The sequence below is a fragment of the Schistocerca serialis genome, chromosome 7, assembly GCF_023864345.2.
Source record: "Schistocerca serialis cubense isolate TAMUIC-IGC-003099 chromosome 7, iqSchSeri2.2, whole genome shotgun sequence".
In the NCBI taxonomy this organism is placed as follows: domain Eukaryota; kingdom Metazoa; phylum Arthropoda; class Insecta; order Orthoptera; family Acrididae; genus Schistocerca; species Schistocerca serialis.
This window is the reverse complement of record NC_064644.1, coordinates 377,341,704-377,485,882: the sequence shown is the minus strand read 5'-3', so window position 1 is coordinate 377,485,882 and position 144,179 is coordinate 377,341,704.

The following is a 144,179-nucleotide window of genomic DNA, read 5'->3' as shown; positions in this document are numbered from 1 at the left end:
GTCACTATACCCTTGTTCTAGGGGTCCTCTGTAATAAAAAAAACTGAGTGCGAGGATCAAGAAACGAACTTGAACGAATGTCATGTGTCGTCCGCAAGACCAACCACAACAATCAACAATGAAAAACAAAAAAAGGGTGGTAGTGTTTTTGATTCATAACCAGAACTTCTTCGGGTCTGGGTTGGAGTCCCACCATTGCTTAAATTTTCATTAATAATTAGCACTGGTGGCAGAAAATTTCCGGCATAAGAAGTCATCCGCATTCTGCCAACGGCCTTTTGAAAGAGGGCGGAGGAGCGGGCGAAGGTTGAGGGTACTCTCTCGTCCTGGGGGTGGGAAACTGCCCCTAAAGGCGGAAGAATCAGCAATGATCAGCATCATGAGGGTGCAGAAGGCAATGGGATCCACAGGACATGTAGCCTGTAATTGCAAAAGTATCATGATGATCTCTTCATTGGCGAAAGATTCTAGAATAGTCCCCCTTTCGGATATCCAGGAGGTTAATATGTGAAAAACATTGAATAATCAACGAAAGGGTAAGGTTCTACGAGTCGGGGTGTGGACTGTCAGAAGCTTGAACGTGGTAGGGAAACTAGAAAATCTGAAAAGGGATACGCAAAAGCTAAATCTAGAAATAGTAGGGGTCAGTGAAGTGAATTGGAAAGAAGGCAAGGATTTCTGGTCAGATGAGTACAGGGTAATATCAACAGCAGCAGAAAATTGTATAACCGGAGTAGGATTCGTCATGGATAGGAAGGTAGGGCAAAGAGCGTCCATCTGTGAACAGTTCAGTGACAGGTTTCTTCTTATCTGAACCGACAGAAAACCGACAACGACAGTTCAGGTGTATATGGCGACGTCCAAAGCTGAAGATGAAGAGACAGAGAAGTCTGCTAGCGCGTCAGGATTGGCCAGGAGGGGAAAGCGGCAGGCACCCATTGAGGTGAAGAATAATACATAGTTTAACCTGTGTGAAGTTTTAATGCTGTAAAGAAAGGCAGGCCTGGAGAAGCCGCCGAGACTAAATGTGCAGCCGCCCAAGAGAGCAGATGAGGAGGGCGACTGATCGGTTTGGAAGCTGCCTGCAGAAGAGAGCGAACGGCGTGTCCGCTCCCGACAGCCGGCCGCAGTTCCACACCCACTTGACCACCTCCAAGCCTCCATATTGGTCGGTCATATCGTAGTATGTGTAGTTCGGTAGCGTTACCTCGTCAGCAACAAGTGAATTCAGCAGCTAATGGTTCTATCCGGTTCTGGGCAACGTGACTGAGACGATGCAGCTTACCGCCAGGCAGAAGGCACTGACGGACATAAAGTGAAAAAATAAAAATCAAACTTTGTACTAATAAATCCATTCAGTATCGGCCCTCACTGTACACCCTTCTCCCCCCCGCAGGAGTAAAGCATGGGGGGATGGTAAATTGACAGTTACTTAGGGGCTCCTGCGAAGGGCGGCCCTACATAATTTTAACAGTAAATTTTGATAATTTGTGATTTCCTGTCGGACTTGTATTAAAAATGACAATAATTGGTTGATAAATGCTTGCTTAACACAATTTGCTCGACGGCGGCGGTGCGACGGTGGTGTAGGACGCCGCGTGTGGCGGCGCGAAGCGCGACGATCAGCTGTTGGCGGTGGCGGTAGTGGCGGCTGAAGTCACCAACCGCGGCTGGCAGCGGCGCGCTGTGGCGCACTGCAACTTTCGCCGAAGCGTATAAGCGAGGGTTCCGGAAGGGGCGATGCACAAACCACAAGGGGTTGGGGGAAGGTGTTAACACTGGTGGAGCGCTTCACACACATATTTTGTTGCTTACATCTAAAGGAGGGCCATGCCTTCACTTGTGGGTAGATCTTTTACTGACTACTACAGTATGGGGGCAGCAAGGAACACTCTTGCTTACATTTCTTGCTTAAACATGGATAAAAATCAAACTTTATACTAACAAATCCATTCAGTATCGGCCCTCACTGTACATATCAGACGAAGATGTGGAAAGGGTATTACAGTATGTAAAGGGGGATGAACATCTAATAGTCATGGGGGGAATGCAGTTGTAGGGGTAGGAGCAGAAGACAAGGTTACAGGAGAAAATGGGCTTGTGACAAAGAATGAGACGGGAGAAAGACTAATTGAGTTCTGTAACAAGTTTCAGCTAGTAATAGCGAATACTCTGTTCAAGACTCACAAGAGGAGGGGGTATACCTGGAAAAGTCTGGAGGATTTCAGTTAGATTACATCACGGTTAGACAGAGATTCCGAAATCAGATACTGGATTTAAGGGGTAGCCAGGAGCAGATATAGACTCAGACCACAATATAGTTGTGATGAAGAGAAGGCTGAAGCTTAAGACATTAGGAACAATCAATACGCAAAGAAGTGAGATACGGAAGTACTAAGGTATGACGAGATACGGTTGAAGTTCTCTAAGGTTATAGATACAGCAATAAGGAATAGCTCAATAAATAGTACAGTTGAAAAAGAATGGACATCTCTAGATAGGGTCATCACAGAAGTTGGGAAGGAAAACATAGGTACAAAGGAGGTGACTATGAAGAAACCATGTGAAACAGAAGAAATACTTCAATTGACCGATGAAAGGAGGAAGTACAAAAATGTTCCGGGAAACTCAGGAATACAGAAATACAAGTCGCTGAGGAATGAAATGAATAGGAACAGCAGGGAAGCTAAGAAGAAATCGCTGCAGGAAAAACGTGAAAACATCGAAAAAGAAATGATTGTCGGGAGGACAGAATCAGCATACAGGAAAGTCAAAACAACATTCGGTGACATTAAAAGCAAGGGTGGTAACATTATGAATGCAACGGGAATTCCACTGTTAAATGGAGAGGAGAGAGCGGATAGGTGGAAAGAATACATTGAAAGCCTGTATATGGGGAATATTTGGGTGATGTGATAGAAGAAGAAATAGGAGTCGATTAGGAAGAGATAAGGGATCCAGTATTAGAATCGGAATTTAAAGGAGCTTTAGAGGACTTAAGATCAAATAAGGCAGAAGGGACAGATAACATTCCATCAGAATTTCTAAAATCATTGGGGGAAGTTTCAACAGAACGACTATTCACGTTGGAGTGTAGAATGTATGAGTCTGGCCACAATCCATCCGGCTTTCGGAAAAGCATCACCACCCAATTCCGAAGACGGCAAGGGCTGACAAGTGCGAGATTTATAGCTCCATCAGTTAAACAGCTCAAGTATTCAAGTTGCTTACAAGAATAATATAGAGAAGAATGGAAAAAAAATTGAGGATGCGCTAGATGACGATCAGTTTGGCTTTAGGGAAGTTAAAGGCACTAGAGAGGCAATTCTGACGTTGCGGCTACTAATGGGAGCAAGACAAAAGAAAAATCAAGGAACGTTCATAGGATATGTCGACACGGAAAAAGCGTTCAACAGTGTAAAAAGGCGGAAGATGTTCGAAATTCAGAAAAAAGTTGGGGTAAGCTATATGGAGAGACGGGTCATATACAATACGTACTGCAGCTTAGATGGACTAATAAGAGTGGACGATCAAGAACGAAGTGCTCATATCAAAAAGGGTGTAAGACAAGGACGTAGCCTTTCGCCCCTACTGTTCAATCTGTTCATCACGAAGGAATGATGGAAATAATAGAAAGGTTCGGGAGCGGAATTAAAATTCAGTGTGAAAGGATATCAATGATTCCATTCGCTGCTGACATTGCTACCTTGAGTGAAAGTGAAGGAGAGTTACATGATGTGCTGAATGGAATGAACAGTCTAATGACTACAGAGTATGGATTGAGAGTAAATCGAAGCCGGCCGGGGTGGCCGAGCGGTTCAAGCCGCTACAGTCTGGAACCGCGCGACCGCTACGGTCGCAGATTCCAATCCTGCCTCGGGCATGGATGTATCTGATGTCCTTAGGTTAGTTAGGTTTAAGTATTTCTGAGTTCTAGGGGACTGATGACTTCAGAAGTCATTGTGCTCAGAGCCATTTGAGCCAGTAAATCGAAGAAAGACGAAAGTAATGAGAAGTAGTAGAAATGAGAACAGAATTCTGCTACCGAGGTAGTAAAATAAACAATAACAGACAGAGCAAGGAGGACATCAAAAGGAGATTAGCAATGGTGAAAGAGGCATTCCTGGCCAAGTAAAGTCTACTAATATCAAATATCGGCCTTAATTTGAGGAAGAAATTTCTGAGAATGTACGTCTAGAGTACAGCATTTTATGGTAGTGAAACATAGACTGTGGGAAGACCGGAACAGAAGAGAATCGAAGCACTTGAGATGTGGTGCTACAGACGAATGTTGAAAATTGAGTGGACTGATAAGGTAAGGAATGAGGAGGTTCTGCGCAGAATCGGAGAGGAAAGGAACCCGTGGAAAAAACTGATAAGGAGAAGGGACAGAATGATAGGACATCTGTTAAGGCATGAGGTAATGACTTCCATATTACTAGAGGGAGCTGTAGAGGGAAAAAACTGTAGAGGAAGACAGAGATTGGAATACATCCAGCAAGTAATAGAGGATGTAGCTTGAAAGTGCTACTCTGAGATGAAGAGGTTAGCACACGAGAGTTTGAAAGTAGAATCAAGAATTTACGATCACAGAGAAAAATAGGCAGCGCTATTGCGGCAGATTCCGGGTGGTAAGATATGAAGATTCTCACAAGAAAGCTGTAAGATTATAAGAAACAGAGTAGAACTTATAAAAAGTGCAGCACTAAAAAAAGAATGGCCTGAGGCTTCTATAATGTGTCAAATAGTTTAAAAACGGCTACATCTTTAGTTGATACTGATAGAGAGACAAAGAAAGCTTTTGTGCATTCTAAAACTTTACTATACTAAGGGCTATGAGTAAAGAGGTGTCAAATCGATATCAGACGATAATATATCGACATGTGGGTGTATTCCGAATTGGTAGAAAATTGTTTCTGTAAGAAATGAATTGGTTATTCCGTGATATTTCAGCACATACAGAGTATGCCTGTACGATATTGATGCAATAATATGAACATACTAAGGAGCAGATGCTGAACCATGTAATGATAGGAAAATTGGATGACAACCAACTTGTTCTCACGGCAGTAAAAGGCTACTCAGAGTTGTACACAGTGTTGGATTGATCTGAGGTACATACAGCCCCTGTGATAGTGTAGATCAGTACTCATTTCGAAGTCTGAGAGCGATATTGTTACAACAGTTTGCAATTCTCCTGAGGATGGACTGAAATGGGAGGAATTTCACAATGAGCAACCAGTCCAACTTACATCAAAGTCTGTAGAAATATTTATTACATAACTGATAATAAATAATTGTAGTTAAACACAGTAGTGGCTCATTATAATTTGATAATGTGCTACAACACACTATAAATGTCGCACTAAAATTGTGCAATTTGTCTTCGAATGGGAGCTGGATGTATCATCGAAATAATGCCATTCCTCTTCGAAAGCGTTCCAGTATGCAAATAAAACGGACACAAACGTGCTTTGTGGTGCTCTCTCCACGATAACTAGAAACCAATGTCGAGTGCTGACGTGATGTACAGCTGCGCCACTACCAACTTAGACAATTTGCGACTCTGTATGTTCTGATGTGACCCCACCCACAAATATGAGCACCATATTGCTCACATCACTATGTCAGTATTTTCCACTGAAACTGCGTGTCATGTATTGTACAACAGCAGAGTATGAGGCGTTTTTGAGAAACACTTGAGCAGCAGGGCAAAATTGGCGTCATCCCACGCTGCATTGTCGCCAACTTTATTCAAGATGGCAGATTCAAGATGACAGCCTTAGATGTGGCAACATTGCAGTGACGTCATGGCGTGAAATTAAAATTTTGGAGGAAAAATAGGTCAATTGGACTAGCTCCATTAACTTCATCCCCTTTCCCTCTACCCCCTACCCTACTCTGTCCACTCCCCTCCCCCACCTCAAACTTGGTGGAAAAAGGACTCAGTCTTTGTTCGGCTGGATGTAAGTCTTTACTTTGTATGTGTTGTTTATTTAAACGGTTTGAGTTGTCATAGACAGTGGGTCCATCCTTGGTGTGTACTTTAAAATCCAGAGTCAAACTGACCTGGTTCACAACACCACCACCAGAGGACACTGCTGGCCATCCCCTTTCCCCATCAGTGATGTAATCCGAGTTGGCAGTCTGGGAAAAAGCAGTGGGAAATTCGCTCAGTCCGTATCTAGCTGCTGGACTGGGAGGATGGATGTAACAATTATGTGTGTTCGATGTGTTCAATGGATGACATATCTGTGATAGAGAAGGAGGAGTTTAATGGATATATTAGCTGTAATCATGCTGCTGAGGACTGTGTCGATAGCCATTTGCATCACGTTTGAAAACCTATGATATCTGGTGAATATGTGAGGCAGCCAAATATGCTTCATCAAATAATTAAGATACAGCAGGATTGGGCTACGTTACACTTCGCAACTCATGCTGATAAATGCATGTGCTGAATCTGTAAATCATTTGATAAAAGTCCAGGCAGTCTTCCAGAGTGCAAGAGGCAATACATTCTTCCCAGAGTCTCCATGTCCGCTGGGAGAGAATACACACAGTTGGCTCATAGTGCTGGTACGTGGTAGTCACAAATCTGCGTGTGTGCTAAGTAGGCCACACCCGCAGCCTTCCTCCTTCCCATCCCCTGCAAATAGACACCGCAGGTCGTTGAATACGAACTGGTTCAATAGTTATTAGATTTGGTGTTTGATAAATGTGCGGAATACTGTCACTTAAGCACCTTGAAGGTGGCACAGGGTAGAAATGCATCACTACGATAAGAGAGAGAGAGAGAGAGAGAGAGAGAGAGAGAGAGAGAGAGAGATAGACAGAGGGGGGGGGGGGGCGAAGAATTTCTGAGTCCTACAGCTGCTGTGATGTTCATCACTTTTCTGAAATGGAGAGTGGGCTCAATTTACATTTCTGTCGGAGTCAGAGACGTTATTTTTTCCACTTCTCGATGCACACTCTGGTGTCTAACCACAGTTGGGAAAATCGGAACAATTACACAAACAGAATTCGAAACACTGTTCTATAAAAGAGAAAATGGCTAGAACTTTGGTGAATTTTCGATGTCCTATAGCTGCTGTTCTGGAGAAGTTCTAATGCCACTATGGCAGGGGAGTGACAGCATCTTGCCTGTCCAGACAAGAGGAGGATGGTCTGCTTGCATTTTTCTATGAATACTCATACAAAGAAGATATCACATGACTCTCAGACTTCACAGAAAATTCCATAGATACCTCGCCCCATTTGCTCGAACCAGTCTGTAGAGGCTCCTACGCCCCAAACAAAGAATGTCTTGTGACTCTCTGAAGTGTTGGGCTGTCTTGTGAATGAAGCATTCTGAGTGGTTCTTACTGAATTTACCCATCAAACTGCTGATGCTACTGCTGGTGTGACAGCATGTCCGCCGTTTTCTGCAGACAGACAAATTACGAGACTTTGAACAGCAAAACAATTTTGTATAGATCGAAAAAAAACATACAGCAGTCATATTGTACTAACAGTTAAACCCTGCAAAAGATCTTCATATTGTGAAATACGGAATCTATCGCCAAGGACACTTCCTCAATTACACTGCTCTGCTACTCTCGAGGAATGCTTGAATTTTCAGCGTGAAATCGGTCTCCAACCAGGCTGTATCACTACATACCATATCAACATAGCAAACACAGTTGGTTTCCTGCACCATACAAAATCATTTATTCTGCATCCTGTGTTTTGCTATTGACCACTAGACACTTGAACATATGTGGCGAATACAGACACACCCAAAAACATAAGCACATGCACCTTATATAGTTCTCACAGCACTAGATAGTTCCTGTGAGTTCAATCAGTCAACCGGCCTCGATGGCTGAGCGGTTCTAGGCGTTTCGGTCCGGAACCGCGCTGCTGCTACGGTCGCAGGTTCGAATCCTGCCTCGGGCATGGATGTGTGTGATGTCCTTAGGTTAGTTGGGTTTAAGTAGTTCTAAGTCTAGGGGACTGATGACCTCAGACGTTAAGTCCCATAATGCTTTGAGTCATTCGAACCATTCAGTCGGTCATTCACCATGGTCGGCAGTCACAAGTCAACTGCTCAGTGAACTGCAGTCACTCTCCGAAATTGTGTACAAATGCTGGGCTGGTTCCCCTCGGCACAAAGGCGTTACTGTTTCTTGCCCTGACCTGCTCGCTTGCTTGCTGCCATGCTTTCTACAGCCATCTCCAGACTCTGAGATTACAAATCATATGCATTTTCACATGGTTTGCCAGAATAGTGTACCATAAAAATCGAGTCTTCCGTTTGATGCCTATGGTGATCCTAAGTTCCATGTTACTGACCCCAGACACTAGAACAATGCTTCAGAATTGATAGTGCAGTTGATTTACGTCAAATGCTTCAATCTCCATCCATGTGGAGCTCCATCATGCATGTAAACCACACGTTTTCCCTTTTTAACTGTTTGATATATCACAGCAACACATTCATATCTACTATACACCATCAAGGGGTGTTAACCTCCTCAACATGCGCGCATCTGGAGATATTTTGTGCTCTTGGATGGGTGCCATGAGTAACATTGGTGTGGAACAACAGTTGCGGACTCAGCTCGCTCTGTTCCTTTATGAGACGTGGAATGTAGTGGTCTACTTCTGGTGAACTGCAGATTAAATCAGTGAGAGTGTTGCAGGAAGGGGCATTCTAAGACAACAAAGATATATTTCAATGTCCAAACAATCCGAGAATACTCTGAGACTCCCATCTATATAGGGAAAGATGGGCAGTTGTAATTTTAAATTACTCACTATGATCGAAGTGATAAAAAATATGTAGATCGCTGTCTGGTGTATTTTGGTATACATATGTTTGAGAATTAACAATGAATGGACATACTGCATAGTTATCTATCTACGTTCACAATGGTTCTCGCAAAGTGGTGCATGGGTTGTTTTGTGATGATTCAGAAACTGGGGAGCATGATGCCGTGCCACTGGTTGGCACTGAAACCTGTGTTAGGTTTCAATCGGCCCACGGTGACATGTTACCTCACGTATTAACGTCTGCGGATATGGAGCGATCGTAATGTAAGAAGGGCAACCATTAAAGTGTTCAGGATGTTTAAAAGAAGGACATGTATGAACTGGGATGGACATGTATGATCTGAATGCACGAAGAAGGGGATGGACCATTTACCTCTGGGAGAAGTAATTGGCCCCTGCAAATGTTGGCACTATAAGTGACTTACATTGCAGCTAGGGAGACGGGAATGGGGCCCTTACAAGCTGAAAAAAAGGATCCAAGGATGACATGTATTGGGGAACGCGTCACACGATTGGACATGGATCAGACAGAGGTGTCAGTATCACTCCCTTAATCCACAGATTAACGGGCTGAGTAATTCAACTCAGAGAGGTCCCTGTTGAACGTGTTGGGTGACAGGAAGACCCGAAGCCGCCGGACTCGAGCGAACTCTCAGTCAATAACGTGGGCAGGTCGTGGCAATTACCAATAAAAGAAAATAAAAGAAAAAACTAGGTATACCTCCGCCAAAAGCGGAGCTAAAGGTGAGGGAAATGCGTGAAATAGCGCAAAGGATTGTCCACGGAGAAACACCGGACGGCCACCAAGACAGAATTCACAAGTTACCTCATCCGGTGGCCATCCCTGAGTAGCCCGAGAAAGGGATTCCGCCCACCCATCAGATAGAAGTGGATGGGACACAGGGAACAGCAACAAACCAGTCCAGAGGTGCAACTGCGGGACGCCATCGAGCTACGTCAGGATGACAGGAAACTGGGATGATGAATCCGTCGGGTAAAGACATGAAAGGCATGAATGAAGAAACGACAGCAGATGTCGGGACAGGGGAAGCTCACGGAGTCAAAGGCCACAAGAACGGGGAAGTGACCTACCAGTGTGAGGAAAACAAAACAGCGACCCAGGGAAGGGCTAGGATACTGAGCCTCCCGTCAAAAAATGATTCCAGCACAAGCATACAAAGTAGGGTCAGTCAACATCAACAGTGTAAGCAGCAGCCTGAGGCTCCACACTTTACGCGACATGCTCTACGCTGCCGAGTTAGATGTTGCCCTACTGCAAGTGGTGACCGACATCGGCCTCCACAAGATTATTCGATACAGGGCTTTCACTCATCCAGCAACAGTACACGACAGCGGTAGTTACAAACAAAGGAATTCTGGCGAAACAAGTGCTGTATCTGGCAACAGCACGAGGTATTGCCATTGCCGTATAGGACACACGCTTCATTAACGTCTACGCATCTTCAGGCGCTGGTAATAGACGTAAACGGGCCGAATTTTTCAAATAAGAAATGAACCCTTTATTCGCTGGCAATTACAACCACATCATCTTCAGGACTGATTCCAATTTCGTTGTATCCCCGAAAAACCAGATGCCGCATTTAAACATTTGCCTGCAACTATCAACTATAATACGGGACCTGCCTTTAATCGATATTTGGGAGCACGTAAAATGCGGTCGGCCAGGATATACACATTCACGAACGACTCATAAATAGACTTGGCCGTTTTTACGTAACGTAGCCTTAAATCAGAAAATTTTGCAGACAGGGATATGGCCCACAGTTTTTTCTGACCACGCGGCATACAGTTGCAGAATCAATCTCGAAAGACAAGGGCCGTACTGTGGTAGGAGATACTGGAAGTTAAATGTCTCGCATTTGGACGACTCGGAATGCCATGTAATATTTCACACGACATGGGCAGGTTGTAAAAGAAAGTTTCCTCAGCACGCCTCGACTCTAGACTGACGGTTAAATTGTGCAAAACCGGCAGTGAGGAAGGCTGTCGTGAGGTAGTCGTGTGAGAGATTGAAATAGTATACCCGCACCATGAACTTCTAATTCCCGGTCCTCCGTGACTTATTCCGGCCAGACGCATCGGTCGCCGACAATCACCAGGACATACAACAGGGAAAGGCTAGGAATACAGCGTTAGCGTGAAAAAAATAAAAATAAATAAATAAAATGGTGGTGGAGGATTAGCGCGTGACTTCGAGACGGTGTCCAAAGCGAACAACATTCCAGACATGGGGTGACGTAAGGACTGATTGAATGGGCAGCAGCAGGAAGCTCATCAATGAACTACGAACGGCCGGCGGACAACTGCTGCTGCAACAGCAGTAGATTAAAGCTGCGCAGAAGAGATATTATGAGACACTTTCGCTGCAATGCCTCTGGACTAGGCAGCGATGAAGGACCTACTGTCAGGAATAGCTCACAAGGTAGACCAGGTGGAAGAAACAGTTTTCTGACTGAACTGACGGAACAGCAAGTGGACGATGGGCAGAAGAAAGGCCCAGGAAACAAGTCGCCTGGACCAGATGGTATACAAGTGGAATTCTACCGCAAATTTTAAAAGTTATGATGCTACCGAAAGAAATGCTTATATGCCAGGACTTGAGAGTCCCAGGCAAAGACATACTACAACATTTTAGCGAATGCATGATTAAACTGATTCCTAAAACGCCGCCGGCCTTTGCGGCCGAGCGGTTCTAGGCGCTTCAGTCTGGAACCGCGCGACCGCTACGGTCGCAGGTTTGAATCCCGCCTCGGGCATGAATGTGTGTGATGTCCTTAGGTTAGTTAGGTTTAAGTAGTTCTAAGTTCTAGGGGACTGATGACCTCAGCTGTTAAGTCCCATAGTGCTCAGAGCCATTTGAACCATTTTGAACCTACTTAAACCATGCCGGCAATGAACTTCCCACAACGTTACGTGACAATCATCGCACGTCTTCAGCGAAACTCTCAGTCCACAATATTGATAAACAGTCAAGAGGTGGAGCAGATAACAGTCGATAGCTCAGTCAGATAAGGATCCCCAAGGTAAGTGGCAGTATTTGCTATAGCCTTCGGGCCACTGTTAACGGCATTGAACAGACAGCTCCGCGGAATCATGATACACGGTCGTAAGTTCGTCTGCTACAACGACACAGAAGACGTGGCCTTTCTAGTCAAAACCCCACTGAGATACAACTACGAAAGGCAGAACAGAGCAGTGCAGGAAGGCTGACTGTGATGAAGTTCGGTGTCCTGAATATCTTGCGCCAACTAGGGTCTCCCACACAAAGACAGATAAAGGGGATCACAGTCATAAAGTGCACGGGAACGAAACTCACTCGAGACATTAGACGAAGGTTTGCAGTCGATTACAACGATTTACTTAATACAGTACGCATGTCAGTGCAACTTCCGATCCCTGCACAAACTACAACGGCTAGTCTTGGAGAATGTTTGTCTCATATCTAAAGTAAACTATTTGGCAACAGTGCTCTCGGCACCTCCCACGATAGTCAACAGATTACTAACAGCATTCGGCCCCTTCGTCAGCCGTGGCCACAATTTCAGTATGAAATATTCTAAGTTAACTCTCCCAACTGCAGTAGGCTGACTAAACCTCAGTGACGTATATGTGAAGACACGGGCTCTTTACGGAAGTTTCACATTCTTATGTGGAAGTATTCGACAAATAGGATCGCCAACTTTTTAATGAACAAAATAGTAAATAATGCCGGCCAACCTTAAAGCATCAGTGGACGCTTGCCACATACCAAATGACATGCAACATGTCAAATATTGTTTGATCGAATACATGAACATGGGGTGCGCGAGACGCAGGTAGCCACAATACTAGCAGTGTACAAACATCTGATCGCGGAACATGCCATGAACGATATAGAAGATAAGTACTGCGAGGTCGATTGGGACATCATATGCAAAAGTGTCCATCACTCACATTTGAAAATGAGTGCGAGACTCTTGCGGTATTACGTGGTCAGTAGGAAACTCCCCACGAATTCGCGGCTGCATGCGATACATTTGGCAGAGTTCACCCTCTCTGCAACCTGCCATGTGTCAGATACATATGAACACCGGATTGTGTAGGTAACGATGCATGAAATATGGAAAGCGATCAGAAACATCTTGGCATTTCTCCAACGTACCTTACCGCACACCATTACACTTAATAGTCCATTATTTCTAGGACATGACCTTTACCATAATGCGAAGAGAAACGCCGTCAGGAAAGGACAGGCACAGGCACTTTTCTAGTATATTTTTGGATGAGAAAGTGAGATTTGGAAAATTAGGTAGATCTACAAATGTAAATCTAACTACAGGCAGATGTGGCTCATCGATTTGGCTCAGATTGTGTGAGTAGAACCAGGCACTTGTCCCTTTCGTCCGAGTGGACTGTAGGAAAAGGTAAAACGCTCTCTAAAGATTCACGCATAGAGTACGAGGAGTTTTTGAGCAGCAGTTCAGGAACCGCAGAGGTAGGCCAATGGTCAGGTACACAGGCTGTCAGTTGATTGGCTTGGTTCCGATTTCTTAGTCCTCATAATGTTCAGTTATTAAGTACAAAATTTACATATGTTTAAACCGTTCAATTCATGTACATAAAATTGATGTATTTACTTTGTGTTGTATTGTATTAAATGGATTTGGGGACCTAGATACGAAGGAGAGGCTTCGTCTCCGCCGTAGCCCGCAGTGGTACACCAGATGAGTGTAACCCCAATATTTGCGTGGTAGAGTAATTGTGGTGTACGCGTACGTGGAGAAAGCGTTTGTGCAGCAATCACCGACATAGTTTAACTGAGGCGGAATAAGGGGAACCAGCTGCATTCGCCGAGGAAGATGGAAAACCTCCTTAAAAACCATTCACAGACTGGCCGGCACATATTTTTAGACTGTAGCACCATATACGAAATATATACATTTATAAGATGGATGTAATAAAATTCGACGAACTGCTGTAGCTCTCGAAAATGCGTTTTTTCAATTTTGTTTTTAAGACCCAAATCGGTGAGGTATCATATACGGAAGTGGGCTACTTAATCATTTGGATCTCTAGGGGCGAGTTATAACCATACTCTGTTTATCTCCTTATTCTTTGAAACTCTCAGAATAAATCTTTCGGGTGTTTTTATAGATGTATTTGTACAATGTGGTACTACACACTATTATTAACTCATTTTCCGAAACGTAAAATCCAAAACACGATTTCAGTGTGAATGAGAGTAAGATGACATAATGCGGCATTTACGACAGTCTGCAGAATACAGTCAAATTCGCTATCGTTATTATGCATGTATGCGAACATGCGGTCAGGGAGACTAAAAATTTCCATGCATTTCAGCTGAGAATCATGGAAATGGTTATACTGCACTTTATACTGTTAAGGAGGAGGCTAGAGCGATGAAGGCGGGCAGCTCAGATCAAAAAAATGGTTCAAATGGCTCTGAGCACTATGGGACTCAACATCTTAGGTCATAAGTCCCCTAGAACTTAGAACTACTTAAACCTAACTAACCTAAGGACATCACACACACCCATGCCCGAGGCAGGATTCGAACCTGCGACCGTAGCAGCCCCGCGGTTCCGGACTGCAGCGCCAGAACCGCGCGGCCACCGCGGCCGGCAAACGCCATTGGTGAGGCGTTGGTATTGTAAGAAACGTGTCGTGAAACAATTTGCCTTTGCCATCGTTAATAGTTTGCTAGTATAGGAAATAATTTTAAACTAAAATTTTTATGTTCTGATCATGCTTTTTTGGTAATGTAGGGCTTGGTTGTGTTTAAACTGTCAAGCGTTATAGAGTTTAGTAGAACCTGGCCACGTTTACTTAAACTAATTTTAGTTATTGGCCATGCACTTTTTTTGGAATGTTATGTAAGGTTGCAAGTAAGTCAGGAATACGTGACGACCTCCATTGTTTGCTCTAAATTGTCATGGTCCCTTTGATGTATTCAGTTTGTTTAGTTAAATAAATTATCCTTCACTATAAACAAATGTGGCTTCACCAATGTTGATGTTGCCTAAGTAAATAATGCTTTCTTTCTCTTTAAGTGAATAAGATTTTAAGACTCTTGGGCTCTTGCACAGAACTCTTTGTTCTATAACTGAGTAAATGCGTTAAAGATGTCGGTTGTTCTTTGGGCCGTAACTTTATAGCTGTTTTTTTTTTTTATTTTCTGTAATATTTTAATGGCCATTGGCCGTTACTGTCCTGAGTATTTTAACTATAACATATCGGTTGACATTGTTTGTTTCTGTGTTCAAAGTACCAACGTGTGCTGTATGCGGAACTGTAGTTAGCAAACAAAATTGTTTAATATAGTCATATCGTAAAGCAGATGGGGATGGGCCCGAATGAGGTCACGGTTAGCCTTGACGTGGTGTCTTGTTTACAGCGGTACTAGTGGAAGACACATTAAAACTGCTGGACACTTATTTCTCCCCGAAAATTTTGAAATCATTTCGCCACACTTTGACGACCTCATATTTCTTAAATAGTGGAAATTATTATGAAATGACTGATGGAAAAGGCGTGTTTTCGCCACTGTCACAAATCGTAGCTAAGTTTTTCATAGAAGACTCTGAAGACAGAGCGTTGAACAATGCTTTCTTCCAGCCATCTTGCCTCTTCAGACATGTTGACGATACATTTTTGATCTGAGCCCATGGCAATGCCGCGATGCAGCAATTCGATGAACATTTGCATGGTATGCATCCCAACCTAATATTTACAGTATAGATGAAGAAGGACGGAAAGTTACCTCTCTTACATGTGTTATCAAACGTAAATTAGATGGGTGACTTGGTCATGCAATGTTCAGAAAACGACACATATAAATTTGTACATCAACGGGCGTAGCTTTCACCACCCAGCTCAGAAGAGAGCCATGCTGAACACCTTAGGACGCGGAGCCAGAACTATTTCGGACATGCACCACCTCGGTTCCGGGATTAGTCGTCTGAAGATGGTGTTCAGAAGGAAAGGGTACTCTGGCCAAGACATTAGATCAACGCTATTGAGAAAACCAAGACGAGATGCCGTTCAAAGAAGCCAAGAGGACCAACACATAGAGAGGTTTCCATTCTGCCGTACAACTACTAGGAAGGTAGTTTTCTGGCCACCCAGAAAAATACGTTGCGACCCGTTAAAGATAATTTCGGCCTGAGAATGCTGACATATTATTACATTTTTTGCGAGTGTGGCAATAGTTACGTGGGTCAGTCGATCATCTTCACCTTAAATACAGGCATTTTGATAAACCAGCAGTGGCAGTGCGCAGCCTGTTAAATCAGTTCAAGCTCCCGTTTGAACAAACGAAAATAATCTCTCACGCTTCGAACTATCGGGACTCTGCGTGATTAAAGCTGCTGAAATCAGATTTCGTGAAAACAGCTTCAACAGAGACACCAGCTGTGCCCTCAGCAGTGCATGTAAACGTGCACTAGACAAGAAAAAACACAGACGAATACTTTCCGCAGTTCACAGTCTGATGCGATAGATGGAGGTGCAGGCAACGCTACTCGTATAGAGAGTGCAAGCAATGTCTGTCGATGTAGAGCTCGCCACCTCTGTGCGCACCATCATGGCGTCATCCAGCCAGTTGGATGCCGTTCTGGCATTATAAAAGAAGAAACAATGCTAGCTCACAACGGTCCGTTTTAGACCCTAACGAAGATGGTGGTGGGTGTTATGGGAAGCGTGGAATTTATCCGAATCTGATGCGGCAAGTGAACCGAGAACTTTTTATGCGAAACTGATAATCTGTTGCTGTTTGCAGTCGGCTCGCAGCGCAGACAGCGTGCGCCGACGGTAATCGAGCATATCTTTACGCGACGCGACCGAATGGCTACTGCGGTTAATTTCAGGAGGTGTGGCTCCAACGCGATGGAGGGCCGAACATGCTAAAAGCTGCGATGGCTGCAGATATCTTCGTCAATTTTCACGAACGACCAACACAAAGCGGACGAGACGGAAGACTGCCCAACAGTCGGTTGTAGAGCATGTACACTACTGGCCATTAAAATTGCTACTCCAAGAAGAAATGCAGATGATAATCGGGTATTCATTGGACAAATATATTATACTAGAACTGACATGTGATTACATTTTCACACAATTTGGGTGCATAGATCCTGAGAAATCAGTACCCAGAACAACCACCTCTGGCCGTAATAACGGCCTTGATACGCCTGGGCATTGAGTCAAACAGAGCTTGGATAGCGTGTGCAGGTGTAGCTGCCCATGAAGCTTCAACACAAAACCACAGTTCATCAAGAGTAGTGACAGGCGTATTGTGACGAGCCAGTTGCTCGGCCACGATTGACCAGACGTTTTCAATTGGTGAGAGATCTGGAGAATGTGCTGACCAGGGCAGCAGTAGAACATTTTCTGTATCCAGAAAGGCCCGTACAGGACCTGCAACATGTGGTCGTGCACTATCCTGCTGAAATGCAGGGTTTCGCAGGGATCGAATGAAGGGTAGAGCCACGGGTCGTAACACATCTGAAATGCACCGTCCACTGTTTAAAGTGCCGTCAATGCGAACAAGAGGTGACCGAGACGTGTAACCAGTGGCACCCCATACCATCACGCCCGGTGATACGCCAGTAAGGCGACGACGAATACACGCTTCCAATACGCGTTCACCGCGATGTCGCCAAACACGGAAGCGACCATCATGATGCTGTAAACAGAACCTGGATTCATCGAAAAAAATCACGTTTTGCCATTCGTGCATCCAGGTTCGTCGTTGAGTACACCATTGCAGGCGCTCCTGTCTGTGAAGCAGCGTCGAGAGTGACCGCAGCCGTGGTCTCCGAGCTGATAGTCTGTGCTGCTGCAAATGTCGTCGAACTGTTCCTGCACATGGTTGTTGTCTTGCAAACGTCCCCATCTGTTGACTCAGGATTCGAGACGTGGCTGCACGATCCGTTACAGCCATGCGGATAAGGTGCCTGTCATCTCGGCTGCTAGTGATACGAGGCCGTTCGGATCCAGCATGGCGTTCCGTATTACCCTCCTGAACCGACCGATTCCATATTCTGGTAACACTCATTGGATCTCGACCAACTCGAGCAACAATGTCGCGATACGATAAACCTCAATCGCAATAGGCTACAATCCGACCTTTATCAAAGTCGGAAACGTGATGGTACGCATTTCTTCTCCTTACACGAGGCATGACAACAACGTTTCACCAGGCAACGCCGGTCAACTGCTGTTTGTGTATGAGAAATCGATTGGAAACTTTCCTCATGTCAGCACGTTGTAGGTGTCGCCAACGGTGCCAACCTTCGGTGATTGCTATGAAAAGCTAATCATTTGCATATCACAGCATCTTCTTCCTGTCGGTTAAATTTCACGTTTGTAGCACGTCATCTTCGTGGTGTAGCAATGTTAATGGCCAGTAGTGTATAAGCTAAATACGTACAGTCTCTGCACCTCCGATACGGCCAGCGCAGTAAAGTTTACAGGAAAGGCTGTGTTGATCTCTCCAGCTCCTTCGTTGCGAGGGTAGGGGTTGGGGAAGGTCGGAGGACGAAGTATCTCCCAGGCTCTGAGAGCGGCTATTCCATTGTGGGGCCAACTCGAAGGTGACAAGAAAAAACATGTTCTTTCACGCAGCGTGAAGACGGAGCAAGTTTGAATGAAAGTGATTTTCCTTTCAATTAACGGTCCACGCCATCTTCAGAATTTTGTTTTAATAGCGTGTCTTGAGGATATTACAAATTTATTCCGACCTTATCGATTCGCAGCACACCGGAGGGTTTAGAATCTTGAGCAAAATTGAATTAGCAAGAGAAATTTGCATATTATTTCGACTCAGTAAATTTACACGGCCGTCGACTCGTAATTGCAATGATTACTCTCACAATTTCCTCTTCTGTCTGGATTTGCGACGGAATTTTGAAGTAACTGATTAACTCTGTACTCTCGGTACGGGCTGGTTGTAACGGCTATTAGTGCCTGTTCACATACCTGGGAGTTAGCCTGACAAAGTGCGTAGCATATGACATTGAGGCTCTCTGAGTGGCAGATCATGATACTGAGCAAGCCAGTCAATGATCTATTCATTGGGTTACATCAACTGCTGTAACGTCTTCTACTACCCTTCTGAAGTGTACCGTCCATTGGGTCATGGAGGGTGTAGTAAGGTTTTCGATTCTTGCCACGTATTGACGAGCTGTCAGCTTCCCTTCAATAGTAGTATGGTTACGAAAGCTTCGGCGCACCTCGTTTACGTTTGTGAGATTGGTCATTGACCTCTCTGTGACGACAGAAGCCACGCCCCCTTATGTATGACGTCAGCATTGTGACACAGGGTGATGTCCTGAAATTGGCGGATGGTGGGAAATTAGAAAATTGGGGGACAATTTTTAAAAAAGTGAAAGATAGTAGCGGGCAGTAAATTTAAATACTGAAGATGGGATGGTCGGTAAATTTAGAAAAATAAAGATGGCAAGGGGCAGTAAATAAAAAAAAAATTAAGATAGTGAAATATTTTTACAGCAGATGGCAGTGTTTTTTCTGATATATTTAATTATTCTTCCTTGAGCACCATGTTAAAAAAGGCATTGCCAATACAGCAGTATTTCCAAGGTTCTTCACATTAATTGCGTAAAAGGTCGTGTTTCAGCACACACATGCACATGAGCACACACACACACACACACACACACACACACAAACACACACACACACACACACACATACACATACACAAATGATCATGTTAAATAGAGTATCGTAAATTTTCTCTTATATTATTTGATGTTGTCTGTTTCGATCTTTAATGTCTACGTCAGGTACTGTACTCTCTTGCTGACACTTTCCCCACACATTTCCTTCATCACGAACTCACATTTCCCTCTTTCTTCTATACTCCAGCAATGAAAATACTGTACTGCCTGACCATCAGCATCTCTTATCTCTCTCTCTCTCTCTCTTTCTCTGTCTCGAATACTCTAGGGCGTATAATCATTAGTAAATTTTTTCTCTATCTTTGTAATATACTACAGAGGGAACAGGAATGAAACAAAGACTCAATCAATAAATACTCAAATTATAGTATGTATTACATTCCAAAGAAAGTTAGGTGCACACTTTAATGGCGGTAAACACATTTACATACAACAAGAGATATTCAGAGTTAAAATTGTACAATGGATTTTACATTCAATATTTTTAATTTTCTTCACAAATGTAATGTTTTGTATTTTTTTCACATCACAAAAATACTTTATTATCTTTGCAAACAGTTTGTTATACTGACTTACAATCATTTTTTATGCACAAAGGAAACGTGCAAATTTAACAAAGAGTCTAATTCATCTTCAACACTTATCAGTAGATCAATTGCTGTAAACAGTCGTTCATCAAGTTTAAGTAAATATTTGAGATATCTCCACATGTTAACCACATTTTGACATCGTATCTGTCTTAACAACATTGTAATGATCTGAAATGTATTTTGCGGGAATTGACAGTGCAGCCCAAGTTTTCTGCACAAGAAGATTTCCGACGGCCATGAATCGATGATAATCACCTGTTAATTGAACTTTCTGCAGCCACAGCTTCTACATTCCTCGTCGTTTTATATGTGCTTTTTTAGTGTTATAAGATACACGGATACCAGACACTGGTGCACAATTAAAGCCTTGAACGCCGTTTTTACAACTGTACCCACCCCCCACCACCCCCTCACACGCCCACTACACTGAAATGTTCTGTTGCCGGAGACAAATATGGGCGCAGGTCATGATCAGTATACAATTACATACAATAAATGACATCTTGGTACAAATCTAACGAACTATGGAGAGAGAAGGGAATCGCTGATAAAGTCAAAGGATATTGTAAGTCTGAACCAGTGTCATTCCGAATTGTTGAGGCTTTCGTGGCCATTTGTCGATGTATTGCCCGTTGGCCTTTATCTCGACAATTTTGGCCGACATTTAACGACTTTGGTGACATTTCATGCATATCTTATGACGAATTCCTTGGGGTGGAATGATTTCTGCGAACAGTTGGTAGATGTTGTCATAAGTAACCCACTTAATCCGGTAGCTGCCAATTTATTCGTGGAGTATTTCTGAAGATAGTCGAGTGTGGTACAGCTACGTCAACGACACATTCGTCCTGTGGAGCTAGAGAAACTGCTCGATGACTGTCTAGGACGTACGAACAATCAAAACGCCATCTTGTGGGAGATAAGGATGAACATCTACCATTTCTAGACGTGCTAATTACGAGGAATGATAAGAACCTGGGCCAGAGCACGTACCGAAGGCTGACACACATCGGCTGATGCCTGCACAAAATTTTAAACGATCATTCGATCCAGAAAAGACGAATAATTGGTATGCTCACATCGTGTGCAAGAGAAGTATGTTAACCGCAGCACCTCGGAAGCGAAATGCAACATCTGCAAGGCGTTCTGAGGAGCAATGGGTACTCCACCGTTGTATAAGAAAGGTAACGAAACCTAAAAAAATGGTTCAAATGGCTCTGAGCACTATGGGACTTAACATCTGAGGTCATCAGTCCCCTAGAACTTAGAACTACTTAAACCTAACTCACCTAAGGACATCACACACATCCATGCCCGAGGCAGGATTCGAACCTGCGACCGTAGAGGTCGCGCGGTTCCAGACTGAAGGGCCTAGAACCGCTTGGCCACACAGGCCGGCGAAACCTAACACCTAAAACTAACACCGTAAGAATAAATATCGGGTACGGACTTTCCCCCATATATCGCCAGGATGATGGCGAAGAGATTATTTACAAAGTGACTAAGAAGACAAAAAAAAAGTCTCAGATCGCCAAAGGACGAAAGGGACCCACTTGCAAAGTCAGAGATATCCCCGACCGCTTGTACAGCTAGGGCAGGCAGGGTACTGTGGCCGACGCGCCGTGACGAGTTTTCGTCCAAAGCGCTGCGCGAGTTCATTATTTTGCTCGGTAAGGGAAGCCGACACGTGTATTCTATCTTTCGGTCGGGCAGCGATAACAGAATCGAGGCGCACGTACTGAAATCTTTCACAAACGATTTTACGTAATCTATTCGGTGAAAACATTTCACTTACTTATACCTTCATACATCAGGTTCAAGATTATGTGTCCATCATTTCGTTAATGGTTACAGTAATTGTGATATTTACACTGGAGAGCCAAAGAACCTGGTACACTTGCCCAATATCATGTAGGGTCGCGCCAGAACGCGGAAGTGCCCACGACACAATTTGGCATGGACGCGACTCGATTTAGGTTTCCTGTGATTTCTCTACATCGCTTCAAGCAAATGCCAGGATGGTTCCTTCACCATACTTCCCTAATACGATGCTACCGATGACCTCGTTCTTTGGTCGACCACCCCCCCCCCCCCCCCGAATTCAACCAACCAACCATAAGTTTTTCATATTTTATTAAAGAATGGGTTGCGTTTCGAACCGTGTGGGTCTATCGTCAGGTGGAATCGTCTTAATGTATTAATTACTTCACCTATTCAGTGAGGTGGTATGAAATATGCACCGAAGAGCCAAAGAAACTGGTACGTCTGCCTAATATCGTGTAAGGCCCCTGCGAGTAGGCAGAAGTGCCGCAACACTTAGTGGCATGGACTCGACTAATGTCTGAAGTAGTGCTGGGGGGAACTGACGTCATGATTACTGCAAGGCTGTCCATAAATCCGTAGGAATACGTGGGGATGGAGATCTCTTCTAAGATCTCTTCTGAGTACGTAGGAGTGGAGATCTCTGGCAAGGCATAGGCATCCTAGATATGCTCAATAATGTCATGTCTGTTTGAACGCAAAGAGTGAGACTGTAGCAATTCTGGACATGTGGGGTGTCGCATTGTACTGCTGGAATTACCCCACATCGTTGTAATGTACAATGGACATGAATGGATGCTTGTGACCAGATAGGATGCTTACATACGTGTCACCTGTCAGAGTCGTATCTAGACGCATCAGGGGTCCGATATCACTCCAGCTGCACACGCCCTACACCATTACAGAGCCTCCACCAGCTTGAACAGTCCCCTGCTGCGATGCGGGGTCCACAGATTCATGAAGTTGTTTCCCTACCCGTACACGTCCATCCACTCGATGCAATTTGAAACGAGACTAGTCCAAACAGGCAACACGTTTCCAGTCATCAACAGTCCAATGTCGGTGTTTATTGGCCCAGGCAAAGCGTAAAGCTTTGTGTTGTGTAGTCATCAAGGGTACACGAGTGGGCCTTCGACTCCGAAAGCCCATATCGATGATGTTTCGTTGCATTGTCCGCACCTGACAGTTGCTGATATCCCAGCATTGAAATCTGCAGCAATTTGCGGGAGGGTTGCACTTGGGTCACGTTGAACGATTCTCTTCAGTCGTCGTTGGTACAGTTCTGGCACTATCTTCATCCGGCCGCAGCGATGTCGAAGATCTGATGTTTTACCAGATTCCTGATATTAACAACACACTTGTGAAATGGTTGCACAGGAAAATCCCCACTTCATCGCTACCGCGGAGATGCTGTGTCCCACCGCTGGAGCACCGACTACAACACCACTTACAGACTCATTTAAATCTTGATAAGCTACCATTGTAGCAGCAGTAACAGATCTAACAGCTGCGCTAGGCACTTCTTGTCTTATATAGGCGTCTCCGACAGCAGAACCAGTTTCTGCCTGTTTAAATATCTGTTTTTGAAAACGCATACCTATACCAGTTTCTTTGGCGCTTCAGTGTATATTCCTTTTGTGAGAAGGTTAGATGTTAGCTTCTGTTTTTTGAGAATCAGATGACGGAAATTTAGATGAGAAGCATTGAAAACAGTGAGAAAGATACCGAAAAATCTAGGAATAGTATTTTTAACGTTTTAATGGCAGTAGGCGTTAGTTTAGCCATTCTTTAATCATACATGACGTCACTCAAAGTGTACTTGTCTATACATTTCAAAATACTTCCCAGATGCAGTTTAAAGAAGGAATGATCAAGGATAGAATTTACCATGGTGTGTCAGAGATTTCAGTTTTAAATAAATTAACATACACAAATATAAACTAAACCTTAAAATTACTGTGGTATCTATGGCCGTTGAAATACGAGTTCGAGTCTCGGTCGGGCACACAGTTTTAATCTGCCAGGAAGTTTCATATCAGCGCACACTCCGCTGCAGAGCGAATATCTCATTCTGGAAACATCCCCCAGGCTGTGGCTAAACCATGTCTCCGCTATATCCTTTCTTTCAGGAGGCTAGTCTAACAAACGAGTTGTTGCTGCCTGTGGCAGCACTGTTTCTGAGCACTTGCAATTTTGGAGGCAACCTCTGAGGCCTGCGAGCTCCGGGCAGTCACAGAAGGTGGGTTTATTCATAGTTGAGAGCTCCAACGTCAGGCGCGTTACAGGGCCCTCTGCCGGCCAGAGTGGCCGAGCGGTTCTAGCCGCTACAGTCTGGAGCCGCGCGACCGCTACGGTCGCAGGTTCGAATGGTGCCTCGGGTATGGATCTTTGTGATGTCCTTCGATTAGTTAAGTTTAAGTAGTTATAAGTTCTAGGGGACTGATGACCTTAGTAGTTAAGTCCCATATTGTTCAGAGCCATTTTTGAACAGGGCCCTCTAGGGACACAGGTGCCAAAGAGGGGAAGAACACCAGAGTGTAGTCTGTGTGCATACCACCTTGAATCATTCCAAATGTAGAACAGGTCCTTCTGGATGCCATGAAGAGCACAGAGTGCAGCAGCCAACTGGAGGTGGTGACCCACGTCAGTACCAGTGATGTGTGTCGCTTTGGATCGGAAGAGATTCACTTTGATCGGATATCTGAAGTGGTAAATGCTGCCAGTCGTGCTTGCGAGACGAAAGCAGAGCTCACCATTTGCAACATAGTCGACAGGAGCGATTGTCGACCTCTGGACGATCTGAACCAGAGGCTCAGATGGTTCTGTGCCCACGTAGGCAGCAGATTCCTCGACTTGCGACATAGGGTGACGTGTTTTCGGGTTCCACTAAATAGGTCAAGAGTTCATTACACGCAGGGGACGGCTACAATGATAGCAGGGGCGGTGTGGCATGGACTGAGTGGTTTTTTAGGTTAGGTGATTTCAGAGAACACAAAAAGGGCTTCAGTCTCAAAGGGTGCAGATCAAACACATGAAGAACGTAGATATAGTAAACATCGGTATAACAGTTGTAAATTGCCATAGCTCCATTGAAAAGTAGTGGAGCTCCAACCGCTAATAAATATCATTAATGCACAAATACTTATACGCACTGAAAGCGGGGGAAAACCGGAGATAAGTTCAGCCAAAATTTTTGTGAAGGACTGTGGTGTGCGTACTGTAAGACCTTCGGAAAACACACCATCAGATTATTTGACTTGTCGCTCTAACGAAGTACGGGAGTGTCAGCAATATGTCTCGTGGTCTTATCGTGGCGTGTTTATCTTCTGCCGTTAGGTCAGACGGTAGAAATGCCACTTGCACGCTTAGAGTAGCAGGTTGACGGTGACCAACTTTAAACAGAACTTGATTAATTTTCAGACACATTTAGTAAAATAATAACAAGCATAAAAATAACTTAACTTGGTTCTTGATGCTATTTACAATTGACAATCTGAAGTTCCTTTGGTCTTGGTACGTTAATCTTATTCTCACATATCTCTGATACTTGATAAAAGTGTCTATACATTTATCTTCATGGCTATGTACAGGAATATGATAATCTTATTAGGCGCAGACAAATGTAGAACTCGTACAGACTAATGTAGACAAATGCAGACTGACTAATCGGAGGTCTGTACACTCGTTATAATACCTCGCGCGATCAGGTATCACTGCGCGAGTGTGATTCGCGAGGAGAAAAGGTTCTACGTTAGCAGCAATCTCATTGGCTGCGTTACATATTAATACGCGGATCGGCGGAAGCAGAATTTGGTACGTCTCTAAGACAGCGCCATCTCGTAGTGCGGAGACGGACGAGCACTGCGCCTGCGCTGTTGTGCCTAGCGGGGCGCGCTCTATTGGGAAAGTTGTGTACGCACTGACTACGCGGAACTATGTACACAACAAGGACCTAACGGTGTTCAAAAAGGATAGGCTGAATACAGTTGGCAGTGGTGTGTTTGTTACTGTTAAAAGTAGTTTATCTTGTAGCAAAATTGAAGTAGATAGTTCCTGTGAGTGAGTATGGCTAGAGGTTATTCTTGGTAAGAGGAATAAAATAATAATTGGATACTTTTACCGACCTCCTAACTCAGATGATACAGTTGCTGAAAGGTTCGACAAAATTGAATCTAATTTCAAACACTTTCCCGACTCATGCAGACCATCATTTTTCATTAACGTCGATATGCAGTAGGATTTTGGCACATATAACATATTCAGTGTTCGACCATTATGAATCAGCTCGAAGATAACCGTCTATTGACATATAGTCAACACGGATTTCAAAAGTATCGTTATTGTGAAACACAATTAGCTCGTTATTTACACGAAGTGTTGAATGGTATCAGCAAGGGATTTCAAATTGATTTTGTATTTATAGATCTCCAGGAGGCTTTTGACACCGTATCTTACAAGCTCCTTGTACTCAAACTGCGTGCTAATCGAATATCGTCTCAGTTATGCTACTCGATTCATGATTTCCTATCAGAGGAGTCACAGTTCGTAGTAAGTAACGGAAAGTCATCGAGTGAAACAGAAGTGACATCTGGCGTTCCCAAAGGTAGTATTACAGGCCTTCTGCTGTTCCTTATCTATATAAACGATTTAGGAGACAAACTTAGTAGACGTCTTACAATGTTTGCAACTAGTGCTATCATTTATTGTGTAGTAAAGTCATCAAAAGATCGAAACCAATTGCAAAACGATTTAGATAAAATATCTGTACGGTGAGAAAGTTGACAATTGACCCTCAATAATGAAAAGTGTGAGGTCATCCACATGGAAGTCCAAAAGGAAGCCGTTAAACTTGAAGTGGACTGACAAGGCAGCCAGTCCACAGTGACGGGTAGCCGAAAGAAAGGAAGGCACGCGTACACACACACGCCGACGGGCGTCAATTCTGGAACAGGATAACTATTGAATGGTAGCAAGAAAAGTACGTAACTGCTTTATACTTAACTTTATTAGTTGATGACTACAGCATTCTTCTTGAGACATTTATACTATAACTCTCAAAGTAGGTAAGGCTAATGGCGCCTTGCTAGGTCGTAGCCATGGACTTAGCAGAAGGCTATTCTAACTGGCTCTCGGCAAATGAGAGGAAGGCTTCGTCCGTATGGTCGCTAGCAATCTCCTCGTACAACTGGGGCGAGTGCTATATCGTCTCTCGAGACCTGCCTTGTGGTGGCGCTAGGTCTGCGATCACACAGTGGCGACACGCGGGTCCGACATGTACTAAATGGACCGCGGCCGATTTAAGCTACCACCTAGCAAGTGTGGTGTCTGGCGGTGACACCACAAACTTCGGTTACACAATAAATCACTCAACTCCACAGGTCATAAATTCAACTAACTACCTAGGAATTACAATTACAAACACCTTGAATTGGGAAGAACACATAGAACTAAAAACTGTGTTTCTCTGGGAGAACACCTAGAAGTTGCAACTGATCTGTTGAAGAGACTGGCTACACTACACTTCTCCGTTAACTTTTGGAATACCTACTCAGCAGTGTGGGATAAGTATCAGACAGGATTAATGGAGTACATCAATAAATTTCAAAGAAGGGCAGCACGTTTTGTACTATCGAGAAATAGTGGCGAGAATGTCAAGGACATGATACAGGATTTGGGATGGAAATCATGAAAGCAAAGACATTTTTCGTTACGTTGGGATGTTCTCACGATATTTCAATCACCAGCTTCCTCCTCCGAATTCGAAAATAATTTGTTGACGCCAACCTACATAGGCGGGAACGATCGTGGATCGATCGTTTGTAATAAAATAAGGAAAATCAGACCTCCCTTGTTCTTTCTGTATGCTGTTTGAGAGTGGAATAATAGAGAATTAGTGTGGAGGTGGTTCGATGAACTCTCAGCCAGGAACTTAATTATGAAATGCAGAGTAATCTTGTAGATGCAAGATGTAGATTCGGGCTTTTCGATTATATGGAGGTATATTTCCAGTTGCTCTAAGAAATTTTGGGTCTTACCGTTGGATTCATTCTGTACTACCAAATTGTTTTTTATCCTGTGTTTGGTTTCCAGCACATCCTGTGTAATGACTGATTCCTCAAAATGGTTGAGTGTAAAAAAAGTATTCATCGGTTCTTGGAAATAACTTTAGAAATTTCTGCTTGTTTCCTCTATGTAGTATGTAGGGCATTTGGGTTGATACCTTATCCATTCCAGGGCTGTTGAATTTTTGGGTCTGTGTTTTTGTGTTGTGGGCTACTAAGTGTCCTAACTTATTATCAGTGAAGAATGCAACATATTTTTTTGAATAGTGCTACTTTTTTGTGAGGTGGGATCCAAGTACGGGGTCCTGAGAAATATTTTGACTTCTGTCCTAGTGTTGTAATCTCTTGTCTTATTTTTGTGTATTTGTATCTCTAAATTATCAATTGTTTCGGCTCTAGCCATTTCTTATGTTAAGATTTTTTATTGTGTTTAATTTTGTCATAATGCTGTTTTCTTGGAAGTTACGTGAGTATGCTCTATGTAGCATGACGTTAAATGCTTTTAGTTAGGATCACCCACTGCAGTCGGGCTTGTTACATGAAGCTAGACATTAGGAAATTCATAAAATTTCCCATTAGTATAACAGAGGAAAGTAGCCAAAGAAAATTCCTTTGCTAATGAAAGTATCGGCTAGATGATTTTTTGGGGGAGAGAAAATATTTGCTTGAAAATACTGATCCTCAGTTATTTTAAATTGTCGTTATACACGAAATCATACTTCGTTGCCGCTCTGTATATCTTTACATCTTTTTGAACCTCCGTATCTTGAATTCTTAAGGTCGGCTTTTACTCATTTTTTCTCATAGACATTAGGCCAAAGCACAAGTTTAGAACAAATTATTTTTTATGAATACTTTAATACAGTAAGTAATAGAGACAATGTTAATTTGTGAAAAGGGATCGACGCAAATGAAAGTGCGAGTTGACGTTTATCTGTGTGATACACCAGTTACTCGATATCAGTTGTGTAACAAATAACTTTCCTCGCTTAGAATTTCGTCGTACACAGACGTATCGTAAACGTAAAGTATATGAATGCATAAAACACATGCATATTTATAACATATTTGCTATCAGAAGCGCCGGTGTATCGGAAAAGGAAGAATTGAAACACATTACCTTTGCCTCTCAGTACATAGTTTTCAGCTAAGCCCGTCTTTGAGTTTCAGTTTTTTTATACATATTTTTGAGTGTTTGTTTTTCATAAGGTCGAATATGCGCCAGAAATTGTTGAACATATCCGTGTCAAGATTATGAAGAATGCCGTAGAAACCTCATAGCTCTATGTCGTACGATATCCGTGATGATATAAATGCAGATGTTGTCTGACGCCGTACGTTCCCCCATATTGTTTCGTATTGAATGGTTTTGCATTTAAAAAGGTTCATTACTGGTACAGAGTTTATAAATATTCGGATGGGTTCAGCCGACGCTTCCTACTGCTTCTCGTTATTTGTGTTTCGCCTTCATAACTCCTTCGATCTTCACGAGGAACTGAGTTCTTCTTTTGGACTCAGACGATTTCTGTTTCGATTTGTGCTTGCCTAGTGTCCACTGCAGTCATTACGATCAGTGACCACAAAATCAAAATGACTAAGGTTACAATTGTATTAACTGTTTACAAACTCTCATTGTTTTTGAAAACATAGTCAAATAACTTGCTTAGTTAGCTAACATTGCACATCTAATTGGAAATAATAGCTCCTGATTTACTTCTGCAGTTACACGTTAAATGAGAGTCCCTCTCAGCTTGATCGGAAGGTAGAAATGTTGTAGATAATAAATTTCTCACATTAATCCAGGCGATGAAAGATTTAAAGTGAAATCATTCTTGAGAGGCAGAAAAACACAACAGAGACACTGATATGAAGAGAGAGGGAGAGAAAGAAAGATGGCACGTTCGATTATCTAGAATATTCTGAATTGTTTTTTTATCAGACACTTTAGCGTTAATAGACTTACACCTCAATACTATTACGTAGAGACATGGAAGAATTAGTGTGGGTTTCAGATCCCTGAGAACGGGAACCCTCCCAGAAACTACAATGCATATTTCACATTAATGACAAGGTACGAGTCAGAATCCAGAACTTTAAAACCTCACACCAAACACAAAGTCATCTATAACAGAGGACTTGTTGCTTGACGTATCTCTCTGGCAAAATACAAACAATAATAAAAAAGGGTGTTGGCAGGAAAACAATAAGCTACTATCTTAGTATTTAAGGTAAAGTTTTGAATGTACAATTATTACTTTTAGAATTTCAGTGATTGCACTATCATCAGAACATCAAAAGCACTCCGTCTTCAGGCCACAAGTGGCCCATCGGGACCATCCGACCGCCGTGTCATCCTCAGGCCAGGATGCGGATAGGAGGGGCGTGTGGTCAGCACACCGCTCTCCCGGTCATTATGATGGTTTTCTTTGACCGGAGCCGCTACTATTCGGTCCAGTAGCTCCTCAATTGGCACCACGAGGCTGAGTGCACCCCGAAAAATGGCAACAGTGCATGGCGGCTGGATGGTCACCCATCCAAGCGCCGGCCACGCCCGACAGTGCTTAACTTCGGTGATCTCACGGGAACCGGTGTATCCACTGCGGCAAGGCCGTTGCCATCAGAACATCAGCTTGAAGATAATTTGATAAATAAAATTCTGATGAAGACGAAGGCACTGAAATGGTAAAAAAAAAGCGACTGTACGACGAGATTTGTCGTAAGAATGAACTCGCAAACTGCGATTACGGTTTCACATCAGCTGTAGAATGTTTCAGAACAATTGAAAATTTGTGGCATAATCATTTAAGTTTAAAGTAACAGCTGTTGGTTCAAGCTCACTATCTACCTTGTTCTGTAAAAGCTGCTTTTTATGGTTGAACATTCTCGTTACCTATTATTCATTAACCTTCTATGTTTATTGCCCCTAACGAAATTTAGCTATTTTAATCTCGTGAAATGATTTGGTACTACAAAGGTGGTTTAATGGATGACATGAGGACGCAGAAATGAACGGGGAACATTGCGTTACAGACAGAAACACAAGTCCTAAGTACAGTATCTTCTTTCCATTCACGTCTTATACTGACAAAAACAAGCTCTCCCTGAATGGATATTATTAAGAGGGCACTAAGAGAGCATGAACCCCCAGACTAGAACAGGATATCACGGTAATTTATAAGAGTTTTTTAAACTAGCAACCACCGTTTCATTACCTCGAGAGTGCATATTTTAGTTGACTTAAAAGAAACGGTGTTAGATTAGCAGTAAAATGACATGCCAGGCTCCTTAAGCTGTGACAAAGATTTATATAACTGTCCCATCGATGCGAGCTAGAAGCAATACACTGATTTAATTAAGCGCCTGTGATTTGGAACAACTTCAAGTAGCGCTGAAGAGGCGGTAGAATACAAAATATGATGGGGGATAAACAAACAAACTCAAGCGTGAGACACAATTTTCCATCACGGCCAGTAAGTATCATTAACAAGCTTGCGAGAGTGTGAGTAGTAGAATGAGGAGCGTTGCAAAACAGTCTGCACTGTTGCCAGATTTTCCTTCTGCCACTTATGGCATCATGATGTCATGTAACATTGCCAGATTTCCCCTCTCCCTTCTGACATAGCCAAAATTCCCCTAGGTATGACAGGCATGACTCTCATGATGTCACTGTAGAAGTGTGACAAATGTCCTAAGCGTAAATTAATGAAAAATCCTAGATGAGGCATTGTGCTGGTTTGAAATTCATAAATCCAAGGTGGCTATCCAAGATGGCGATGTGAGCATACTAGAACTGCTTCTATGATGACAGAATACACAATGACAATCCATCACAGCTGAACTGGTGACACTAGAACAGCCTGCATCGTTATATCGCCCAGCCCTATGGTGCCATAATCTAAGACAGCGCACTTGGTGGATATTGTGACAGGCCATATGGTTGTGAGATTTACTCCAGAAATATGATGCCAGAATCGACGACAGTGCACTCGGTCATAGCAAGGTTGTCCAGTCACTTGTTCTAAGTATGAATTCAATATGGTGATCCAAGAAATGTTCAAATGTGTGTGAATTCTTAAGGGACCAAACTGCTTAAATTAACTTAAACTACCACAGTCTGAAAATACCGCTTCAGTTATCACTCGACTGGTTTTGCGCTGTTATAAGCCCATCTTCAGGGGTCGTAACTTGGTGCTGTGACCCCGAAGTGCCACAGTGGACACGTACTAGGTGCAGTGTGCTACCAATGTGCTCGTAGGTAGCACGCTGAGGGATAACAGCACCAAGTTATGACACCTGAAGATGGGCTTATAACAGCCCAAACCGGTCGAGTGATAATAAAAGAACTTTACAACTTAAGTGATATTTTCTAACTCTGGTATAATGCTCAGTTGCGGATGTTCCACCAACAGGATTGTTTGTAATTTAAACTAACTTACGCTAATAACAACACACACACACCCATGCCCAGGGAGGAGTCGAACCTCCAGCAGGAGGGGCCACACAATCTGTCACATGGCGCCTCTTAGCGGGCGGCCACTCCGCACGGATGTGATCCATGAAAGCCACTAGGCTTTCCCCTAATATTGGAGTTTGAAATGTTGCTATACCAGTTGTCCAAGGATTGATCAATTTCCCCCAACACTCTGACATTACACTTTAAACAATATCTTCCATCGCTCTGATACCACAGTTTAAAGAACTGTCACCCTACGTTTCAGTTGAACAGCTTTCTAGCACTAGTTCAAAACTGAGTGCTGTATAGCAGGAATAGGGTAGAAATATTTATGGTTTTATTTAAACAAGCACCACAATGTTCCCATGTGCCACCTGTATTTCGTTACATATATTCTGCAATGATATTCACAATCGTTCCCTGATGGAGGTGTGTGGGGAGGGAAGGGGGACACAATACTTGTTCAGTCCTTAAGAGTGAAAAAAAGGCAAAGAATTCGGTTCTATGTTTATAAAATTTGACACAAAAGTAATTATACATAGAATGGACACAACCATTAAAACAGGTAGTAAAACGCATCAGTCACCATAATACGTCTTAGTGACAGCAAAGCCACAGTTCTGGAGTAAACTCATCGATCTTATATGTATCCACAACGGTCCAAGCGCATTTGATAATCAAACACACTTATTTAAACTGGCATATCTAATCATAACCCTTCACAACATAGCAAATACATATAACAATATTTCATCACAGTAGCTGTCTGTAACCTAGTTTCACAAAGCATTTCAACATGTAAAACATTCAGCATTGTGAGGTTCAGGACTTCGCAACATCTGCTGAAGGGATTCTGAACACCGCTGGGAAATAAACATTGTACAGTGGCATGGATACTTTTGGCAGTAATTCAGTGTATGGGTGTGTTGGAACCACTGCAGGAATGTCCCGTTTTTCTTGCCTAAACTTTCCCTTCTTCCCCTTTTTCTTAGATACTCCCCAATCCAATTGTAAATATGCTGCCAGACGTAGAAGCAGTGCCTCTGGGGTTTTTGCCTACTGGCTAGGTTGTGCTATCTCGGAAATGGTGTGAGAAAAATCATCAATTATTGTTAGCACATGATGATTTCCTGCTGGTGTTTGAGCAAAAGGTCCAAGTGTATCCATGATAATCATTCCAAACAGTTTATCTGCAGCTGATAAACTCTGAACCTAGCCTTTTGATGACTCAGCTGTGCCCCTTGAGCATATGGGGCACAGTTCTTTACATAATGATCAACATCCTGTTTGCATGTCATCCAACAATAATTTTGTGTTTCGCTGCATTCCATTTCTGTGTAAGCAGCATGTCCAGCTAAAATTGTGTCATGGGCCTGCCTGAACCCATTACTGATAATTCTGCTTTTATTACAGAGTGTAACCCCATCTTTCTGTATGGTACTATGTCTTCTGTGCTGGATTGTGGTTAATTATCTAACCGCTAACATTCTAAGTCATTGCTTTCCACTCCCTTCCATTCCTCCACATCTGTACCAGCAGATTCCACTGCACATATATTGTGACTTAGACTGCATTTGCAGGTAATCTACCTTGACGTCATATTACTTCGAAATCTGACTCACTTAGGTGCGGCAATCATCTAGTTAACCTACTAATCGGATTTTTAAGTCCTAGTAACCATTTGATTACCAAATGATCAGTTATCGCTTTGAAGCATCATTCATTCAGAAAACAGCAGAAATAAGTTACAAAGAATTTTAGCACTAACGTTTTCTCTGCTTTACTTCGCTAACCAGACGCAGATACCATGGGATGTTCTTGCCTATATATCTCCTGACTGGAAATGCAAACTAAGGCAAGACTGCTAGCATCACATGACAGTGTAAATTGTTTTTGGTAATCTGCAAAGGTATGAACTGAACTGGATGTTCATAAGTATTTCAGTTTACAAATGCTACTATTTATGGTATCAACAGGACGCAGATCGTTGCAAACACCATTTTGGACCATAATATGGCCCAAATGATGGTCTTCTTGTTAAATGAAATTACAATTTTCCTGGCTAAGGCACATAGACGATCAAAAACTTCACATAACTGCAGTACACACTCCTGGGTATTCTTGGAGATCACGATGATATCATCTGAATGGACCATTCATTGCTTTGGTTTTAGTTCTTGCAGTACACCATCCACTAGTTACTGGAAAGTACTTACCACACTTTTCAGCCAAAAAGGGACTGCTGTTTTGGGATGATCTTCAGATTGTACATTTGTTTGATTGTACCCACATCGCAGGTCCATAGTTAGGAAACAACGACACTGATCCAGATTATCTAGGGTTTCTATTGTATTTGGCATAGGGTTGGCACCTGCAAATAAATTCTTTTTCAGAAAACCGAAAAAGCCTATTGGCTTTGCTACCCTTGGGTAATTTATGAAATGCTGTAGTATTTTATATGGTTTCTTATAGAGAGGTGCTTCATTCCCAGTGACAAGATTATGTTGAGGCAATGGCATGCCAGGTAGTTGACCAGGAGGATCAAATAACCGGTGGTACTCTTCTCAAAATCCTACAATATCGTCCTTCTCCTGTCTTTCTAGATGGGCTGCTTTCTCCCTTCATGTGGTGAAACTGACAGACTGTCCCAATACCTTACATGAAACCCCTGTGCAATGCGTCCTCACATATTATGTGTAAATTAAATGTCAGAGTACTAAATGATAACTGTAATTATTGAGGCCTAAAAGTATCAACACTGACTGGCACCACACTGCTTCCATTAATTTCCTGTTTGTAGGATAAACTAAAAGGTGCAAGACATTGTACCTTATAAAACTCTTTATCGTCAGACAAAGGCTCAACAATAACACAAAGAATTCAATGGCTGTTGAGCTTCCACACCACCTCAGGTTAACTTTCCAGTCGCTTTTGGAATGATATCCTGTGAGATGATGCTAAAAGACCTTGTACATAGTTTAGGAGGACCACCTGTTGTTTGGATATTCCTTGCGACAGTAATGGGTTTTCTATTGAAAAATTAGATGAATCAATGCCCCATATAGTTACACTGTGACCACTGTAAGTCACCTTCGGCCCTATGTGGAACCAGAAAATCTAAACAGATTGTGGTTTCTTAGTCACTGGGAAGTGCAGGTAGAGCTTCTACAACAATAAGCCTGAAGTTACTCCCTCCCCCGCCATTCAAAAACTCACTACCACTGAAATGAGTCGATCTACACAAACCTCAGTTGCTCTGCTTAATGGCCAGTGTCGTGAATTTAATTCTATTGTACCACATACACTCTTACTTGCTGCACACATGTGAGCTCCAGCATTAATAAGAATATACACAACCTCTCTTTCACATAAACGGTCAGAGAAGGTCTGCTATTGCTTTTGTACAGAGGTGAATTGTGGTAATAGTTAGTCTGAGTGCTGTACAGTGTGTACACCGCTCCCTGCTCCGTTTAAAAGCGGGGTATGAGGTCCACTCTCTGACCACTTTCCCTGTCTCTGTAATAATTTGACTGTACAGTTCCACTTGGAGTGACCAGAACATGTACCTGCCCCATACCGTTGTTCCCTGGCCTGTGTGACTGTGTCTGAAACATGTCATATCTGTACGAGATATGACCTTCTTTTGTAGCGGTTCGGTAACCACGTCAGTTTCCGTTAGTATTAATGTGGAACCTACAGTTTCATTTTGAGTCTTCATCTTCATGAATTCCTTAAAAAACTGGCTTTAACCCCATAAAAACGAATCGACTGCTCACTTTACAGCTGCTTTCGCAACGGCTTTGTTATCATTATCATCCTAAGTGAGCTCATATGTACTGGCATTAATTTTGAAAATGCAGTCCAAAGAACTCGCTACCAATTTACCATGTTTCTCGAAAAAGCCATTGAGCAGCAGACAGTAGTATCTCCATACATTGACCTTAATTCTCCCAGGCCTGAAGCAGAATAACGGTGAGCACCTTTTCTTGTGTGCAGCGAAATGTCTGCGCGTTTCATGAACCCAAACTCCTGTGCTTTTGCTACTGGATTTCGTTTGATATTCCTGTCGCAAGCTGATGTGGCTTAATCTGCTGGCCGTTGTTTTGGCCGAAGTCCTTAACATGGCTCAGCATCTCAATAATAAGGATGCGACTGAGTTAAACATTTATCCAAATATAAGGGAGCTGACATTTTAACTAGTCCTGTTTGTGCTTTCCTGGTATACAAATACTTTCTTTTACTACACTTCTGGAGCTTCTTTCCTAGATTCATGTACCTGTAAAAAAAAATTTAATTGTTGTCTGATAACAACGATCTAGTAAGATTCGTTTTTACTAGCGCTACTTGTGTGTGCTTTTCGTAGGTTCATGTATGTGTAGAATTGTGTCATTGTCGGTTATTAATTTGGAAAGATTTATCTTTACCTTCAATAACAGTGTGTTTAGATTTGCTGAATACTTCTTAATTTTCAGTTGACATTGAGAGATGTGTGTTGCAGTTGTCATTTATAAGTTCTGTTTATTAATGAATGTTATTTGCATATGTTTAAAAATCTGTACTGAATCGGGTAACCCTTCAGGTTGTGGGGCAAGTTGAATCGTTGATGAATTCGTGTCCTTCAGCTCATTTATTTGACTCCGATTTGTCCTTGGTTGCTCTTTTGAATAGCTGATTATGCTTGTCGTTTTGATAATGCTCACTTTTTTATTTTAAAATCTCTATACAACTTGCATATTCTGTTATCTTAAAAGATTTCTTTGGATGTTTAATGTGTATGCATATTGTGGAGTTTGTAATACCGATTTCCAAGTAGCTGAAACTCTTGCAAAATTCAGTGCCTCGGGGGCGATTTCCTATAGTTTATAGACTTCAAAGTGTTAACTGTTTATGGCCTCTGTGGCGAATAAGCATTCAGTCTGTTGATGTTGAATTTGATATTCGTGGTAAACAAATATCTTAAAAGGATTACTTCTCCTACGCTCAGCGTCTTGCCAAGCTCAGACGCTAGCTCCCTGGAATTTCAGACTGCAATAATTCGAATTCCAAAGAAGTTAGGTGCTGACGGGTGTGAATACTACTGAACCATCAGTTTAATAAGTCACTGTTGCGAATATTGAGTCGAATAATTTACAGAAGAACGGAAAAACTGGTAGAGACGAACTTAGGGAAGATCATCTTGGATTCCACAGAAATGTAGGGACACGTGAAGAAATACTAAGCTTACTATTTACCTCAGAAGACAGGTTTTAAAAGCCGGCCAGTGTGGCCACGCGGTTAAAGGCGCTTCAGTCTGGAACCGCGCGACCGCTACGGTCGCAGGTTCGAATCCTGCCTCGGGCATGGATGTGTGTGATGTCCTTAAGTTAGTTAGGTTTAAGTAGTTCTAAGTTCTAGGGGACTGATGACCTCAGATGTTAAGTCCCATAGTGCTCAGAGCCATTTGAACCATTTTTTTGAACAGGTTTTAAAAAAGGCAAATACACGTTAATAGCATTTGAAGATTTAGAGAAGTGTTTTACAAAATGTTGACGAGAATGCCCTCTTTGAAATTATGGAGGTAATACGGATTAAATACAGCAGATTAAAAGTTATTTACAGCTTGTACTGTAACTAGACTGTAGTTATAAATACTATATTGTGAAACGTTCCCTTAGAAAAATTATTGAATTACTGTGCTGATAAACCTCTTCCATTATTTGATTTTCAAACAGCTGAGCAGAACTGAAGGTACTCAGAAATTTCGCTCTTTGCCTATTCTGACCAACACTAAACTGACACAATATTTTTAGCGCAACGGAATCTGACTTTCAATAATCCGTACAAAAGAATGGCCCTGACTAACATTGACCTTTACCTTTCACAAATCACTTACCTCACAAAAATCTTCGTTACTCAAGCTACTGCAATACAGCGAGCGCAACTACTGCCAGCTAAATAAAAGATTCAAACTACTGAAAGCACTAACTACTGATAGGCATAGTTAGGAAATGAAAGATTTTGATAGAGAACAAACAATGTTTTTACCTTAATAGTGTTCAAAAGTCATAATATATATAGCAGTTCATGACATCCATTCTTACAAATGTACTGTTTCAAATGGACACACGTCCAGATCATCCGCTCTCAAAAATCCGCCATCTCACTTCCCCACATCCAACACTGTTGACTGCTCACCTCCAACTGCGCAACGCTACGCGCTGTTAACAGCCAACTGCCCAACACGACAATAGCCAACAACAATGCAAACCAGCCACAGACTGCACGCAGCACAGCCAGTGATTTTCATACAGAGCGCTACGTGGCGGTGGCGTTACCAATATAAGAACCTAAACAGCCTACTTACAATTGCATTGCCTGTGTTGTTAGACACAACGATACAACTGCATAGTTGTTCTTAAGAATGTAGGCGCTGCAATATCGTGTTTATCAGCCGATATCGGGCTGCGACTTTGAAATAGAATGTTCTCCTTTGTATGGGATTTACATGATTTGTGTATGAGTACAGTACGTAGGAACGACGACACATGAAAGTTTGGGTCTGACTGTGAGTGGCTCACGAATAACCGAAGTGGTTAACGCCACCGATCACGTAAAGTAGAAAAATCTGGTTCGAGTCTCGTCTTGGCACTATTTTTATTGCTGTCATTCCCTTATACGGCTGATGGTTGTTCGTATCGCAACTGCGAATACATTTGATAGAGTCATAAGCGTAGAAGGACATGAAAGGGATATTGTGATCGAGAAGTGAGTGCGGCAGGGTATGTGATATTCCAGATGTAATTAAATATGAAAACTGAGCAAGCAGTAACGGAAACGAAGGAGGAACTGGGGAAGGGGTTAAAGTTCAGAGAGAAGAAATAAATACAGACATATGCAATTGACACGTTTATTCTGTCAGAGACAGTAAAGAACTACATGAAATGCGTTCGCAGTTGCGAATATGGACAGGCATCACTTGTATAATGGAATAACGACAATGGAAATTTGTGCCAGATCGGCACTCAAACCCAGATTTCCCGCTTATCGCGTGCGGTCGCCTTAACATTAGATAACTCGAGCACATTTCATAGCCAGACCCAAACTTCTATACGTCATCAACTATGTGCCAATAACCTGTGCCTGTACGTCCATTATGTATATTCTTGTGCAGGGGAGACATTCTAATTGAAAATTGCTTGCTCGGTATCGGCGAATAGATATGACTGCAATGCCCGTATTATTCAGAAGTACAATGCATGCATGTCCGAAGGAACTTTGCATTGTGTTTTGCAACACCTCCACTGCAATATCGTGCAGAAAAGAACTTTAAAGAGCATCTGAATGGAATCGATAGCGTCTTGAACAGATGTTATAAGATGGAAATCAATTAATGAAAGCATGGTTAATGGAATGTAGAATAAAACTAGGCAGTGTTAACAAAATAGATTAGCAAATATGACATCAAAAGGAATACATGAAGGTGATAACGCCCGAAGTGACATGATGTCAAGCACAGAATGGATATAGCAAGAGAAGAATTTCCGGAAAAGAGTTATTATTAAACTATATAAAAACATAAATCAGTTAAAACTACGGCGTGCACACACTTTATTCAACATGTAAACGTCGCTACAGATATTCGAATTTAGGTTACGACATGTGTCATATATCTGCCATCATTAGCGATGTTGTTGCACCGACAAATACCAAAATTTGCATGGCCCTCTGAAGTGTCGGAACATCGATTCTGTCGATGACCTGAATGTTTTCAGCTCAGCACTGGTTTTGGGGTTATTGCTGTACACCTTATCTTTAATCTAAACGCACAAAAAGGAGTTGCATGTGTTCAGATCTGGAGAATAGGCGGCCAATCGAGGCCAATGCCAGTGGCACCTGAATACCACAGAACTAGAATTCGATCCCCAAGGTGTTCCACCAAGACATCAAACACTCTTCTGCTTCGATGGATTCGAGCTACGTCTTGCATGAACCACATCTTGTCGAAATCAGGGTCACTCTGGATAATGGGGATGAAATTATCTTCCAAAACCCCCAGGTACTGTACGGCAGTCACTGTGCCATCGAGAAATATCGCACCGATTGTTCCGCGACTGGACACTGCAACCCACACAATCACCTGTTGAGGGTGAAGGACTTCTCGACCGCGAAATGCAGCGTCTCAGTCCCCCAAATGGGTCAAATTGGCTTATTCAAATGGCTCTGAGCAATATGGGACTGAACTGCTGAGGTCATTAGTCCCATAGAACTTAGAACTAGTTAAACATAACTAACCTAAGGACATCACAAACATCCATGCCCGAGGCAGGATTCGAACCTGCGACCGTAGCGGTCTTGCGGTTCCAGACTGCAGCGCCTTTAACCGCACGGCCACTTCGGCCGGCAATTGGCTTATTGACGAACCCAACCAAATGAAAGTGGGCTTCGTCGCTAAACCAAACCGTTCTCCGCATACTAATTCCCATAATTCCCCGTTTCCAACTGTGCATTTTGAACGTCTGAATGCAAATCGTTCATCAGTTGTTGCGGTTTTATTTCGTATATTTGAATAATTGTCACCCTGTACTTATTAATATCGAATATAAATTTAAGTATTAGGAAGTCTTTCCTGGAGGCCTATGTCTGGAGTGTAGGTTCTTACAGAAGTGAAACATAGTTGATACACAGTTCAGACAAGAAGAGAATACAAGCTTTTGAAATCTGAAACAGCAGAACAGAGTTGAATATAAGGTTAGTAGATCGAGTGACTAATTAGAACGTAGTGAAACAAACTGCAAAGAAAAGATACTTTTGTCACGACTAAAAGGACGGATCTGTTGACAGGACACATTTTGAATCATCATGGAGTCGGGTAATCGAGGGAAGTGAGAGAGGCAAAAACTGCACAAGAGACCAAAGGATGAATACAGTAAGCAGGTACATATGCTTATAGGTGGCAGTAGATGGGCAAAAATGAAGAGGCTTGCAGAAGGTGTTGTGCAGAGGGATACATCAAACCAGTGACCGGACTGAAGACCATATCACAACCACAGTAAAAATCTACAACTGCATCTACAACTACACTACTGGCCATTAAAATTTCTACACCACGAAGATGACGTGCTACAGACGCGAAATTTAACCGACAAGAAGAAGATTTTGTGATATGCAAATGATGAGCTTTTCAGAGCATTCACACATAGTTAGCGCAGGTGGCGACACCTACAACGTTCTGACATGAGGAAAGTTTCCAACCGATTTCTCATACACAAATAGTAGTTGACCGGTGTTGCCTCGTGAAACGTTGTTGTGATGCCTCGTGAAAGGAGGAGAAATGCGTACCATCACGTTTCCGACTTTCATAAAGCTCGGATTGTAGCCCGTCGCGATTGCGGTTTATCATATCGCGATACTGCTGCTCGCGTTGGTCGAGATCCAATGACTGTTAGCAGAATATGGAATCGGTGGGTTCAGGAGGGTAATACAGAACGCCATGCTGGATCCCAACGGCCTCGTATCACTAGCAGTCGAGATGTCAGGCATCTTATCCGCATGGCTGTAACAGATCGTGCAGCCACGTCTCGGTCCCTGAGTCAACAGATGGGGACGTTTGCAAGACAACAACTATCTACACGAACAGTTCGACGATGTTTGTAGCAGCATGGACTATCAGCTCGGAGACCATGGCTGCGGTTACCCTTGACGCTGCATCACAGACAGGAGCGCCTGCGATGGTGTACTCAACGACGAACCTGGGTGCACGAATGGCGAAACGTAATTTTCTCGGATGAATCCAGGTTCTGTTTACAGCATTATGATGGTCACATCCGTGTTTGGCGACATCGCAGTGAACGCACATTGGAAGCGTGTATTCGTCATCGCCCTACTGCCGTATCACCGGGCGTGATGGTATGAGGTGCCACTGGTTACACGTTTTGGTCACCTCTTGTTCGCACTGACAGTGGACGTTACATTTCAGATGTGTTACGATCAGTGGCTCTACCCTTCATTCGATCCCTGCGAAACCCTACATTTCAGCATGATAATGCACGACCGCATGTTGCAGGTCCTGTACTGGCCTTTCGGGATACAGAAAATGTTCGACTGCTGCCCTGGCCAGCGCGTTCTCCAGATCTCTCACCAATTGAAGACGTCTGGTCACTGGTGGCAGAGCAACTGGCTCGTCACAATACGCCAGTCACTACTCTTGATGAACTGTGGTATCGTGTTGAAGCCGCATGGGCAGCTGTGCCTGTACACGCCATCCAAGCTCTGTTTGACTCAATGCACAGGCGTGTGAAGGCCGTTATTACAGCCAGAGGTGGTTGTTCTGGGTACTGGTTTCTCAGGGTCTATGCACCCAAATTGCGTGAAAATATAATCACATGTCAGTTCTGGTATAATATATTTTTCCAATGAATACCCGTTTATTATCTGCATTTCTTCTTGATGTAGCAATTTTAATGACCAGCAGTGTACGTAAGTACTCCGCAAGCTACCGTATGGTGTGAGGCGGAGGGTACCCTCTACCATTATTAGTCATTTCCTTTCCGAGTCCATTCGCAAACAGAGTGAGGGAAAACGAATGTCTTCATACATCCGTGGAAGACCTAGTTGTTGTAATACATCTTTGAGGTCCTTACGCGAAATGTACGTCAGCGGCAGGAGAATCGTTCTGCTGTCAGCTTCAAATGCTGGTTCTCTAAATTTTTTCTAAAATGCTGTTCGAAAAGAAGATCGACTTTCCTCAGTGATTCGTATTTGAGTTCCCAAAAAATGTCCGTAATACTTGCGTGTCCTTCGAACTTATCGGTCACCTTTAATCCGACGTGGTGCGGATCCCAAACACTCGAACACTATTGGACTATGACTCGCACTAGCGTCCTGTACGCAGGGTGGCCCATCGATAGTGACTGGGCCAAATATCCCACGAAATAAGCATCAAGCGAAAAAACTACAATGAACGAAACTCGTCTAGCTTCAAGGGGAAACCGAATGGCGCTATGGTTGGCCCGCTAGATGGCGCTGCCATAGGTCAAACGGACATCAACTGCATTTTTTAAAATAGGAACCTCCATTTTTATTACATATTCGTGTAGTACGTAAAGAAATATGAATGTTTTGGTTGGACCACTTTTTTCGCTTTGTGATACAAGGTGCTGTAATAGTCACAAACGTATAAGTACGTGGTATCACGTAACATTCCGCCAGTGCGGACGGTATTTGCTTCGTGATACATTACTCGTGTTAAAATGGACCGTTTACCAAATGCGGAAAAGGTCGATATCGTGTTGATGTATGGCTGTTGTGATGAAAATGCCCAACGGGCGTGTGCTATGTATGCTGCTCGGTATCCTGGACGACATATTCCAAGTGTTCGGACCGTTCGCCGGATAGTTACGTTATTTAAGGAAACAGGGAGTGTTCAGCCATATGTGAAACGTCAACCACGATCTTCAGCAAATTATGATGCCCAAGTAGGTGTTTTAGCTGCTCTCGCGGCTAATCCGCACATCAGTAGCAGACAAATTATGCGAGAATCGGGAATCTCAAAAACCTCGGTGTTGAGAATGCTACATCAACATCGATTGCACCCGTACCATATTTCTATGCACCAGCAATTGAACGTCGTGTACAGTTCCGCCACTGGGCACAAGAGAAATTACGAGACGATGACAGATTTTTTGCAAACGTTCTATTTAGCGACGAAGCGTCATTCACCAACAGCGGTAACGCGAACTGGCATAATATGCACTATTGGGCAAAGGAAAATACACGATGGCTGCGACAAGTGGGACATCAGCGACCTTGGCGGGTTAATGTATGGTGCGACATTATGGGAGGAAGGATAATTGACCCCCATTTTAACGATGGAAATCTAAATGGTGTATTGTATGCAGATTTCCTGCGTAATGTTCTACCGATGTTACAACAAGATGTTTCACTGCATGACAGAATGGCATTGTACTTCCAACATGATGGATGTCCGGCACATAGCTCACGTGCGGTTGAAGCGGTATTGAATAGCGTGTTTCATGACGGGTGGATTGGTCGTCGAAGCACCATACCATGGCCCGCACTTTCACTGGATTTGAAGTTCCCGGATTTCTTTCCGTGGGGAAAGTTGAAGGATATTTGCTATCGTGATCCAACGACAACGCCTGAAAACATGCGTCAGCGCATTGTCAATGCATGTACGAACATTACGGAGGGCGAACTACTCGCTGTTGAGAGGAATGTCGTTCACTTATTGCCAAATGCATTGAGGTTGACGGACATCATTTTGAGCATTTATCGCATTAATGTGGTATTTACAGGTAATCACGCTGCAACAGCATGCGTTCTCAGAAATGATAAGATCACAAAAGTACATGTATCACATTGGAAGAAGCGAAATAAAATGTTCAAACTTACCTACGTTCTGTATTTTAATTTAAAAAACCTACCTGTTAGCAACTGTTCGTCTAAAATTATGAGCCATATGTTTGTGACTATTACAGCGCCATCCATCGCAAAGTGATAAAAGTGGTCCAAATAAAACATTCATATTTCTTTACGTACTACACGAATATGTAATAAAAATGGGGATTCCTATTTTTAAAAAATCGCAGTTGATATCCGTTTGACCTATGGTAGCGCCATCTAGCGGGCCAACCATAGCGCCATCTGGTTTCCCCCTTCAAGCTAGACAAGTTTCGTTCTTTGTAGTTTTTTCGTTTGATGCTTATTTCGTGAGATACTTGGCCCGGTCACGATCAGTGGACCACCCTGTGTAAGGTCTCCTTTGCAGTTCAACCACACGTTCCTAAAATTCTCCTAGAATCCGAAGTCGACCATTCGCTCTCCCTACTACAATCCTTACATGTCCGTTCCATTTCATATTGCTTTACAACGTTATTCCTAAAAATATAATCGACTTAGCTGTGTCAAGTAGCACGTCACTATTGCTTTAATCAAACATGGGTTTGTTTTCGCTATTCATTATATTTTAACTTACAGTTTTCTACATTTGGAGCTAGGAGCCATTCATCACACCAACTAGGAATTTTTTTATGTTATCTGGCATCCTTCTACAGTCACTCGACGAAGATACCTTCCCATGCACCACAGCATTAGCAGCAAACAGACGCAGGCTGCTGCGTATCATGTCCTCCACATTATATATGTATATAGAAAATAACGGCGGTCCTGTCGCACTTTCCTGGGGCAATCATGATGATAAAAATGTCTGTGATGAACACTCGCTGTGGAGGACAACGTACTGGGTTCTGTTATGAAGGAACTCCTCGGTCCAATGACATATCTGTGAACCTATTCCGTATGCTTGTACCTTCGTTAGTATTCGTTAGATACTGTCTGTCTGGACTGAAAAAGTTGTCAATTTTAATCGCTGCCTCGTACTCGACGTTTATGTCTTTATTTGACAGCTTACGGAAAAAGCACGTCTCATTCTTCGCAACAAACAGACAAAGCCAGAGCACAGTTGAGAATAAATCCAAGGACGTCGCCAACTGTCGGCGGCCGTGGCCATTTGCCAGACCGCTGAGGTGAGTTGTGCTGACGCAGTTGACGGCAACAGCTGCCCGCTAACCGCTGCCCAGCTGGCGGGCGGACGTTCCGTGGCAAATGCGCGCAGCTGCTGTCCCGTCCTGTCCGGCTCTATGCTCAGGCCGTCGTGTCTGCTGCTTGTTTTAGGCGGCCTTCTACGCCACATGGCGCGGCAGCATGGAACATGGGAGGGATAGAGCAACAGTAGTGCAGCTGTGGGGCTACATAGCGACGCTGGAGTCTGCTAACAGTTTCTGTGATTGTCGGTCACCATTCGGATAAATTATACTTTCTCATCGAACAGTGTATAACCGGCGATATAATAAAAACCAACATGGTGGCCAGTGGCGTAATGTAAGTTCATACTTACAAGAATGACGGATATAATATCTACATCATGTGCAGGGTGATTCCGAGATGATGTTACGGGATTTCAGCAATGATGGGGAGGGGTAAATGTATTAATCTGAGGTAAGGTACCCTGGTTCATAAACGACCAAGTCGAAAGTTATCAGTGAAAAATCATTCTTTTACTTCTGATTCTTTTACTTCTGACAGTGAAATACATGTATCGGCGGTGTCGCTGCTGATGTTGGAAGATAGGCGTTTTTCAGAGACCGTAGTATGGACGAAAACAAGAAAAAATGTCTAGTAAATCTGAGCTGAAAAATGCATACCTTAACCATTTCACTGCTGTGGACGCATTAATTCCTCATTCTCCGGCACTCCTCAGGTGCTGAGGATGTACTTACACGCAACCCCTTGGTGTTCTTTTAAGCGCTATGGACGTATATAAGTGTTACTCCGCCGTCCTGTCACTTCAGTGGATGAGCTACTTCCACATTTCACTGGATAAAAAACGTATTCGAGTATTTCTCATGCAACATATGTGCATATTAGCTTGCTATCATTTGCAAGGACCTTCGTTTCGAAATCTTGAATCGTTTATGAATGATGCACAAGGACAAAAGTGGGCGTGTCGCGCGCGACGGCCCACCTGACGTGAGAAAAAATAGCTCGAGAACGAAATGAGGTATCGTTCTGCTTTCGGTTTTAAATAAAACTTCGCTGTCTTTAGATTTCGTACACAACAGTGTATGTGCTAAATTCAACCATACGCAGAGTTTACCGGATGTGTTTTTATCTCTGCAAACGTCTTAAAATTTCATCCAATGTTTTGCCTAATTTTACACAGCACAGTAAGTATGACGAATAACGAAAGTAAATTGATTCCCTTATATGGAGAAGATGTCAGACTATAAGACGTGCAAAAACAAATTTTTTCACCTAATAGTTTTCCTAAAATGGATGATAAGATTTCATAGCAGCCAGAAACTCGTCTCTCAGCACAGGTAGCAGCATTTGGTGTGCAGTCCAACGACAACGAAGCCACGCTCAGCACGGAACACAGAGAGAGCCTCTCTATCAGCGTATATGACTTCAGTGATCCATTTTAGAGGCCTTATTTTCTGGACTGTGTTTCCTGGATGGTTCCATACTACCTACTCCAAAAAAATGGAAACCAAATAGCTTACAGTAGAAGAGACAAGTTTCACAATATCGAAGATGAGGTATGCATTTTAGACGTTTTTTTCTTGTTTTGGTCCATACTGCAAGGTCTGAACTTTGCCTGCTCTGCAGTCATAGAAACAGTACTAACGGTACATTTATTCCCCTGTCACAGGTGTCAGAACAATTTTCGCACTTAACGTTTGACACGGTCTTTTCCGGCCCAGGGTCATTTATGTCAGATTAATACATTTATCTTTATATATTTATCCTTCTACATTATCGCGGAAACTTTGTAACATCATCACGGAATCACCCTGTATACGCCTCAAATCAGTGAACAGGGCATGACGGAGGGTACATCATACCAGTATTATCGATTTTCTTTCCTATTCCAATGTCTTGTTGAGCGACAGAAAACGTGAAAGTCTCTGTGCTTCCCTATGTGTCCTAATCTCTCTTTTACTCTGGATCCTTAGGTAGATATATGGTGGTGCTGCACAATCAGGGTCTCTGAATTTACCGAAAAGGCCTACACTATAACTGCATCTCCTTTTTCAAGGGTTTCTCACATATGTTTCCCGAGTATTTCTATTATACGTTCCTTGGTGCTTTTTCAGCGTATAGGGGCGCACAAAAACGCTGACAAAGCCAGTCCTGTAACACGCGGGCTTTGTGAACAGGGGTCCTGTCGTATTTGTCTACAACACCACAATTGGGAAACAAACATCTTACCTTGGGATGGATCTGACCTGCTAAAATGGACAATGTGGCGACCTTGGAGAATTACCATGTGGCCTATGGAATACCACCATATGGCTGCTCACATCATCACCAAACCCCCACCAAGTTTTACTTTTGGGTTGTAAACTCCACTAGAAAAGGAGACAGTGTGAAACGAGACTCATACCAATTAATGAAATTCTTATGTAGCTGGTAGGTGGAAGGAGGAGACAGGAGAGGAAAGGAAAGGAAAGGAAAGGAAAGGAAAGGAAAGGAAAGGAAAGGAAAGGAAAGGAAAGGAAAGGAAAGGAAAGGAAAGGAAAGGAAAGGAAAGGAAAGGAAAGGGAAGGAAAGGAAAGGAACTATTGATACCACCTGCTTCAAGAAAATGCATAATCAGCTGCGACGAGTAAAAATGTGTGCCAAACCGGGATTCGAATGCGCGATTTTCTGTTTACTAGGCAGTTGCTTTAACCACTGCGCCAATCGGACACACTGCTTCTCGCAAATGCGTGAACTACCCCGGCAGGCTCCCCAGCTGACCCGCATTCCCTATTCCCTCCTAGCGCCTCCTATCCACCGTGTGTGTCCATGTTCTCTAGGCTCGCTAATTTTTAGATTCCAGTAGGAGGTTAAACAAAATAGGAAGCCACATTGAAGACTGTAGCTTGAGTGTCCATGAAGGCGAGTCGTTTCTGTGAATGCTTGGTGCCTTTCTTTCAGATACCACACAGCATCAGCACTCAAGACTGCAGCTTGAGTGTGCATCAAGGCGAGTCATTTATATGAATGGATGGTGTCTGTTCTTTCAGACTCCACACATTCATGTAACTGATTGGCTTCATTGGGCAACGAATCCACTGTCTCCAGTGCGGATTCTTCAACCACCTGCAGGAAACGAAAAATTAGCGATCCAGGAGGACACGGACACGGACAGCAGATAGAAGGCGCTAGGAAGGAATGCGGGTCGGCTGGGGAGAGTACCGAAGTAGTCCACGCATTCGCGGTAAACACTGCGTCCGGATGGCGCGGTGCTTAATGCAACTGCCTAGTAAACCGACGATCCCAGGTTCGAGTCCCGGTTTGGCACATATTTCCACTCATCACTGCTGGTTGCGCACTAATTACAGATTCAGTTGATCTACTGAAATCCCTGGGCTAGCAGGACAGATCGGGTGCGGTTATGTTTGTGGAAAGGGGCCAAAATAAGTTACTGTCAGTTGCACTCAACATAAACTTTATTTCTTAAAACACACAATCACACAAGCAAGAATCAAAACTATCAACGTTTTAACGAAAGACCTTTTTTGATTTCATTTAGATCCGCTGAAGGTCACATCGAAAATCCAAGGTACAAAGCCTAAGCAAGGAATTGAGGTACAGGAGTTCTTCTGAGGGTTTCACTTCTTTAGAAAAATTTTTTTACCTTCAATATAAATAGGCTGAAAGCCTTACCTTAAATTTTTCCCATTGAACTCGGCTGAAGGCCTCACATTAATCAAAACAGTGTTACGGCTTAAGGCCGAGACAAACATTTTCAATGTTTAATCTAAATAGGCTGAAAACTCGGATGAAGGCCGCACATCAACAAAACAATTTAACGGCTTAAGGCCTAGGAAGAAGAGCTTTCAATTTGAAAAGGCTGAAGGCCTTATGTTTAAATATTTCATGTAAAACACGGCTGAAGGTCTCATGCAAAAGAATAACAATCTTACGACTTAAGGGCAAGACAAGGACTTTGAATTTTTTATATAAGAGAAATTAAAACTCGCTGAAGACCACACACAATGCAGGACACAATATTATAACTTAAGGCGTAAGGGGAAGAGCTTCTAAATTTCAACTAAAATAGGCTAAAGGCTTTATCCTAAAATGATTCACATAACTCTCGGCTGAAGGCCACGTACGAAACCCAAACAATCTCACGGCTTAAAGCCCAAGCAAAGAAACATCCAATTTTTAATTACGCTGGAAAACTTGTCTGAAGGCCACATAAAAACTAGAAAATGTTCCTTATGGGTTAAGGCCGAGACAAAATTTTCAACTTTTTTTTTGAAAAGGCTGAAAACTCGGCTGAAGGCCACATACCAACTTGAAACCAATTTATGGCTTAAGGCCCAGGCACAAGGAATTTTCAATTTTAATTTTTAAGGCTGAAACTTGGCTGAAGACCACAAAGAGTACTTAAGACTAACAAGGAAATCACTAAGTAAAACACAAGGAGCGGCGCTCAGAAGGTTCCAAGAACCGGTCTAGGTAGGTAACACTAACGCACGTTTAGTTGAGCCAGGCAGCCAGACCGAATACCTTTTAATCGGAAGGCAACCCAACCGAAAGCCAGATGACGAACCAACCAACAAAATCAGTTCTGCTCCAGCAAAACGACAACAAGATGTCAATAGCGCAACGCCCAAAACTACCAGCAACACCTCAGCTGTCGAACAACACGCCGTGCTGGACAGCATTAACACGACGATCAAAAGACACTGCCAAAAACTGCATCGACAACCAGGGCGGGTAACCGGAACATCAATGGCCACAAGGTAGAAGATACCACTGGTACACTTCATTAATGTAGGAATGAATTAAATTAAATTAAACACCACACAGAAAGACGGCTGCAATTCTAGGCAACTTCAATGCGCACACGTTGTTTCTCGTGGGAATTTCCCAGAAAGCGACAACCAGGATCAAACGAAGAGATGTGATAGGAGTTGAGGCTTGATAGTAGGTTAAGTGAGCAATCAACTTTATTTTCCAGGATCGGTGGGCGACGAACTTCGTAAACGTCGCAAGAAGAGCCTCACAACTCCAACCTTGCACGCACGCCGCCAGCGGTTCCGGACAGACCATGCGCCACGGAGACTTCCTCCCTGCTCTGCACCAGTCAGCTGACTGCCTCACACATGTAAACGGCCAAAAGACCAAAAACACGTCGGCAGATGAGACGACCGACCGTACGACCGACCAACGGTTGTTCCCGCTCCAGTCTAATTCTGACGGACAGTGCATGTGTGTCCCCAGCAGTCGGCAAGTACTGTCTGTCAGCACCTCACTGGCGCTCCGTCCACGACGCTGCTCCGTGCCCGACTGCACTCCTGGTCCGTCTCCTGCTGACTTCCAGACACACGACGACCCGGAAGTACTGTCGGTCGCTCCAGAGATGGTACGACAGTGCACGTATCACTAAGCGCTGCTGCTGCCACTCACGGGCAAGTAAGGCAGAAGTTAGTGACATCAGTAAATGGAATAAGAAAAAGAGGCGGCAGTACAGTAAAAGAAGATGACAAACAATAAATGGCATGAATACGAGCCGCGCACAGCTCATCTACAGTGCCTTCTGCTTCCTTCCTTTTTCTTCCTTTTCTCCTCTTTCCACCTTCAAAATACGTAATAGCTGTCACAGCCGCGGATTTCGCGCGGTCTCTAGTCTTTCATCCAAGAAAACAGACACCACGCATTCTTATAAATTACTTAATTCCATCGTTCCATAGTGCAGGTTTTATGGCTTCAGCACCCCATTTTCCCGTTAAAGGCATTTACATCACTGATGAGTGGTTTGGGAATTCCTGCTCGCATTATAATTCTCTGCTTATGGAGGTTTCTTTGCGTTGCTTTGGTGCCGACAAGGTTCGTGAGTACGACATTCCTTTCTGCAATGACCTTTGCAGTTGTCGCCCTCTTCCTTGAGCATTTCTGTTACACATTCGTATGGGCTATACCGGCGTCTCACGATCCTAACACCGCGTCTCGGAATTGCTTCGATGTTTGTAATGGCTACCTAGCAAAGACTTGCACCTCTGAAACAGTACTCTAGAACTGGTCGCACTTGTTAACGAAAACCGTCAATTACATTATTTAGACTTGACGCTTACAATAGAAGACAATAACATCACTTTCAATATTTTTCGAAAAGAAACGTATACTGACCAAATCGTGCCTGCTTCCTCTTTTCATCCACAGTCTCAAAAAATGGCCTTTTTTCACTCTGCCGTCCACCGAGCCACCTCTATACCACTTTCAACAGAAAAGTTTAATGAGGAGATTAATTTACTTAAAGCCATAGCAGTCAATAATGAATATACGCCTAACGTAGTGGACGATATCCTAAAAAAGAAAACTGCAAGAACTACCACGCTCAACACCTCATGCACTGAAATTAACCCAAAAAAACGTTTTTCTATTCCTTTCAGATTCAGCGCATGCTTCGCAACAAATACAACTGCAATGTTGCCTTCTTTACTAATAATAATCTAAAGAGAAACTTCATTCATAATTTGAAATCCATTCGCTCCCCTACAGAAAGTTCTGGTGTTTATAAGATCATCTGCCATACCTGCTCCTCCTATTATATAGGGCAAACTGGACGTGCTTTCACCATCAGATATAAAGAACATCTTTTGAGAAAGAACGGCACCAGTCCCCTAAATTCATTCTTTGCCGATCATCTGTCAATTACTGGACACGTGCCTAAAGCCATAGGCGATAACAATATTCTGCATATCGAAATGATGGGGCATAGGTTAGATATTTTAGAGGAATTGGAGATTTTCAAACAACTCTCTCGTCATGATGGCCTCATTCTCAACGAACAGCTGCAGCTGCGAAATAAAATCTTTTTAGACTGTATAAAGCAAGTTGCTTGATCTTTGATTCAGATTCCCTCATGCAATTTACCGAAATGTTGTTTCCCTGTTACATCTTTGCTGTTTCCTTGTATGTCATAACTAACGTTTTTTTACGTTACAAAATGTATCTCTGTTTAAAGCAGATAAAAATGTAACTTCATCCTATTATTATTAGTGCTTACGTTATGCCTGAATCAGCAGCACAATTTCATGTGTCTAATTTTGAATGTACAGTAGCCTAGTTGCTTCTGCGGCTACTAGATGGCGCTCGTAGCAAAAAAATAAAAAAAATAAAAATAAAATAAATAAAAAAATGGTTCAAATGGCTCTGAGCACTATGGGACTTAACATCTGAGGTCATCAGTCCCCTAGAACTTAGAACTACTTAAACCTAACTAACCCAAGTACGTCACACACGCCCATGCCCGAGGCAGGATTCGAATCTGCGACCGTAGCGGTCGCGCGGTTCCAGACTGAAGCGCCTAGAACCGCTCGGCCACACCGGCCGGCGCTCGTAGCAACACCATGTTTACTTGCCCACACTTTGTAAACTGGGCACCTCAGTCTTGTTGCAACCCTTCTTCACTAAAGTACGAGCAGCCCTTAGCGGCTCACCATCATACTTACAAATATTCATGGCGTCGCCTTTCCGGCTTAGATCTTTTTTAATAATTGACTTGTAAGTACTGCATCTTTTTCCAGTCAGTACAAACTTTAATTTTGTTAATGTATTATATACTTAACATGTTTTAGAGCAGTTAGTCTAATTCTGACGACGACGCTCATAGTAGCGTCGAAACCTGGTCAATTCTGACTTAATATTTGTGACCGAGGGCTTATTTGTTGTAATATAACATACAGGAAACCTTAGTCTCGATGTCCAGACGAGGACTTCAACCGTCGTCCTCCAAAAGGTGAGTGCAATGTGCTTTCGTCACGGTAAGCCTCATTATTGCAATGAGCCTCATCCATTAACAGGTACACGTAACAAGAAACCACTCATGAATTTAGAATTTGCTGATTTAGTGCAATATAGTTTACCGAAAATGAATGTTGGTAATCAGCAATTGAACTGAAGTATAAGAGGCAGTCAGATGAAAACGAGGCAAATGAAAAAAAAAAAAAGGAAACTGCTTATTATTTCCAGAGTAATTGCCATGTCAGTTAATACTACTGTTTCGTTTTCGTTGGATTGCTCCTTATGCTTTAGCGTAGCCTTTCGATATACACTTAAGCTTTCCCCAAAACTCTCACTGTTATCAATTTCAGGTTTCAACCAGGTTTCTGTACCTAGTATTATGTGAGCTTCACTGCTATTCTGGAGCGCTTCAAACTCTGACACTTTCTTTGCCAATGATTAGACAGTTAACAGCTAGGATTTTAATACGCTTTCCTGCAACGGGAGGAGGAAGAGGAGGGAGGCATTCTTTTGGTGCTAACATTTACTGTTCTGGGTCTCCTGCAGCTGCCGCCATCAGGACTGGACGGAGAGTGGTCCAACCTAAAAAAATCTTTCTGTGCACCCCACACATAACTACCTGGGTATCAGAATCTGATGTGTGATGCACACCTCATGCATTTAGGGGAACCCTTCAATTCTCATCTCATGGTGCAAGTCCAGCAGCATAGCCCGTCACAGAATGCTCGAAGTCTCTGGCTCAATCCTTCCACTCGACTCAGAACCACGGGGCCACGATACGTTCTGGGGATACTACTGAAAATTGCGAGCTTCTTTGAAACACTATGCGGAAGCTGCTCTTTTTTTGTCAGTTGCTGGAATGATCCAGGTTTGACTTAGGAGCCTCGACGACAGGCATCTTTTGTTCCAGCGTGTGCCACATCGTGCAGTTGGTTGCATTCTGTTCCCACAATGTCTGCCAGAATAGCCTCTTCCACGTCGAATGACACTCCAGACATACACACTGAGTGCTTTTGGTGCTCTTTCCCTGCTGCCATTTCCCTAAGAGGTGCCATTATTCCCCAGACGTTTGAATTGCTGCCGATTAATAGATCCGTACCGTTTTGCGTTTGCTTCCTCTTGACACATGACAAAGTAGCTTTCCCCAAAGCAAATGAAATGAGTCTTAATGGATTGGTTCCAGTTTCAGTGCAAGATAGTACCTCGAACTTGTTGGTCAAAGGCGTCAGCATAGCGCCCTGAGTCCTCCCTGGTCTTATCTTCCTCTGTTAATTATCTTCTCCCCTTCTCTCTAACTCCTTCTAAAGCATTTATGTCCATCTCCTCCTTCCACGTGTCTCTCTGTCCATCTCGTTCTCACTCCATCCTATTCCACGTTGTATCTCCCACCCCAGTAGGAGACTACTTGCTCTTACCGCCACAGTATTTCTTTCTAGACAATAAGTAATATGTGTATCGAGTTTGGTTGAAATCATTCCAGGGGTATGGAGTTTCTAATCTGCGTTTTTGTCTGCATACGCACACGTTACATATGTTTCAACATATGTGTGTACATATTTCCCTGTTTCTCTAGCGAATTTCACCCTACAGTTTCGTTTTTACGTAGCTCAATGGGTTTAGGTCATATCTGGTTAATATGTGTCCTGCAATGATATAATTCTGTAGGTACATGCAGCTACATATGTGGACACTGTCTACGAAAGGTACTGTGGGCCAATTTTAACGTCATGCGTGACGCGACGGTATCCATGACGTCATATCATCTAAGATCTGTGTAGTTCCGTGTTACAGTTGTGTAGATGCAATGAGAGGCATATGTGGATACTGTGTGCGAAATGTGTTGCGAATAGAGTTAGTAGCAAAATTTTAAGGTAATACAGAGTGCGACAGTTTTTCACTCATGTAAATGTTTATGACGTCCTATATCCTGAGCAACATGTCATTCAATGAAATAATTTTACAGTTACTTTCAGCGGTAAACGTGCGTATTGTGTGCAATGTGTGTTTTCAGAATACCGTTCGTAGCAAGGAAATCACTAACTAAAACACCATGCCGGACGCGGCAGTTTTACTGCATTGACAGCGAAAATGTAATAAACGATAATCCTTATTCCCTTCACCATTTTGTGGACGTTGACAGCTAGAAAAAGTTTCGTAAAGGTCTGACATTACATGTAAAGTTTTTTGCAGGTCACTGGGTGCTCTCATTCTCAAATACTATATGAATTAAGTATAGGTATTGGCACGTCGTGGGCTACACTGTTTATTAACCCCGACCCCATAGAAAGGTAGGTGATTGTTATTCCAACAGCGATTCTTTCCAGATAGAAAGTGATATAGTCACCAAGTTTAGGAAGCGAATGTGGAACACACGTACATAAATACATACATACATTCTTATAATATTTATGGATTCTATGGCCGGACTAATCGCACGCTTGCTTTACTGTGAGGTAGTGTTTCCAGTTTCCTTCACCATTACATTGACTGGCCCTGCATTACATGCACTGAGGTCACGTTCGTTGTTGTGATTCAAGGGCTCCCACCTCCCATTCCTGGAGGGGGCAAGTGGGAGCCGCCCCCCCCCCCATCCCCCCCCTCTCCCACGCTCTCATGGAAAGGAAAAATTTATAGCGTATCCAGGTGTTTTTCTTTCAAGAAAATCATTTAAAAGACGATATTGCTCAGGATTTTAACAAGCTCGGAACTGGAACTTTTTTATGGCTAGTTAAAAGTCGCCATTCGTCTTCTAAAATACTAAAAATAATCCATACCATCAGGTTTACCGTTCCACCCTTATAAACTATCGTATGGACGTCCTTGGTGTAGTTAATGACTGCCTTGGCAGGATCACAGCGGGATAGTCACGACTCCACATTTGCTCTACTATCGTTCAGTCTGTGGAACTCACTGTGACGCACTATCTAACGCTGCCTAATGGAAACTGACTATGAACTACGAGTTGCCGCCATCAAACGTCATGCGTTAACTCTTTCGTATCTGCGATTTATAAATAAGTTTATAGCAACATTATGCTCTGTAGGAACCACAGAGTGGTCGTCGTAGTGGTCCAGGCACTAGGCTTGTATTATAAAAAAGTTTCTATAAAACAGATCTGTACATGTTCATTATAGACCGAAACTGGTAGTCTGATGACTAGAAAGTTGTGACCATAGACGTAAAGTGAAGGAAATTTGTTCTATATTCGGGTCAGTGTTCAGTTGGCGACTATGTCGCACCTTGTGAGACCAATGTGTCTCAATGTCTGGTTTTGTTTGCCTTGTCAAATCGTTCCAATATTATAAAAATATTTAATTAAAAAAATTTTCACATAACTGACTTTTACCATCATCATAAGCAACAAGAAGATAGCAGCAAAAGCCGGCAGGAGTGGCCGAGCGGTTCTAGGTGCTACATCGTAGGTTCGAATCCTGCCTCGGGCATGGATGTGTGTGATATCCTTAGGTTAGTTAGGTTTAAGTACTTCTAAGTTCAAGGGGACTGCTGACCTCAGAAGATGAGTCCCATAGTGCTCAGAGCCATTTGAACCATTTTTTTTAATCAGCAAAAAGTAAATAACCAATTATTTTAAGGGGGTAGTTTCACTTTAGAAAACAATTTTGAAACTCTTCACATTGGTAACCGTTGTTATCTTAGTAAGTAAAGAATACAAAAAGAAACTGTCAAAAATTATGCTTTACTTTGAAATCACTGATACAAACAGTTTTCAGCCAATCACCATTTCTTGAGATATATATTCTTGAGATACATTTGGCACTTTTCCAAGACACCATCCCACATCTCGAATATCCCATGAGCTCACAATGCGCGAAACAAATTATAGTCCCAAAAAATAAGCAAAAATCGGCCAAAATTTAACAAATTTATATCAGAAGTATATTCTGCTCCAGTGATTTCATTTCGAAACCACTCAACCACACCAAAACTGTCAACACGAACTTGTACCACACACATTAGCGAGGGTTCGTTGCAGTCCACAACAACCAGTGGGAGGCCCTTCAGAAGACCTCACCCTGAGGTCGAGATAGTGCCGAACAAGCAAGCCCTGTTTGTGACCTCATCTGAAGGATTCAAAACTGTAGCGCAGGACCAACGAGAGATTCAAAGTTTCTAATGGAATATTCTTCCGTAAATGTTGCATTGTTAATTAGTGCATCAAGTGCTGCTTTGCTAGTCAACGACAGTTGTAAATTATCCAGTACTCCTAGGGCAAAGAAGTGCGGCAATTATATAACAAAATGAAATGATATTTCATTTGTTCTAGTTTGATGGGCTGTCCCCAGAGCAATCAATGAACCCACAGTTACGGCCTTAAGAAAGTAGTCTGGTCACGAACTATATTTAAAAAAGAAAAGAAACGAAGAAAAAGAGAAACATTAGTCACAATCTCCTACAGTCACGTAGCACAATCTTGGCCCCCACAGTTGCTTTGAACGCTGTAAGTCACTACTTCAATGCGCTACATTTGTAGAAGTTCCTCTGTGTACCACTAGATGTCTCTGTTTTGCAACAACATCTGTGGTTTGGGGCGCGACGTTTAGACAACCTCCAAGATGGAGTACCCCAGGCAACAGACTGCTAACCAGGATGGCGATAAGTCTACACCACCGGCAGCCATATAAAAGCAAAGATTTCTCGTGGCTATTGAAGACAACAGCATATGAAAACAAAATGCAACAAAGGCTCTTCTTAGAGCGAAACAGAGATGACGGAGGATTTGGACGAAGTATCCATACTTTACAGATAAATGTAGAAGGATTGTGGAAAGACAAACGTGAGTACCTAAGCGAACTACTCACTGATCATAACACCGATATCATACCTCTACAAGAATCTCATCTAAGTGAAGATAATATAACAGAAAGGTTGCAGAATACAGAATGATAAGATACTTGCCTTCTTCAGTGCATGGCTCTATCACATTTGTGAGAAATAGCCTCCCTGACATTAAAGGAGTGATTTGCCAAGAGATCTGTGGCATAGAAGTAATCCTGTGGAGCTGAGAGGCTTAACTGTTGTTTCAGTGTACAAACCACAGTACGTCCAGTGGCCTAGTCCAGTATTACCTTCGGTACCTCAGTCATCTATATATTTAGGTGATTCCAACAGCCGTCACATACCCTGGGGTTATAAAAACAGTGATGATAATGGAAAGAAACTAGTAGAATAGACAGAAGGAGAAAAACTGTAAATTAGTTATGATGCCAAGGAAATAAAAACCTTTCGCCCTTCTAGATGGCATACTGATACCAATCCTGAGCTGTTGTTCCCCTCCACTGATGAAAACACACTTCCTTTGAATCACACTAGAAAAGTCCTAAAAAGCTTCCAAAGGAGTCAGCACCGCTCTACGGTAATCAGTATTGGATTTGAGTCCCATATCATAAATTTCATAAACAAGGCAAGATGGAACTTGAGGAAAGCTAACTGGGATCAGTTTACTCAGGAGGCCAACAGCAACTTACGTTGGATAGCAGCAAAAGTAGAAAACTGTAAGAGATTTGTGGAAGTCGTCTTGGTGCAGCCAAACGCAATACACCAAGGGGGCTCAGGAAACATTACATCCCTTGCTGGGGTGACGCAACAAGAAACATGTATGCAGAATACTAACAGACTGAAAACCCTGATACTACTAAAAGAGTACCAGAAAAGCTAAACGAAGCGAGAAAGCGGAAATGGATGGACTTTACTTCCATTTTAAATTTCACTTGTTCAAGAAGAAAGGCGTGAACGTTGTTAAGGAAACTCGTCACTGCAACCAATGTTTGAAATTAGCAATAGAAAATAACGCCATCAGAACTAGCATGACAAATCAAGAACTGAGAAGGGCTCTGTAAGGGGTAAACTGAATGAAGTGAACAGTTATCTTCATGGTAACACCACCTTATCAGACCCCTTTAATGAAAGAAATTTAAGTGCGGCTATAAAAACATTGAAAATGAGGAAAGCAACAAGACTGGATGGCATATTCCCTGCCGCCGTTGGATAAGCAGCTGCAGCAGCAAGTCGTATACTCCTAGCTCACTCATTTGTTACATAGTTTAATTCTTAATTTCTTTGCGTGTTTTTGGTAATTGCATTGTTTAATTCATAAATTTCGGGCGTATTATAGTATTTGAGAGTTGTAGCATCGCGTTTTAGTACCTGAATAGTGTAAATTCGCGTAGTCGTTTGTCTACTGTTTTGTTTTGAACGGCCAGTGTCGGTTGGTCGCAGTCAGTGTGCTCCCTGCCGCCGTTGGATAAGCAGCTGCAGCAGCAAGTCGTATACTCCTAGCTCACTCATTTGTTACATAGTTTAATTCTTAATTTCTTTGCGTGTTTTTGGTACTTGCATTGTTTAATTCATAAATTTCGGGCGTATTATAGTATTTGAGAGTGTAGCATCGTGTTTTAGTACCTGAATAGTGTAATTTCGCTTAGTCTCCTTCCGCCGCCGAGCAGTGTCAGCAGTGCGCAAGTAGCAGCATTACTGCATTTACTAGGCAATCTTGTATTTTAATAACCGTTTAAATTTTGTCGATTTGTTTGCGCTCTCTGTAGATTAGTTCAGACGTTCTTTGCAAAACAGTTTTTAGCATGGATAGGGACTGCAACTGCTGTGTTCGGATGCAGGCTGAGTTGGCATCCCTTCGCTCCCAGCTTCAGGCAGTGTTGGCTTCGGTCACACAGCTTGAGGCTGTTGCCAATGGGCATCACTGTGGGGGTCCGGATGGGGGTTTGTCGGGGACGGCCAGCTCGTCCCACGCATCCCCTGATCGGACTACGACTGTGGTTGCCCGGGATACTGCCCGCATTGAGGCTGATCCCTCACCTGTGGCAGAGTGGGAGGTCGTTTCAAGGTGTGGCAGGGGGCGAAAGACATTCCGGAGGGCTGAACGGAAAGCCTCTCCAGTTTGTCTGACGAACCGGTTTCAGGCTCTGTCTCAGGCTGATACTGATCTTCGGCCTGACATGGCTGCTTGTCCTGTTCCAAAGGTTGCCCCTCAGTCTGCAAGATCCGGGCAGTCGCAGAGGGTGGGCTTACTGGTAGTTGGGAGCTCCAACGTCAGGCGCGTAATGGGGCCCCTTAGGGAAATGGCAGCAAGAGAGGGGAAGAAAACCAATGTGCACTCCGTGTGCATACCGGGGGGAGTCATTCCAGATGTGGAAAGGGTCCTTCCGGATGCCATGAAGGGTACAGGGTGCACCCATCTGCAGGTGGTCGCTCATGTCGGCACCAATGATGTGTGTCGCTATGGATCGGAGGAAATCCTCTCTGGCTTCCGGCGGCTATCTGATTTGCTGAAGACTGCCAGTCTCGCTAGCGGGATGAAAGCAGAGCTCACCATCTGCAGCATCGTCGACAGGACTGACTGCGGACCTTTGGTACAGAGCCGAGTGGAGGGTCTGAATCAGAGGCTGAGACGGTTCTGCGACCGTGTGGGCTGCAGATTCCTCGACTTGCGCCATAGGGTGGTGGGGTTTCGGGTTCCGCTGGATAGGTCAGGAGTCCACTACACGCAACAAGCGGCTACACGGGTAGCAGGGGTTGTGTGGCGTGGGCTGGGCGGTTTTTTAGGTTAGATGGCCTTGGGCAAGTACAGAAAGGGCAACAGCCTCAACGGGTGCGGGGCAAAGTCAGGACATGCGGGGACCAAGCAGCAATCGGTATTGTAATTGTCAACTGTCGAAGCTGCGTTGGTAAAGTACCGGAACTTCAAGCGCTGATAGAAAGCACCGAAGCTGAAATCGTTATAGGTACAGAAAGCTGGCTTAAGCCAGAGATAAATTCTGCCGAAATTTTTACAAAGGTACAGACGGTGTTTAGAAAGGATAGATTGCATGCAACCGGTGGTGGAGTGTTCGTCGCTGTTAGTAGTAGTTTATCCTGTAGTGAAAAAGAAGTGGATAGTTCCTGTGAATTATTATGGCACAACCGAACTAGGTTAATAATTGGCTCCTTTTACCGACCTCCCGACTCAGCAGCATTAGTGGCAGAACAACTGAGAGAAAATTTGGAATACATTTCACATAAATTTTCTCAGCATGTTATAGTCTTAGGTGGAGATTTCAATTTACCAGATATAGACTGGGACACTCAGATGTTTAGGACGGGTGGTAGGGACAGAGCATCGAGTGACATTATACTGAGTGCACTATCCGAAAATTACCTCGAGCAATTAAACAGAGAACCGACTCGTGGAGATAACATCTTGGACCTACTGATAACAAACAGACCCGAACTTTTCGACTCTGTATGTACAGAACAGGGAATCAGTGATCATAAGGCCGTTGCAGCATCCCTGAATATGGAAGTTAATAGGAATATAAAAAAAGGGAGGAAGGTTTATCTGTTTAGCAAGAGTAATAGAAGGCAGATTTCAGACTACCTAACAGATCAAAACGAAAATTTCTGTTCCGACACTGACAATGTTGAGTGTTTATGGAAAAAGTTCAAGGCAATCGTAAAATGCGTTTTAGACAGGTACGTGCCGAGTAAAACTGTGAGGGACGGGAAAAACCCACCGTGGTACAACAACAAAGTTAGGAAACTACTGCGAAAGCAAAGAGAGCTCCACTCCAAGTTTAAACGCAGCCAAAACCTCTCAGACAAACAGAAGATAAACGATGTCAAAGTTAGCGTAAGGAGGGCTATGCGTGAAGCGTTCATTGAATTCGAAAGTAAAATTCTATGTACCGACTTGACAGAAAATCCTAGGAAGTTCTGGTCTTACGTTAAATCAGTAAGTGGCTCGAAACAGCATATCCAGACACTACGGGATGATGATGGCATTGAAACGGAGGATGACACGCGTAAAGCTGAAATACTAAACACCTTTTTCCAAAGCTGTTTCACAGAGGAAGACCGCACTGGAGTTCCTTCTCTAAATCCTCGCACAAACGAAAAAATGGCTGACATCGAAATAAGTGTCCAAGGAATAGAAAAGCAACTGGAATCACTCAATAGAGGAAAGTCCACTGGACCTGACGGGATACCAATTCGATTCTACACGGAGTACGCGAAAGAACTTGCCCCCCTTCTAACAGCCGTGTACCGCAAGTCTCTAGAGGAACGGAGGGTTCCAAATGATTGGAAAAGAACACAGATAGTCCCAGTCTTCAAGAAGGGTCGTCGAGCAGATGCGCAAAACTATAGTCCTATATCTCTTACGTCGATCTCTTGTAGAATTTTAGAACATGTTTTTTGCTCGCGTATCATGTCATTTCTGGAAACCCAGAATCTACTATGTAGGAATCAACATGGATTCCGGAAACAGCGATCGTGTGAGACCCAACTCGCCTTATTTGTTCATGAGACCCAGAAAATATTAGATACAGGCTCCCAGGTAGATGCTATTTTTCTTGACTTCCGGAAGGCGTTCGATACAGTTCCGCACTGTCGCCTGATAAACAAAGTAAGAGCCTACGGAATATCAGACCAGCTGTGTGGCTGGATTGAAGAGTTTTTAGCAAACAGAACACAGCATGTTGTTATCAATGGAGAGACGTCTACAGACGTTAAAGTAACCTCTGGCGTGCCACAGGGGAGTGTTATGGGACCATTGCTTTTCACAATATATATAAATGACCTAGTAGATGGTGTCGGAGGTTCCATGCGGCTTTCGCGGATGATGCTGTGGTATACAGAGAGGTAGCTGCATTAGAGGATTGTAGCGAAATGCAGGAAGATCTGCAGCGGATAGGCACTTGGTGCAGGGAGTGGCAACTGACCCTTAACATAGACAAATGTAATGTATTGCGAATACATAGAAAGAAGGATCCTTTATTGTATGATTATATGATAGCGGAACAAACACTGGTAGCAGTTACTTCTGTAAAATATCTGGGAGTATGCGTACGGAACGATTTGAAGTGGAATGATCATATAAAATTAATTGTTGGTAAGGCGGGTACCAGGTTGAGATTCATTGGGAGAGTGCTTAGAAAATGTGGTCCATCAACAAAGGAGGTGGCTTACAAAACACTCGTTCGACCTATACTTGAGTATTGCTCATCAGTGTGGGATCCGTACCAGGTCGGGTTGACGGAGGAGATAGAGAAGATCCAAAGAAGAGCGGCGCGTTTCGTCACAGGGTTAGTTGGTAACCGTGATAGCGTTACGGAGATGTTTAACAAACTCAAGTGGCAGACTCTGCAAGAGAGGCGCTCTGCATCGCGGTGTAGCTTGCTCGCCAGGTTTCGAGAGGGTGCGTTTCTGGATGAGGTATCGAATATATTGCTTCCCCCTACTTATACCTCCCGAGGAGATCACGAATGTAAAATTAGAGAGATTAGAGCGCGCACGGAGGCTTTCAGACAGTCGTTCTTCCCGCGAACCATACGCGACTGGAACAGGAAAGGGAGGTAATGACAGTGGCACGTAAAGTGCCCTCCGCCACACACCGTTGGGTGGCTTGCGGAGTATCAATGTAGATGTAGATGTAGATGTAGATGTAGATGTAGATGTAGAATCTATAAAATGCAGGGTGAGTCATAAATGAGGAAAATACACTCCTGGAAATTGAAATAAGAACACCGTGAATTCATTGTCCCAGGAAGGGGAAACTTTATTGACACATTCCTGGGTTCAGATACATCACATGATCACACTGACAGAACCATAGGCACATAGACACAGGCAACAGAGCATGCACAATGTCGGCACTAGTACAGTGTATATCCACCTTTCGCAGCAATGCAGGCTGCTATTCTCCCATGGAAACGATCGTAGAGATGCTGGATGTAGTCCTGTGGAACGGCTTGCCATGCCATTTCCACCTGGCGCCTCAGTTGGACCAGCGTTCGTGCTGGACGTGCAGACCGCGTGAGACGACGCTTCATCCAGTCCCAAACATGATCAATGGGGGACAGATCCGGAGATCTTGCTGGCCAGGGTAGTTGACTTACACCTTCTAGAGCATGTTGGGTGGCACGGGATACATGCGGACGTGCATTGTCCTGTTGGAACAGCAAGTTCCCTTGCCGTTCTAGGAATGGTAGAACGATGGGTTCGATGACGGTTTGGATGTACCGTGCACTATTCAGTGTCCCCTCGACGATCACCAGTGGTGTACGGCCAGTGTAGGAGATCGCTCCCCACACCATGATGCCGGGTGTTGGCCCTGTGTGCCTCGGTCGTATGCAGTCCTGATTGTGGCGCTCACCTGCACGGCGCCAAACACGCATACGACCATCATTGGCACCAAGGCAGAAGCGACTCTCATCGCTGAAGACGACACGTCTCCATTCGTCCCTCCATTCACGCCTGTCGCGACACCACTGGAGGCGGGCTGCACGATGTTGGGGCGTGAGCGGAAGACGGCCTAATGGTGTGCGGGACCGTAGCCCAGCTTCATGGAGACGGTTGCGAATGGTCCTCGCCGATACCCCAGGAGCAACAGTGTCCCTAATTTGCTGGGAAGTGGCGGTGCGGTCCCCTACGGCACTGCGTAGGATCCTACGGTCTTGGCGTGCATCCGTGCGTCGCTGCGGTCCGGTCCCAGGTCGACGGGCACGTGCACCTTCCGCCGACCACTGGCGACAACATCGATGTACTGTGGAGACCTCACGCCCCACGTGTTGAGCAATTCGGCGGTACGTCCACCCGGCCTCCCGCATGCCCACTATACGCCCTCGCTCAAAGTCCGTCAACTGCACATACGGTTCACGTCCACGCTGTCGCGGCATGCTACCAGTGTTAAAGACTGCGATGGAGCTCCGTATGCCACGGCCAACTGGCTGACACTGACGGCGGCGGTGCACAAATGCTGCGCAACTAGCGCCATTCGACGGCCAACACCGCGGTTCCTGGTGTGTCCGCTGTTCCGTGCGTGTGATCATTGCTTGCACAGCCCTCTCGCAGTGTCCGGAGCAAGTATGGTGGGTCTGACACACCGGTGTCAATGTGTTCTTTTTTCCATTTCCAGGAGTGTATGTCGAGGACCGCATGCTGCTATGCGTAACACGTGACGCACCGTTGTTAATTTCGTTCTCCTCGGTGTACAGTGTACGTAAAACAAAAACATCTGTTAACCATTGAACGAGATACCGACGAACCTCACTATCACGACATGTCATTCACCCATAGATACAACACATGACATACCAATGAGCTGAAGTGTATCTGCCAGCGTTTGAAAGATACGAGAAAGAACAAATCCTATCGTAATGTATATGAAATTGTATCAGAACTCGTGAATCACACGTTGCTGGCGGTAGCGGAGTGTACAGTCCCATGTTAGGGAATTTGTGTCCTGTAAACGGAAAGAGTGGTCAACGGCGGAAGTAAAACCGCGGGGTTCATGGCGTGTTTACAACACCTCTGCGCTGCTCACTCTGGCCGATATTCGCCGTGTCGACAGCTGCTAACCGCCTCGTCGCTGTGTTACTACAGTACCATGGGAAGTTTCACAAACGGGGAATACGCTGACATCCACCTCACCTGCGGGCTTGCAGATGGAAGAGCGGCAACTGTATCACGAGAGGTTTCCTAGTCGGCACCTTCCATCCGCAAAAACATTTTACTTTGTGGAGAGGCGCTTGAGGGAGTATGGTGCATTGTAGCACCTCCAGAATTTAGTGGTCGTGGTCGACCGTCGACGCACAGTGCGGATGACGAAGAAAAAGTGTTACTAACCGAACAATAAGCACCAGGCTTATCGCCACTGCGGTCGGAATGTCACTATCTACTGTTATACGAATGCTCCATAGAAAGAATTACCATGCCTTTCGCATGCAGAAGGTACAGGCATTATTTCTGGAAGACTGCCAGAGGAGGCTGGACTTCTGCAACTTCATCCTGCGGCGTCAGAGCCACGACCAGCATTTTCACGAAGAATACTGTTCAACAACTAAGCCTATTTCACGAAGGAAGGTATAGTAAATTCACATATTTGGCACGATTGAGCGGAAGAAAACCCCCACAGCACAGTGATACGAGGGTACCAACAACGATGCAGTGTCAATATCTGGTGTGGCATTATTGACCACCATCTTATAGGGCCACTTGTGCTACCACAAAAGCTTACAGTAGAGCGTTATCTGCGTTTCCTGGATGCTATATTACCGAAATTGGAAGACGTTAGTTTGACCTCTCGTATGAACCTGTGGTACATGCATGATGGTGCTCCCGTTCACTTCAGCGGCACAGTGCGACGCAACCTGGACAGTGCCCTCCCTTCGAAATGGATCGGTCGTGGAGGCCCTGTAGCATGACCAGCAAGATCGTCAAACCTGAATCCACCGGATTTCATTTTGCGGGGCCATTTGAAATCTGTGATTTATGGAGAGGTTTTTGATGTCAACACCCTTCAACGCAGAAAACAACATGCCTGTGATATTGGATCGTGTTCAGCAATCCTTCCTGCGAAGAGTTCAACTTTGTCACACACATCGTGGCCGTCATTTCGACCAGTACTTATAAACCGCCACTGCAGCTTCTAGTCATGTGTTTCTATGTTAGTTTCGATTTGTAGAGCTGTACTGTATTCGTCTGTAATAACTGCCGCGTACCTGTGTAGCTGTATTTAGTATTCTGCATCTATGTACTCGTTTCTTAAAACTAAGTCTGGGACACAAAAACCAAATTATAAAACATGCATGTACAGTAGCGCAGCTCCTCCGCACGTTCCTTTCCCTATGCCAACTGGCCACGGTTCATAACACCGGCCAGCGTAGCCGGTACGAGATAGATGTGGGCGCTATCATTGCTCGCAGGGTCACGCAGACCGTCGCTTCACGCTGCATGTCTCGCCTTCTCGTGAGCCGTTAGACTACCTACAACACTTGCTTGTTGTGCCATGTTGCCGATCTGACCCCTTGGCCAATGTCGGCGCACAGTAACATCCATAAGTCCATTTCATGTTTCCAGGATTTTTACCATTCAATTGTATTGTCGTTTATTGACATGCGGAAAACGAATTTATGTTTGTAACTTAGTGTGTGACAATTTGAACGACGTATATTTCCTCATTTATGACTCATCCTGTATATTGGGGAACATGGATAAACTTGGCTGAAGAGGTTCTACAACGATATACGCGAGACTAGAAAAGTACCTCAACAGTTCAAAAAGCACATACACTAGCAATCCTTAGGTGCAGAAAGCCAGTTGATGACCCTTCAAGTTACCGCCAAATTGTGATGCTGAGCGTGTATTTCAAACTACTGGAACGACTTTTCCTTAACAGAATTCGAGGAATAATTTTGGAAATCTGTCGTAAGGTTTTATGGAACCACAAGGAATAATAAATAATGTAACTCCAACACGTCAGGCTGGGTTCAGGAACCTCCGCAGCTGTTGTTGACATTCTACATTCAGGCTAGATTCCAGAAGAAACGAAAGACATTGGTAGCCTTTGTTGACCTGTCGGCAGCATATGGTACTGAGTAGTTAGATTGACTATTGCTGAAGGTAAAAAGGGGTGTTCCAAGTAAAAAACTGTAGACACTTGTGGGGAACATGTTAACCAACCGTTACTTCAAGGTTAGCACTGGAAAAAAACAGAGTAAGTCCTTTACCATAAAAAGAGGGATTCCCCGACGGTCCGTCCTATCACGCTTTCTCTTCAACATGTATATAAGTGACATGCCAAACATTACTAGCAAAAAGTTTTTCTATGCCAGTGACCTTGCCATAGCTATACAAACCAGCGCATTAGTATAAAGAGAAAATATATTGCTAGAGGCAAGGAGACTTCAACCAAATGCGGCCTAGACAGAAGAAACAACAGAATCCCAAACCAACAGCTCAAGGTGAATTTCTGTCAGCAGAGGATTAGACACAGCTTCCAGCCTAAATATCTTGGTGTCACATTCGGTCGGTCGTTAACATATAAAAATCACCTAGAAAACACTAGCCAGAAGCTAAAGACTCGAAATAAAGTCATAAAGGAAGTGGGTGGCACAACATGGGGTGCTGAAACTTCCATTCTATGGACTGCAGCTCTGACACTGGTATACCCAGTACCAAAATACTTCTGTGCATAGTATGGCAATACAGTGCTGATACAAGGAAACTAGACATCCATCTGAATGAATCAATGAGAATTATTAAGGGTACACTAAAATCCACACCGATCCATTGGCTGCACACCATCAGTAACATTCCGCCACCTAAATTGCAATGCCAAGAAGCAATCGATCGAGAATGGGGGAGGCCGCATCAGCTCGACGACACCCAACGCCTTCCAATTCATACAGTCTCAAATGTCCCTCCTCCAGACCGCTTGATATCAAGCACTTCACGGTTTCACAATGGAAAAAACCAGTAAGAAGTTTGAACTTAAGGAAGAGTGGTGCAGGAGAGGAATACTGCAACAATAAAACAACACTGTATTCAAGATCCATCTTCCAGTCTACCACGATTTAGTCTGAAGAGAAGTGAGTGAACGCGACTGAAAATAATAAGAACTGGTCAGCCAGGTGCAATGCTTCGATGCACTAGTGGAGACTTTGGAACTGTCCAGCCTGTACCGGTGGGATCCAACAACAAACCGTTCAGTATATTGTCAGAGACTACCCTCAGAGATAGTACCCAGAATCGTTCAGTGATTTTATTAATACTGTTCCTTCTGCTATCGACTGGTTTCGTTTAACGGGTGTTGAACTCTAAATGAATATATCTATAGCAATTAAAAGTCCTAATTGTATAATTTAAATGTCTTCTGTTTAGCATGACTGAATTATTAACTTTAAGAACTTTAACATCTTAGCTTTGTGTCTAAATCTTTAAATGTCAAATATTAAGCTCCGCGTATTTCTCAATATTTTCTGTTGTTGCCACACGTTAAATAAATAAACAAAATAAATCTGTGGTTTCATGTCGAAAGCTCTGATACACAGAGGATGGAAATGAGAGTCGGAATAGTTCCGTTCAAGAGGACGTGGCTGACATCCTGACCCATCCTTTTCCGCTCTAAAGACCCTGTCGTCAACGGGGCGTTAGAGCTTAGTCTCAGTCCTTGTCTCCTTGCATACTGATTACCGAACTGCAGCATCATAGACTAATAAAGGCGGGCTAAGCCCGCGTTCCCAGTAATACGACCATTGCTTCTTATAACTTCTCTATAAAGTCATAGGTAACTTTTCGTTCACAAGACAAATAGAAAACTAGCTACACTTTGTACACTACTCGCCCTCAGGTCGTAATTTATGTTGACCGTCGATATTTCCACACTGTCATCTCAAAGACAATACTTTTCAGCTTAACATACTTGCCATCAGCTTATGTAGTATGTATGTTACTAGTGTGCAACGAATTTTAGCACCAGCAGCCGTCAATACGTTCATTAGGTCGCTGAAATTCAGACAGATGTAGTTTGTGTCTATTCAGTTTCTCATAAGACACGTGTGTGCTTACGTCGCTTGTTGCTCGGCTCTGGTGGAGGTATTGTGGACAGCGAAAAAAAAAATCCCATGTTTCATATGTGGATGTATGAGAAATGAAATAAAACACCCAATATGAAGCTAGGATGACACGGCACTTCTATTTCACTGTTCTGTGCTACAAGCAGACGAGTCAGACTTTTTTGGGTTTTATCTGTTATCCAGCGATCCCATCTGACCTGTAAATAGTGGCAAGTGCTGCTGTTTCCAACGAAGTTACCCGAGCGTTATTTAGTGACATTTATATGAGTATTATTTTCACTATCGTCGATGGAACGCAAAATTTCAACACATTCAACTGAATGGAGCTCGAAAACGCTTTAAAACTATAAACACACAAAAAAATCTAGGTTCACATCCAAGTCCTCATATTTATCACATCACATCAAGTCAGTTGTAACCGATTCAAAAGCCTTATCAGAGACCATGAATCCAGAAAAAGCAGCAATTCACGCTCATTACTTCGTTGTGTGATTTTATTCACGACTTACAAATCTCCCATAGTTCTACATCAACTTATAAAGTCAAATTGTTCCATTATCTAATAAAAATTTATTGTTCCTATTTATGCTGCTTGTGATAATTTTAGTAAACGTTTAGTACATACTGGAAAGGTGTCTGATAATTCTGTTTCTAAATTATCTTTCTCATTTTTTGTCAAGGAAGGAGCTACAAAATTTGTCCAGTTTTAGGGAGTATTCCTGTTCCATAGAGAGTCTAGAAGTACTTTTTCAATTACTTTTATATTACCTTTCCTCCAGCTTGAACCAGAGCTGCCTCCTGTCGCCATTGATCTTTTCCTACCTTAAACGGTGTTATACAACTCTTTTGGCATTACTTGAGCAGCGTTGCTTTACTAAGAAAAACATAAGAGACTGCATAAGTAGCAATGCTTTGAGCGACAGTTGAAAGTACTTAAGCTGAACAAGGTTCCAGTGACGCTGAAATCCCTGTCAAATCCTATACATATTTTGTAGCTTTGTTACGAACTATATTAGCAATAATACACCGTAGATTACTCGAAGGAAAGACTGTTTCCAGTTCCTGGAAGAAAACGCAATTCACGCAAGTTTACAAGTAGGGTATTAGAAGTGGCCCGAAAACCTATTGCCCAATTTCACTATCATCCTTCTGTTGCAAAGTCTCAGGACGTGTTCAGAGCGTAAACGTGCTCCGTGCCTATCAACATAGATTTTGAGAACATCGTCGGCTCGATACTCATCTCACGCATTTCTCACGTTGCGTTCTGGAAGCCACGGTGGATGCAGTGTTCCTTCATTTCCATAAATCATTTTGTTTTTGAATTTAGCTTTACGTCAACATTTGTTAATGAAAATACGTACATATGGTGTATTACATGAATTTCTGAGTGGCTTGATTATCTCTTAAGTATGGAGACTGCAGCGTGTTGTGCGTTGGATAGCGAGTCACTCACAGAAGTAGATGTGACTTCAGGGTTACGAGGGTAAAGTGTCTTAGGACCGTTGCAGTTCATGTAGTGTTAATGACGTGATAGACAATATGAATAATAAGCTCAGAACTTTGGAAAGTGATACAGTTAACTGTACTGAAGTACTGCCTGTAAAAAGCTACATAAAAATCCAGGTACATATTGATAAGATTTCTAAGTGGGATAATGACTGGTAGCAAGCTTTAAATTCACAGGTAAGCGTCATTGTATACTTCCCAAAACACATAAAAGTATTCTATGACTGAAATATCAACGAATCACATCTGGAATCAGGCAACTCTTGTAAGGAGGGAAGTAATGGAATTGTAACATAGGCTCAATCGTAGGTAATGCAGGTGGCAAACTTCGGTACACTTCTAGAATAGTATAAAAATGCTGTTTACCTTACAAAACACTTGTGCGTTCCGCCTAAGAAACGTGAACTACGGCGACATTATAACCACATGCCTCCAAACTGGACCAGCGTGCTGTTATTCCTTCCTTGGCTGCCGAGGGACGAACACCGTTAGACACCGAGTCAAGAACGAAAAACTTGTATGGGACAGCACTCTTTCGAAAACCACCGTTACGGAATGTTGCGCCAGGTTCTGTGGTGGTCATGACTCAACATGAGAAGCCGGTCGATGTGGGAGGCCAGCCTCATCCATTGCGGACAATAACACGAGTGGCAGACTATGGAGCACCCGCTCTGTAGTCCTGCTCACTTCGTATGCGATCATCACATCTTCAGACCCTTAAATTACAATCTGGGAGGGTCGATGATTCCTGTCGGACGCGGATGTGCAGCAGTTAACATCTTCACACAACAGGCCGCGGTGTTTTACCAAGCGGGTAACTTCAAACTCGTGCGTGGATGGGGTGGTTGCGTTAGTGCTCACGGCGATTTTGTCTCATTGGCATTTCGAATCTGGACTCTAAGGCCCGCGAACTTAAGATTTTCGATCACCGCTTATACAAAGAAGTGCAGCATGAATGAAACAGGCTTGCTCGAGGATCGGTTGATCGTCAAGGAAATTATGGAAAACTTAAATTGGTAGACATTTGCAGAGAGAAGCCAAACATCCCTCGAGAGCCTATTAACAAACTGTCGAGAACTAGTGTTAAGAATCTGGAAATATACACTATTGTTCAGAAAAATCAGAACACATTGAGCAACTGGAGGTAGGACGTTCATATTCTCAGGGCATGTACATTAGTATTCTCTGCAGAAATGATTATTACTTGAGCCATGCCGGGCCGATATGGCGGCCCAACACCAGCCAGCAGTAAAATGTGCCTGCGGCTCTAGTTGTCGCTATAAATCGATGGTAATAGGTCAGTGAGCAGACATGTAGGAGGCCTCGCAGATGTATGTGCCGACCGAACTGCCAAATCAGTGAGTTTGAAAGAGGGTGCATTATTGGCATGAGAGAATCTAATACATCCATCAGGGGAACTGCTGCTCCCGTATGACAAAGCGTTTCGTCAGTGCAATGGGAGTCTGCAGTGGTCCGCGGAAGGCTGTAGAACAGGTGGGTCAGGTCGCACCACTCAACCCCCCCCCCCTCCCCCTAGAAAATAGACACTCATCCGAATGGCATTCCGGACAGATCTGGGTCCTCCTCGGCGGTTCTGGCAAAACAGTGTAACACATCGTACACTATTAGGGGTGCAGTCCGTCGCCGTTTATTGCGGCATGGGTTATATGCGCATCGTCCACTTCTTCGCCTGCCTATGACAAATGTGCAGAAAAATGATGTATGGAGCGACGTCACTGGGACGGGAAAGGCATAAGATAAAGTTTTCGAACGAATCCAGGTTCCGTTTGTTTGAAAATGGTGGCCGCATTTTGGTTTGCCGCAAACAGGGGGAGCGGCATCACAGTAACTGCATTCGCACAACACGTACGGGAGCAACTATTGGGTACAACCACAAATCATAGTTGGTGTGTGTCCAGGGTGCTGTGACCATAGTGACTATAGTGAATGAGATTCTGCGACCCGTAGCCATACCCTTTCTGCGCAACATCCCAGACGCCATTTTTCAGCAAGACAATGCCAGACCAAATGTTGCTGCACGAACACATGCCTTCTTGGTGTCACGGGATGTCAGCCTTTTGCACTCGCCCGCCAGATCACCAATTCGTCGCCAATCGAAACTGTGTGGGATATGGTGAAACGACGAGTACGGCGCTGTGACCGAACGCCGAACACCACAGATCAACTTTGGAATCAGGTGAGTGCAGCAAGGATGGTTATACCACAGGACGCCATTCGCTCCTTACAGGCGTCGATGCCATAAAGCAGGGAACAAGTTATCAGGGCGCATGGCGGACGCTGTACCTACTAGGCAACAAGGCACATGCTGAACCGAGGTGACTGAAAAGCTCATCATTTCTGCAGAACATACTAGTGTACATGTCCTGTGATTTTGAACGTCTTGTCTGTAGTCGATAAGGATGTTCTGTTTTTTTCTGAACAGAGTGTACTACAGCCACTAGCGGAATTAGAATAATTCCAGGGCACCCAGAGGCAACTAATCTTTCATTTCTGTCCCACTGCGTACGTGATTGGAACTGTATGGAAAAGCAGTGTGGGGTACAATGACGCATGTTCTGTTTTATGCGCTTAACAGTGGCTTTAAGCTCATTTATACAAATGCAGATGTAGAATGTCATTACCTTCATTAGATCAATGTATGAGTTTGATTCTTCTACTGCGGACGGTACACAGTGCTGTAAGATGCGGTCATACCCTTCTGCATTCAGCGTTCTCTTGAGCGCAATTAGAGGGCCACATCCCAAACCACGAACTCCCCCATACCGTAACACCACCCCCCTCCGTACTTGAAAGTAGGTACTACATGTGATGAAATTCACATTTACATCGTCTGGCTAGCAGATGACAAGCTATCAATGGAGGACACCATACAGTTGGTTCTAAAAAACCATATAATGTAAATCGCGGTAAGAAGCAAAATGATCAAATACTCTCTTTAGGCTTGATTTTGTTACATCAGTTAAAACCGAAGAACTGTTCACTTTTTACCGTTTATAATAAACAAAAATGCACTGATGATGGTACAGAGGTATTGAAACATGTTTGAGTAAAAGGAAGAAAACAGTCTGTTTGAAAAAGGGCGGTGCCCATATTGTATCAGTAATACAGAAGTGACGTATTTGTTTTTCTGTTAACGTTGCATTGCAAAGTTTTTCCGCCAACTGTTTTTTACAAGGAGTGCATAATATCTGTTTACGCTTGGACTACGGCACTACTTTTTTGCTTACCAAGCTGTATTATCAAGAACTGGGAAATTATATGGGTTATCACACGTATGCATTGTTTTCCAACTAGTTCACTAGCACTGCTGTGAGACAGAAGAAACTGAAGGAAAAAGAACATCAGTTTACTTTTTTGTAAGTGTTTCAATTTTCAGAGGTATACCTACCTAAGCATATAGTATAAAAAAACAATGTTCTTTATTGGTCCCCCATCGTTATATTCCTCCAGAATATAACGAATTATTTAAAGAATTGTACTCACATCTAGTGTTCTGGGAGACCTTTGCAAATAATAAGCGGCATTTTAACTCATGCAAATAAGCTGAACATTATGTGCCTTACACAATTCTAATACTTTATTAGTAGAACAAAAATATTGTTTACACAGCGTCGAACAACATCAACCATTACTAGAAACGGATATCAATGACTGAATGTATACAAAGTATGAAAGTTTACCGACCTTTATGTCCCTAACGCATTAACTATTCAGAACCTACTTCCAGAGATGTGGAATACTGTACAGTGATTTACTCTGTTGTTGATGTGGTCTTCAGTCCAGAGACTGGTTTCATGCAGCTCTCCATACTACGGTATCCTATACAAGCTTCTTCATCTCCCAGTACCTACTGCGACCTACATCCTTCTGAATTTGCTTAGTGTATTCATTTCTTGGTCTCCCTCTACGATTTTTACCATCCACGCTGCCCTACAACACCAAATTGGTGATCCCTTGATGCCTCAGAACGTGTTCTACAAACCGACCTCTTCTTCTAGTCAAGTAATGCCACAAATTTCTCTTCTCGCCATTTCTATTCAGTACTTCCTCATTAGTTATGTGATCTACCCATCTAATCTTCAGCGTTCTTCTGTAGCACCACATTTCGAAAGCTTCTATTCTCTTCTTATCTAAACTATTTATCGCCCATGTTTCACTTCCAACATGGATACACTCCATCAAGGTACTTTCAGAAACGACTTCCTGACATTTAAATCCAGACTCGATGTTAACAAATTTCGCTTCTTCAGGAACGCTTTCCTTGCCATTGCCAGTCTACATTTTATGTCCTCTCTACTTAGACCATCGTCAGTTATTTTGCTCCCCAAATATCTAAACACATTTTCTACTTTAAGTGTCTCATTTCCTAATCTAATTCCCTCAGCATCACCCGATTTAATTCGACTACATTCAATTATCCTCGTTTTGCTTTTGTTGATGTTCATCTTATATCCTCCTCTCAAGACACTGTCCATTTCGTTCAACTGCTCTTCCAGGCCCTTTGCTGTCTTATACAGAATTACAATGTCATCGGCGAACCGCAATGTTTTTATCTCTTCTCCATGGATTTTAATTCCTACTCCGAATTTTTCGTTTGTTTCCTTTACTGCTTGCTCAATATAGATACTGAATTAAATCGGGGATAGGCTAAAACCCTGCCTCACTCCCTTCCAAACCACTGCTTCCCTTTCATCCCTCGACTCTTAAAACCGCCATCTGGTTTCTGTACAAATTGTAAATAGCCTTCCGCTTTCGGTATTTTACCCCTGCCACCTTCAGAATTTGAAAGAGAGTATTCCAGTCAACACTGTCAAAAGCTTTTTATAAGTCTACAAATGCTAGAGACGTAGGCTTCCCTTTCCTTAAGCTAAGTTATTCATAAGGTCAGTATTGTCTAACGTGTCCCAACGTTTCTACGAAATCCAAACTGATTTTCCCCGAGGTCGGCTTCAACCAGTTTTTCCATTCGTCTGTAAAGAATTCGTGTTAGTATTGTAGCCGTGACTTATTAATCTGATAGTTCGGTAATTTTCGCATCTGTCAACACCTGCTTTCTTTGGGATTGGAATTATTATATTCTTGTTTAAGTTGTGACGGTACGTCACATAAATGGACATTTGGAGAGAGGAAACAGAAGTTTTTGTTAGGAGACGCGTGAAACATAAATTATCTAAAGGCTAAGTACGTCTGCGCGATGTATAACAAACACTAAAGATTGTAAATTATCACTATAAAACCACAAATATCGATGTAATTAAGAAAGAACAGTTTTTGTATAATCACTGTGTAACATAGGCCTTGAAGATCAGAGACAATGCCTTGATTGAACCAGCTCTTCTGTTTTTGTTTCGTCTGGAGGCAGGCCGCCATTGTAGCGATGGATAATATTTAATGTAAGTTTGGTTATAATTTAGCAAAATATACTTACAATTGTTATTAGAAAGTGCGTATTATTGACTTAGTTGCCACCTCTCACGATCGCAACCATTAATTATAATTAACCAATTTTTTGCAGAACTTTGTAGTGCAGGGAGCTCATCTCCCCTAGCAGGATTTAGTCGGCCATTACGCTGACTGTATTATTTAGCTAAAATTCCATGTCATAGTATTAAATGTAAATGCCAGAGACTTCTCAGTTTTGATCTTTCATTAATTTCAAAGTTAAAAAGCGTAATAATAAATTTCACTTACTAAAATCTACAGCACTGAATGAGTTCAGTATGTTTCACTTTGGCCGCCTAACGGCGGATGAGATTCTCTCCAGTTTTGCCTTGCAAACAAAGACCTTGTAAAAACTAACTAGACTCACTGATGGCGCTGAAGTCGCGGGATAATTTGAACCTTCGGCTGGACGCCATTATAGTGGTTGTAGTCTGATGTGTTGTGTAGTATTGTTGTTTATGAAGACCCTGATTCAACGTTGTATATTTGTTGGGGCGTACATACAGTATTTGTTACTCGTAATTCTACTGTCTGTACGTTCCAATCAAAAGAAGTACAATGGTGAAGAGTTTTGCAGCGATTAATTGTACAAATAAATTCGAGTAAGGAACGAATATTACATTTCACAGATATAAGAATATTTTAAGTTGTTTTGTTTGTCAGTGCACTTGCTTAATAAATGTTTTTGTAACACGGTATTAGCATAATGTCTGTGCATCTATTTGCAGGTTTCCTTTCTCAAAACCACAGCTGTTACAAAAATGGTTACAAGCTGTCAGGAGGCAAGATTTCCGACCGACAGAATACCATTTTATATGTTCTGTTCATTTTGAAGAAAGTTGGCTGATCGGTAGTGTTTTCATGGTCTAGATTAGGTTGAAACTTGATAATTTGGTCGTGAGTTGCCAAAGCACTATGCCATATATAACGCACTTCTCGTCACAAAATCTAAAGCAAGGTAGAGTCAGAAAATATCTATTAATAAAGTGGGCAAATCTTCGAGTATTTTGATGCATTTTGCGTACATCTATCGTAAATGAACTACGAAAAATGCTAGGGGTCCAGTACATAACTTTTAGCTACGGCAGATTCCATGTAGTACATAAGATAAATTCATAAACAGTGACTAGTTGCTGTTTGTTCATAAATTAAGAAGTATAATGTAGTAACGTATTTAAATGAGGCATTATGTTTGTGACCTAACTCAAGAGAAGGCATTTTATAACCAAAAGCGATGTATAAACATTCGAACTCTGCGCGTCAGTTTACCACTCTAATGGCCGCCGCCCAGCCGCTCTTCACAGTCGACCACTTTTTCGGTTGTGGGGGCCTGCTTGCAAATAATGAACAAGAAATATTGAAAATCATTACGTTCCGCAATATCTCAGTTAATCTTCGTGTAGTTTGGTACATAAATAACCAGTATCCCCTGAGACCCATATTAATAATTACAGTTTGCGTGAGAATATGCTTATTTTCTTTTCTAAATAACAGCGCTCACGCAAACTATTTATTAGAAGGCGGTGAGTGGCGCGTTGTGTTTAAAAAATATTATATCGTACACACCGATGTCCGTACGAGTGTTATCGCAGTATAAGTTAACAAAAAGTCTCATGCTAGCCCACAATATTTAAAGCGACCCCAGCCAAAATCATAAAAAATATATTTATAAAAATAAAAATATGTATTTATCCCGTGATAAGTGTCCACACACACACACACACACACACACACACACACACACACATACATGTACACTTATACCTTGATAAATTCTCAGGGTATTTCACCTGTCTCATACATCTTGCTCACCAGATGGTAGAGCTTTCTCCAGGCTGGCTCTCCCAAGGCTATCAGTATTTCTAATGGAATGTTGTCTACTCCTGGTGTCTTGTTTTGACTTAGGTCTTTCAGTGCTCTGTCAAACTCTTCACGCAGTATCATACCTCCCATTTCATCTACATCCTGTTCCATTTCCATAATATTGCCCTCAAGTACATCGCCCTTGTATAGCCTCTTTTTATACTCCTTTAACCTTTCTGCTTTCCCTTCTTTGCTTAGAACTGGGTTTACATCTGAGGTTTTGATATTCATACAAGGGGTTCTCTTTTCTCCAAAGGTATTTTTAATTTTCCTGAGGCAGTATCTATCCTACCCGTGGTGACACATGTATCTACATCCTTATATTTGTCCTCTAGCCATCCCTGCTTAGCCATTTTGCACTTCCTGTCGATCTCATTTTTGAGGCGTTAGTATTCCTTTTTGCCTGCTACATTTACTGCAGTTTTATATTTTTTCGTTTCATCAATTAAATTCAATATATCTTCTGTTATCCTAGGATTTCTACTAGCTCTCGTCTTTTTACCTACTTGATCGTCTGCTGCCTTCACTATTTCATCTTTCAAAGCTACCCTTTCTTGTTGTACTGTATTTCTTTCCTCCATTCTTGTTAATCGTTCCCTAATGCTCTCCCTGAAACTAACCTCTGGTTCTGTGAGTTTATCCAGGTCCCATCTCCTTCAATTCCCACCTTTTTGCAGTTTCTTCAGTTTTTATCTACAGTTCATAACCCACAGATTGTGGTCAGAGTCCACATCTGCCCTTGGATATGTCTTAGAATTTAAAAACTGGGTCCTAAATCTCTGTCTTACCATTATATAATGTATCTGAAACTTTCCAGTGTCTCCAGGTCTCTTCCATGTATACAACCTTCTTTCATAATTCTGGAAGCGAGTGTTAGCTAAGATTAAGTTATGCTTTGTGGAAAATTGTACCAGGCGGCTTCCTCTTTCATTCCTTACCCCCATTCTATATTCACCTACTACGTTTCGTTCTCTTCCTTTTCCTGCTATCGAATTCCAGTCACCCATGACTATTAAATTTTCGTCCCCCTTCACTATCTGAATAACTTCTTTTATCTCATCATACATTTCATCAATGTCTTCGTCATCTACGGAAGTAGTTGGCATATAAACTTGTACTACTGTGGTATTCGTGGGCTTCGTATCTATTTTGGCCACACTAATGCCTTCACTATGCTGTTTGTAGTAGCTTACCCTTATTCCTTCTTTTTTTATCCATTGTTAAACCTACTCCTGCATTACCCCTATTTGATTTTGTACTTATAATCCTGCATTCACGTGACCAGAAGTCTTGTTCTTCCTGCCACCGAACTTCACCAATTTCCACTATATCTTACTTTAACCTATCTATTTACCTTTTTAAATTTTCTAACCTACCTGCCCGATTAAGAGATCTGACATTCCACGCTCCGATCCATAGAACGCGTTTACGTTCTCCTGATAATGACGTCTTCCTGAGCAGTCACCGCCCAGAGATCCGGAATATTTTACCCAAGAGGAAACAACCATCACACAACCATAGAGTAAAGCTGCATGACCTCGTGAAAAATTAGGGCTGTAGTTTCCCTTTGCTTTCAGCCGTCTGAAGTACCAGCACAGCAAGGCCATTTTGGTTGGTGTTACAAGGCCAGATCAGTCAATCATCGAGACTGTTGCCCCTGCAACTACTGAAAAGGCTGCTGCCCCTCTTCAGGAACCACACGTTTGTCTGGCCTCTCAACAGATACCCTTCCGTTGTGGCTGTACCTACGGTACAGATACATTTAGTAATTACGGTTTCCGTTTATTACTGCAAAGGTAGCAAGAGTATCTCTCAGTAATTAAAAATTGATATTAAATACACTGGGTGCTATAGGTTCTTTTCATTTTTATGGCAAACGTCCATTCGTTCTTACTTGGGACCCCCTTTCTCTCATCTACTGAGACACAGTTCCTACTAAGAGGCGATGTCAAACAGTCTTCTTAGGTTGTTGCCTCATCAAAAGTTTTATCTGTTTCAGTAGCTGTAAGAAGGTCGCTGTTCCATAGGCTGGGAAGAAAGTCAGTTATACGGTATTGTCGAATGTGAATTGTAAAGTAATCGAGGCCTTTGACGAGGAGACGACTTGAGTGTCATACGATATGGGATGTTAGTTCCTCTGACAAAAGAAGAAACGTTCGTCCGCCGCTTACTTAGCCTAAAGCAATCTCACAAATGGACTGCCGACCAGACGTTCGAACACAATAACTCAGTGGTCCAGTCCCTCCACGTCTGTATAGCCCGTAGTTCACTGCGGCTGCCTTCTGCTTTGTGTCGCCAGACGTCTCTGGTCGTACATGTCTAGCAGGACCAGAAGCTGCAGCCGTAAAAGGACACCACCACTCCGCTGGATTACGACGTCCATTTCCTGTTGTGAATAAGCTCCGTGGACTTCGCTTAAGGTTGTCGTAAATATCGCTGTTTTCTAGACTCGTGCTGCTACTAGCTGTAAAAGAAAGAGACGGCGTGTTTGGTTATCTGATATTGTTTCCTTTTATGAGTTAAATCTCGTGTTCCTATTTTCGTTTGTGATTTCATTGGTCTATTTTAATGTATTCTTTCTCTCCCGGTGTGAGTTTTTTGTAATTTAATTGTAAATAAGGAATTAAAATGTTAGTGATGAAACGACACATCATTTTGGCAGCAAGTAAATAAATGTAGTTATAATAATCAGGGAGAAGGCATCGAACTGTCCCCTGTTTTTGTAGCATAAAATGGTTTTGTAAGAGATTATTTTTTGACTTGCGTGGTTTGCTACAGGCCCGGAAGTCATCGTCGGATAGCAGCAAACGTGGTGACGTAAGACTCTGTTGTTGTTCATTGTTAGTGCACTGAAATAGTTTTGATGATACTCATAAACACAATCGGACTTCGTTAAAAACCTTAACTACAAGTTCTACTTAGAAATATTGTAATGTGATAACTATAGTGCGCTTATGGTGCACGGTAGTTGCATCATCAAATTAACTACTTACAGCTAATTTAAAAACCAAAGAATGTACAAAAGATTTCATTTTTACTTAGATGCAGCGTTATGCACACTACTACGGAAATAAAGGCACAAATGATTTAGATTGCGTTATTGTTTCACAACAGAATTCTAGATATATGATTAATGCAACCGTCTTGCAGCGAGTCTCGAAGAAGAAGAAAGATTGAATGTTAGTTTCCTTTTTTTTTAACAAAAAAAGATCGAAAATTCCGTAGACAAGTAAGACACCGAAGTAAAACTGATACCGTGGCATATAATCTGATCGCTTGTATCGTTGAAAGACAATGTTTTTCTTACACTATCTTTGTTTGCACTGATTATTTCGAGTCTGTCTCACACGTGGAATAATGTGTTGTATCTCAATGTATAACATTTTCCAAGAAGTTGTCCTATTATTGATTCATTATAAAATATTTTAAACTGACGTTAATCACCCACGGTTTCGCATGCCCTCTTGACCATATGCTCGGGTGCAATGTACAATTCGAAAAGAATAATGTTTAGCAATGCAGTATGGAGTTTTTGATACGTGAACGGAAACAGAACGAATAAGCGCTGGAGAACGAGAACTTACAGGAGAACACGTCAAAATTTAACTTTCAGTTTCAGCAGCGCTGCGAGGTAGAAAATTCTTTGCAATATTTTTGTACTTTGGTGGGCAAAAATTGTATATTTAGTATGTAAAATCAGTCTCAATGAGATTTGCAATGGGCTTCATCTTACTCGAAAATTTCTCGGGCGTTGAGACGGTTAATGTTGGCCCTAATGCGCAGCATGTTTGCGAGACAAATGCACGTCATCTTCCAATAGATGTTGTGCAATTTACGCAATGCCATCCGAGGCATCCCCGGAACCTCTTTCAATCAGTTATTATGACGAGACTGCCCCGAACACCACATCTAGTTTACTCTTCTGACAGTTAAAAATATAATTTTTACTCTGTCGGTACTAATAAAACAAAGATGACGTGACTGATTTTTTCAAACAGAGTGTCATTTGGTTTGACCCTGAATTTTTTTTTCAACTTTCGTTTCTGTGAACAAATTTCCTTATTTACAGAGAGGTATTTACTTGCCAATGGATATAAAGTAAAAGTTATAAAGTATTACAGAATTTCTTATAATGTTTACAGCAGCAGACCATTGCCTGATATTGTTTTCTGTTGGTATATTCAGTATCGAAGTTCACATCAACCAAGGTCTGAAAATCTCATCTCATCTTCACAAGGGGTATTTTCGTCGAACTGTGACTCTACGACCCTTTTTTCTCTTGAGGAATCTACAGAAAGTATTTTTTGTTTAGAATCACAGTATAAGAAATTTATGGACCTCGACGATACATGAATGTGTGGTGTCATAAATTTAATAAATTTTGCCATTATGTCCATGGAAGAGCTGAAACAATTCTTAGAGCAGTATGTTAAGGTATTTTTACGACATATAATTAATTATCCATGCAATGAAGCGTGTCATGCAGTAAATGAGAAAGAGTCCTGACTTCGGCGACGAGCGCTTTTCACTTGGTGTGTTACAAGATATGTAATGTAGCTAGTAATTAATCGTTTTTGCTTTATATTCTATAGTATTTACGTGCATTAGTGTCAGCTAAAAGTGATAAATTGAAGGTTTCAGTTTTTATTTGCGTCTGAATAAGATAAGCAAAGTTTCTGTTTAGGACAGTTACGCGCGCACGCGTACATATTTAACTGACATTAAATACCCAGGGTTATTAATTAAATCAGTGCACAATACTCAGTATTTACGTTTATTAGTGTCATTTAGACTCGGTACATTTAAGGTACCAGTGACTATAGTTTTAGTAGGTCATTTTCGCGTGTACGTAAGCGCCTCTTTACATTATAAATACGAGGGATAATCAATAGTTGTAGTTTGCCATAGGTTACTGTTTAATTCGTTAATAATATTCACTAGATAGCCCCTATCAGTTTATTGTAGGTCACTGTCTTATTCATTAATATTCACTAGATAGCGCCTTGCAGGAAAATAAGCACCAGATCTAGCTTCTACAATAGATTTTCATTGTTTTTCATTGTCTGAGTGTCCTTTCTGCCACTGGAGTGTAGCTGTTAACCTTGTGTGGCAGTAGGTTTCCTTATGTTTCTTATACTAAATTAGTTATTAGCTAGATGGATGGGGATGCAGGAGAAGTTGGCCACAGTCGAAACGCCGCTGCTAGCTTTGTTGGCCACAGTCAACAAACTGCAGAGTGCCACCTTGAGGTGTTGTGGGGATGGGGTGCCTGGGGAAGCCTCTGCTGTACTGAATGTGCAGGGGGGGAGGGAGGGTCGGCGGACGTCAGAGCTCTCTGTCACTGGGCAGACTTCAGGTGCAGCTGAGCCGGCCGGCCCACTCTCATATCAGTGTAGGTGGCGGACGGTGTCGAGGTCTCGAGCCTCAAGGCGAAGGCTGCACGGAGAAGGCAGGCTCCTGCCAAATCCCATGCACTTTGCTAATAGAGTCAGTGTGCTGTCAGATGCTGTGGTCGGGTGGGGGGAGGTGGGGGGGGGGGCAGGCTGAGCAGGATCAGACTGCACCTTCTGCCAGGATAGTGACCGCTCCTTCAGCAAGGGTCGGACAGGCACGTGAGGATAGGGGTTTGTTAGTTATTAGGAGCTCCAATGTTAGGCGGGTCATGGAGCTCCTCAGGAACATAGCGGCTAGGGCGGGGACGAAGTCCAACCTTCACTCTTTGTGCTTACCGGGGGGCTTGTCCATGATGTGGAAGAGGCTCTTCCGACGGTTATCGAGCGTGCGGGGTGCGGCCAGCTCCAGATTGTTGCACATGGCGGCACCAGCGATGCCTCTCGTAGGGGTTCCGAGGAAATCCTTAGGTCCTTTCGACGGCTGGCTAAATTGGCGAAGGCAGCCTCCATCTCTCAAGAAGTGGAAGCCAAGCTGATGATCGGCAGCATTGTATCCAGGTTGGACTGGGATCCTCTGGTTTGGAGTGGGGTGGAGAATCTAAACCAGAGGCTACGTCGACTCTGTGACGAAAATGGTTGCATGTTCCTCGACCTACGCTATGGGGTGGAAGGCTGTAGGACGCCCCTCGATAGATCAGGGGTGCACTACACACAGGAATCAGCTACATGGGTAGCATAGTACTTGCGGCATGCACATGGTGTTTTTTTAGATTAGGTTCCTCCCCACGGGAAACAAACCGGTGGCCTGAAAAATTACCGGTTTATGACACTGATGTTAGTGTGCCAACTGTAAAAATTGTTAGTTCGCCTAAATAGGTCATTCCAAAGGATTTAAATATTCTAAATCTCCTGTTAGTAAATTGTCGAAGTGCCTGTAGCGAGATCCCCGAGTTACTCTCCTAAATAATGGTTCAAATGGCTCTGAGCACTATGGGACTCAACTGCTGTGGTCATCAGTCCCCTAGAACTTAGAACTACTTAAACCTAACTAACCTAAGGTCATCACACACACCCATGCCCGAGGCAGGATTCGAACCTGCGACCGTAGCAGCAGCGCGGCTCCGAACTGGAGCGCCTACAACCGCACGGCCACCGCGACCGGCAGTCTCCGAAATAAACAGTTGTTGTTGTTGTTGTTGTTGTGGTCTTCAGTCCTGAGACTGGTTTGATGCAGCTCTCCATGCTACTCTATCCTGTGCAATCTTCTTCATCTCCCAGTACCTACTGCAGCCTACATCCTTCTGAATCTGCTTAGTGTATTCATCTCTTGGTCTCCCTCTACGATTTTTACCCTCCACACTGCCCTCCAATGCTAAATTTGTGATCCATTGATGCCTCAAAACATGTCCTACCAACCGATCCCTTCTTCTAGTCAAATTGTGCCACAAACTTCTCTTCTCCCCAATCCTATTTAATACGTCCTCATTAGTTACGTGATCTACCCAGCTTATCTTCAGCATTCTTCTGTAGCACCACATTTCGAAAGCTTCTATTGTCTTCTTGTCCAATCTAGTTATCGTCCATGTTTCACTTCCATACATGGCTACACTCCATACAAATACTTTCAGAAACGACTTCCTGACACTTGAATCTATACCCGACGTTAACAAATTTCTCTTAGTCAGAAACGATTTCCTTGCCATTGCCAGTCTAGTTACGTGATCTACCCACCTTATCTTCAGCATTCTTCTGTAGCACCACATTTCGAAAGCTTCTATTCTCTTCTTGTCCAAACTAGTTATCGTCCATGTTTCACTTCCATACATGGCTACACTCCATACAAATACTTTTAGAAACGACTTCCTGACACTTAAATCTATACCCGACGTTAACAAATTTCTCTTAGTCAGAAACGATTTCCTTGCCATTGCCAGTCTACATTTTATATCCTCTCTACTTCGACCGTCATCAGTTATTTTACTCCCTACATAGCAAAACTCCTTTACTACTTTAAGTGTCTCATTTCCTAATCTAATTCCCTCAGCATCACCCGATTTAATTTGACTACATTCCATTATCCTCGTTTTGCTTTTGTTGATGATCATCTTATATCCTCCTTTGAAGACACTGTCCATTCCGTTCAACTGCTCTTCCAAGTCCTTTGCTGTCTCTGACAGAATTACAATGTCATCGGCAAACCTCAAAGTTTTTACTTCTTCTCCATGAATTTTAATACCTACTCCGAATTTTTCTTTTGTTTCCTTTACTGCTTGCTCAATATACAGAGTGAATAACATCGGGGAGAGGCTACAACCCTGTCTCACTCCTTTCCCAACCACTGCTTCCCGTTCATGTCCCTCGACTCTTATAACTGCCATCTGGTTTCTGTACAAATTGTAAATAGCCTGTAGCAATGCCAATATTGTATTAGGTACCGAATGCTGGTTGAAACCAGACATAAATAGCAGTGAAATTTTGAACTCAGATTGGACAATGTTTATGAAGGATAGGACTGATGCTATGGGAGGTGATGTATTATTGCAGTTAAAAGCTGATTAAATGCAGTTGAGATCGATACTCGGTCGGACTGTGAAATAGTCTGGATAAAGCTGTGAATCAGACAATGATTGACCATTGTATTAGGATGTTTTTATAGACCACCAGCATCCGCAACAAACGTCGCAGAAAGTTTCAGGGAAAGTATTGAATACATAGGACATAAATATCCAAATTATCCATTAGTTATAGATGGAGACATTAATCTGGCATCCATTGACTGGAAATATTACACGATTATCACAGGGGGCAGAAGCAAAAACTCGTGTGAAGTTGTTCTAGGAGCGCTCTCAACGTACTAGCTTGAGCAATTGATTAGAAAACCAACTCGAGATGGGAACGTATTAGATATCTCGGCGACAAACAGACTGACCTTTTTGAGGAAGTTAGTCTAGAAATAGGTATTAGCGACCATTATGTCGTTGTGTCTTCTAAGTCAGTGGACGTTGCAAGAAAGCCAAAGAAACAGCGTAGAGTTGTCTTGTTTGGCAAAGCAAATAAATGCATCATTAATGGATATCTTCACAGTCAGCTCCAAGCACTCACAGCGGGACACAAAGATATTGAGCATCTTCGGTCGGGATTCAAATGTATCGTCCACTACGTGCTAGAGAAGTATGTGCCTAGCAAAAATATAGGGGAGGGAAAGAATCCACCTTGGTACAACAAACATATTAGGAAGTTGCTGAGAAAGCAGAGAATTTTTCACAGTCGTTTTAAACGTAGTCACTGCCCCACTGGCAAACAGAAATTATGCGAAATGAAAGCAGCAGTCAAAAGGGCAATGAGAGATTCATTTAACGAATTTGAAAGCAATATTTTATCTGCGGATTCTTAAAATAACCCCAAAAAATTTTGGTCGTACGTAAAATCTATGAACGCTACAAATAATTCAATACCTTCTCTTGACGACAGTACGGGTAATGTAACGGACGATGATAAACAGAAGCCGAAATTCTAAACCTAGCTCTCAAAAACTCGTTTACGTAGAGGATTCCAGCACCATCCCCCTTTCAATTATCGAACAAACGCAAGGATGGCTGACATAGTGTTTAGTGTACCTGAGATTGTAAAACAGTTAAGATCATTAGACGCCAGGAAGGCATCTGGCCCAAACGGTATCCCCGTAAGATTATATGTTGAGTATGCTACAATTAGAGCACCGTTCTTATCCATCATCTATCACAGATCATTGGAACAGCGGAAAGTTCCAGGGGACTGGAAGGAGGCCCACCTCATAGCAATCTGTAAAAAGGGTAGGAAATCGGATGCACATAATTATCGGTCAATTTGACTGACATCGACTTGTTGTAGAATCATGGAACATAGTTTGTATTCAGACACAATGACCTTTCTAGACTATGAGAAGCTCGTCTGCAGAAACGAGCACGGTTTTAGGAAACAGCGGTCATGCGAGACAGCTGGCCCTCTTTGTACATGATATACAACAGGCTCTAGATACCGGCTCCCAGGTTGATGCCATATTTCTCAACTTCCGAAAGGCGTTCGACTCAGTTCCGCAATGTCACTTGCTCCAAAAAGTGGGCGCTTACCGTCTATCCGATGACATATGCAGTTGGATAGAAAGCAGTATGTCGTCCTGAATGGGGTGACTTCAACAGAAACATGCGTAACTTCAGGTGTGCCCCAGGGCAGCGTAATAGGTCCTCTGCTTTTTACGACTTAATAAACGATCTAGTTGATGGTATTGACAGCGGCATTAGACTGTTTGCAAATAATGCTGTCTCTACAGGAAAGTAGTATCACACGAAAGTTGTGAACAAATCAATGAGGATTTGCAGAAAATAAATGCGTGGTGTAATGACTGGTAGTTATCTCTCAATATTAGTAAGTGTAACCTACTGCGTATAACAAGGCGAAAATCTCCATTAATGTACGAGTACAACATAAATGCCCAGAATGCCCAGTCTTTGGAAGCGGCAACATGCGTCAAGTATCTGGGTGTGACTATTCGAAATGATATCAAATGGGATGATTAGATTACACAAGCAACGAACAAGGCGAACTCTAGAGTGCAGTTTATTGGTAGAAACCTGAAGCGATGGAGTCCTTCAACAAAGGAAACTGCTTACAATACGTTAGTTCACCCAATCGTACAGTATTGTTCGTCTATATGGGACCCTTACCAGTTGGGTGTGATTCAAGAGATAAAGAAGGTCCAAAGAAGAGCGGCAAGATTCGTGACTGTTACACTTAGCCATCGCGAGAGAGTTACAAATCTCATAGAAATTTTGAAGTGGGACACACTTGCAGATCGACGACGCGCTGAACGGAAGGGACTGCTCACTAAATTCCGAAGACCGATCTTTGCCGAGGATGTAGAGCATATATTATTACCACCAACTTTCAAATCGCGCAATGATCACCATTCAAAGATAAGGGAAATTAGAGCTCGTACTGAGGCATCCAGACAGTCGTTTTTCCCTCGCACGACCCGCGAGTGGAACATAGCCGGGGGGGTGGGGAGGGGGAATATGACTTTGTGTGTATTGTGCCCTCAGCCACACACAGCTTGGTGGCTAGCGGAGTATATATGTAGATGTAGAATTTTAATTACATGTGTGAAAGAAAGACGACTGTGAGATGCCGGTTTGACAGTTGAGACATGCAAATTGTTATTCCTCTGTGAAAGTAAAATGGTAATCATCCACAAGGTTGGCTTGAACAACACAGTGGTTTACTATGCATGATCCTGTTGGGGATGAAATGCTGTTGTTACTCCGTGACATTTGAAGCGACTTACTGCTCCAGTTATAGGGGACCTATAGTTTAATGTGCATTTTCAACATTAACGAACATCACCAGGAGCGAAAGTAGTGATAAGCGACAAATAGACATCCTGGGTCTGACAAGGAACTGAACTCGAGAACTTTAAATGCATAGTACGACAATTTACTACCGAGCTATATGCTGTTAGTTATTCGAGGCATTGTCAGTATATGTATAACTGCAAGCTTTCTTTGCCATTGTCATTGAAGATAAAATCTTCTGGGTAGCTACGCCGCATCATATGTCTTTAGACCACCGACGTTTCGACCCCTCTGCTGGGATCTTCTTCAGGATCTTGTGGTGTCCACTGTAGATTGGGCACTGTTAGAGACCAGTGTCGCCTTCTCTTATAAAGGGGAATTCCCCACGCTTGCACTGGAGAAGTGGGATTATTGGGTAAAAATCTTGGACTACCATTGGCTGGTCCGTCATTTGATGGTAAGAGAAGTTTCCCCCGCTAAAGCCCAAGAGGGGGGCTATCGACTACCATCGGCGTGCCAACGTCATTTGTTATAAAGGTTTTTTCTCGCACTTTTGCTGCAGGAGCCAATGGTCTTGACGCAGTGATAACACCAGTTCTCGTCAGATCATCGACGTTAAGCGCTGTTTGGCTTGGCTAACACTTGGATGGGTCACCAGTCTGGCCTGCCGAGTGCTTTTTTGAGAAGTGCCGGAACCAGTCACGAAAACTGACAACGACCGGGAGAGCGTTGTGCTGACCACTCGCAACTACATCCGGTGACGCCTACAGGCTGAGGATGAGACGGCGGCCGGTCGGTACGTTGCGCCTTGAAGGGCTGTTTGGACGGTGTTTGTAGTTTTTTCTGGAGGAGAGTCACTGGTTAAAACGCCCCCTGAGTGGGGTCATATCGTTGCCTAGAAGCGGAACGGGCAGAGCATGAGACATTATTATCTGCAGAGGTGGCTTTCAGGGCACTGTACGTATTGCTCGCTTACCGCGGCCGCGCATTCACTTTCTTGATGGCTGAGAGCCACGATGCTAGAAGCATATAGCCGCCCTCTCTATTTGAAGCTACTCACGTTCTTAGAAATGTCAACCGCTTCTCGGACATTTCTTCCATAAACGTTGGTTTCGGTAGTCAGCACACGTGCGTTATTAAAATCGACGTCAAGGCCACAGTTGTTGTGATGTTCTACTACAGCCGATTTCATGCTTTGTTTCAGCCACGTGTGGCATTCGTGTTCCTTAATTAGTTCTTTAACAGTCTTCCCCGTTTCGCTTTATACACTTCGCCGCAGCGACACATTTCATAGACGCCTGCAGTGTGGACGCAAACAGGTGCATCCGTTTTCCGTAAAAAAGTTATTTTGCTTTGTTTCGACTGAAGAACGTGATTTGAATACCATTTTTTCTTAGAATTCTGCTTAAGCAATCAGTGATCCCGGAAACAAACTGTAATATAGGGTGAGAAGGCGGCTTCTTGTCCTTCCGATTAGCAAAATAAATATTTCGCTTAAAAGCTCTGCCTGTGGACGATCTGCCATAGCCATTGGCCTTCATTCTCTTCATTATTAATGTTTTATTTATAGTGATGTGTGGCTGCTGGAAAGAAACGGGAAGGACAGTTAAAGAACGTATTAAGGAACACGAACGCCAAACGCGGCTGAAACAAAGTATGAAGTCGGCGGTAGCGGATCATCACGAAGACTGTGGCCCTGACGTCAATTTCAGTAACGTACGTGTACCGGCAAAGGAAAAAACACATTTGTAGAAGAAAAGTTTGAGAAAAGATTGAAATATCTAAGAACGCGTATAACTTGAATAGAGAGGACGATTATAAGTTTCCGGCATCGTAGCTCCCCGCCATCAAGGAAATGAATACGCGGCTGCATTATGTGAGCAATACAAAAAACCTCCGGGAAACCACCTCTGTGGCCAATAATGTAATGGATAAATATTCTCCCTCTTGTGCTCTGCCCGTTTCGCTTCTAACCAACGACGTGCGCCCACCAATGGGAGCAGCAGGAAGTTTAACCCACAATCTTTCTCCAGTATGACTTGGGGAAAAATTCGTTTCTAACCAACGACATTGTCCCACCAATGGGAACCACAGGAGCTTTAGCCAACAGCACCCTTCTTCAGTATTAGTGCGGGAAAACGTCGCTTACTATCGAATAGCGAGGACCCACCAATGATAGCTCAAAAATTTCGCCCAATAACCACACTTCTACAGCACAGACGCTGGAAATTTCCCCTGTATAAGAGAAGGGACACCGGTCTCTGACAGTGCTCAATCTATAGTGGACACTACAAGATCCTGAAGAAGTTCGCAGGAAAGGGGTCGAATCGGCATTTGTTTCAAGAAAGATGATGCTGCTTAACAGCCCCGAAGATTTTAAATTCATGGGTAATTCATGTTGTTCGTTAGGTAAGTGTATTGTAATATAATGTTCCGTTAAAATATTTCATGACTAAAAGGATGCATTCCATAAAAGCGTTTGTGCTATGTTTCTAGCTTCAGTAACGAAGACATAAAATTATGTTAGAGTTACCAACCGCAATGAAGTATTTTTACTTCTGTATTATTATAACTGTGTGAGAAATCATTGTAATCAGTATTTACTGGGGATTTTGAGAATTGAAATTTACAATAAAGAAATTTTTATTGGGAGCATTAAAATTGTTTTAAAGGAATACGTTCGTTACATACCAAATCTGTAATAAAGGGCACTTGTTTTAAAGCAATATATGGCACCCACTTCAGCCTAGCCCTTCCAGTCGCTAGAACTGTTAAAGTCACGTAAAAATTCTACATTGCAGCTTTTCCAGGATCCTGATACTACGAAATGTTACTATTTGGAGATTACTACTACCATACAAAAGGGCAAAATGTACGGTAAGAGAGTTTTCCGTAAACCTGCTTTACGATTTACGTCTTACCGTATAACTATCCTGGTCCATTGTTTTGTAATACGTTTTCTAGAAACACTAGGAACATGAAATTATCTTTACTTCTACATTTATAGCCAACAGGGAAAGAACAAACAGGCACGACTAGATTAATATTTATAATTAGGTTAGCTACCACTTACACTCAGTATATTATCTCCAATCAGAAGTTTACAGAAACTAATGAGAAAATCTTGTTTACAAACTATCGTCAAAGACGCAACTTACAGAACAACTTTTCATCGATGTTAATTTATCTCAAATTAAATATCGAAATACATGCTTTGGAGCGATGAGACGTAGTATATTTCCGTACTTCAGTAATACGCCGCGTAATAGATATTGTGTTCAACAGAGGAGGAGATATACCTGGAAAAGTCCTGGTGATGCAGGAACATTTCAGTTACATTACATCATGGTCAGACAGAGGTTCCAAAATCGGATCCTGGACTGTAAGGTGTACCGAGGAGCAGACATAGACTCAGATCACAATATACACTCCTGGAAATTGAAATAAGAACACCGTGAATTCATTGTCCCAGGAAGGGGAAACTTTATTGACACATTCCTGGGGTCAGATACATCACATGATCACACTGACAGAACCACAGGCATATAGACACAGGCAACAGAGCATGCACAATGTCGGCACTAGTACAGTTTATATCCACCTTTCGCAGCAATGCAGGCTGCTATTCTCCCATGGAGACGATCGTAGAGATGCTGGATGTAGTCCTGTGGAACGGCTTGCCATGCCATTTCCACCTGGCGCCTCAGTTGGACCAGCGTTCGTGCTGGACGTGCAGACCGCGTGAGACGACGCTTCATCCAGTCCCAAACATGCTCAATGGGGGACAGATCCGGAGATCTTGCTGGCCAGGGTAGTTGACGTACACCTTCTAGAGCACGTTGGGTGGCACGGGATACATGCGGACGTGCATTGTCCTGTTGGAACAGCAAGTTCCCTTGTCGGTCTAGGAATGGTAGAACGATGGGTTCGATGACGGTTTGGATGTACCGTGCACTGTTCAGTGTCCCCTCGACGATCACGGCCAGTGTAGGAGATCGCTCCCTACACCATGATGCCGGGTGTTGGCCCTGTGTGCCTCGGTCGTATGCAGTCCTGATTGTGGCGCTCACCTGCACGGCGCCAAACACGCATACGACCATCATTGGCACCAAGGCAGAAGCGACTCTCATCGCTGAAGACGTCTCCATTCGTCCCTCCATTCACGTCTGTCGCGACACCACTGGAGGCGGGCTGCACGATGTTGGGGCGTGAGCGAAAGACGGCCTAACGGTGTGCGGGACCGTAGCCCAGCTTCATGGAGACGGTTGCGAATGGTTATCGCCGATACCCCAGGAGCAACAGTGTCCCTAATTTGCTGGGAAGTGGCGGTGCGGTCCCCTACGGCACTGCGTAGGATCCTACGGTCTTGGCGTGCATCTGTGCGTCGCTGCGGTCCGGTCCCAGGTCGACGGGCACGTGCACCTTCCGCCGACCACTGGCGACAACATCGATGTACTGTGGAGACCTCACGCCCCTCGTGTTGAGCAATTCGGCGGTACGTCCACCCTGCCTCCCGCATGCCCACTATACGCCCTCGCTCAAAGTCCGTCAACTGCACATACGGTTCACGTCCACGCTGTCGCGGCATGCTACCAGTGTTAAAGACTGCGATGGAGCTCCGTATGCCACGGCAAACTGGCTGACACTGACGGCGGCGGTGCACAAATGCTGCGCAGCTAGCGCCATTCGACGGCCAACACCGCGGTTCTTGGTGTGTCCGCTGTGCCGTGCGTGTGATAATTGCTTGTACAGCCCTCTCGCAGTGTCCGGAGCAAGTATGGTGGGTCTGACACACCGGTGTCAATGTGTTCTTTTTTCCATTTCCAGGAGTGTAGTAGTGAAGAGTAGGGTGAATTTTAAGGCATTAGTCAGGAAGAATCAATATGCAAAGAAGTGGGATACGAAAGTACTAAGGAATGACGAGATACGGTTGAAATTCTTTAAGATTATAGATAAAGCAATAAGGAAATGTTCAGTAGGCACTGCAGTTGAAGAGGAATGGACATCTGTAAAAAGGACCATCACAGAAGTTGGGAAGGAAAATATAGATATAGAGAAGGTAACTCAGAAGAAAACATGGGTAACAGAAGAAACAATTCAACTGAGCGATGAAAGGAGGAAATACAAAAATTTTCTGGGGAACTCAGGAATACAGAAATATAAGGCCCTGAGGAATGAAATAAATAGGAAGTACAGGGTATCTAAGACGGAATGGTTGCAGGAAAAATGTGAATATATCAAAAAAGAAATGATTGTCGGAAGTCAGGCTCAACATATAGGAAAGTCGAAACAATCATCGGTGACATTAAAAGGAAGGGTGATAACACTATGAGTGCAACGGGAATTCCACTGTTAAATGCAGAGGAGAGTGCGGATAGGTGGAAAGATTATAGGAAAGATAAAGGCACGAGAGAGGCAATTCTGACGTTGAGATTAATAATGGAAGCAAGACTAAAGAAAAATCAGAACACTTTCATAGGATTTCTCGACGTGGGAAAAGCGTTCGACAATGTAAAATGGCTCAAGATGTTCGAAAAAAAAATTAGGTGTAAGCCATGGGGAGAGACGGGTTGTATACAATATGTACGACAGCCAAGAGGGGATAATAAGAATGGACGACCAAGAACGAAGTGCTCGTATTGAAAAGGGTGTAAGACAAGGATGAAGCCTTTCGCCCCTACTGTTGAGTCAGTACATCGAGGTAGCAATGATGGAAATAAAGAAATGTTTAAGGGTGAAATTAAAATTCAAGGTGAAAGTACTTCAATAAAACGATTCGCTGATGACATTGCTATCTTGAGTGAAAGTGAAGAAGAATTAAATGATGTGCTGAACGGAATGAGCAAAAAATTGAAATGAGCGTATGGCATCGTTTGCCGGGAGGCCCCATTTACGGAAGTTCGGCCGCCAAATGCAAGTCTTATTTCAGTCGACGCCACATTGGGCGACTTGCGCGTCGGTGATGAGGATGAAATGATGGTGAGGAAAACACAACACCCTGTCCCCAAGCGGAGAAAATCTCCAACCCAGCCGGGAATGAAACCCGGCCCATCTTGCGTGGGAGGCGAGCACGTTACCACCTAGGTAAGCAGACGGACGCAGAATGAGCAGTCTAATGAGTACAGAGTATGGATTGAGAGTAAATTGAAGAAAGACGAAGGTAATGAGAAGTAGTAGAAATGAGAACAGCGAGAAACTTAACATCAGGATTGATGGTCACGAAGTATATGAAGTTAAGAAATTCTGCTACCGAGACAGTAAAATAACCAGTGACGGACGGACCAAGGAGGACATCAAAAGCTGACTAGCAATGGCAGAAAGGGCATTCCCGTCCAAGAGAAGTCTACTAACATCAAAAATCGGCCTTAATTTGAGGAAAAAATTTCTGGCAATTTACGTCTGGAGTATATCATTGTATGTTAGTGAAATATGGACTGTGGGAAAACCGAAACAAAAGAGAATCGAATCATTTGAGATGTGGTGCTACGGACGAATGTTGAAAATTAGGTGGACTGATAGGGTAAGAATGAGGAGGTTCTGCGCAGAATTGGAGAGGAAAGGAACATGTGGAAAATAGTAATAAGGAGAAGGAACAGGATGATAGGACATCTTTTAAGTCATGAGGGCATTACTTCCATGGTACTAGAGGGAGCTGTAGAGGCAAAAACTGTAGAGGAAGACAGAGATTGAAGTACATCCAGCAAATAATTGAGGATGTAGGTTGCAAGTGCTACTTTGAGATGGAAAGGTTATTTTAGTGTTGGCAGAAGAGCCAACACTGTTTTTCTAGAGGAGGCCGAAATGCACGCGTTTAATTACACGCTGACTGGCGATAGGTCTGGAACAGGACAATGTCTTGAGAATTGCAATAAAGTACGAAAATCTTGTAATACTTAACTTTAATCCACGTTTGTAGAACATCGCTCTTGACGATACATGCTTCACAATATTAATTATCAAAGCTATGGCGCCTTGCTAGATCGTAGGCAATGACTTATCTGAAGGCTATGCTCACTATCGTCTCGGCAAAGGAGAGCGTATTGGTCAGTGAACTGTAGCTAGCTACGTCGGCTGTACAACTGGGCGAGTGCTAGAACGTCTCTCTAGACCTGCCGTGTGGTGGCGCTCGGTCTGCTATCACTGACAGTGGCGACACGCGGGTCCGGCTTATACTAATGGACCGCGGCCAATTTAAAGGCTACCACCTAGCAAGTGTGGTGTCTGGCGGTGACACCACATTTATCACAAAAGAGGAATTCGTAGCGGGCCGCATGGAACCAGTCAGAAGACAGATGTTAAGAACGCTCTACAGTAGAACCTCACGGATCGTATAACTGAAAGCAAATACAATACCGTATAAATGTTACATTCTCAGTCCTCATTAAAATAAGGGACGCTACCATAGCTTGCCACTCTGCACAGCCCGCCAGGGAATAAAGGGCTTGATCCCTCATTCTGAAACACATAGAGAAAGTAGGGAATGTTCTCGTGAGGAGTTATGTTGCTCGCATGCTGTCATCACTCACATTTGTCACTCTGAGTGCAAATTTCGAACACGAATGGATTCCACTTATTTATGAGGCTTATAATTAACAGCAACACACCCATATGTCGTAGAGCAGACTTAAAGTCTTAATGGAGATATGCAGCCAAAATCAGAATCAATGTACATATGACTCCAAAAATGTTGATAGGCTGATGAAATGAAGGAGATCCAGATGGCAGTAAATCTTTTATTACGCAGAGTTATTTCGTGTGAAGTCTATCATTAGAGAGCCTAGTAAAAGATACAAAAATGAATAAAAATAAAAATGCATACAGTGACATAGCATTTCAACTTGTTAGAAACGAGTAGAATAACTAAACGCTAGGAAATATATGCCACTTGTCAGATAAGAAATTAAAATGAACGAGGTCCCTAGACTTACGCACTACCTAAACTAACTTATGCTAAGAACAACACACACACCCATGCCCGAAGACTCGAACCTCCGGCGGGAGGAATCGCGAAATCCGTGGCATGGGTCCCCAAAACGCGCGCCACTCGCGCGGCGGGGATACAGTTCAGAAATTTTTGTTAATTACTTGGAAAATAAATTCTTCGCTACTTACACTAACATTTCAGTGAAGATAAAATTCTATCGTATATATGTTGACGCCATCTTTATGGTCGTCACAGGTGACGACTCTGATGCTCAGGCGCTTTTAAAAGCCTTTAATGCATTACATAAACATATGGATTTTACGATGGTAACATAGGTAGAGGGTGAATTAACTTCCTGGACTTGTCAGTCATTAGAGTTGAACTGAAACTGAAGATTGGTATTTATGCAAGCCGACAGGGCCACTGACTTGATCATTACAAAGGATTCATATAATCCACCGGCAAAAAAGCTGGCAGTTCTTAATACCATGTTTTATTTTTAAGGTGTAGCTATATTAGGCGACATTAAGAAGGTTATTGAGAAGACGACAAATGTGATTACTAAAGTAGGCACAGTAGATGGTTCCACTGAAGCAGAAATAAGAAAAATTTGGAAAGCGGTTTTTAAGAAAGTTCGAAAGGAATCTGGGATTAATGGGGAGGCGGTGATGAAAAACTATATCTCTCTTTCTTACGATAGTGCTTTGTCAGATAAAATTGCTAATGCGTTCCGTAAAGTCAAAGTTTCAGTGGGTTACTGGACATATAATAAATTGGACAAAATACTGCGACACAACTTGGAGCCAGCGATTAATAAGTTTGACACAGCATTGGTCTACAAGAACATTTGTGGCTCGACTGTGAAACGTTAGACTGGAAAGACTGGGAGAGGTTTTGTCGTCAGGTCTCGTGAGCATGGATACGCAAGTAATGGTAGTGCATTAGCAGACTGTCTAAGAGAATTCGAGCATTGATTAAGAAGCAATAATGATGACTTGTCTATCTTGCACTATGGTAGTAATGACAAGATCCTAGATATTTTGGAAGAGATGAAATTTACCTGAGCTCTCAGGAGGACATGAATCTCTTGACAAATAAGCAGGTAGTGAACTGTTGTAAGTGGTTTTCCTATTTCTTCCACAATGTAATAGTGGATAAAAAATGAAGAAAATGACTTTTTTAACTATCTGTTAACCTTCTAATGCTTGTGATATACAGATTATATATAAATTATTGAGAAATTCCGTGTAAGATAGCTTTAGACTTGGTCGCATTCAAAGATATAGTCTATCGTGAGGTCCTCCAGTGGAAGAGTCCTAAGGTTTCCTCTGACAACTGTGGCGTTTCTATTTAAAGAGAAAGTAGAAATTTTCAGGTGCCTCTTTTTACATGTTGACGTTCTCATGATTTTAATGAAAAGTGTCAAAATATAAAAATTGTTTTGATTGGTTTTAGTTCTTAAGCATTTGCCCCGTCATACGATGTAGAGGGCGCACATTTTATGTACTCTGTACTTTCCTTATGGCTCCGCAGGTTATCAGGATTTAAGTGAGTTTGAACGTGGTGTTATAGTCGGCGCACTAGCGATGGGACACAGATCTCCGACGTAGCGATGAAGTGAGGATTTTCCCATACGACCGGTTCACGAGTGTAACGTGAATATCAGGATTAACGTAAAACATCAAACCACCGAAATCGCTGCGGCCGGAGAAAGATCCTGCAAGAATGGTATCAACGGCGACTGAAGAGAATCGTTCAACGTGACAAAAGTGCAACAATTCCGCAAATTGCTGCAAGTTTCAATGCTGGGCCATCAACAAGTGTCAGCGTGCGAACCATTCAACGAAATATCATCGACATGGGCTTTCGGAGCCGAAGGCCGACTCGTGTACCCTTGATGACTGCACTACACAAAGCTTTACTCCTCGTCTGAGTCCGTCAACTCCGACATTGCACTGTTGATGACTGGAAACATGTTGCCTGGTTGGACGTGTCTCGTTTGAAATTGTATCGTGAGGATGGAAGTGTACGAGTATGGAGACAACCTCATGAATCCATGGACCCTGCATGTCAGTAGGGGACTGTTCAAGCTAGTGGAGGTTGTGTAATGGTGTAGGGCGTGTGCAGTTGGAGTGATATAGGGCCCCTGATATGTCTGGGTACGACTCTGACGGTTGACATGTTCTGTATGATTACCTGCATCCTTTCATGTTCACCGTGCATTTTGACAGACTTGGGCCATTCCAGCAGGACAATGCGACACCTCAACGTTCAGAATTACTACAGAGTGGCTCCAGGAACACTCTTCTGAGTTTAAACACGTCCGCTGGCCGCCAAACTCCCCAGATATGAACATTATTGAGCATATCTGGGATGGCTTGCAACGTGCTGTTCAGAAGAGATCTCCGATCCCTCGTAGTCTTAGGGATTTATGGTCATCCCCGCAGGATTTATGGTGTCAATTCCCTGCAGCACTACTTCAGACATTAGTCGAGTGCATGCTACGTCATGTTGCGGCATATAGGGTGTTTGGGGAGAAAGTTTCAATATATATTTTACTCAGTGATAGTATAAGTAATTCTGAACAATAAATGTTATATGAACATAGGTCCGCAAATGCTTCGTTGGGAAGGTATGGTTATTGAAAGGAGCTTTAATTCTGCAGAATTGATGTGCACAACGTGAACGTATATGCAATAAAACTGGGCCGTAACGTGATTGTCTTGCAAACAATGCACGGGTACATGCCAGTCTTATGCGATTCAACCCACCACGTATTTAGGTCATGTGGCTTACTAATACAGTCACCCGTTGTTTGCACAGTTGTACCATGTAAGCCGCATTGTGTAGTGGACCGGCGACGGATCGGTTAGCTGTGTAATGTATGGTGTTAACCGTGTTCGTGCAAGCGCTGCTAACAATGCCACACGACTACAGTAATGAGGAATACGCAGATATGGTGTATGTTTATGGCTTCTGCGACGGTAGTGCTACCGGTGCAAGAGAAGAATACCACAGGCGCTTTCCGACTCGACGATTACCTGATCGCAGGGTGTTTATCAAAGTGTTTATCACATTGCGTGCAACAGGCTCTCTTCCAAGTAGACATTTTTCGTCCGAGGGTACACGTCAACAAGCTTTGCGACAACAGGAAGAAATTATCGCAAGTTTTGAGCGAAGTCCCGGTACAAGCATACGAAGAATGTCCCGACATATGTGTGTCCCACAGACACGTGTATGGGAAACATTACACGCGGAAAACCTGTTTCCATTTCACATACAGCGTGCCCAAAATCTCCACGATGTGACAATGCCCAACGGCTTCAATTCTGTCACTGGGGAATTGATAGTAATCATTTGCTTCCATATAAACTATTTGCTGACGAAGCTCATTTTTCACGACATTGAATAAACAACACACCCAATAATCATCGATGGTCACAGGAAAATACAAACACTTCAGTGGATAGCAATTTCCAAGTTCGTTTTACCATAAATGTTTGGTGCGGCATGATCGGTAAACTTTGATAGTTCCATTTATTGTCAATCAGCGATTGATGGGAGAGAGGAACTTTCATTTTTTGGAAAATTCATTTGTGGAACTATTGGAAAACGTTCCTTTAGCCAAGCGAGCTGGTGCCGGCCGAGGTGGCAGAGCGGTTCTAGGCGCTACAGTCTGGAACCGCGCGACCGCTACGGTTGCAGGTTCGAATCCTGCCTCGGGAATGGATGTGTGTGATGTCCTTAGGTTAGTTAGGTTTAAGTAGTTCTAAGTTCTAGAGGACTGATGTCCTTAGAAGTCCCATAGTGCTCAGAGCCATTTGAACCATTCAAGCGAACTGGAATGTACTTACAACATGACGGTGCCCCTCCACACGTTACCTTACGTGTGAGGGAAGATCTCAATTGCACCTACCCTCATCGCAGGATTGGCCGTGGATTAACTGGTCTCCAAGATCGCCTGACCTTACACCTTTAGATTTCTGTTTATGGGGTTCAATGAAATCAGAGGTGCACAAAGTGAAGGTAAATACACGAGATGAACTCCTTCGTCGCATCATGGACGCTGGTGAATTGATTAGGAACCAACCACAGGCAACTGAAAAAGAACACAAGATGTTATCGCTAGAGCGCAAACGTACATTGACGTTCATGTTCTGTGAACTGTACACCACCTGTACAGTAAGTGTTAAAGCCGTTTGTAAAGGACGTGTTACGTCTTTTTCAACTCAATATATGTAACATGCATGTTGTAATAAATTTATGTACTAAATGCAGAGTAAATAAACATTATGTAAAAATGTGTAACATAACTGAATTTCTCTGTAACATTGTTTTCAAGAAAATCAAGTTACGGTCCAGTTCTATTGCGTATACGATCACGCTGTGCACATCAATGTTGCAGAATTAAAGTTAGTTTCAATACCCATACTTCCCTAAGAAGCATTTGCGGACCTATGTTCATATAACATTTTTTGTTCGGAATTACTTGTACTATCAGTGTGTAAAATATTGACCTTTCTTCCCCAAACACCGTGAATATATATCCACGAAACACTCAGTGCGCCAGTCCTACCCACAATTGGCCAGTACTTTCAGATTATGTTTATGAAGTGAAAATGTATAAAACAGTCTCCGACTTCTTGCTGCAGCAATTCATCGTAAAAACTTAAGCATCGTCTTAGTCAGGAGCAAATGATGGTCATGACTGTTTTTTTATTGTTATTTCAATTCCCCACAGTGGGTGGGCTGGTAGCGAACAAAAGCAACTCTTCAGCCAAAGGTTACAATGACTGCATTTAAAAATGGACAAAACGTATAAAAGGTGGCAAGAACAGATGATTTTGTACAAAATACAATGGTGAACGATAGTGACGATTGTTAATAAAAGCAAGTGACACTAAACGAGGATTTGTAAAACACACATAAATGGAAAATACTGACTGTTTTTATAACTCGTTTAACGACTTTATATTACAGTTAAAATACAGTCAGACTTGAACGTGAATGATGCCACGGTGTAACGATGATGTTCAGTGACACACGATAAAATAGTAATGTTGAGGGTACGGTGATGAGTATGACCATGGGGCCATGTAAAACAACAGGTAGCGACCGGAAGTCAGCAAGGAGGATGTTGGGGAAAGGAGAAAATGGGAGAATGGTGTGAGGTCGAGTGCTGGAGGGGTGGTTTCCATCGTTGAGGACTGGGAGTTGGTTAAAAGTCCGGCGGGAAAGTATGGATAAGTCATGGAGGTGCAAGGAAGGTGAAATATGGGCGTAGTGCCGTAGCAAGACATCTGAACTGGTAATAAGTGGGTATGAAATTGTGTGTTGGAGTTTTGTTTTGCGATTAATATGTCGGATCCGAAAGCACTCTAGGAAGAGGGTGAGGAAGTGGTTGGTACGGGATGCAAGTCGGGGAAGGTAGGCGGATGCATAAGGCGAGGCGGAGTGCATGTCTCTCCTGGATTTCAAGGTACTTACAGAGTTTAGGCTAGGCAGAGATGCAAGCAACGTTAGCCCAAGGTAGGATAGGCAGGATGAGGGATTTATATATGAAGATAATGGTAGAAAGATGTAGATCCCAGGTGAGGCCTGTTAGTAGTTTTAGTAGTTTCAGTCGGTTTCGGATCTGTGTTGGATGGTAAGGAGAGGTGCGTTCTGCGTTCCATGATGGTTTTCTGTCGAGTTAGTCCTAAATATTTTTCTGTGTTAGTCAGAGGAATGAGTTGATTTTAGATGGAGAGTTGGAAATCAGGACGACGGAAACGCCGAGTGGTACGACCAATGATGGTGGCTTGGCTTTCTGCAGATTTACTTCAAGTTATCACGTATTACACCTCTAGACTAGGAGATTGAGGTGACATTGAAAGGAGGCACGGGACAGTTGAAGGGTGTGATGAATGGCCATTTGACGGTGTCGTCAGCATACTGCAGGAGGTATGTTGGGGTGGGCGGTTTGGGAATGTCTGTAGTGTATAGGTTTTAAAGAAGGAATGAGAGGACAGAGCCTTGATGCACACCAAAACAGGGTGAAAGATACTGAAGCAGGCGTGGTTGATTGTGACATACGTATGACGGCGTTGAAGGAAGGGTGCAACAGGCTGACGTAGTTAACTGGGAGTGTGTACGTTTGTTGCTTGAAGAGCAGTCCGGTTGAAGGCTTTTTGGGTATCAAGGGAGACAACTATGGTGGACCTCCGTTTATTCAATTAATGGGACGTTAAGTGGGTAAGATAAAGAAGTTGGTCGTCAACGGAATAGCTGGGACGAAAGCCACATTGGGTATTGTAAATGGGTAGGTGATTTACAAGATGGTGATGGATTCGTTGGGCGGTAATACTTTCAAAAATTTTGCTGAAGAGTGGCGTGAATCTGATAGCTCTGTATGATGAGGTCTGCGAGGTTTCAGGAAGAGGAGGACTTTCAACGTTTTCCACTGCTATGGGTAATAGCCTATGTGCGGGATTGTGTTGTAAAGGATAGCAGGGGTTTCATGATAGGCTCAGCGACATTCATTGAGGCGGCAGTAAGTAACTGTATCGCGACCGGCCGTAGTAATTCGCTTTTTAGCGAGTGTTTGCGTAATGTTTTTAGCTGTTATTGCCGTGTTTAGTCCTGTTCGTCGGGTGCTGTGTAAATATTGGAAATTTGGGGCATGTGTTGGGATAGTTGTGCTGATGCGTTCATACACATAAAGATCCATCATGGAATCAAAGTTTGGATTATGCAAAGTGGTTGACTTGGTGAGAATGTTTGGAAGTAGTCTGTCGTTATGAAGGTTTGTATAGGTGGGAATAGGGTTGTCTCCGGAGATTCTATGGCATGTTTTCCAGTACTTTGCAGAGTTTATACGTGTGTCAAAACTGCTGCTGTTGTGGCCTTATATAGTCCATAGACGACTTCGGATTGGTCGGTAATTACTTAATGCCGTCGCAGACGTATCCGCAGGTGGCACCACAACTCTCGTAGTAGCGTGAACGTTGAGACGAATATCTCTGCCCTGTGGTACATTCTTATTTCTGCATCCTCCTTAATTACGCATTACAGTACTTATGGACGTGGGACAAAACTTTTGTTTCATCGAACAGTACTTTGAGTTTGTTTGTGAGCTATGTGTTCGTCATGACATGTCGGGGCAACTTTATCGTTTCAGGAGGATAATACTCTGTCAACAGTTGCAATGTGTTCTCCATAGGTGAGACCACGTCCAGGCCTAATAAAATATCGTTTGGCCCAACTGTAATCTGTTTAATTTTCTCAATGAACATCCGAGTGTTTTTGATGTGATGTTCACACCGGCCAACTATCGGAATCATCAGCTTAGTTAAACATTTGGCCAGCCTGTAGGTAGAGGAACCAATAGCGCAACATTTGGCCTCAATGGATTACCTTCCTTCTGGACTTCAGGTAATCCATACAGCCTAAGAATTCAAGGAGTTCATGCTCTAAGGTTTTTGATGACATTCTCTGGTGGACCAGAATTTGATACTTGCGAATCAACTCACCAAAACCTATAGGGTACTTCCCATTGGCCTAGAAATCATGAAATTTGGCATGAAGAAAAGTTTCACTGTAAAAGTAAAGGGAAAAGTCTGAAATTGTTACTTTGCAACTATACCGTACACAAAAAATTGTCATTTGTTGTAAGACTATCTGTCTCTCCGTCTGTTAAGACCGCATCTCCGCAGAACGGGTACAAGTAAAAGATTGAAAGTCATGCCGAATACTGAGTTTTATGGACCTTTGGTGGTCTAACAATGCTTGGCTTTCAAGTCAATGCAGTCAAAAAATACGTCCATTTATGCGACTAATTTTGAACTCATTCATTAAAACCGGTAGGATGCTTACTCGTGACGTAGAATGATCAAATTTGGGCAGAAGAAATTTTTCACAGTTCAAGTAAAGGGAAAAATCCGAAAATGGTTAATTTGTTGTTATAACACGAGGAAAGAACCTTTCTTTTGTGATACGGTATCCGACTTCTGTCTTGAAATTAAAACGTTCTCGAACCTCTTGGAATTCGTGCGACAAGTGTCTTGCTAGTTTCAGTGTATATAATAAGCAAAAAGCATTGATATCCACGAATCCCAGAATTCATGAGCTGCGTATATACTTAATCAAGTTTGTACAGGACATCCATTGCGCGAGTCCTACTCGCATCTGGCCAATTTTTTGGGGTTCGGTGCCTCAGTTGGTAAAGACAGGACAGTTACAGGATCACTTTGTGGTCTGGCTTTCTGTGCCACTTTTCAAAACCTGTTTCCTCTGGAACATGTAGACGTATCAAGTTGAAATATATATCACATATTACGGTCTACGGTCCCCTATTGATGTAAAAATGTGAGGAATCTAAGCCTATCTAATGAAAATATAGGTCACTTATGTCGCGTAAGTACTTCTCGCTGACCCGGAATAATGACATTTTCTAAGAAACACGGTATCACAATAAAAGCAATGGATAAATCTGAAAATTGTTACTTTGTAATTACATCAAACGAAAAAATCTTTTTGGTCATTTGTTATACGACAGACTGTCTGTCCGTCTGTTAAGACCCCATTTTCTGAGGAACGATTACACGTATCAGGTTGAAATTTGTGTCAATTAATACGGTCTGTGGTGCCTTGGCGATAAAATAAACGTTAGCTTCTAAAAAAGTCAATACAATCGAAATATACGGCCATTCATGTCACATAATTTGATACTCTCAAACTCACTCTTCAAAAGCTGTGGGATACCTCCCGTTGGCCTAGAAATCATGAAATTTACCAACAAGCAAAGTATTACACTACAAGCAAATTACGGAAAAAAATTGACATTTATTATCTGACTGTCTATTTGTTCGTCTGACTGTTAAAATCTACTTTTCTCAGAAATGGTTAGACATTTCAAGTGGAAATTTATGTCACGTACTAAGGTATATAGACGCTTGGCGCTGTAATAAATATAAGCTCCTATATCAAAGAAAGAAATCGAAAGGCACGGCCATTTATGTCACCTATTTTGATTCTCGTAAACTCACTCATTAAAAACTTGTGAATATTTCCCCTTGACGTAGAAACATGAAATTTGGTAAGAAGAAAGTTTTAACAGTATAAAAAAGAGGAAAAAATCTTAAAATTGTTTATTTGTCATTACATCACATAAAAAATTAGTTCTTTTATCATTTGTTATCCGATTTCAAATTGAAAATAAAACATTGTCCAAAGTATTGGAATCCATTCCATTGATATCCCGCTAGCATCATTGTTGACAATAGGAAAAAATGGTCACGTTTCTCGATTCTCGAAATGGGTGAACTGCCTATATACATAATTAAGTTTTTACGGAACGCTATGTGTCTTTTATTTTTATTTATGCTGCGAGATTTGAAGATCTGTTTTTTTTTGTGGTTGTGGAAGCGTCTGCTATTCCTCAATGTCAATTGTGTTTGTGTGTCTCTGTCTCTGATCAAATAAAATGGCTCTGAGCACTATGGGACTTAACTTCTGAGGTCATCAGTTCCCTAGACCTTAGAACTGCTTAAACCTAACTAACCTAAGGACATCAGACACACATCCATGCCCGAGGCAGGATTCGAACCTGCAACCGTAGCTGTCACGCGATTCCGGACTGTAGCACCTAGAACTGCTCGGCCACCGCGCCGGCACTTCAGCTATCCGAGTACGTAAACAAGAGATGTCCAAATCTGCATTTGTCCCGCTTTCTTCACTCCATTCTTTTCCCAATTTGTTACCCTAATTCCCGCACAGAGTGATACACATTTTTCCCGAGTCTTTGCCTTGCTACGGCATGAAATGCTGTAGCGCACTGCACTACACAAAACTTTCAGAGGTTGTTCAGGGATACCTCATGAGTATTTTGGAGCGAAGAATGTAAGATGGTCTCTGGGGTCTCCATACAGAGTAATAATACGATTACGGTTTATTGAATTTGTTACCCAAACTGCCTTCGCTTCTCTGAGCATGTGGTCACACAACAATGAAAAGGACCGATATGTTCCATTATTAGAACGTACAGTATACCCGATTTCTCGTAGAAGTCTACATGCAGATGCTAAACGATTGTGATGTTATCATTGGGGGAACAGCTCAGAGCAGGCGTCGTTATGCCGCTCTTACACTGCATCCAGTGAAACCATACACATATCGCATATCGGTCAACTCTTCATCAGTAACACTAGTCATACTGCTATGTGTAACTGTTAACGTACGACTAACTCTGCCGAAAAAACAAATCCGAGACAGAACCGAGCCGTGCTGAAACCAATCTTGAGGGTGAAGAGTAAAAGGGACATTACTGTTGTCAACCGCATGCACTGTGAATGAAACAAATTTTTTCAAACACAGCACCTACCGTCGTCATTTCCACTGTTGTGCACTGCTTTCAGTAGAATAACTGGGATAAGAAACCAAACTAAATACAACGAGTCACACGAGACAGTGGGTTGGATGAAGGTGGGAACAGCCGGTATAATTTTTATTAAAAATGGAACTCCTCCAGCTGTACTTGAGATTTTACATTTATTTGGCTACTGGTTTCAACGTTGCGTCAACGCCATCTTCAGGCCCGTACACTTTGATGAAATCAGTTGTTTGTGGCTCAGTACTTGATGTCCGCGGTGAGACCAACACGTGCTACACATGAATAGCGGGCAGTAACTGGTTACTGACTGCCATCCATGTGGAGCTCGTGTTGGACTTCTAGTACCTAGCCACAAACAACTGATTTCATCAAAGTGTACGGGCTTGAAGATGGCGTTGACGCAACGTTGAAACCAGTAGCCAAATAAATGTAAAACCTCAAGTACAGCTGGAGGAGTTTCATTTTAAATAAAAAGTGGGTTTTTAGTACCCATGTAGGTATAAGCTATCCCTGAACAACCTCTGAAAAATTCGACTTATAGCTGCCACTAATAAACTGGCTAACGAAACGAGTTAACCACGTGTTCGGATGTTAATGTAACTTCGTACACGTACACATGTACAAGAAGATGTAAATGTTTAGAATTGTAGTTCTTTGCTACAGGTAGAACGGGCACCAAAGAGGGTTTGTGTTGTCTGTAGTTAGTATTATTATCAGGCCTGGCACGGTACGTAAGGGACGTGAAAGAGTCAGATAGTGAATGATCACTTTGATAGACACGGGAAAGGTGCCTACTCGTTTGAGACAGCGATATCAGCATAACACAGAATTTGAAAGGGGCCTCATTGCTGGTCTCCAATTGGCCGGCTCATAGGATAATGCAATATCCAGATCTTTGTGGCATTCGTATGTGATAGTAGCCAGAAGTTTGAAGACAGTACGTGGGAACGTTAGGGCACTCGTACTCGTCGTCACACTTCTGATCGACGAGGTAGACCACTACGAGGGGGAAGCGCTGTACTGCGCAATAAGCAGATCGTAGCCGCTTTACATTTGAGTTTGCCATTGGAAATGGAAATACCGTGTGGCTAGGGTCTCCCGTCTGGTAGACCGTTCGCCTGGTGCAAGTCTTTCGAGTTGACGCCACTTCGATGGGGATGAAATGATGATGATAGGGATAACACAACACCCAGTCCCTGAGCGGATAAAATCTCCGACCCAGCCGGGAATAGAAACTGGGCCGTTAGGTATGACATTCCGTCTCGCTGACCGCTCAGCTACCAGGAGCAGACTGCTTGCCATTAGGGAACAAGTAATGGTCTCCCTGTGACATTCTGTGTCATCTAGTGCCTTTGGCAGGAGACTGACAGCAGCCGGACTAGGAAATTACTATCACATACGTAGGCTGCCGTTATCAGAAACGGCTGCGTCTGGAGTGAACTGCTGATGAATGATATCGTACTGTGTTTCGTGATGAACCGCAGTTTGGCACTACCCAAGGTGGCCATTATCGACGAGTATGCCGAGAACCTGTGGAGAGATCCCATTCTTCCAATGTTTTGGAGAGGCACAGCTGTGTGACTCCTGGTGTCAAGGTGTGGGGATTCACTGGGTATGAGTTCAGGTAATGCGTGTTAGACACTGAGGGAACTCTAAGAGTACAATCGTACGTCACGGAAATCATGCATGCTCATGTGTTATCTCTCTTGAAGCAGCATCCTGTTGTCATTTTAGTACAGTAGAATGCTCTTCACACATAACATGGCTATCTACGAACTCTGCGTGACGCTGAGGTAATCTTGCGGCCAAAATGATCCCCGGTCTGTCCGTGGTAGCACATACGTAGGACCGGCTCTGACGTCAGATCAGTCCAAGCGCCTGTACCCAGGATATCGGAGACCTGTTTCGGGCCAGCTTGCCTCGGGAGAGGAAATAAGGGCTTTGTGACAGACTTCACAACCGAGTTAGTGCATGCGTACAGACAAGGAGGTGTGCAACGTCATGTTTATAAGTGTATTTTTAGTCACTGAAATAACACCATACCACATCCCACCTTCTAAAGTTTTATCTCGCTTGCTTCTCCCTCAATTTTTTATCAGGCTGTGTATTTAGCAAACAGTTTTAAACCCCCTCACACATGAAGGCGACGATGACGTTTGGTTTGTCGGGCGCTGAACTGCGCGGTCATTAGCGCCCATACCAAGTCCCAACTTTTTCACAGTCCAATTTTTTAAGAAGGCCAATCTAGCCACTGTCACGAATGATGATGAAATCATGACAACAATACCCAACATCCAGTCTCCAGGCACAGAAAATTTCCAACCCGGTTGGGAATCAAATTCGGGCCCCCATGATCCAGAGGCAGCAACGCTAGCCGCTAGACCACGAGCAGCGGACATATATACATGGAGGTGATAAATGATAAGGTGTCTTTCTCACTGTAATAGTATCCGTTAGTTGTTGATACTTTATATTTTTCATTGTTGTTTGATTTTAGTTCTTATTATTTTATGTTTTTCTGATTTTGCCTTTTTTGGTTACGATACCTATATTTCTGGTACATCTATGACTTTCTAAGGATTCTTATACTGTGAGATTCGGAAACACCAATTTATCAGTCAATACATCTGTGAATTCACTATATAATACACTCAAGACATTACAATCACCACTTTCCTTTAAGTCGATAGACGTTAATGGAAAATTAATCTATTTTCAAAACGAAAATGCGCGATGTTTACAAAATTTAAATGTAAAATTGTCCTCCCTCCAATTCTGGGTCAAACCGGCACTACGGATAACATACAAATCTAAAATGAATTCATCTGACACTTCAGAGCTCTTCGCAATTTAATAAGCCAGGTAAAGTCTTGAATGCACCGATTTACTTCCAAATGAGCTAACATTTTCAGTGAAGTGGGATGAGCTGTGGGACATAAGAGCGAGTCCAGTTTCATCTCAGAACACCCATGTGTAGACTGGTAGGAAAGGTATTAATCCCCTCAAAAACAGTAACAGATCTTCGTGTGTAAAATGGGGAAACGTGGCTCCTTATTACTTCGCAGCATATACACAGGGGGTAATTCCACTTTCGGACCTGCAGCCCTTTCCTCCCTACAGCAGTGACTGATTCAATCATCTGATGTCCTGGCATCCTCAAGCAAAACAACTAGCCTATGTCATATGTGGCTGGTGCTGCCTTCTGGGAGCCCTACCTTCAGTAGGCACTCCACTTCTAGTTTTCCCACAAACACTGTATCTAATCTCGTCAGTCTTATGAACCAAGGCTTCCAACCTCATGAATCTCTTGGATGGATGAATGTCCAGTCGATAAATTGTTTCTACAATGTTCACAACCACTACCTGTTCAGTATATGGAAGACACAAGGCCTTGCTACTGTTAGAACTCTATTCATAGAGTAGGCATAGTGTTCTCGTCACCTTGTTCGCGACAATAATGCGTATCAGTCAAACGTTGCATAGCCACAGTAGGTGTTACCTCTTGGTATACGTGTCTATGACAAACTTCATCTGTATCCCGCGATACTACGGTCATATCCATTTGTTGAACTTAACTACGTTTTACTCTCGGGAACAACAGCTACAGCATTTCAGGATCCCGAAGCCAAAAAAATTTTTTCAGCTCACTGAGCGACACCAAATAATAGAAATTTTCACAGTATACAGAATTGTACTGACCGAATACATTTATCTATCTTTAATCATCCGAAAATAGGATGAGGCAACGTTGAAAACTATGTGTCCCACGTGAAAGCATCTACACGAAGACCCGTTGCAACCTTCAAAGTAATGCTTTATGTTTACTATAGTTCAGTTCCCGTGTACCAAAGCTACCGATAACATATCATTTAGTGTTAATTCTCTGTGCTTCCTTTGCCTGGAGACACTCCACTGCGTGATTGTTCTCCCCTTCTTTACATAGGAACTTCAAGTCATGCAGCGATTCTCGTAGTGTACTGCCCTGGCTCCCAACCTCTTCAACTGTGACACAGAAGGCACCTTCTATTCCTCATAAATAACAAACAAATCAATCTCTTCACAGCTAATTGAATCACTACGCTGGTATCACTTACGTCATGTTGTCCCATAGACATTAACGTAACTAGTTCCCCCATTACCCGACACATACATTCCTGGAAATGGAAAAAAGAACACATTGACACCGGTGTGTCAGACCCACCATACTTGCTCCGGACACTGCGAGAGGGCTGTACAAGCAATGATCACACGCACGGCACAGCGGACACACCAGGAACCGCGGTGTTGGCCGTCGAATGGCGCTAGCTGCGCAGCATTTGTGCACCGCCGCCGTCAGTGTCAGCCAGTTTGCCGTGGCATACGGAGCTCCATCGCAGTCTTTAACACTGGTAGCATGCCGCGACAGCGTGGACGTGAACCGTATGTGCAGTTGACGGACTTTGAGCGAGGGCGTATAGTGGGCATGCGGGAGGCCGGGTGGACGTACCGCCGAATTGCTCAACACGTGGAGCGTAAGGTCTCCACAGTACATCGATGTTGTCGCCAGTGGTCGGCGGAAGGTGCACGTGCCCGTCGACCTGGGACCGGACCGCAGCGACGCACGGATGCACGCCAAGACCGTAGGATCCTACGCAGTGCCGTAGGGGACCGCACCGCCACTTCCCAGCAAATTAGGGACACTGTTGCTCCTGGGGTATCGGCGAGGACCATTCGCAACCGTCTCCATGAAGCTGGGCTACGGTCCCGCACACCGTTAGGCCGTCTTCCGCTCACGCCCCAACATCGTGCAGCCCGCCTCGAGTGGTGTCGCGACAGGCGTGAATGGAGGGACGAATGGAGACGTGTCGTCTTCAGCGATGAGAGTCGCTGCTGCCTTGGTGCCAATGATGGTCGTATGCGTGTTTGGCGCCGTGCAGGTGAGCGCCACAATCAGGACTGCATACGACCGAGGCACACAGGGCCAACACCCGGCATCATGGTGTGGGGAGCGATCTCCTACACTGGCCGTACACCACTGGTGATCGTCGAGGGGATACTGAACAGTGCACGGTACATCTAAACCGTCATCGAACCCATCGTTCTACCATTCCTAGACCGGCAAGGGAACTTGCTGTTCCAACAGGACAATGCACGTCCGCATGTATCCCGTGCCACCCAACGTGCTCTAGAAGGTGTACGTCAACTACCCTGGCCAGCAAGATCTCCGGATCTGTCCCCCATTGAGCACGTTTGGGACTGGATGAAGCGTCGTCTCACGCGGTCTGCACGTCCAGCACGAACGCTGGTCCAACTGAGGCGCCAGGTGGAAATGGCATGGCAAGCCGTTCCACAGGACTACATCCAGCATCTCTACGATCGTCTCCATGGGAGAATAGCATCCTGCATTGCTGCGAAAGGTGGATATAAACTGTACTAGTGCCGACATTGTGCATGCTCTGTTGCCTGTGTCTATGTGCCTGTGGTTCTGTCAGTGTGATCATGTGATGTATCTGACCCCAGGAATGTGTCAATAAAGTTTCCCCTTCCTGGGACAATGATTTCGTGGTGTTCTTATTTCAATTTCCAGGAGTGTATGTTGGGCCAGGTCGGACACCATAGCTTCAGAGACCTGTTCACAGATGGCGACTTCATAGGACAATTCATCCCTCAGAAGCCATGGGAACATGTCTTACAGCCATACCTGAAACACCACAGGCGCGCAAAGACAAAAATTAACGCGACTTACTAACACAACAGCTGCATCGCCCTTACAGCACACAACCACGCGCTGCTACCATTTTGTACGGAGGTTTATTACTAACATTGGTTATAAAGTGTAAGTGGTCAAGTGTTGCAAAGATGGAAACATATTTCAGCAGACATACACATTTTAACAACAACGCCCCTTCTACTGTACATAATTGACAGAAATACTTAGCAAACCATTTCAAAAAGACAAATTAGTAAGAGCACAGTAACGATAAGACTGACTCCCATTTAATAATCCTCAACTCAGTGGCGCAAACATCTTTAGCGAATGAAATCCCGATTTCACAAATAGAGTAAAATCATTCTTCTAAGACACATCAAATTACAATCCCTAGCACTGACATTAAACTTGAAAACTATGCTAAACATTATAAATTAGGTTCAAAGTGTAAGTGTACAGCCAGCCGCTGGTGGCCGAGCGGTTCTAGGCGCTTTAGTCTGGAACCGCGCAACCGCTACGGTCGCAGGTTCGAATCCTGCCTCGGGCATGGATGTGTGTGATGTCCTTAGGTTAGTTAGGTTTAAGTACTTCTAAGTTCTAGGGGACTGATGACCTGAGATGTTAAGTCCCATAGTGCTCAGAGCCATTTTGCAAGTGTACAAGCAAGGTGCACAAACCTAACCAACATAACGGCAAACAGCATATCAAATGTAATATTCCACAATGAGAAATTACGACATACCGACACCCCAAATATTTGAATGTGGCTCTCGACAGATCCCACGCATTTCAGATGCACCTAGAACTAGCAGGACAGAAGCTAAAATCGAGGAATAACGTATATGGAAGCTGGAGGACATAATGCAAACGCTTTAGAACTACAGCGCAAGTAGTTGTGTATCCTCTCGCTGAATACTGTTCTCCTGTTTCGAGTAACAGTTGCCGTGTCAACAATGTAGATATCCATCTAAATGACGCGATGACAATCGCGGCAGGAGCACTTGAATGTACACCAATACCATGGGTGTCAGTACTCGCCAGATCTCCAACGAGAACAAGCAGCGACACGTGAATTGATTAACTCAAGAAATACCGAGACTTAGCTAATCATGCCACACTGAACAACTCACGGCGCACCTGGCTAAAATCTAGAGGAGGAATCTACACATACAACGTACGACTCGTCCCAGAAAGTTATGTTCTGAGAAATGAATTGAGAAATAATCAGACGTCCTTCCATCGTCGAAAGAAGTAAGGTAAAACACATCCGGCTGACCAACCCCTGGAGCGAACCAACCAAGAAAAATATGGAACTTCCTCAACCGTATCAAAACTTATCACGCCGTAGCCATAGCAACTCTACACTAGCGGTGAGTTACCAACGATGACAATGCGACTGCGAAACATCGATACAAACAATGGAGCACATTTTGCACGACTGCCCAATAAGATAATTTATGGGTACTGCGGAAGACTTCGTAGACGCAATATTGCAGCAGTAATCTGGCTAGAGTCTGCGGGTATAAAGTTCTGATGGAAAATGGATACCTCAGTTTCTTTCAGCTACTGCTGGTTAAAACAATTTTAATTATTCTTATCATTTTATCTTGATCAACTTCTTTGTATGTACTTATAAAATATGATTCTCTAAGACATAACCTAAATAAATATATGGACATGTGTTTACTAACTTTCTGGAATAAAATGAGGCAGGAGGCTCATACAAAATAGAGAAACCAAAACAGCAGTGAGCAATATAGTATGAAGACTTAAAATACAGACTGCACAAGCTTCAGTCAAATACCAGCGAGACTCCAAGACAAAGGCTGAATAGCAGTACAGAGTTGTTATTAGACACTGTGTGGTGTGATAATTTCGGGGGGAGGGAGGGTGGAGGAGGGGGCGGGTGAGAGGATTGAACACGAGAGTCAATCACCGTCAATGCTCTCCAGGAACAACCTCCAAGACGAAACCGGCCGGCATATCCTTTGTGCATTTGACGGTATTTCTCTGCAGGTTGTCAGCCGCCACCTACAGAGAACAGCCGTGAGCCACCAGTCACCAATAATCTCCCAAGACCTTAGCTGCAAGTTCCAGCTATACTGTCCACGGTCACCGTGGTCTCTTCCTTGTTGACACGGATGGCTTACCAACATTTCTACGGGCGTCCTCCCTGCAAAGTGAGAAAACTGCTTCAGGCTTGGCACCAACTGCCGAGCCTGGCAGGCTTTCGCTTTGACGCGGAATCATCACACACACACACACACACACATACACACACACACACACACGCCGGCAACTGTGCAGTTCTAGGTGCGTCAGTCCGGAACAGCGCGACCGCTACGATCGCAGGTTCGAATCCTGCCTCGGGCATGGATGTGTGTGATGTCCTTGGGTTAGTTAGGTTTAAGTAGTTCTAAGTTCTAGGGGACTGATGACCTCAGATGTTAAGTCCCACAGCGCTCAGAGCCATTTTTGAATATCGAAGTTACAGGCGTCGGCGCCTGTCCCAAGGCCACACCTTCGGCGGCAAACGCGACTTTGTACGCTAACGGGCCGTACACGGAACGTCTCTCGGTGTTGTTCGTTATGCACTCATCGCGACTGATTACCACGATCGCTAGTTGAGAAGATGGAACTAAGTGCTGCGCAAACAGGTCTTGTCTCCAATGAAAGCAATGGTTTGTTGCCTGTATGGATAACGGTTTCTGATACGGGTTTCTGTCCTGAATTTATTTTTCTCCTTGAACCCTCTAAAATCTCCAATATTTAAGGTATGCAGGGTGGAAAATAAATTACAGATGGAAACCCGAACTCAATATCGTCGTCCATAAATGCAACAGAGGACTGCATTCATGCCGCACGGGATTAGCCGAGCGGTCTGAGGACCTGCAGTTATGGACTGTGCGGCAGATCCCGGCGGATGTTCGAGTCCTTCCTCGGGCATGCTTGTGTGTGCTTGTCCTTAGGATAATTTAGGTTAAGTAGTGTGTAAGGTTAGGGACTGATGACCTTCGCAGGTAAGTCCCATAAGATTTCACACACATTTGAACTTTTTTTTTTTTGTTGACTGCATTCATACATGGCCTGTTATTGCAGCAGCTAGCTCCGTCGTCTCCAGTGGGGATATTGGCATTTAGTCGCGATCACTGAATAATATACAACATTTAGAGACCTTCCACCTACGGTCCATCAGCGTAAAAGGTCATGTTTGCTGCCGAAGGTGATGGCCTAACAGCAGTCACCTACACTATAATTTCCACGCTCCCTAAAGTCATTGGATGATATTTCTGGATAAGGGCTACTATCCTCAGTTTGTTCCTCAAGACACCCTCTACGCCGGTGTTAGTCTGTCTAAGGACAGATGATTTGCTATTACTTCTGTGTCACAGGTTATTACTTGTTTAAAGCTATTTTACTATTGTACGTTGGTGGGTAATGATGAGTGAGAAATTTGCCTAATTTGTTTGATAATGTTTTTGTGGTGGCTAGAGGAGTTTTTTGTACATACTATATGTTTTAATAGTTGAAATAGTCACATTGTTACAGTGACCACTGAAGATGCCGCAGAGTGAAGTGAAACATGTATGGTTCAAGTAAGACTTTTATTGGTAATTACTAACATGACATGTTTAACTGTTAGCATGGAAAAGAAAAGGAGAACAGGAAAAATATAAAACAAGGTTAATATTCATAAGTAATAAAAACTGCAATAGTAAAATAATAACGAATAATAATAATTATTATTGAATAATAAATATAATTTATTATTTCCATTAGTGGTATTGTAAACATATGATCACAACTGAGACGGCTCTCAAGCTATACGTGTTACTTGAAGAGAGCAGTACAAGTGGCAAGGAGGAAACAATGTGGGTGGGCCCACAAACGTTCATGAGGAGGAAACTGCCTCTTTGTGTGAAAACTATGCTTAAAAAGTTTTCGATCAGTTTGGCACTAATGACATTTTTGTTGAAAAAATTATAATTATATTGCATAACTAATTTTTACTCTCAACATTAACTGATACCGTAATTAAAATATGTTTCCTTTAAAGACCATGGTGCTACGTAACTGAGACAAATGTTTCTTTTTATACTCATCCTGTTGATACCATTGAAAATGGAAGTAAGTATATCTGAAGTAATTGTGACGTAAATTTGAGTCTGTACAACTGCTTTTGTGTGTCGGTTTGGTATGTACTTTTCATATAAGTTTATTAAATTGTAGCCCCATTTTTGCTTATTATTTAGGACTGTAGTTTGTTTTAGATGTTATGAGTTAATGGAAGCTTCGAGAAGTGGAATTGTGTTCAGGAAAAATGCTAAATTCCTTTCAAATACATCTCACGGAATGATGGAGTGCTTGTAAACTGAATGTCGCAGTTTTTCCAAAGTGAAACCACAACATCAAAAAAATGTATAGTTCACTTTTTCTCAGTTTCACCTTGTATTCGTTGTTTACTACGACAATAGAGGTTAATGTTGAGTAAAAATTTAAAACCATATTCCGCAGTGAAACCACATTCCTAAGACAATCGATTGTTTACTTTTTGCTGATTTCTTCGTGTATTCGTTGGCTTAATATGATAATAAAGGAGAGTTTTTAGAAAAATTTCAAAATTTAGTTTTTGTTTGTACTTTGGGACACAAAAGGCTAATTATCCATTGTGATGGTGAAGAGAAGGGCGAGTTACGCCTGTAGAAGGAGACGTAATCCATTTTTGATGGATGCTCAGCGCAGGGAGTAGGGTACTGTTTGCATTTTACCAGCCACTTAGTTGGGTAAGCCGTTTTACCTATTCAAAACCTCTCTTCCACTTGCTGCGTAAGTTTTGGCGACGAAAATTTCTGCTACTACCAGTATCGAACCAGATATCACTGGGTCAAGGGCCACCTTACGAGCCGACGTTATAAGAACAAGCAGGTAGGGCGGGTGTATATGAAGAAAACACTTCAGTTTAATAAGAGTACCTCCCAGGCCAAAGAAGAGGATAACGTAATTACTGACATGAAGTCATTGAACGTTACGCTACCATTACCTTAACTTTTTCCCTGCAGGTCCAGAGAAGGGGATAACGCAATTACCGACATGAAATTACAGAACATTGGGCTACTGTTACCTTAACTTTACTTTTACATCTTAACAAAAGATTGAGACAGAAATTTCTCTTGGCAGTAGCAAACTCTGACATACGTAAAATCTCCTACAGAGGAAATGTTCTACTTAATTGTTTAAAAATGACAGCTTGGTTATTGCTTCATTTTATAATAATTGTTTTCTATCTCTAAAGTCCATTTCCATCACATTTGACCAGCCCAACTGACATGATTCAATGCAAGGTATAACACGTGTCTTTTAGTAACGATTATCTAGGTTGTGATATTGTCGTGTCTTTTTAAACATTTTTATTTTGATGGTAAGTGATTGCGCAAGGTGGTACCAATCAGTCAAGCTTTGTTATGGCTACTACAGGATGCTCAAGTAAAGTATCTCTTTACTTGGGAACCCGCTATTTGGTGGAAATTGCGAGGATGACAGTTTTAAATGGGAAACAATTTTTTTGCATGATATATAAAAATACCTTGAAGAATCGAAATAAAGAGAAAATTAACAAGAGACCCTCAAATTATTCACATTATATATATGTAAAACTGATTACAACTATACGGAACAATATGTAAGGAAATAAGAAGTGTAGAAACGAGCTCGAGTTGGTGAAAGAAGCAGCCAGCAGCTAGACATCCTCATCGCAAAACGGAGTTGTGGAGAAAGGGTATTCAGAGAGATGGGAAGACCACGGTGGTAAGGCACGTTGCATCGTCAAAGTGTTGGATGGCATCGTGATACAAACTTTATTAATTTTCCCGGCAAGCACGGTGAGGGCTGATACAAGGGCCGTAATTCGCAAAAGCGGGATCACTGCAGTGGAATAAACTTACGTAAACTAATGAAAAAAGGTGAGCCATGGAGAATGGCCAACACCTGTAAGAGCAGACTGTATACTCTAACAAGGTGTGAGAAACATTAAACCAATGACTAACTTACACAGCAACTAACTCGAGATACGAATAACGAAGCGGCTTTGCGGGTGCAGAAGAGTAAGCCCATATTTTTGTATCGAGTCAACTGTCCTAGGAAGAACAGTGCTTGAGAGGTACTATGATAATATTGAACATTACTGCATCCATGTTACATTCCAAACAATTACGCAAAGGTTTTTTATTTTTGTCATCAGTTTACTGACAGGTTTGATGCGGCCCGCCACGGATTCCTTTCCTGTGCTAACCTCTTCATCTCAGAGTAGCACTTGCAACATACGTCCTCAATTATTTGCTTGACGCATTCCAATCTCTGTCTTCCTCTACAGTTTTTGCCCTCTACAGCTCCCTCTAGTACCATGGAAGTCATTCCCTCATGTCTTAGCAGATGTCCTATTATCCTGTCCCTTCTCCTTATCAGTGTTTCCCACATATTCCTTTCCTCTCCGATTCTGCGTATAACCTCCTCATTCTTTACCTTATCAGTCCACCTAATTTTCAACATTCGTCTATAGCACCACATCTCAAATCCTTCGAATCTCTTCTGTTCCGGTTTTACCACAGTCCATGTTTCACTACCATACAATGCTGTACTCCAGACGTACATCCTCAGAAATTTCTTCTTCAAATTAAGGCCGGTATTTGATATTAGTAGACTTCTCTTGGCCAGAAATGCCTTTTCCGCCATAGCGAGTCTGCTTTTGATGTCCTCCTTGCTCCGTCCGTCATTGGTTATTTTACTGCCTAGGTAGCAGAATTCCTTAACTTCACTGACTTCGTGACCATCAATCCTGATGTTAAATTTCTCGCTGTTCTCATTTCTACTACTTCTCATTACCTTCGTCTTTCTCCGATTTACACTCGAACCATACTGTGTACTCATTAGACTGTTCATTCCGTTCAGCAGATCATTTCATTCTTCTTCACTTTCACTCAGGATAGCAATGTCATCAGCGAATCGTATCATTGATATCCTTTCACCTTGTATTTTAATTCCACTGCTGAACCTTTCTTTTATTTCCATCATTGCTTCCTCGATGTACAGATTGAAGAGTAGGGGCGAAAGGCTACAGCCTTGTCTTACACCCTTCTTAATACGAGCACTTCGTTCTTGATCGTCCACTCTTGTTATTCCCTCTTGGTTGCTGTACATATTGTATATGACCCATCTCTCCCTATAGCTTACCCCTACTTTTTTCAGAATCTCGAACAGCTTGCACCATTTTATATTGTCGAACGCTTGTTCCAGGTCGATAAATCCTATGAAAGTGTCTTGATTTTTCTTTAGCCTTGCTACCATTATTAGCCGTAACGTCAGAATTGCCTCTCTCGTCCCTTTACTTTTCCAAAAGACAAACTGATCGTCACCTAGCGCATTCTCAGTTTTCTTTTCCATTATTCTGTATATTATTCTGGCAAGCAGCTTCGATGCATGAGCTGTTAAGCTGATTGTGCGATAATTCTCGCACTTGTCAGCTCTTGCCGTCTTTGGAATTGTGTGGATGATGCTTTTCCGAAAGTCAGATGGTATGTCGCCAGACTCATATATTCTACACACCAACGTGAATAGTCGTTTTGTTGCCACTTCCCCCAATGATTTTAGAAATTCTGATGGAATGTTATCCATCCCTTCTGCCTTATTTGACCGTAAGTCCTCCAAAGCTCTTTTAAATTCCGATTCTAATACTGGATCCCCTACCTCTTCTAAATCGACTCCTGTTTCTTCTTCTATAACATCAGACAAATCTTCACCCTCATAGAGGCTTTCAATGTATTCTTTCCACCTATCTGCTCTCTCCTCTGCATTTAACAGTGGAATTCCCGTAGCACTCTTAATGTTACCACCGTTGCTTTTAATGTCACCAAAGGTTGTTTTGACTTTCCTGTATGCTGAGTCTGTCCTTCCGACAATCATATCTTTTTCGATGTCTTCACATTTTTCCTGCAGCCATTTCATCTTAGCTTCCCTGCACTTCCTATTTATTTCATTCCTCAGCGACTTGTATTTCTGTATTCCTGATTTTCCCGGAACATGTTTGTACTTCCTCCTTTCATCAATCAACTAAAGTATTTCTTCTGCTACCCATGGTTTCTTCGCAGCTACCTTCTTTGTACCTATGTTTTCCTTCCCAACTTCTGTGATCGCCCTTTTTAGAGATGTCCATTCCTCTTCAACTGTACTGCCTACTGCGCTATTCCTTATTGCTGTATCTATAGCGTTAGAGAACTTCAAACGTATCTCGTCATTCCTTAGTACTTCCGTATCCCACTTCTTTGCCTATTGATTCTTCTTGAGTAATGTCTTAAACTTCAGCCTACTCTTCATCACTACTATATTGTGATCTGAGTCTATATCTGCTGCTGGGTACGCCTTACAATCCAGTATCTGATTTCGGAATCTCTGTCTGACCATGACGTAATCTAATTGAAATCTTCCCGTATCTCCTGGCCTTTTCCAAGTATACCTCCTCCTCTTGTGATTCTTGAACAGGGTATTCGCTATTACTAGCTGAAACTTGTTACAGAACTCAATTAGTCTTTCTCCTCTTTCATTCCTTGTCCCAAGCCCATATTCTCCTGTAACCTTTTCTTCTACTCCTTCCCCTACAACTGCATTCCAGTCGCCCATGACTATTAGATTTTCGTCCCCCTTTACATACTGCATTACCCTTTCAATATCCTCATACACTTTCTCTATCTGTTCATCTTCAGCTTGCGACGTCGGCATGTATACCTGAAGCTACCCATTCTTCTTCTACTGTACTTCTTTCCCCCATTCCTGTCAATGTTACCCTTATGCTCTCCCTGAAACTCTGTACAACCTCTGGTTTAGTTAGTTTATCCAGGTCCCATCTCCTTAAATTCCCACCTTCAGTTTTAATCTACAGTTCAAAACCAATAGATTGTGGTCAGAGTCAACATCTGACCCTGGAAATGTCTTACAGTTTAAAACCTGGTTCCTAAATCTCTGTCTTACCATTATATAATCTATCTGATACCTTTTAGTATCTCCAGGGTTCTTCCATGTATACAACTTTCTTTCATGATTCTTGAACCAAGTGTTAGCTATGATTAAGTTATGCTCTGTGCAAAACTCTACCAGGTGGCTTCCTCTTTCATTTCTTAGCCCCAATCCATATTCACCTACTACATTTCCTTCTCTTCCTTTTCCTACTCTCGAATTCCAGTCGCCCATGACTATTAAATTTTCGTCTCCCTTCACTAGCTGAATAATTTCTTTTATATCATCATACGTTTCATCAATTTCTTCAACATCTGCGCAGCTAGTTGGCATGTAAACTTGTACTACTGTAGTAGGCGTGGGCTTCGTGTCTATCTTGGCCACAATAATGCGTTCACTATGCTGTTTGTGGTAGCTTACCCGCACTCCTATTTTTTTATTCATTATTAAACCTACTCCTGCATTACCCCTATTTGATTTTGTATTTATAACGCTGTATTCATCTGACGAAAAGTCTTGTTCCTCCTGCCACCGAACTTCACTAATTCCCACTATATCTAACTTTAACCTATCCATTCCCCTTTTTAAATTTTCTAATCTACCTGCCCGATTAAGGGATCTGACATTCCACGCTCCGATCCGTAGAACGCCAGTTTTCTTTCTCCTGATAACGACATCGTCTTGAGTAGTCCCCGCCCGGAGATCCGAATGGGGGACTACACTCCTGGAAATGGAAAAAGGAACACATTGACACCGGTGTGTCAGACCCACCATACTTGCTCCGGACACTGCGAGAGGGCTGTACAAGCAATGATCACACGCACGGCACAGCGGACACACCAGGAACCGCGGTGTTGGCCGTCGAATGGCGCTAGCTGCGCAGCATTTGTGCACCGCCGCCGTCAGTGCCAGCCAGTTTGCCGTGGCATACGGAGCTCCATCGCAGTCTTTAACACTGGTAGCATGCCGCGACAGCGTGGACGTGAACCGTATGTGCAGTTGACGGACTTTGAGCGAGGGCGTATAGTGGGCATGCGGGAGGCCGGGTGGACTTACCGCCGAATTGCTCAACACGTGGGGCGTGAGGTCTCCACAGTACATCGATGTTGTCGCCAGTGGTCGGCGGAAGGTGCACGTGCCCGTCGACCTGGGACCGGACCGCAGCGACGCACGGATGCACGCCAAGACCGTAGGATCCTACGCAGTGCCGTAGGGGACCGCACCGCCACTTCCCAGCAAATTAGGGACACTGTTGCTCCTGGGGTATCGGCGAGGACCATTCGCAACCGTCTCCATGAAGCTGGGCTACGGTCCCGCACACCGTTAGGCCGTCTTCCGCTCACGCCCCAACATCATGCAGCCCGCCTCCAGTGGTGTCGCGACAGGCGTGAGTGGAGGGACGAATGGAGACGTGTCGTCTTCAGCGATGAGATTCGCTTCTGCCTTGGTGCCAATGATGGTCGTATGCGTGTTTGGCGCCGTGCAGGTGAGCGCCACAATCAGGACTGCATATGACGGAGGCACACAGGGCCAACGCCCGGCATCATGGTGTGGGGAGCGATCTCCTACACTGGCCGTACACCACTGGTGATCGTCGAGGGGACACTGAATAGTGCACGGTACATCCAAACCGTCATCGAACCCATCGTTCTACCATTCCTAGACCGGCAAGGGAACTTGCTGTTCCAACAGGACAATGCACGTCCGCATGTATCCCGTGCCACCCAACGTGCTCTAGAAGGTGTAAGTCAACTACCCTGGCCAGCAAGATCTCCGGATCTGTCCCCCATTGAGCATGTTTGGGACTGGATGAAGCGTCGTCTCACGCGGTCTGCACGTCCAGCACGAACGCTGGTCCAACTGAGGCGCCAGGTGGAAATGGCATGGCAAGCCGTTCCACAGGACTACATCCAGCATCTCTACGATCGTCTCCATGGGAGAATAGCAGCCTGCATTGCTGCGAAAGGTGGCTATACAGTGTACTAGTGCCGACATTGTGCATGCTCTGTTGCCTGTGTCTATATGCCTGTGGTTCTGTCAGTGTGATCATGTGATGTATCTGACCCCAGGAATGTGTCAATAAAGTTTCCCCTTCCTGGGACAATGAATTCACGGTGTTCTTATTTCAATTTCCAGGAGTGTATTTTACCTCCGGAATATTTTACCCAAGAGGACGCCATCATCATTTAACCATACAGTAAAGCTGCATGCCCTTAGGAAAAGTTACAGCTGTAGTTTCCCCTTGCTTTCGACCGTTCGCAGTACCAGAACAGCAAGGCCATTTTGATTAGTGTTACAAGGCCAGATCAGTCAATCATCCAGACTGTTGCCCATGCAACTACTGAAAAGGCTGCTGCCCCTGTTCAGGAACCACACGTTTGTCTGGCCTCTCAACAGGTACCCCTCCATTGTGGTTGCACCTACAGTACGGCTATCTCTGTCGTTGAAGCACGCAAGCCTCCCCATCAACGGCAAGGTCCATGGTTCAATGGGGGGGGGGGGGGATTAACATACATACATTTCTGTAAAATTGCATAAAGATAATATGTGTATAAAATCAGTTCCATTGTAAAAGAAACACTCGCTCTACCTTTGTTAAATATGTAGCACTTTCGAGCACTTTTATTCACTTCACTATTGGGCTTGAGGCATTCGTAGCACATCCGTGTTTGGTACTAGGTGTGAGGGGGAGGAGGGGGGGGGGAACATGTTGTGCAGCTTTTAGTTACTGTAGATTGTCCCTCTGTCACGCCGATCTACACCTTGCCTTTGACCTATCCCTTACTATTTGGCAACAGCTCAACAGGACCTGCCCTGCCTCGTATTTACAGCCACGACATGGCAGCACGCATTTCCGCTTCAGGCGAATGTCGACCTCCAGGGCATGATGAACTCACCCCAACTGTCACCGCGTCATCGCCTCTTGCCATGTCATGAGTACCTGGACCCACCTGGCTGACATCTCATAGCAGTGTGGCCTTATGAGCAAGCGTTGCACTGACAGTCCACTACTCACGACGACACACACTCGGTAGCGACATTCTTCTTTCTTCCCCTTGTAGTCCCACCATGCCCGACTCTGGTGGTGAATCTGACATGTTTCTTGATTCTGTACTACAGACATTGAGGGTGTGGTGGTGTTGCTGACACGTCAGAGCCGGTGCCACGCCCCTTGTGTGTGCCTGTCGTTCTTCTCTCATCCATCCTGTTGCATCGTAACGTATGACCTAGGGTAAGCCATGCTCGCCTCTTGCGGGTGTTGCAGTCATCAATTTAGTATGTGGCAAAGGCTGCAAAGCTGGCAGTGCGTCGCCTTACAAGTCGTCTGTACGGACTGCCAGTGAACGTTTGATATTTCTGCGCAGCTCCCTCAGTGTTGGGGGGGGGGGGGGGGGATGGGGGTTGTCGCCTGTGAGTGTGAGCGCTCGGCAGGTGTGTCACTACGTCTCACCTCTGTGTTGCTTGTGCTGCTCTCGACCTCCTGGAGTGGCCGCCGATTCCGCTGGGTGGTGGGGAGGGCCCACGTTATCGCCTCCAGCTGATGCAGATAGCGTTCGTCAGTCCGGGAATTCCAGATGCAGCCCCATCACCAACGACTAACAGTCTTCGCCTGCAGGCTCTACTTTCTCCAGCTGCGAGCTGCTTCTTGATGGGAATCTGTGCTCAGGAGAACACTGTTCTCAGTACACCCTTCATAATAATTTTCTAACATTTACCTCTTCGCAATGATTCTTCGTATTGTGCCTTATGGATGTTAACTTTCAAGTTATATTTACCATGGCCTGTGATTCAGCCGACTATTACCTAAGCAAACACTCAATCACTAACTTACAATAGTCTTATTTCTTAATGATTCCCTCAATAGCCTTATAAAAGGAATTTCTTTTTACAAAACTTAAAGTATTTACTTAATAGTAAATAAGAAGTAAATTGAACTTTAATTCCATGAGTCGTTTATCGATGCTTTATGTATCCTATCAACACTACTTAGGAAGCTAGAATATCGAGTATGAAAGGAACCCACTCATATCTTCATACTCTCGTGTCATTCACGCCTCAAATTTCACATTCTTTTACACATATATGTAACACCCACAGGCAATCTTGACTAACTACGCAGAAAGCATCCCTGGTGACGTCACATTTTCCGCATGCATGACTACTCATTTCAAACTACTTTCACACGTAATACATAGAAAATGTACTATAATTTTTACCGTGCATATTAAATAATTACAGAATACGTCAACGCTACAATAGCAAATACAAACACAGAACTACTATTACCCCAAGTACACTCTTCAATGTCTATCATGCATTCTACAACCTTCGTTTATATGGTGATTTACTACTCTGGCTTCCTTATTTTTGTTTTTCCTTTCCGTGGCCCTGGCACGCTTCATGTGGCGTCTTGCTTCGTTCGTCTTCGGGCTGATGAAGACTAATTTGCTGCTACAGGAATTCTCTCCACAAAATATGTTATCTTTTCTTCTACAATTAAATCTTCTTGGTAAACCTTGTTCTTACCCTTTTACTCTATCACAGACGACTTACATTACCTTGTTGACATTACACAACGTAATACTAAGGACACAAAAACTATGAGCTATATTTAATATACAACGTAACGCTCTGATCTATATTATATAAATTGTTTATTGACACTGTTTGCTATTCTATGAAGGGCTTCGCGTTGGACACGTGATGCAGCCCTCTCAATTTCTTTGTCGATAGAGTCTGAACTTCGATAGCGTTGGGGTGAGGGATACGGCACACACTTAAGGTCCACTACAAAGGCTAAGCAATTTTTTGCAGATCTTTTTCCCCTTGTTTGGTAGCTTGTGTGACACACACACTTTTTTTCCAATATAGAAGTCGATCGCACTTGCTGTTTTTCAAAGCTATATCTATGATCTCCTTGTGTCGGAGTTGTCTTCGCTTTGGCCGTGGAAACACTTTTTTGATTCGGTTCGGAAGCTTCTTAGTTTTCAATGCTAATAAGGGTGGCAACATCGTTGACGCATTCGGCAACTCGTTCAAAATTTCTTAGAATGCCTTTATATGCACGTTCCACGTACTGTGCTTGCGCTAACAGTATAGCCTACACAGCCGCCCTAACTCTTTCATGATGCGTTCTGCGGGGTTAGACGATGGGTGGAACAATGAGATAAAGTTCGTCTTCATTTTTGTCCGCTTTAACATCTGCAATGAATGTAGAGCCTGGAATGCGGTCCGTTGTCCGAGTTTACCCGTAAGACCTGCCCGACGTCCCGCACAAAATCGTTTACAAATGCCACCGCCACCGTTTTCCCCGTTGCATTCCTCAGCCGAGGGAAGCATACAAATTTTGATGTTAGCTCTAGAGCTACGAGAACGTACGCGTAGCCAGACTTTGGCCGAGTTATTGGTCTGAACAAGTCCATCGCAGTGACTTCTTCCAACCTGTTTGGAATTGTCAGGTACATCGGAGCGGTGAAAGACGTGGTGTGTGGCTTAGTCCTTTGACAAGGCTTACACACTCTGATCACCCGCTGTATTCTTTGTAGCATATTATTAAAATACTACGCCTCGCGTGGTTTCTGAAAGCTCTTTCGCTCCCCGAAGTGTCCATATCTTAGGTGGATATACCACACTACATTGTTGATCATTTCCTCATCTATTACAATTAGCCATCGCAGATCTTCTATGCTCCGTTTCTGGAGAAGAATCCTGTTTTCTACCCTATAATATTGCCAAATGGCAGCTTGATTTCTGTCCCTCCACTTTTCCTTCACTTCTTTGAGTACGGGGTCCTTGTCTTGTTCACGCCCGGCATTCTTTAGTGACATTGTCACAAAGTTTTCGAAGGCAACATTTTTCAGGTACAAAATGCTGAAATTGTTTTTGCCCAGGTGACCGTCTACTGTGTGTCTTAGGCCTATCGGAGCGCGAGAGAGAGCGTCTGCAATCAGGTTGTTTTCCCCCGGTATATACTCGATTGCAATGTTGTATTCTTGTAAGTAAAGAGCTCAGCGAGATAACCTGCCGTCTGCGAGCTTTGCAGACATCAGGAATTGTAGTGCCTGATGGTCGGTAAATACCTTCGTGTTCCTTCTGTAAAATAAGTGTCTAAATTTACTGAACGCCCAGACGACTGCCAGCCCCTAGAGTACCGTGACCGAGTAGCTTCTTTCTGCTCGCGAATAAATGGGCTTCCAGGCGACGTATCGTTAGCGTCTCCTCCTTGAAACAGTTTATACTGTTATAATTGCTGATTGATCGACTAAATCAAGTTATTCATTATTAGGTTCCCCGGGCTCTGTTCCTCAGACAGTTTCATATTAAGTTAGATTAGTTTTGATTTTATTATCTTTAATTATTTTAATTGGTAGTTTTAACATGTTTGATTTTATAAACTACCAAACACGTAGTTTAAGTAGTGGGAAAGGGCCAAAATAAGCGGCTGTCAGTTACACTCGAACATACAACCTTTTATTTGATCAAACATTACAAGAGCCAACAAAAAAATTAAATAAAACACAGCATCAGTTTTGGAACTTAATTGGCGGCTGAATGCACCAATCTGTCCGTCATGAGACAGAAATCGCGACTCAAGGCTGGATGTGCGAGAATAGGTGCATTTACTATTGCCTCCTTCAACCTTTCGAATTCGCCCTGTGCTTGTGCGCCCCAATACCAAATCGTATTCTGTCCTGTCAGCGCGCAGAGACGTGGTGTGGCCAGTACGCATAAGTTCACAAATTTCTTGAAAAAATTTGCGACCCCTAAGAATCCTCTTTGTTGCCTCTTCATTGTTGGTCTTGGAAATTCAGAAATGGCTTTGATTCTCTCGGGGTCGGGTTGTATCCCGTCCACCGAAACTATGTGACCTAGGAACTTTATTCTCTTAGGCCCACGTTGCGATTTCTAAAGGTTCACTGTTATACCGGCTCGTTCAAAAGCGTTTGATAAACGGTTCAACACTTCATTGTGTTCTTCTCAGGATTTCTCTGCTATTAGCAAGCCGTCAATGTATAATGTAATTTCTCACGTACGTCCTCAGGAAGGATGCTGTTCAGGCCTCGTATGAACGCTGCCGCCGAAACATTTACTCCGAACGGAAGCCATTTAAATTGGTAGCAGTTACCATAACACAAAAATACGGTTTACTGCCTACACTCTGGATGCAAGACGATTTGCCAGCAACTGGATTTCGAAACTTCCTGACAGATTAAAGCTGTGTGCCGGACCGAGACTCGAACTCGGGACCTTTGCCTTTCGCGGGCAAGTGCTCTACCGACTGAGCTCCCCAAGCACGACTCACGCCCCGTTCTCACAGCTTTACTTCTGCCAGTACCTCGTCTCCTACCTTCCAAACTTTACAGAAGCTCTACTGAGAACCTTGCGGAACTAGCACTCCTGAAAGAAAGGATATTGCGGAGACATGGCTTAGCCACAGCCTGGGGGATGTTTCCAGAATGAGATTTTCACTCTGCAGCGGAGTGTGCGCTGATATGAAACTTCCTGACAGATTAAAACTGTTTTAATGAAAGGCAAAGATCCCGCGTTCGAGTCTCGGTCTGGCACACAGTTTCAATCTGCCAGGAAGTTTCATATCAGCGCACACTCCACTGCAGAGTGAAAATCTCAACTGGCTTTGAGTTCAATAGAGGTTTATACCTTCATTCCATGGAAACGTTGCAGTAATTCTTCCCTGCTCTCCGATCTGTCTGTTTCTGCTTGATTAATTGTTTTGATTTGCCGAGAATCCAGCACCAATCTCACCGATTTATCCTTTTTCGGTACTACTAAAAGTGGTGAGTAATACGAAATCACTACGTCCTGCTCGATCGGAAAATTTTTTTGTGTTCCCGTACTTGGAACTTGTACTAAAAACCGAGTGCGTCCGAAAATATTCTTGCGTGGTTCCTTATGAAACTTCTTAATAATGATTTTACTTACTTAGACTGAAATAAATGAGAAGGCGAATCTTCTGAAAATGATTTTACTTAAACTGATGAATGCTTACTCAGTGTTCTTAAACTTCTGAGTGAAATTAACATACTGAACCTACTTTCTCTTTGCTATTCTTTACCTTTTCAACACTGACCCACAATATTCTAGCTTAACGCAATCTGACTGCTCAAAAATGATAACCTGGCTTCAAATAATTAACACAAATGAATGCCCCTGAATTAGTTGAAAACGTAACAATAACCTATGAATTTCATGTGTCACTTACTTCACAGAAATCTACATTACACAAACAATAGCAATGCCGCAAGCACCAATACTGCCAGTTAAATAAAAGATTCTAACTACTGAAGGCTCTGAGTATTGACAGGCATGTGGTTAGCAAAGGAAAGATTTTGTTGCAGAACGAACAATGTATGTACCTTAAGAATGTGACAACCAGTTCAAATATTATATAATCACCAGTAGTAAATCTCAATGATGGATATACATTCAGACCGTCCACTCTCGCTAATACTGCAAACCTCCAACACTGCTAATTATTAACCTCTAACCTCCATTACTGCTAACTACTCACTCCCAACTTCCATCACTGCTGGCTGTTTCCTCCAGCTTCGATCACCGCTGACTGTTAACTTCCAGCTGCCAGTGCGACCAGCCACAGATTCTCTTACAGAGTGCGCACAGCACTGTCAGAGTTATTCATGCTGAGCGCTGCATAGCGCTGCCAACATACAGACACATAGACAGGCTACTTACATAACACCCCTGCTTCTCCCAAAAAATGTTACAAAGTCTTTTGGGCAGTGGCCAAGACTAATTTGTTAATTTTTTTCATATTAACAATATCAAATAGATCAAATGCACTCAATTAATAATATACTGTTGGTCAAAAGCAAAAATTGTCCTCACAGTCGCTAAAGACAGTCCTAGTCATTCATCAGTAGAGTAATCTGTGACAGTTTTATGTACGAAGTCTGAGCAGTAAATGAAAATGGACACTTAATTAGTGGACCTCCATGCAGTCTTGAAGAAGTAGAGCTTTCCTCCCAACGGAAACACAGTACTGACTCTTGACATGAAGACTGGTAGTGGGCCACAACAGAGCACATCCACAGCAGAGTCAGTCGAAATCTTGAAAAATATTGGAAGGTAGGTCACCAGAGAGCAGACCCACAGTATGCTTCGTAGAAGTTATGGTAGTAATGGCTCACCAAAAGTGAAGACCCACTGTAATCCTTGTGTAAGTTATGGTAGTAGTGTGCCATCAAAGGTGGAAACCCACTGTAGTCCCTGTAGATATGGCCAGCAGCCGTCCACTGCGATTGTACGAGTGCTAAACCACAATTGATGAGTCTTGGTGACAATGTAGCAAGTCCATGAACCACAACTTGTGCACACACAAACTTTTTGAAATATCCTTAGAACCAGCAATGCTGTTACCATTCCCTTGCTAAATTATCAACACGTGTGCAAGCACTAACACAGTCATATACCCCCTGACATTTTATATATATAGTATGACCAACAGAAATGTGTGCAGTAAAATGAATCCCTTGTATTTACTTAACTTGAAGAACTTGTATCTATACAACTTACAGTTTTACAGCATAAGAATACAACATTACGATCAAGAACATGATAATACGGATAACACTTTTAGTAATACAGGCTTTACAAAAGTATAGAAATAGGCATTTACATGAGTATTACACGTCTTGTGACATAAGTAAATAAATGAAAAAATCATAATATCCTTTGAAACACATGAGCAGTAAAGGAAAACAGAACAGAATAAATGTCTGAATATCTTTCCAAAGTAAAGAATATGGTACAAAACACAATTAGATTTGAGGATAACAGTATTCCTCATCACAGTGAATGCAGCTAAGTATTAGAAGGAAAAAACTTCTACCAAAATTATCTTATCAGGTAAACACACAAGGGCACACAAACACATAGCGGAATAACATAAAGGAAATGACAGGGTCTGTTTTCAGTGTAACATTTAGTACTGCCATACTTGTGGCCCTTCATTTCCAACCGAAAATTTTATTTTATTCTCGGATATCTCCATTAGTTCAACATTGTTCCCAAAAAAAGTCCTGTCTAAGCATGCTTTCTGGAATTATACTTTCACATATTTCTTACCCATCGTTTATTTCCAAGAAAATCTTACCTAAACCTGATATCATTGTACCCTACATATCTGTAAATTTTTTTCTCAAAATAATTGTTTGTCATTGTACAATAAACTTTGGCCAAACCTTTTTCTTACAGATTTTCAATGTATTTCTTCTCAACTTATCACAACATATTTTCTTACATAGCATACCCCCTCTTAAAGTCTACTGAGCTCAGATATATAAACTAGAGAATGAGGCAATGCAGTAGCACAAACATTAACACAAAAAAGAACAACAGAAAAATGCAAAGTGGCAAAGTAAGCAGCAGCATATTTAAATTAGCATAGTAAATCCATCATTACAATTAATATAAGGCAATATGCAGCAAACAAGAAAAATAAATCATTGGTATAACTGACTTAATACAGTAATACAATGTAAAACTCAGTAGAACAATGCCTGACAAATAGCAGCAGCAAATGCAATAACTTACACCTAAACATGAGAAAGCACAAGCAGAAAAAATATTACAGTAAAGGCAGCGATGCAGATAAGATAAATGTCTATTCACATCATAATGTATATGTCACATCTTAATACAATGGTAGTGCACTACACAAACTTATTCTAGCAAAAAATTAGCAAGTCCTTGAAAAGAAAATTATGTATGCAATTCCTGTTACTAGTCCCTTCTCCTGCTTATGCCTCTTTCCTCTCCTAGTGCTCCTTTTTAATAATATGGATCATAGAATTGTTATTTAATGGATCTGTAGATAGAAAGTGTTTACATTAGCATATGTATTAAATTTTATTCTATAAAACCAACTCTGCAGCGCAGCTAAACACTACATATCAAATAAAATAAGCAAATATGTACAAAGGAAAGCATAAAAACATCATTCACCAGTCATATGGCATTTCATAAGTCAGTAAAAATTCTTTGAACTCTAGCAGAAAGACAATTGTCATAATCAGGTGTGTAGATGTATAAATATTTCTCATCAGTTCATAAGCATTTCAGGAAGTAGCACAAAGTGTGAACTCCAATGTATAATCGTATGTTTCCAAGTAACAGTATGTCGTGTGTTTGGTGCGTTCCTTAAAGAAATGTCAACAGCAAGGTCAATGGCTTCTCTTTCTGCAGCTATGCTAGCGCTTGTGCAAGTGCAGCAAATTTCAAAGTAGCTGAAGCAGCACGGGGAAGTTTAAAGTCCACGTAACAATAGGTATATTTCAAAGCGGTTAGCGCACAGCTCAACACAGCATTACGTCAAGGTCACATTTACTCTTTACCAATATATTTACAACAGTTTTTCCTTCAAGAACAGTTTCATACCAGTAAAAAATTTCACAGGTCAAATATTACAGTAGGAGTGTGTAGAAACGAAATCTACCAATAACAGTGACCAAAAATTTCCATCAGCATTGTGGTACTCACATTCACATATATACACACTTTGCGTAACTCTTAAAGTACAGTACTTGGTTTCCAACAATTTTTTTCACAAACCAGAATCCCTAACCACTACTCATTATTCATTGCCTCCTTACAGATACATATTCGTCGATACTTGTTCAACATTTCATCATACTAAACACATAGCATTAACGTATTCCTCATAGAGCATCATCTTATTGATCATAAACATGTCTCACCATCATAATATATATGTCTTCATCGTAATAATATCATCATAACACATCAATCAAATCTCAAAATCGTCGTAGCTTCCTTCAATAATCTCAAAACCTTAAAAAAATTTCTCTCTGCTCTTTCCAATAGTTTCATCTACCTCAAACGTACTTCAAAAATCATGATTCCATACAAAATACATCTCTCAAAGCTCTCACTGTATCACAATGGTTGCAAAACTACATGAACAGTTCCCAAAACGCAGATAAAGTACAATTTCATAAGTGTGAAGTAATCCAACTGTGTAGTTACCTAGACATATGTCCTTGAAGTAGTGAAAAGAAATATTTCTCTCTCTCAGTTACATGATTAGATAGCTGTGTAGTTCTCTGTTACAGAAATATGGTACTGATGTATAAAATTGTATAAGCAAATACCATAATAGCAAGGGCTCCTTGCGATTGCCACATGCATGGTACACAAAGTAGGCGTACCCCCATGAGGGCTAATGTAATTATACCCTCAAATGTTACAGATTAAAACTGCGGAATGGAATGTAACGCCGAAGACCTTCTCTGTGTCATTGTAGTTCAAAAATATTTCCTAAAAATATACCAAGTACAAAAGGTGATTACTCAAATGCGTGTCATGTAGTGCAAAACTGCTGTTCTTGCTGTAAGATAGTTTCTGTCATTGGCTAGCGGAAAAATGTACCAAGTGTCGTAGTTATAATCGTCCATAAGCAAAGTTCTCCAGAAGTCAGTTAACTTACCTTGTCATATACAAAAGGAAAGAGCTATGCGTATAAACGTCATAGTTATTACGTGCATTGGCATGACCTTAAAAGTACTAAGCTGTAATGTATTCTTGTGTTATGAAAAATACCTGTCTCACTGTAGCCATGGCACAAATTTTATTACCAAAACATGTTTTACTTTTCAGAAGAACGCAGAAAAACTGACGAGACATAAAACAGATACAGCGCAAAAGCAATAATGAAGACTTTGTCACTCCTAAGTAGCGTTGTAGTGTAGCCGTGTAGCTGTTAAACAAACCAAATACCGCGCCATCTGTAATCTCTCAGAAAGTACTTTAAATAAGGTGAAAATTTATGGCAATGACTAATTCAGAAAGCAAATTGTCTCTCAATAAACGGTTTTACACGAGGAATGTGGTGTTGTAGTTTACTTTTCTTAGTACGCATAGTTTCAACTTCAACGCAATTATCATGCTGTGTACGTCAGACCTAATATGGTCCATTGTAAACCAGAAAGAATTTATGACTCAAATCTTTCTTCTTATGTGACAATCAATGGGCTTTAATGAGAACTTTCTGACCAATATGTAATTTCTTTGCGTTTGTCTTACCGTGTAGTTTTCTCCTTTTTTTCTGCAGCAGAATTCATATTTTTAACAGCCAAATCAATTATGTCTTTATGTCGAAGTTTACGTGTATCTGGAAAAGGTACAAGTTCTAATTCTGTTCGGTGTTTCCTCATCCTTCAGTACAAGAATAAGTGGTAAAGCAGTGGAGTCATGAGGCATTTCATTCAGCACGTTTTGAAATAAGTGTAAGTATCTGTCCCAATACTGACGCTTCCTGTGACAATAAAGACAGCAAAGCTTATTAATTTCTTTCATAATCCGTTCAGACGGGTTACTATGTGCAGAGTACACTGAAATAAAACTGGTTTGACTTTACGATTCCGAAGCATGCGTGACCAAACAGCAGATCTGTATTATCTGAAATGACTTTGGCAACGTGTCCAACTTCATGTAAGAAATTTTTAACAAGTGCATTGGATACAGACCGTCCAGTCGCTTTGCGTAACAGTGTGAAAGAAACAAATATTGAATGAAGTTCAACAGCGACTCGAATGTACGAAAATCCAATCAATGTTTTGACAAGGATTCCTAGAATATTAACAGCAGCAAATTTTTTTAATCTAGTAGGAATGATAGGAAACAATGGAGGACAATGTGAAATGGTAGATGGTTTAGCTTTTTGAGAAAGTTTACAAATAGACAAGGCTTTCCTAGTTCTCTTTTCCATGTTGTCAGGATAACAAGTCGTCCAAAGAATATGACAACATTTTAGTGGACCAAAATGTGGGTAGCTGAAATTAATGTACGAGATGAGATTATTAACAGAATCGTCAGGAATACAAAGTACCTACAGCTTATCATCAACAGTGCTACGTTTGAAGAGAATGTTGTTTCTAACCAGATAATAATGACGAATCTGGGCGTGTGTCTTTTCATGCCATTTGCTTTTGATATTTTTCCAAATCGGATCTTTGTGTTGTCCATAAGCAATGTTCTTTAAAGATACACGGATGAAGTTTTCAAAGGCTACTTTTTGAATGTAAAGAGTACTGAAATTTTTCTCAAAGTTAGCTTCCGTCTTACTTTTCTCAAAGCCAGCCGGTGCACGTGAAAGTGCGTCCACAACCATTTTTTCTTTGCCAGGAATGTAGACTATTGTGAAGCGGAATTCCCGCAGAAACAATGCCCAACGTTTCAGCCTGTCATGATTTAATTTTGATGACACAAGAAATTGTAATGCACAACGATCACTCAATTTTTACGTGTTTTCCAGAAAGAAAGAAACGAAATTTGCAATTGCACAAACGATAGCTAAAGCTTCTAATTCAGTGACAGAATAATTTTTTTCCGATTTTGTTAGCTCGCGGCTAGTAAAAGCGATGGTTTTCTGACCAATAATGTCATTTTCGATGGTTTCTTGAAATAAACGTGCACCAAGACCAACTTTAGAAGAGCCCGTGCTAAGGCAGAAATTTTGTGACAGATCTGGGTGAGTTAGGTTGGCGCGTTAAGTAGCTGGCTGTTCACCTCCATCTTCCATCACCTCTGACTGTTAACTTCCAGCTGCTAGCGCGACTAGCCACAGAGTATCTTACAGAGTGTGCACAGCACTGTCAGAGTTATTAATGCTGAGCGCTAGATAGTGCTGCCAACATACAGACACATAAACAGCCTACTTACACTTAGAACCTCTAGCAATCGTAAACTGGCGTCCTCTGGCATGTCTCTAACGCTCTGCATGATTTTTTATATTATTTCTCTGAAAACCCCGTCCCTTCCGTGCGCGCATTTCGGTAAGTTCACGCCGCTAAAACAATTTGCAAGGGTCTCCGGTTCCTGGTGCAATTCCAGGTAGCTGAGAATTTGTAGGCAGCTGCCTTCAGACTCGTCCCTTATGACCCAGTTATCGAACCAATTCAACGGGGCTCCCCTCTCTGTTTAGAGACATGAAACCTCCACCCAAGTCTACATTTGCTTGGTGAGCGTTCATGAAAATGGTTCAAATGGCTCTGAGCACTATGGGACTCAACTTCCGAGGTCATCAGTCCCTTAGAACTTAGAACTACTTAAACCTAACTAACGTAAGTACATCACACACATCCATGCCCGAGGCAGTATTCGAACCTGCGACCGTAACGGTCGCGTGGTTCCAGATTGTAGCGCCTAGAACCGCAGGGCCACTCCGGCCGGCGAGCGCTCATGAAGTCTACCCCTAAAATTACTTCAGTGTTCATTAAGAGCACAATGAAGAATTTTTCCTCGAACTCCTCACCCTGGCATTTAAACATGATCCTAGTCTGCCACTTGGATTCTACACTTTTACCGTATATTGCCCCTTTCACCTTCGTCCCTCGCAACGGCAATATCGGCCGGGCTCCTGCCTCCCCGTATTATCGGAATGCAGCCTCGCTAAGAATCGAGATTGGACTCCCCGTGTCGATTACGCAGTCCAGTGATACCCCTTTCACTGAGATGGCAGTCACCGGACTAAAGGCTGAAATTTTGTTATCCGTTTGTTCCTGAAGTAATGTTTCATTAATTTCTTCCTGACCTACGTAGAGTACTTTGAAACCGTCCGTCATCGGGTGTGGAATTGTAACGCCGGAAATGCATATCCTCCTATTTCCATCTATTGTACTATAAATTTTTTCCTTATTTTGTTACCTGAATATATGACATTTCTGTGCCTTTATATATTGTAATTGTTTTACCATTTGTATATATATATTTATGCATCTATGTCGATGTATAATTGGTTTGTTTTGTAAATATTATTTGTATTTTACGCTGGGTCTTGCCTAGGGAAAACTATGCTGTCGAACGAATACATCGACAGGTCGTGTGGAGAACCAAAGTGTTTAGGATATTTGGTAGTGTTAACTCCGCTGCGTGGAGCGCGGGCAGAGTAGAGAGTCTGGCTGGAGGAGGGCAGTGGAGCAGGTGTGTTGTGTGACGCTCCCGCGAGTTGCCGCGCTTTCGGGGTTTGGCAGCATGTAATTGCGCTCGACTTGCTATGTTAGTTTCTGACATGGTGTCGCGGACGGGAAGCGTTAGCTGGCAGATATCAAGAGCCCGTTTCGGCTGGAGACCGTGTCGAGAAGAAGGCGCGCCAACATCCAGCTTCTGCAACAGCGACGGCCGACAATGAGTGACTGTCGCCACCTCCTCGATCGACGGCTTCAAACCCACAATCAACCAACAAGGAAGACTGGAAGCACGTAAAGTTTTAGAACTGTATGGCAGACCTCAGCTTTTAAAATTGTTGCATCACAAAATTACAGCAACTTAGCATGAGCCTTTGTTGCTCATTGTCCCAATTGCATTACCAAGCAGGGTCCCTTCCTTTTCCGAAATGAACCCGAGTGTCGTTGAAATTCAGACGCCAGCATTAAAGTAATATCATTCCATTTCACTGCTTTAATTTCAAAGTTCAGTTAAGGTAATCATAGCTAGCTACAATATTTAGATTACGCAAACACAAATTAAGAGTGCGTGTTTTGTTAGCATATTTTAGCTTATCTGTGACTGCATCTCAGCTTGGTACGTACTAAATGTTATTATTGTTAATTGTTCAGAATCATTTAATTCAAGTTCAAAGTTAAATCTCTTATTTCTAAATTGCGTAGATTCAAGTAGCTTTTGAAATGATTGTTGAGGTAGCCCAAGACTAACCTTATATTTTACTGAATTTCGATGTGCTTCAGAAACAAAGCTCACTATTAATTTCAATCACTAAATTAACTTTCAGTTTTCCGGTTTTATTAACTCTTTTGCTAAATTAAGTCAGAGTGTAGCGAAATTTATTACTTCTGACAAACATTCAGTTTTCACACAACAGGTGTCAACCTTCAGTTGCCACGCTTTTAGTGCTAATTCTATGTGCAATAACCTTTCTTTTTCAGTTACTATAGTAATTGTCCATAGGACTGGCGACCGTAATTTTCCCAAAATCTCAAATATCTAATTACTGCTAGTTAATTGTTAACGTAACGACCGCACATTTACTTTCTTTATTAACTTTACCCTTTTTTCAAAATCAATTTCCACCAGTTTCATTTGCATTGTTCCTTTCATTTAGATGTAACACTTTCCTCCCTCTTTACCGACGATTAACTTCGGTGACGATTGCTTTTCCCAAATTTCCATTAGGTACACCCAGTTTAATTTTTCACTGTCATTAAGGTCGATAAGTGAGGGGGAGGTTACACGTGGCGTCCTGGTGACAGGACAATCTACAGATTTGAGGTTGTTCTGGACACGAATTTTGTATTGTGCAAATCTCGTAACAAAGTACTGGTTACGAACAGGCCGTTACGTCAGCGAGAATAAGTAGTGGGAGTAATCCTTATTAGATTTGAGATTTGGCATTTATATTGAAAATTATTAAAATGAGTGAAGGCAACAATTACCAAAATTTTGTAGACTTGGATACGGAACAATAGGTCGAACAGTGGGAAACGCGCACCGCGGTACCCATTGTTCAGGAGCAGGCGGCTAGCATGAAAGACGTGACCGCCGAAACGCAACAAAGAGCAGAAATGGAATTCCAAACTTTAGAAAATGTTTCGGAATCGGAAGTGAAAATCAAATCTGAACCCCTTAATGACGAATACGGGGGGACAATTAAAGAGGAAGTCGCTACGGAAGTAAAACCGGTAGTTTCCTGGAATTTAACTGATTTATTGAATGTTTTGATTAACGAAATCAAGAGTCAATCGGCAGAAATTAAAGCTCGGGCTGCCAAGCAAGAAGCTCAGTCTGCCAAGCAAGAAGCTCAGTCTGAAAAAGTTGAACGGAAGCTAGACAATCAGAACAAAGCTATAATGTTGTTAACAAGAATGTTGGAGTTGTTAACACAAAAGTTGATAAAATCAAAGAAGATATTGTTGTAATTAATACCGAAATCGGTAATCTTAAACAGGAAATGACAGGCGTTCAGGCGGAAATTGCGAGCATAAATACTCGTTTTAATTCCGAAATTAGCAGAATCGAGAAAAGTGCAGGAGAAGCAGTTGCTCCGATCATCGAGAATAAGGTGACGTAACAAATTCAATTAGTGAAAAAAGAGGATCAACAGAAGGTGGAAACTTTAAAGGCTTTAGTGTCCAAAGTAGATATTAAAGTGAGAAAGCAGGCTAATACCTGCGAAGAGAAAAAGAGGGAAGTGGAAACGCTTGTGACAACCACTTGCCAAGTAATTACGAGAGTGTCGGAATTAGAAAAGAAACTTGACGAAAAACAGAGCTATGTGCCAATCTGTGCACATAGTTCGGAATTGTTGACGAAAGAGGAGCGGTTCGACCTCTTGAAAAAAGGGGTGTACACGCGACGGATTTCATTAAAAATTGTGAAAGAGTTTTACCCAGATCATGGACTAATGAGAGAAAAATTAATGCGGTTATTGACGTGTTGGATGGTGATGTCAAGCGTTGGGGCTTAAACCTCAACATTACGAACCTGATTTTTGACGAGCTTACAAATTTGTTTCTGGCTGAATACTGGTCAGAGCAAAAACAACAAAGTGTCTGGCGCGAATTTGTCGTATCGAGGCCTTTCAACGCGAATTCGCGCGGCTCAATGAAGGAGTTTTGTGAGGGCTGGATCCGCAAGTTGGAATATTTGCGTGATCGCCGCACGGAATCCGAAATAGTCTGGGAACTCTACAAGAAGCTTCCAGATGATACAAAGCGCTACGTAGGAAGCAATTACAGGACAATCAATGATTTTCTGGAAAGAGTTGGGGACGAGGACAATTCGCGCAATAATCGCGACAGTGGTAGAGGCCGTGGTAACAACAACGGGTACCACAGCAACCACAACAACGATAACTATGGAAATAATGCATACCGCAATCTTGGCAGCAATAACAATAGTGGTTCTGGCCGTAATGCCAATCGGTACAATGCAAATAATAACAGGAATGACGGAAACCAGTATCATACTAGCGTGATACGGGCTTCGCAGAATAGTAATAACGCCAGAGGGTGTGATCAGCCGCCTCAGCAGCATCCGGGGAGCGTATCTGCTGGGACGAGACAGGGAAACCATTAGCCGCGCCGGTGAGGGGCCGACCGGTCGTGGAGAAATTTTAGCGGCCCAATAACAGGAGAAAACCCAGGTGTCGTCGTTATGAAAATTCCGTATGGTATAATCAACGGCGGGAGAGTGCGCCAGTGTTAGGAGAAAGGAGTGCACCCACAAGTAGTACATCAGCTGTAGACACGGCAGTAGAAAATACATTCACTGTCAGTGAGAACAATTTAAATCGATAATAAAGTGGCAGCTGTAACACCCACATCGGAAATGGAGATTGAGTTTAAGAATGATTCGCAATTGTTGAGAGAAGATCAGATGTCGGATAACACGTCCGTCATCGAGCGAGGGGATGCAGAGGGGTATGAGGTCTGGTTAAGGCAGTTCTACATCTACATCTACATTTATACTCCGCAAGCCACCCAACGGTGTGTGGCGGAGGGCACTTTACGTGCCACTGTCATTACCTCCCTTTCCTGTTCCAGTCGTGTATGGTTCGCGGGAAGAACGACTGTCTGAAAGCCTCCGTGCGCGCTCTAATCTCTCTAATTTTACATTCGTGATCTCCTCGGGAGGTATAAGTAGGGGGAAGCAATATATTCGATACCTCATCCAGAAACGCACCCTCTCGAAACCTGGCGAGCAAGCTACACCGCGATGCAGAGCGCCTCTCTTGCAGAGTCTGCCACTTGAGTTTGTTAAACATCTCCGTAACGCTATCACGGTTACCAAATAACCCTGTGACGAAACGCGCCGCTCTTCTTTGAATCTTCTCTATCTCCTCCGTCAACCCGATCTGGTACGGATCCCACACTGATAAGCAATACTCAAGTATAGGTCGAACGAGTGTTTTGTAAGCCACCTCCTTTGTTGATGGACTACATTTTCTAAGGACTCTCCCAATGAATCTCAACCTGGTACCCGCCTTACCAACAATTAATTTTATATGATCGTTCCACTTCAAATCGTTCCGCACGCATACTCCCAGATATTTTACAGAAGTAACTGCTACCAGTGTTTGTTCCGCTATCATATAATCATACAATAAAGGATCCTTCTTTCTATGTATTCGCAATACATTACATTTGTCTATGTTAATGGTCAGTTGCCACTCCCTGCACCAAGTGCCTATGCGCTGCAGATCTTCCTGCATTTCGCTACAATTTTCTAATGCTGCAACTTCTCTGTATACTACAGCATCATCCGCGAAAAGCCGCATGGAACTTCCGACACTATCTACTAGGTCATTTATATATATTGTGAAAAGCAATGGTCCCATAACACTCCCCTGTGGCACGCCAGAGGTTACTTTAACGTCTGTGGACGTCTCTCCATTGATAACAACATGCAATGTTCTATTTGCTAAAAACTCTTCAATCCAGCCACACAGCTGGTCTGATATTCCGTAGGCTCTTACTTTGTTTATGAGGCGACAGTACGGAACTGTATCGAACTCCTTCCGGAAGTCAAGAAAAATAGCATCTACCTGGGAGCCTGTATCTAATATTTTCTGGGTCTCATGAACAAATAAAGCGAGTTGGGTCTCACACGATCGCTGTTTCCGGAATCCGTGTTGATTCCTACATACACTCCTGGAAATGGAAAAAAGAACACATTGACACCGGTGTGTCAGACCCACCATACTTGCTCCGGACACTGAGAGAAGGCTGTACAAGCAATGATCACACGCACGGCACAGTGGACACACCAGGAACCGCCGTGTTGGCCGTCGAATGGCGCTAGCTGCGCAGCATTTGTGCACCGCCGCCGTCAGTGTCAGCCAGTTTGCCGTGGCATACGGAGCTCCATCGCAGTCTTTAACACTGGTAGCATGCCGCGACAGCGTGGACTTGAACCGTATGTGCAGTTGACGGACTTTGAGCGAGGGCGTATAGTGGGCATGCGGGAGGCCGGGTGGACGTACCGCCGAATTGCTCAACACGTGGGGCGTGAGGTCTCCACAGTACATCGATGTTGTCGCCAGTGGTCGGCGGAAGGTGCACGTGCCCGTCGACCTGGGACCGGACCGCAGCGACGCACGGATGCACGCCAAGACCGTAGGATCCTACGAAGTGCCGTAGGGGACCGCACCGCCATTTCCCAGCAAATTAGGGACACTGTTGCTCCTGGGGTATCGGCGAGGACCATTCGCAACCGTCTCCATGAAGCTGGGCTACGGTCCCGCATACCGTTAGGCCGTCTTCCGCTCACGCCCCAACATCGTGCAGCCCGCCTCCAGTGGTGTCGCGAGAGGCGTGAATGGAGGGACGAATGGAGACGTGTCGTCTTCAGCGATGAGAGTCGCTTCTGCCTTGGTGCCAATGATGGTCGTATGCGTGTTTGGCGCCGTGCAGGTGAGCGCCACAATCAGGACTGCATACGACCGAGGCACACAGGGCCAACACCCGGCATCATGGTGTGGGGAGCGATCTCCTAC